Raw genomic sequence first — 144,179 nt, forward strand, 5'->3', positions numbered from 1 at the left:
GAAGAGGTGGACTTTCAGTGCGGGGAAAAAAGGTATAATGAGGTTCACAGTCACAGTCAGGGAGCCTTTTATACTGGCTGTGAATCTTGGACGGTTTATTACTGACTAAGGTAATAGCAAGGATATTTTAAAAGGCAGAGAGAGGTCAGCAGCACTTTCCTGTGATGGGCCCTGTTGTTAAAAGTGCTTAGAGGACAGGAGAAGCATTTCACTTGTGGCAGACCACATGCAGCAATTCTTATCAACTGGACTATGAGAAAATGGTAACTGGTGTGGCAGATGCCTTGTGGAAACTAAGACAGTCAGAAAGGAGCAGCAAGTGCTGCACAGAATCCCGCAGGCTCACAGCCCAACATTCACCTAATGCATCCTTACTCCCTTTCCCCTCCTGAGTACTGCCATGGTTCTGTTCTCCCATCTTTTTCTCTCCCACTCCTACCAAATCTAAGATCAGAGGTTCCTCTTTTTCTGATAAGTTAAACCAGGTCTTCAAAAATAGCCACAGCTCTCCCTAAACCAAACTTCACATAAACCCTTAGGACGCTGCCATACAAACCATGTCTTTATGAGCCATATATTTACATCCCGTTTTGTCCTACAGCTGCCCTTCCAATGGCAAAGTGGGAGGACAACTGCCCTACCCACTGCAGTCATGCTATGATTCACAACATGATCAGGATTCTGGCTCCTTTCTCTCCCTGCTTTTCCCTCTTTTTCTTTTGTCTGTCTGACTCGGGCTCAGCAAAAAAAGGTATACAAAGGCTGCCTCCTTGACTGATGCCTTGAACAATCTCCCAGCTCTCTCTTATGTGAGACCGCCAACACTTCTTCAAAGGACTTGCATAAAAATAAAGCCCTTCTTCAGAGTTTCAATCTGAATTATTGAAAATAAGTTGCTATTTTTTATTTATCTTGTTGTTCTCTGCTGAGTCAAGCTGCCTCCAGCTGTCTATCCCAAAGCACAATGTATTCTCCAGCCTCCTTTGAACAAAAACAGATATTCTTGTCTTCATGCTTATATACATGAAATGTAACAGAAACTTCACAGTTATTCTGCAGTTTGTATTTTCAAGTCTGAGTGAATTTGCCATATGAAACACTCAACTGGAGGGGTTTGGTCTGGATTTTTATTTTCAGCTTTTCTTTGGCAAAAAGCCACCAGCCTCTCTCCATGTAAACATGATCCTTTGTCCAAAATCATTAACTGGAGATTTTGGACTGAAAAGTGGAACACTTGGTTGTTGTTTCCAAACTTTCCTATACGGGTCATGGTAAAACGAAAACCCTCTGATGATTCTGCCTGGGGTTCTTCAGGAAATATATCATACGCGACCTTACAGAATGTTTGTGTCCATCTCTCCTTCTGCTCTCAGGCCTTCCTTTCCTCAGAGTGTATTTTTCATCCATTACCAAGATTGAAATATAAGCAGTTCCAAACAGTTGTATGACAAACGCAGCCACATAGAAAAGAGTCGCCTTAGCTGTAAACTCTTAGGCCCCAATGAATTTTTTTCCTCCCTACATACTAAAGATATGCAAGCTATAAAATCCACTCACTCCTTAAGACACAGAAAATCCAATCCACAAGAAGGATCGACCATGGGACCCAATTTTAGAAGACTAAAACACTTCACTAGACCCACTGTTCATTGAGCTATCTGTCTGAGAAAGGCCGTACTATGTCTGACAGGCGGGTATGTCTAGCAACATACTACATCTATGGACAGGGGTATTCCCTTGAGAGACACAGCTTCAAATTCCTTTTCACTTCAGTCCTAAAAGTGAAACCTAGGTCTTCCATGTCCACGGCAAGTACCCTTGCCACCAGGCTTCTAAGCTACTCTTTTGCTACAGCATCTGTCATTTTAATTTGCTTCTGGATCTGTGTAATTTCCTGGACACTAATGAATTTCCATGAAAGCTTTCAGTTTTGGTGAATCAGCTTTTTCTAATAAAAAAAAAATGACACTGACAGAAATTTCTCTGCCAGCTCTCACATTGGATAACCTTCAGCAACTCAATTCACCTCTTTGTTTCTCCATCTTGAAACAGGGTGATAATACTGACCTCTTTCTTATAACCCTCTCTGAGATCTATGAACAAAAGCATTGTGTAAGAGCAAAGTATCATTATTTATTATTCTAAGCATCAGTGAGATGATAAAGGAAAAGCAAAACACTGAGGTAACAAAATAAAACTAGTCCTCTGGCAACACTTTTTAACTGTTACAGCTCTGACTTCCCCCCCCCCCCCCCCCGCCTTTGGGTAGCTGTCTAAAGGGTTGTTATAATTCCCCAATATAAAAACTGAAAAAAATACGTCATCCCTTAGAGTTAAATAGGTAAAATAAACGGAAAAAAAACCCGATTTTCTAACCATACAAACAGCCACTGATACTTTTGTCTCACAACAAGATTTTTTTGTTTCCAGCATTTTCTTGATCATACAAAGAATCAGTCGTGAAAAATATCTCCATATTGCAAACACCGTGCATATCCAGAATTTTACACTTTAGAGGTAAAATCTCTTTGTACCTCAGAATAAAACTTAAATTCTAGTAACAAAAGCAAATTAAGCACTCAGTATCCTGCCACTCATATCATCAGCAAAAAATCCACAGCAGAACAACGTTTTATGGAATAAATTTCCATATCAATAAAGTATCTATGTATTTAAATATCATTCAGCAGAGATTACCACCCGAAGTTATTTCTCCCCATATTTCAGTGAGATTGTAAAATTTTACAAGGCACAGAAATGTTCAAGACAAAAAAAAATATTCCACTCCCTTCTGCAGATAGCTCTGGAGGTACAAAAATGCCACCTATGCTAATGGTGATGACACTTTCTCAACAGCAGTCCCATCAGGCTGAAGGGCCCGTAGTGAAAGAATGATTGAGAGCTTCTCTGTAGCACCACTCTGTTAGAAAGTTAGATTTCTCCATTACTTAAAAGGAACTATTTTTTCCAGTAACTGTTCAACTACCGGACCGGGGAAGGTAGAAGTGCACATCCCATCCTAGTCAACCTGCCTATAGGAACTGGGACCTCTGGAAGAAAGGCAATAGCAAAGTCACAAGAGTGTGGTGACATCTGAAGCCCCCACTGTATGGTGACATCAAGGCAGATCAACTAGCTAAGACTGAGGCTGTGTGCCAATAAGCCCATTAGATTGACATACCAAAGAAAGCATACATCATCAAATCTCAAGAGAAAAGGCCTACTTTACTTGATACAATCCTGACTTCCTCTGGAACAGGACGGAGACTCCACCTTACATTAGTACTTTATGTCATATTTCCTTGGTGTTTCATAATGATCAGGACTTAAACATATGAACTCTTTGTTGTTGTAAAACCTCTGCAGAGTGATGGTGCCAAAAAAGCCCCCAAGTCTCTGCAAAAAAGAATGGGAAGCTACATGTATCAAAATACATTTTGTAAGCGCAAAGTTCCAGCTTACATGTCAATATAAATATAGAAAGCAAGAACACCTAGCAAGTAAGGAAAGAACAGTATTATATTCACTGACTTTCAGGCTGCTGCAGTAGGTTTTGTCCTGACCTTCCTCTTCCCCACAGTTCCATCGTTTTTCAATTAGCCAAGTACCAAAATATAAAAACCCTTCTAGAATCAAGGGAAACAGGACAAATTATGTCTCCTCTGCTACCTACATCTTCCTTTGCTACATCCTCCATTTCCAGAGTCTTTTTCAATTAAGAGGCAATATAGCATGACCATAAAAATTATCACAGGCTCCTAAAAGATCCAGTTGGCTTTGGAAAGAGCTTTTAAAATGTTCAATAATTTCTGTCAGAGTGTTCAAAAGTTATTTAAAACCTTTGGAAAAGATTCAAACTCTGTGCCTGAGAGAGAGAATTATTTCTCTAACTGAAAGAAGAACAGCAAAACACAAGTTCTGTAATAGCACACGGACTCTCGGGAGATTAAACAATCAGCTATCTTGTCAACTCAAAACATAAATTTGGGCTGCTTTTTTCTGCATTTGTTGGTTTCAAGGTGTTAAATTATTATTTAATAAAATACTATTAAAGCACTTTTTGCAGGAAGTTCCAGATCCCTAAAAAACTGCGTGGAAGCTGGGGAATCTTCACACAGAGATTAATTCATAGAGAGGTGAAATGAAATTCAGTCTTCCTGCCAGCCCGTAAGTAGTTTCCTACTGTCTACAAACTGAGCGCATCTACTTGTGCTACGCTGTGAGTTACTCGCATACCTCAGGCACAGAGCAGTTCATTTAAAGAGACTTATTTCTAGCTACCTATCCTTTCTCTCTAAGATGGTTATGCGGCTGCTTCATAGAGTAAAAAGCCACACATAGAAAGAAAGGTATCTAAATGTAATGACCCTCCTAGCAAAAGACGTCAATCACAGTAACAAAATAGGTCTCTGATGAGCAGCAGCATTAGGATGACATTATTGGGCATCTATCTGGTCTTTCAATACCTTTCATTTGTCAGAAAAGCCCTTTGCTTTCCAGCTCTCAAACGCAAGTACAACTCTTTCCTTCTCTCAAGTGGGTTAGGCTGTTTCATCGCTTCCATTCTGTTCTGGGCAGACAGCTAAATAAATGATGAATGAGAAACTGAACTTTTGCAAAGTTCAGCAGTAATTCAGGGTTAGTTTTTATCCATTTTAGGCTTAGAGGGGGTGGTTTGTTTCCTTGTTTTGTTGGGCGTTTTTTGTGCAGTGTTTGTTGTTGGGCTTTTGTTGGGGGTGGGGGGGTGCTGTTTTGTTTGGGTGGTTGTTGAGGTTTTGTTTGTTTGTTTTGAAATCTTGTTTAAGTTAGTTTATCGAGCCCTAAACAAATCACAAAGTTTGGTCTGTCTTTTCTGGGTGTCTTTCTAGTGAATGTTCTCACTTTCTTTGGTAACTTACTGCAGCCTTCAGTCTCTAATTAGGCATGCAATCTGTTTTTTGCATGTATAAACAGTTTCCATTTACATTAACTGGAGCCATATTTGCAGAATCAAAGATGAAATGCAACCATTAGTGGCTTGTCTGGTTTTGCTGGTTATACTCATTCACTGTTCATTGTCTACAAGGCTGCTCCTGCATGATAGTGCTGATTCAGGGGATCAAAGCACTATTTTTTTTTTTTTAAATTCAAAGCTTGTCTAATGCTATTGCTTTATACAGCTTTTTATCCTGCAAGACAGATATACAAACATTCAGAAGGTTTATGGGGCTCTACGATTGTTCTTGTATAACCAAATTCATCAGGCTGTGAAGTTTGGTGCCTTTTCTTCATTAACCAGCAAAAATGGGGAGAGGTTAGTTAGTACAAAGAGACAAGCACAGCACAAGTAATTAAAACAGAGTGCCTCATGCTGAATCAAAGCTTATAGAAAGAAAGAGGGCAGAATTATAGCACAGTAAGGATAAACTACCACAAAGCTGTGAAAATCAGATACAGGAAAAAAATCATGATCCAGAAGACTTGCTTCCACCACAGGGTTTTGTATTTGAGGTAGCTCCTTACAAGAGTGCTGCTGTCAACTACAGAGACCGTGACTTGGCTACGCATCTTTTATCATCACTTTTTGCATCATGTTCTGATTTTTCTCTCTTTCAAACTGGCAAGAAAAACCATTCAAAGCTAGCCACTATTTTCTGGGGGGGGGTGGAGGTGAGTTCCTCTATGGTTATGCTTTTGAGCATGTACAAATAGCATCTTCTCAACGGTTCTGAAGAGTGCAGTGACAGGGTATTCTCAGCCCTCACTTACCTCACTTTAAATCAGAGTCAGAGAGTATTAAAAGGACTTACTCCATGGCCACAATGTCACTGTGAAAATGCAACTGTATTTCTGTTATACCCAATAGGCCCTGAAAATCATTGTTTCTTCTGAAATCTGCACTAATTTGCTACCATTAAAATTCAAACACAGGTAGTTTCAGATGTTTTATTTTTGTAGCCAAAGTACACTCTGGCTAGTTTACTGTCCTCCCAGAGGCTTCCCAGCGTAACTTCACTTGCATAAATGCTCTGTATCATCAGTATCCACCATTGTTCCGTAACAGCAAGACTTAGCACCTCTCTTCATACTGTGGAGACAAACTGTACTTGTCAGGCTATCTGGATCGATGGGTTTCATATACCCAAATACCTTGCAGGGGGGTAAAAGATGACTTGCTCTACCTCTCCCTCATCTCTACAGCGCAATGAACAATGGACTTCGCTGACAAATGCAAAGATGATGAATAAGGAGAGATAAAAACATGCCAGTGATATACGGTCTTGAAAAACAATCATGGAGCTAACTACAGATTTCAAACTACTACTTTTTCAACATCTTTGTAAGTCACCTAATTTTTCCAAATATCAGAAAATATTCCAGGAAAGTTTTATACACCCATTGCCAGACAGTCTTAAAATATATACATGTACACACACATATGTAGATGGATATACACACACACACATATGTAGACAGATATACGTACACATATTTTTCCCTACAAATTCGTCATAATTTTATCCTTTGCCACCATAGCTACTTTCACAGAAAATATCATCCAACTTTGTTGTTTAGAGATTGCATAATGTAAAAAGAAGAAAAAAAGGCCAAACTGAAAAGAAACATCTACTCCATATTCATGAAACACCACAGTGCCCAGGATACTTAGCATCTCTAACCCTTTGACTATCTCACAAAACTTCAAGGACACTATACAGTGTTGTAGGAGAACTTCAGAAAAGCTGAGAATCCCTGTCCTTAATCTGCTTACAGAACTCAGATAATATACCATCACAAGGCCCAAAACCATATCCAAACACTGCGCAACATACTCTAAACTCCTACTGAAATAACCAAACCACAGCAGCAGACACAGCTAACACAGCCAACACAGCCACTGCCACTCTTGTCTGGGACTGACACTTGCCAGTGTGAGAATCTAAATAATTTCTGTCACTAGGCGTTGAAGAATCTAGCTGATGGTTGTTTTAGCCTTGATAATCTAAATATATAAAGGACAAGCCACATAGAGCGAGTGTCCTTTATTAACCAAAGTGGCAGAGTGGTAGTGGTTATGTTAGCTTCAAAATGACTCAGTAGCTTAATCCTTTACCTTGTCCTAGGGCTTTATAACAAATATGACCCACAACATAATGCTTGCAGAGCTGGTTCAGAATATTCAGGTCTCATGAGCTTGTTTTAGTTGTTATGTTATGGCTGTAGGACAGCAATTCTCAGGATATTAACTTTTCTGGAAATTGCAACGTTCAGCTGGCACTGCTATAGTTGTCTTTTGCCCATCTGCCATTGATGGCCAGTAAGATCCAAACCTCTCATAAGAGTTGCGAGGAGGGAAAACAAGAAAAAGTGGTGGTGGAAATACCCACCAACATTTACAAGCGCTGCTTAGAGTAGCCTTGTGGCTTTGAGAAGAGCAACCATGCCTTTGAGAGCACCAAGTGAATAGTGCTGTATTTTGAGATGCTCCCTATTACATAGAATTGGTTTTAAGGCTGCTTTCAAGAGAAAGGAAGGGGTCTAAAGTGAAAAGGTAATATGAGAAGAGTGAAGGTCATGACAGAGAAAACTAGAGAGAATCTAACAGGAGAACTAGAAAGAGAAATTAGAAGATAAATTATAACTCTAATAACTAAACTAGAAAAGAATCTAAAGAGGAAGGAAAAGAGGAATGTAGCAAAGCAAAGTAGGCAAAGAAATGGGAGATTTAGGGTATAGTAAAATATTCAGAAAGGGTTCATTTTTATCATCAGTAAATTATGAAAAAATGCAAATGAACCAAAATGTAAAAATGAAGGTAAATACATATGCAAAATACTGACTGTCTGGTAAAACACATACTATGTTACATAGCAAAAGCTAAGAGTGATACAGCTTTTTCTCATCAAGCACATGAACTACCCTACCTGTATGTTACACCAGTACATTATATTTTGATCTGTTGCACCCTAGGTAGAAACCTGCTACAAACAAAGAAATGGTCCTGTTTGAGTATTTTATCAGTGAAATATGAGCCTTTGGGGGGCTTTCCATAGCATAACAAATTCAAATCTTAATTTCAAATTTATTATTGCTTTAATTCAAGTGCAGTGCCAGAGCACTTGCAAAACTATCACACATTAGCAACAACAAGGCTTCTGCCTACCAAAATCTCTGAGGAGGGAAGAATACTTATTTAATATAATAAGCCACAGCCTCCCCACAACCCTCCCTCATACTTCTTTTATGTGCAAGTGAAAAAGGGTGAGGCAGAGGATTATAAGGCTTGCTTTATCGGGAACATTTCTTCTGATCCCCTTTCTCAAAATTCTTATGGTAATAAGTTATCTCAGTGAGATCCTGGTTTGTTTGGGTTTTTTTTTTAACTTCTTTGCAGAGATATACGTGGTACACAGCTACAAGACCTGCATATGTACTTCAGCATTTGCCTACTCTCTTTCTGTCTCCGTGATGAATGTGCCTCCACCGCTGAGGACACTGATGGTCCCAAGAGCGATTGCCAAGTACCAATCTCCAGAGCAGGAACAGTTACAGTGATAAGCAGGACCTGGAGCTTCTCGAGCACTTTTCTCTTGTACATGGCTCTGGTCATCATCTTTCCAGGCACAAACAGCCTGGCTCCATCTTCTTGGCAGCCTGCCTTCAGGTATTTGCACACATTTATGAGATCCCCCAAGCCTTCTCTTCTCTAGGCTGCACAGTCCCAGCTCTTTCAGCCTTTCTTCATAGCAGAGGTGCTCCAGTCCCTTCACCATCTTCGTTGCCCTTTGCTGGAACTCTCTCCAGTAGCTCCATGTACTGGGGAGCCCAGAACGGCACGCAGTACTCCACGTGTGGCCTCACCAGTGCCAAGCAGAGGGCAAGGATCACCTCCCTCCACCTGCTGACAACACTCCTCCTAATGCAGCCCAGGATACCATTAGCTGCCTTTGCCATGAGGGCACATTCCAGGTTCATGTCCAACTTGGGCCACCAGCACCCCCAGGGCCTTTTCTGCCAAGCCGCTTTCCAGCTGCTTGGTCCCCAGCACACGCTGAAACTGGAAGTAACACTTCTCAGGATTTGCCTGGAGGTTACTGTTACTGTTTAAAATTCAAGTCAATTTTCAGAGTGCTGATTATTAGATCTGATGGGAAAGGTTTAGAATTTTCAAAGCTCTTCTATGCAAACTGAATTTTCCGTGTAAAACCAAGACCTTTTGTAGAGTTTCATAATTAGAGAGGCATATGCACTCTAGAAGAGTTAATAAGAATAGGCAGTATTATTTAGGATTCAGGTTCAAGTCTCTCCAGTCCTTACCACAGTCTTTCAACCTGTTGTATTTCTTACTATCCAGGTGAAAGCCCTGACCACAGGAATCCTGATTGTTCTGCCTGATCTTTTCCCCCCGACACAAGCACACACTTTCTCACAAACTACCCCAAACACAAGGAACCCACTCAAAGGTCCCTAAAGCCCAATGCACATTCTTACAGAAGCTCTCCTAACCCACTCTAATGAACATCACCTAAGATCCTGTCTGTTAATCAACATTTTACTATTTACCATAACTACACAGTGTAAATGACCCAATGAAGAGAAAAGAATCCCCAATTGCAAATTACTTTAAAACACAACAAAATCCCCTATCAAAGTAATTACCTGAACCACTGATGCAGTCAAGTGCAAGATGCATCTGATCTGTGAAAGGAATTTGTTTATCCAGCAGGATTTCAAGTCGTTAAGAAAACAGCATCAGCAGGAAGAGTCTCGCTATTTAAATCCCAGTGCAAAAGAATCTCACATTCCAGGTAAACATTTTGCCGACACTTAGTTAGATTCAAAGACGCAGGAATACTTAATGCATGGAACTCTAACCATTTTTCTGCCTTTTAATAACACAGAAGACTTTTCAAAGAGTTTTTTCATTGCACTAAATTCTATCAAGTAATTCAATAGTTTAATTTTGACAGGCCCCATAAATGTAACCCTCATGAATGTACAGTTCCCATTCTCTCCTTTGCCATTCAAAGCAGCACCAGATTTCACTGGAGAGCTTTATGAAGCACTGACATGCAGAGGAAAATATACTCAGCGTAAAAAGATAAATGCTTGTCAAAAGCAACTGCATTTCCTGTCCATTGTTTCCCCATACTTATTAAGCTTATTGCTCTCATTTTATCAAAATAGAAATTCTGTCACTGCAAACATAGTCCTAAAGTCGACAGTTGCCAGACACGAAAATCTGTCTTGTCAATATATTAAACACGTATGTACACAATGCACTAAGAAACTTCAGCCAAGCCACCAGGCTTTTTATTTCTTTACTCGCTCTTTCTCTGTAAAAACGTGGTCTAGAAAATTGAAGCGTAAATAAGGACGTGCAACTACCAAGACCAGTAGTGATTTGCAATAAATAGCAAAAATGAGAGGTTCTCTCCACATTTGCATGCAGCAGACTTAACGACATAAGTAGAAATCCATTGTGCTCCTAACAGATCAGGTGCAATGACACATAGGTCTGCTTTCAGGTTCTTGCATCATAAAATGATAAAAAAATCCACAGAAAAGTACCTGGGTTTGCGAGTTTGATTAAAATGTAATGGAAAGCATCTTTTTAAATTAGAGTCCCATACTTCTGCACTAAAGATGGGTGAATTTTCCAGAAGTTTGTGTTGCCTTTCAGGTAATTGCATATTTACCAGAAGCAGAGAAAATATTGCATATGTCTCCATGAAACCAATCATGGAAGTCTTTCCATTGACTTCAGTTAACTTGGGCTTAAGACTTGAACAACGTTGGATGTATTTTTGTGTAGAGCACAGGATTTCCTGCCTGTCTTGAAGCCTGAAGATGAGCAGTTCAGCATCAGTTTTGCGTGCTTTCCAATTCAGGACTGCTAAAGCAAGTTAATACACTCACTTGGAAATTTTCAAAACCAATTTCAGCTTTGGATTGAAACATCTTGGTCTCATTTTCTTCAGGTAAAAAATAATAATTGAAAGGAATTTTCACAAGTGGCTGCCTTCGCTCAGGGGGACAGAAATGGTAAGTTATCTGTGCGGCAAATGAGAGGGGGCAATGTTAGCACAGTTACGTGGAAGCCTGTGATTTGGCCAGGTTTCAGGCAAGGCTGTAAGTCAGGAAAGTCTATACAGCACCTGCCCGTTATAACAGAGTTGCCTCCAGGGGCAGATGTGGTATCTCATTCTTCCAAGTTATAACTTCACCCACACCTTTTTCAAAGTCAGTAAAACTAAGTATTTTATTGACGTAATACGTGAGATAACGGTCTGAGAAATCCAATACACTATTGAAAGATGACTATTACTGAAGATCCCAGCAGTTCAACTAGACACTTCTCAGAAATGAATCTTGAAACTGCTCATCCCTTGCCCCTTTATTCTTTAAGTGCCCATTGATTGAGATTATGATGTGCATCCTTAAGCACAAAGGGTTAATTACTGTGTACCACTATTACTTAAAATAATTCCAGTAGAAAAGGCAGCTGTAATAGCCTATTGTGTACTTACTTTCAAGAAATCTGAGCACATTTTCTTTAGAAACCATAGCAATTGTAATGTTCCTGTCAAACAAAGAAATAATTACCCTTGCAGTCATTGGAATCAACGATGTGCACACGATGAAAAAAAACAACTAGAAAGAAAAGTATCTATTTCAGCCTACTTAGACTGCAACAAATTCCCCAAACTTAAGGTATAGTCAACTTCAGCAACAGAACTTGACAATCCTTTCTCTTGCTCCCTCTCTTTCTTTCATTTTATTCATTCTTTGGTAAAATATAGCTAAAATTTCTGTGAAAAAGCAAGGCCTGTATAAATACTTACGGGCATTTTAAAAGCTACTTCTCCATATAATCTATGAGTCAGAGACAGGTGAAGGAAAACACAAAAGGAAGCTAGAAATACAGGTGAAATCAACTGAAATAGGCCTCTCCACAGCACTTTCTATAAAACTGTTCATTGCTGGGTAGCTTGGAAAGCATTCCTGCTTCTTCACAGAAAGAAGAAAGCCCCTTAAACATGAGATTAATTCTAAGGAAATTCACAAATCCCACTGAGCAGTTCAGAGAAGACAGGGACAGGCTGTCCCTGTGGTAGGACAAGTGTTTGCACAATCTGGAAAGCAGTGGCAATAATAATAGTAATAAATAATAATCATTCCCAGGTTTTCATGGTTTTATTCTCTTGCTCTGCAAACTTAGAAATGCTGGAGAAAACAAATGTTTAGCTCTTCATTAATTCATTTTCAGTTTCTCCACCAGCCAAATCACAACATATAAACTGAAGAGACAGAAAATACAGTTGTCTTCCATAAATGCCAACAGCACAGAGCCATGAGCTCAGCAGAGAGAACTTCATCTGTACTACTGAAATTTAATGGAAAACCAGGCTTCTCCTACTGCTGCAAATCTCCTGTTCAGCCAATGCCTCTCTCTGATGAGTATTTTCCCATTTCATCTCAAATGACCTTCTTTGATGAGGATGAAGAGCAACCATTCTGCCATGTTAGCAAAAAGTGCCCTGCTTAATAATTACATGCAATAAGAAATTGCTCCTTGGTCCCAACAGGATCAGATGGCAGTGAGGGTCAAATATGCTTTCTCATATACAAGGTCAATGGTCAAGTGGACTGTTACCTCTGAAGTCACTGGTAAGTTCAAATCCAACACATACACAAGGCTTTTTATACAAAGGAGAAAAGGGCTTGAAGAAGTGAACATCACTAAGAATAGAAATAATTTCGTTTCTTGGGGGAAGCAATTGTGTGTAAATGATCTCCCTTGTACAATTAAACAATTTTTTTTTTTTCTTAGCATGCTAATGTAAAAGGATGGACAACCTAACAAAATGGTTTAGCAGAGGGAATGGGAAATGATACAGCTTATTGTATTTCAGATTACCTATGCTTTCACAAAAAGACTGCTCCAGCATGCTGAACAAAACACCATTCCCTTGTGGGTTAGATAGGAGAAATTACCTTTTCAGGTTTTAATTTTAAACTTAAATTTATGAAACACTAATCCATGGTCCATTAAAGATAGCATTCGCCAGTATAGCCAGCAAAGCAGGAATGCTTACGAGCTTTCAGAAGTGTATTTTTTAGAGGAGAAAAATCGTCAGAGTCAGCCTTTTCCATTGTTCACATAGTTCTCCATTCGGCAACACTCCAAAAAGGAACTGGCATAAGAAACTGTACAATCTGTTCTCCTTAAATCAGCCAGAGATTTTGCTTTTATCTTATTCTTCAGTATATAGGGACTTTTTGCAAGGGGAAGGGACAAAGTAGAAGTCAGAGCACTTTATTGCATTTCTTTTTCTTTTTTTTTTAATATACATCCAGATATAACCATAGATCAGATCAAAGACCTACCATGTCCAGTAGCCCAACCCAACCTGTCTGACAGTGGAGTATGTCACAGAAGAACAACTACATGGGCAGGACAAATGTAGTGTTATTTCCCCCAAATACCCTTTCAGTCCCCACTGAATTGCAGTTCAAAGATTTCTAGAGCCAGAAGCATTGTCTTGATATTTACAAGTCCTCAGTGGATTTGTCCCGTTGTTTTTCTGAACTCATAAACTTGCAGCATTCAGATTATTCTGCATGTTGTGTGATCAACTGCTGCATTTTATCAGTGCTGAACTGACCACCTGCTGATTTCATTTGATATCCCTTAATTCTTGTATTGGAGGAGGAAAAAAAAGTGAACAAACTGTTCCCTGTTTCTGCCTCTCCATTATATTCTCTCTCAGCCACCTCTTTTCTAACCTGAAGAATCTTTCTCTGTATCATTGATTGTGCAGAAATTTTGGGACCTCCTTAACACCCTCCTGTGTATCTTTTCCAGTTATACGTAGAACCCTATTTCAATGCTGAAGGGAGAGAGAACCAGGAATAGGCACAACATTCTGGATGGGTTTTATTTGTTCCATTTCTTCCATAATTTACCTAGCATATTTGCTTTTTAGGATAGTACTGAGAACTGAGCTAATATTTTCACCACACCATCCATCAGGATGCTAAAGTCTGATTCCTAATTGGAAACTGACAGCTCAGAAGCCATCATTTTATATGTACAGATAGGATTATTTTTTCTTCCACATGCATCGCTTTACATTTATCTAAACAGAGTTTCATCTGCCATTTCTTTCACTCAATGACTTCATCTCATAAAATTTCTCTGCAATTCCTTGCAGTTGGTCTTTGTCATTAATATCTTTACATTCTTAGGACTGTCAATAAACTGTCACCTGTCCACTCACTCCATTTTCAAGTTTATTTTGACCACAATAATTTTCAAGATTATAAGTTGATCAGCATTGATTCAAATACAAACTTCTCTCTAACACCACTGTCGTGGTTTAGCCCCAGCCAGCAACTAAGCACCACGCAGCCGCTCGCTCACTCCCCCTACCCCCGTGGTATGGGGGAGAGAATCGGAGGAGTAAGAGTGAGAAACACTCCTGGGGTGAGATAAGAACAGTTTAATAATTGAAATAAAGGAAAACAGTAATGATAATAGTAACAATATAATAATGATAATAATAATAACAATATACAGAGCAAGTGATGCACAATGCAATTGCTCACCACCCGCCGAAAGATACCCAGACAGTTCCCGAGCAGCGATCGCTGCTCCCTGGCCAACCCCACCCAGTTTCTATACTGAGCATGATGCCGTACGGTATGGAATAGCCCTTTGGGCAGTTTGGATCAACTATTCTGGCTGTGCCCCCTCCCAGCTTCTTGTGCACCTGGCAGAGCATGGGAAGCTGAAAAGTCCTTGACTGGCATAAGCAGTACTTAGCAACAACTAAAAACATCAGTGTGTTATCAACATTCTTCTCCTACTAAATCCAAACCACAGCACTATGCCTGCTACTAGGAAGAAAATTAACTCTATCCCAGCCGAAACCAGGACACACCACCAATACTTCTCCACTTCAAAAACCAATCATCCATTTCTATGTTCTTTCCACTTTTTAAACAATTATTTAACCATGCAAGGACAAGGATATGCAACTTATGGCAAGTCAGTGGGCTGCTTCATTCCTTGAAGCCCCTATAGTGAAGGTTAACTGTCAAGCGCCTTTTCAATATTACGGTAATCTGCATCATTGGGATTGTCCTTATCCACTTGCTTTTTGGCTACTCAAAAAAAATTTGACAAATTTGTGAGACATAACTTCCCTTAATAAAAAATTATGCTAATTCTTCCTCCTTTTGAACCCATTTCTGCAGAGTGATCTGCTTTAGAGCCTTGTCAGTGCTTCTCCTGGTCACAGGGTCAATGGTTGATGTGCATTGATACACAGGTTCAGTTTGCTCATGAGACCCCAACTAAAAAGCCACAAAACTAGGAAAGAGAAAATACTGCAAACACTTAAAGGGAAAAACCCGAACAATTACAGAGTCTTCCAAATGAGATACAAGGAAGAAAAAAAAAAATAGTAAATCCATAATATTTTCTATTTCTACTATAGCTTAAACCCAGCTCCACTTTTGTGTACTACACATTCATCAGTCATAACAAGTCTTTGATCTTAACTAATAGACAAAGGCATAGAATAGCAGAGTATTTAAAGGATCCAGTTGGCTTCTCTGTAGTAGTAGTGATGACATTTGTCCTTCTACTACCATAGAAACTGAGTCAATAATAGTACTTGCAAATAATGTCTCGCTCAAATACACTGTATGCCATCAACAATCAATATTTGCAAAATATCTGACAATGACCATCATGCTGGACAATTTCACAGGAACAAGAGGCTGGAGAAATCTACTCTTCCAAGACTGATAGTTTAATCAGCACATTCAAAATTACATATTTATCTGCAAATGCATGTTTCTCAAACACATCTAAAAATTATCTCTATATTTTTATGACACGATTAAGTAGCCTCAGTTTGCTAGTACTTGCTCATAAGTCTGATGAACAGCTGTTCAAAGAATGTTTAGAGAGGTTATTCTTCTCTTAACTATTGTAGTGACATGGAAGTGGAACTGTGTAAGTAGTTATTTTTCTTTATTTTGCCATTAGTTTTAAATTATTCAACTGGTTAAGCATGATGCACCTTATCTCCCCCAAGCAATACAACCTCAGTTAAAGATTACATAAAAGGGGAAGTATCAACTTCAAGATGCAGCAGAGAATGCACAGAGCAGATTGTTTCTGTCTCCATTTAATTACTGCTTAGATTTTTAACTCAATACATAACTCAAAATATTCATGCCTGCATATCAAAACTCAGAGAATTAGACAGTCCCAGACAAGATATATGGGTTTTGTTTTCTTCTGGGGTACAATAGCAGCCAGATAAGGAAGTCTTTGAAAAATTGATTGTTCTTTTTTCCCCAAAATACCAGAGAGAACATCTGAAGTCTCAGTAGAGTTTTCCAATTTCCTTTAAATGTTGTCTCTCTCACTTTCTCCCCACTTCTGAATAATTCCCTCATTGTTTAAAATGCATCAGTCATCTTTTTAATAGCACCAACTGAAAGATTCATATAAGCTGTCGCAGAGGAGTCTTTGTAAAATAGATGCTGGAGAGCAAGTGAGCCACTGATAATGCTCTTATCTCAATGGCTTGGAGTTTAGGCTGAGGTTTCAGCATACCTTACCAGGTCAGTCAGATCACCCCATCTTACAGTTTGGGCTGCTGGATTGATATGGCTGCAAGGCACTTACCTTCTCCGTACCAGGATAGGAATGGTAGCCTTTGGCACCAGCGCAACCCAGGCATTTGCTAAACAAACGCATGTTTGAGATACAGTCATTAGCAAAAGTATGTCTCCAGCTTAACTTAACTGGCTGTGGAAGTGAATGGAGAAAAACTGAATTAAAGTTCAGTTAATTATGTGTGAGAGCCTCCCCAAAAGGATTAATGTGAAGTAACTATTCCACAGAGAAGCTAATTCAGTTTATTAGCTTTTGCTTGTGTCCTCCCCACATGAAGAAGCCATTTATAAATCAGCCACCCTATCCCCACTCAGCTGGACTTTTAAGAATACGTGGGTTAGAAACACAAATCATTCCATCAACTCCAATAACCCCACCTATGCACTTAAAGGTATTCACCTCCAATTTAACTAAATTAGGCCTTATGCTTATTTTGCATACCCTTCTCCTCCCCTTGGTAACAGGAACTTCTGCATTAGTATTCAAAGAAACTAGAGTAAGGTAGCTGTGTATTTAAGTGTTCTACTCTAGGGAAGACTATTCACATCTTGTATTATTACCAGCATGCTCAAAAACCTGTCCTTTTAAGAGAAATAGTCAAAACAGAAATTATGGTTTCATGCAGAGATTGCTAGGAGATATCCTTTGGTCTGTGTTGTGAGACAGTCTGATCAGACCCTTGCAGCCTTCCCTTCCAGCCTCAAATCTCCAGGAAATCACTGAAAATAAGTTATTGTTTTAATCACAATTTTCAATTTAAATAACCAGCCAAACTTATGACAGCTGCTGTCCGGTAAGGACAGGCCTTCCTTAAACTCTTCCATTAATAAAATCTGTTAGAAACCAGAGGAAGCAAGCATGTGCATTTTGTGCAACATTAAATTAGAAGTACCAAAATGTCTTCAGCTCCTTTTGGTTTTGCTTTTGCAAAGCTGGAGAGCAAAGTTTGTCAAATATTCATACCTTTTAAAACATATCTACCCAATGAGGAGCATGAACCCAGAAAAAATTCTAAATGCTGAAGATCAGTTTTTTAATGAAAGAGAAATAAATCTGTCCAAACCCTCCTGGAAGATGCTGGTTTTAACAGTCCTGTGGCACATGGTAGTACTCTAATGGATCTCCCAGTTGCCCATGTCTCCAATCAGCCTGACTTCCGAAGCTTTTAATTATCGGTCCCTCTGACTGGGTTGGTGCTCATCCTACACTGACAGCCCTCAGGCTCCCCTGGAGCCTGAGTGTCTGAAGGCACAGGCTGAAGTTGCAGCTGTAACACTAGTATACTGTGAAACCATCTGTGCAGTCTTACAGCAACTGTTCATCTAAATGTCTTCAAAAATGCAACACTGATAAGTCTTTTCACTTCTGCTCAGTAGGTGAAAAGAGAGCATTTTACCTCAAGCTGTGGCCCAGATGTATTGGATACTAAGTGCATTGCTTTTATTTTTATTTCATTTTAGAGTGAGAACTAATAAAAACTACCCTTTGCAATGGATCAGCTCACTCATCTGTTAGCTGCCATGGCATTTGCTGTGTGGCTCCTTCTAGTAACTCCCTGACACTAAGCTAATACAGGGTCATTCATAAACCTCCAAGAAATCTTCAGGCCACAGGTCACTTTGCTTATTTTAAGAGTGAATTTTCTGTCATCATTGGAAAATGCCTGTACTGTTCCCTGCCACCTCCTCTTCCCCCTTTCTCTCCGTCCCTCGCAGCTTCCAAAGCTGCCCTTGTTAATGTGCTATCTGGAAAAAAGAAAGCTTTCACAGGAAGTCACTGTTTCACTAACTGACATTTCTGTTCTCTCCTGATATTGCCTGAACAATTTGAATCTCATGCACATACTTATCTTCCTATTGCATGTAATTGTGTGTCTATCTAAGTGGTTAATGCAAGCGTAATGATGCCAATTTCCAGCCTGTCAAAGTTATTCCAGTGATACAGGTCAGTGGCTCTCCTATTCCTCCTCTTCACTGAGCTAACTGATATAAGCTCACCCTAGAGACTGTTAAACTGGAGGGGAGCAGAGGTAAACCAGGCAGCAACTAAACCAGAAACTCTGGAGAGCAAAAGGAGCTGGGAAGGCTGGCAAAGGAGTTCACATCATCACAAGCAGGTGATTGGTTGCGCAGTGAGACTCCATTTTATGAAATATTTTATTCATTCATTTTCATTCCACTTACTGTTCCTACTTACTTCTAAACCTCAGAGTTTGCTCTACTTCTTTGGTTTTCCTTTTAATTGTGGAGTAGAAGGTGAGAAAACAGTACATTGTGCAACTAGAGGTAAATGGGTTATGTACCTGAACACTAGAAATTTGCTGTTTAAGCACCAGCAAAAGGATGCTATGTCTAGTTGCAGACTTCCTTCTTTACCTAGAAAGGCAGTAGAGGAGTGTTTTGCAGGAGTTGGGCAGTAAAACCAAGAAAATCAGGCTACAGGACATGAGGAATAACAGATTTGTAGAGTTCAGCTGCATGTGGAAAACCTCCAGGGAGCATTTACCTCATTTACATGATGTTTGCCAACACCTCATGGAGCTTAGAAACAGCCAGTGCCATCACTCCAACAACAGAGGTAATTTTCAGTGCAGAGAGGAACGACCATATGCCAGTGCACAGACTGAAAAGTAGATACATAAGGTAAGAGCTCAGACTGAGCACTGGCAGCCATGGAGAACTCCAACTACTGCCTAGTACTCATCTGTCAACAGCTTAATGGCAGCTACCTGTTCCAGATAAGAACAACCCATCCAGCTAGCTGAAGAAACATCTCTTTTTGCCAACAACTTGTTTAGACAGGCCTTCTTGCACTCCCTGCCAGAGGGGGATGAAGAGAGCTGAGGCAAAGCATTAGAGCTTCCCCTCTCCCCTCCCTTGACCATTCTCAGGACTCTTTCTTTCAAAGGATTCCAAGAAATTCCCTCTGTAGATGAAACACAGTGCTTTCTGACAGAAATCAAGCAATCCCTTGACTTGCACTGAAGACAGACACAGGACTGTCTGGCACTCAAAAGCTTAAAGAGGACAGGAGGTAAAATAGAACAACATTACAAAAACAAATTCGTAATGAAAGTCTCCAAACCCTAGCCAAACCTCTCTGCTCTCCTGTGGATACAAGAAGTCACACCACGAGGAGAAATTAATAGCATTTTTCCTCAGCGAGGCAGTTCCAAACACTTTCCCAGACTCTCACTATTCACTTTTCCATCTGGAGAGTAATAATGTGTAACAGTGAAAGGCTAAAAATCCATACATGGATCCATTTCTGGTAACCACATCATTGGAGTTGCAAAAGGAGCACCAGAACTTACAGTATGCTCCACTGATCCTCACTTTCTATTCAGATGACCTGTTTAATTAATACTCGGAGATTGTTTCTTATCAGGTCTAAAGGTCCCAGCTAAAAGCAGAGCCTATTTGTGCTAAATAATGTGAAAATACATAGAAAGAAGTGCCACTCAAGAATGATACCCCTCAGCAGGAATAGTTCACTCGATCAGAGGGGTTAAAGTATGCCAGCTACTCAAGCCAGTTGGTATGCAAGGGAGCAAAGTGGCTGTCATTCATATCTGGTCACCTTTAACTGCTCAGGCCATATAGAATCATAGAATGGGTTGGGTTGGAAGGGACCTTTAAGGGTCATCTAGTCCACCCCCCCTGCAATGAGCAGGACCATCTTCAACTAGATCAGGTTGCTCAGAGGCCTGTCCAACCTGACCTTGAATGTTTCCAGGGATGGGGCATCTACCACCTCTCTGGGCAACCTGTGCCAGTGTTTCACCACCCTCATCATAAAAAATGTCGTCCTTGTGTCTAGTCTGAATCTACCCTCTTTTGGTTTAAAACCACTAGCCCTTGTCCTATCGCAACAGGCCCTACTAAAATGTCTGTCCCCATCTTTCTCATAAGCCCCCTTGAAGTATTGAAAAGTGCAATAAGGTCTCCCCAGAGCCTTCTCTTCTCCAGGCTGAACAACCCCAACTCTCTCAGCCTTTCTTCATAGGAAAGGTGTGCCATCCCTCTGATCATTTCTGTGGCCCTTCTCTGGACCCACACCAACAGGTCTATGTCCTTCCTGTTCTAAGGAATCCAGAGCTGGACGCAGTACTGCAGGTGGGGTCTCACCAGAGTGGAGTAGAGGGGCAGAATCCCCTCCCTCGACCTGCTGGTCACGCTGCTTCTTATGCAACCCAGGATACGATTGGCTTTCTGGGCTGCAAGCGCTCATTGCCCCTCTATATAACTAGTAGCCATTCACAGGCACGCAATTGCTTAATGTTGGGGCAACTTACTCCAATGCTTCTTTCATGATCCAAACTTTTTGATAAATTAAGTAGTCCAGACAAAAAAAAAAGTTATCCTCACTTTAGCAATGAGGGCCAGGCAAAGTGATGTAATATATCACCATCACATCACACAGACTCCGCCAGAGATGTGGAAACTCATTCCAGATTTCTGAGGGCCCCAATTCTGTGCCCCACAGCACAGGACCTCTTTTCCCTCACAACAAGCTTTGGCCTGTGAATTACAGCAAGCTGTTGCAATTCCACACATGGGGCAGAGTATGTGTAACTGACATGTCAGGAAGAATCATTAGGTTTTTGGAAGTCACTTGGAACAGAACTCAAGACTATATAAACAATGCAGACTCAGATAATTTCCCTTAACGTAATAAATCTTTTCCACAAGAGAGAGCACAAATGTGTACAGTGAATCAGAATGGGCCAAATAAATTGCATTTCTTTTCCTCAGACTAAGACAGCAGAATGTCCTGGTTTCGGCTGGGATAGAGTTAATTTTCTTCCTAGTAGCAGGCATAGTGCTGTGGTTTGGATTTAGTAGGAGAAGAATGTTGATAACACACGGATGTTTTTAGTTGTTGCTAAGTACTGCTTATGCTAGTCAAGGACTTTTCAGCTTCCCATGCTCTGCCAGGTGCACAAGAAGCTGGGAGGGGGCACAGCCAGAATAGTCGAGCCAAACTGCCCAAAGGGCTATTCCATACCATACGGCATCATGCTCAGTATAGAAACTGGGTGGGGTTGGCCGGGGGGCAGCGATTGCTGCTCGGGAACTGTCTGGGTATCTTTCGGCGGGTGGTGAGCAATTGCATTGTGCATCACTTGCTTTGTATATTGTTATTATTATCATTATTATATTGTTATTATTATCATTGCTATTTTCCTTTATTTCAATTATTAAACTGTTCTTATCTCACCCCAGGAGTGTTTCTCACTCTTACTCCTCCGATTCTCTCCCCCATCTCATCGGGGTAGGGGGAGTGAGCGAGCAGCTGTGTGGTGCTTAGTTGCTGGCTGGGGCTAAACCACGACACAGAAGAATATTTAGAGCTGATTGTAGAGCCTGGGTTAATCTAATGCCTGGGTACAGGTTTATTGGCCAAGCCACCTTGGTTGTCCTGGATAGCAGAAGGCCTTTAAGTTCACTCCCTTTCTAGTCAAGAATATCTAGAAAGGCATCATGATGCCATTTCACAAGTCATGAAAAGAAATGTATTTTCCTCCTCTTGTAATCTTGTAAAGTCCAAACAGACAGTTATACCTGATGTCATAATTTAACCACAGGTGTGACAAACTAGCTAGTCTCAAAGGCAAGAACACCTTAAAATGACAATCTGTTTCCAATTCCTATTCCGATTTAACACACATTTTTCATTTCTCCACAAGGAGTAAGATGCCATAGGAGAAAAAAAAGTCTCTCTCACACCCCATTTGAATTTAGGAATTGGAAACTTGCCACATTTTCATTTGCACCAAAAGAAGTAACAGCAAGATAACATCTAGCATGTTTGAGCAATTTTGGAAGATGCAGTAGGTAAGGAGATCTTTCAACTTTCATCAGACATGAGAGTCTGGAACCATAAGCAATGATCATGTTTTTGAAGCTGAAGGTTTTGACTTCCATTCCCCACTGTTGGTAAGATACTGCTTTATGACAGGCAATGTGTTAGCAAAGGCAACTCTTAGATATCTGTAAGGGCAAGAGGGACACAGAGAGTAGCATTATCAGGTCAAGTGTGAGAAGTTCTCTCCCTTTCTGGAGTAACGAATGGGATTGCAACCCTTGTTTTGGAACAGGCTCAAGGTTCTGAAGTCCATGTCCCAAAAGTTACCACAGTTCAGCCTGAGAAAATGTTCAGAGACATCACTCAGGTGGTCCTACCCTGGCCCAAAAGACAACGCAGACCAATGCGGTTCCTCTTTCTGCTGCTACTATTTGTAGCACTTTGCAAGAAAAGAACATGCCCCATCTGTGTTCACTCACAGAAACAACAGAAATCATTACAGATGACAACGACAAGATGCCCCAAACTACCAAGGAACATAGATACATAGGTAAGTAAACCTAATGCCCTCTACATAACACCCACCTTTTGTCAAAATACACATTGCCGTATTTTTTCTGAGCTTGCAGCCTCATCCAAGACAGACTGGGAGAATAGAGAAAACCACCTAAACTAATAGTTTCCTTCAAAACCAAAAATCCTATTAACAGTCATGTAAAATGACCAATAGACAACCAAAAATCAGACCACAGTAGTTATATCATGTGCTTTCTTGGCTAAGCCTGTAAAAATGAGGGCAACATTACAGACAAGATCATTAAAAGCAGAGTGCTAGGCACTCTGGCCCCTGGCCAACAGTGCAACTAAGTGATAGGCTACGGTCTACTGCGAAACAATTAGGTTAAGTTTTATGGAGGACTGCCCCAGAGCGAAGCCTTTCCCACCCCAAGAAGGGAGACGGAGAATACACAACAGCTACTCTAACTCTGGGGAAAGTGACACTGTGCTAATGGTTTTCGCTGAATTCAAATGAAATAGCAGGATAAATCTGCTGAAAGCAAAGTTATTCTGCTCTGCGGTGATAAGGGCTTAGTGATTTAAATGCTCATCAGAAGGACAACCACTGAGGTCTTGAATTGCCCGTTTGGAAAGAAGTTGGTTGAGGAAGCTGTGATTTACAGAGATCCCAAAACTTGCCTGTCTGTGGTTTGGTTTTTTGTTTTGGTGGCTTGTTATTTTGGGTTGGGTTTTTCTTTTTGTTTGTTTGGGTTGGGTTTGTTGTTGGGTTTTTCTTTTTGTTTGTTTGGGTTGGGTTTGTTTTTGTTCTTTTCTTTTTGTTCGTTTTGGGTTTTTTTTCTGTTTTTTTTAAAGCTAGTAGGAATATAGTTTTATTAGTTACGACAAAATAATGTTTTGGTCTTTTTTTTTAAATCTGATACTAAGAAACTGAGGTTTTTTGTTTGTTTATTTCTTTGATTGTGTTTATCTCTTGCCTCCAAAACAACAGCCATAACTTACACTTTACACAGCCTTGCCTTACAACCTAGTATTTACACCATTTTTATCCTAACCCTTTATACCAGCAACTGTTGAGCTATCCCTCTACCCTTTACTTGACTGTATCACATGCAGCAACAACAGGGTGGGTCCCAGAGGTATTATATACTCAGTACAAAAAAAAAAATTAGCCTTTTTATTTGTCATGGATCTCATTTCACATCTCATGTCATGTGCAATGATTTGTGCATTTCTTATTTTTTGATTCAAAACTGCCTAAAGTCAATCCACTGATGTTCCTCCCCAACACCAGATAATTGTAGTCTAATGGGCCTGATACACAAAGCATATCTGCTCAGCACATTGATGTTCTTCACAAGAAAAAATGGTTTCTGTGAGGTTAGTTTTCTGCCAGTTTAGCTCTTGGAACCGAGCACCACTGCACATGTAGGACAGAGTATCACCTGGGAGAAGGGGGGAAAGAAGCAGGTAGCTATTCATTAGACCAGGTGCATCATCAATCTGCATCTCTCACAACAGCTTTACTAGAGACACAGGGTTTCATGAAGACTCCACTGCACCTCCTGAAGGGACCTGGTCACCAAAACTTTAGCTTTGCACTGTGGCAGCTCAGAACGCCACCTTCCCTCCGTTTGATGTGTCACAGTCATCACATGGAAGACAGCAAAGTAGCCAAAAAGGCTCTCTGAAAAATACAAATACTTTGGTGGTATGACCTTCCTTATCAGTAGAACTTAATAGACAGACTGTAACTGCCCGACTGCAAATGCCACTTGCACTAGCAGGAATGGGAAATAAATGGAATATAACAGTCTCATAAGATTACATCTGCACATAAGGCTTGGCATGAGAGATAACAGTGGGGTTTTCTTTCTAAACTACATACGAACTTTAAGCAAATGAAAATCTTAAATGTAAGGCTCTCTAAGACCGAACTGCAAAATGGATGACGTAAGGAGTGACCAATAGAGTCAGTGTTGCTAATATATTACCAAACAGAGCACCAGTGACTGAGGGTGTCATCATAAAACATTTCTGAAAGCCATTTGCACAACGAAAGCACTAGACAGTGTTTTACAGAGTTTGGTTTTCTCCCTGTTCTCATGAATCACTGAATGGCTGCCACTTTAAGAAACCATTCCAAAATGGTTTACTCTTCTGCGTAAAGCCAGGCTACCACCAGGACAATTTTGTTCCTTTTGTATTTCTCTTTTCTCCTCTCCTTCCTTCTCACTCATTCCTTTACCTCTTGTTATATGAAAATCACATTTTATGTTTTATTATTATAGATGTTACCTTGGAAAACTGCTAGGTGGAGCTAGAATATATACGTATGCAATACTATGCTAATACAGTGGTTTAGGCTACCATCCTTGTCCCTAGATTTAGTCTTCTGATGCAATTGCCCTGTGATTTCTTGCATAGAAGCCAGAAAGCCGAGTCAAGGATAGCAGAGTCTTATTTCCTCATGCACAGTGGTGGCGGGGCAGGGGGAGGGCACACAGAGACTCAGCTGTAATCACATCAGGGCCCAGGTCGGGGAGATGAACTGACCTGTGTGCTACGCAGTGAGAGCATGCAGGTCACAATTCTACACACAAATAAAGCAAGCATGCAACTGTATGAATTATATTGCCAAGTGCAAGCCATCCTGTGTAAAAAGAACATCTTCCAGACACCATTGTGTTCTTTCTCAATGCAAATATTTTTGGAAGAAGAAGAAAGAGGAGGAAGCAGGAGAAGGGAAAAACCAAAAACAAACAACAAAACAAAACAGAAAAAAAATCTGCTCCCAAGCAGGTCTACAGCAGAAGAGAATTTTGTCAACAGATACCCAACTTGTCTGCGACTCATTTTACCACTCTAACTGATGTTAGTGACTTTGGAGTTGTTTGCATGGGGAAGTTTAAACGTGATATGTCATAAATATATGTGATTAAGAGAGATGCAGTTAAAAAGAAGTACCATAACAGAGGAACACACGGAGTCACTCTGGAGCAATTGGGATTACACAGTAAAGACTTTGTCCATAATCTACTAGAGCTTTTATATGAAAAAAAAAAGCCAAAAAACCACAAACCCACAGACATTTAAAAATGGTATTAATGCACTTGATTCTTAACACTAATGGGTAAGCATGTGGACACTGAGGGAAAAGAAAGCCCCAAGCAGACTAAGCCCAGCTTTAATTACTGTTAATCTGCAGAAACGTTCACATCAGAAATATCACCCTGGCATTTTCCTGTTTACCAGCTGCAGATCAAGCTCTGTAACATTTAATCTTTGCAAGTACTTGCCCTTTGAAAACCTTGCTCATCTTTCTCTCAACAAATCACCTCCTCTGCTCATACTGCACAGCAGTTTCTGCCAGCCTCTCCCTGACTAGTCTCCCCCACAAGAGAGCTGGGGAGCTCTGCTTCCTAACCCCTCTCCCCGCTTTGCAGTTTTTCCTTCCTGGGTTCCCACACCAGTGTTGGGGACATCAGCTTTACCCTGACAAATGAGAACCCTGGGGGGCCAGGGCAGTCATGGACACACTCCTAGTGGTGGGCACTGTGTCTGGAAAAACAACAAGAATTTGCCAAGCGGAACTGTATAACTCTCATTAAAGACAAAATAAAGTGCCCAAAGAGCTGTTGAGATCAAAACAACACGTGGACCAGCCTAGAAGCACACAAGCCACTTCAGGAGATCTAGAGCTACTTTGTTCCTAGATAAAGGCAAAGGTAGCACCACCTCACTTTAATAAACCTACACTTAATCAGATGGCAAGCACCAATGACCACACTGGAACAATGTTTATCCTTTAGGCTAGCAACATCTGAGAAGGCTAATACCTCTTTGCATTCAATTTTGCCAAGCTACTATATTCAATAAGTTTTAGGATAAATTGATTTGGTTTCAGCTTCTTATGTACAGGAGAATCACACAAATAAGAGAGAGCCGTTCAACAGAAAACTTCAGAGCATCAGGTGCCCTTGAAATCTTTCAGAATAAAAAGTAAAATAAGAACAGAAATTATAAAGCCAATTCACTTCTCAGAAATAACAATCTTTGTTAATTGTGCAAGATTAGTCCCTTTTCTCCAGGAAAGTAAGACTGTCATCACGTACATCCTATCTCTTACGCTCTTTCAGACCCATAGGTAACTAGACCTACGTCCAAAAGTGTGTTAGAAGTTTTGGTTATGCTTCATGCTTTCCAAGACCAAAACTACATGGAATCATTTTCCTTTAACCTCTCTTTTTCCAACATGCTATTTCTACATTTTTGAAGAAACCATGTATAATCATGATAAAAACATCTACTAATACCCATTTCTATAGGTATTTCAACTCAAGATTTTGAGTAAGGCTGTGACATTTGCAAGGAAGAAAATCACTGGCATTGGATTTATCAACTTCTTTTTGTACTTTCAACATGAAGTATAAGAGAAGATTTTAAGTTCCTGGGAAAAAGAAATAAAAATCATTGATGCCCTGTTGCTACTTAGACTGAGGTGAGTGTTTGTTCTTCACACTAAACAAACAAACAAAAAAAAAATGAATGGAGAGAAAAAGCCTGTAAGATTAGCACATTTTATCAAAAAACACAATTGCCAATAGAACTTCTGATCAAAAAGCATCTCAGGAGTATAACACCCTTATTAGCCTTCTTGACACTGTGACATTATTATTATCTGCAAAACACCAGTTAAGAAAGATTTTAATTATTTTTTCTCTGTAAAAAAATAAAATCCATGTGTTCAAACAAGTCAAATTGAGGATTCAGGTCTTTAATTTCAAGCACATTTCCAGCTACTACTCTTTACTTATAATTGTTTTCGCAGTAATGCTGTATCAACCCATACCAGGCAATGTCTGTTTCCCATAGCTACTTTTTAGACAAATGGTTGTACCCTGAGAGAGAAACTCCTTTTAAATACAGCAGAGAGCACTTAAGTACCAATAAAACATCCAAATTTGGAGAAATAAAGCCTTTGGATGGTCAACAGAACTTTCTAGAGACTATGAATCCCCAGGTCATACAGCTAATGAAATCAGTACTTCATTATCTGTTTTTTCCAAAACAACAACCAAATCAGCAGAGGAAGTTCAGGTGGCAGCTAGTAGAAGAAAATCAAGCTCATCTGGCACTCATCAAATGAAGACACCCATTATTCCCAAAACAGTCTTCATATAAGGTTAATTCAGCATTAATGTCAACACATTCATATTTCACTCATTTCAGTCAATTCTGCCTGATATACATCATTACCCCAGCCTTAGCTAAGCACAACTTCTCTTGATCCCACACATCTGCATGCCTTGTGGCTATGCTTTGTTCCGGGTGATTAAAAATAAAGTAAAAAAATTCATTTTGCCACAGCTGCGTCTCCCTGTCCTGCTCCAGTCTATTCTTCCCTGCAGTTTCTCTTAGTAAAAGTGTAACATGGATTTAACAGCAGTACTAGGCTGTAAACATTATGCGCTGCTGGGCCCTAGCTTTATGCTCAGACTCTGCTGGCTCAGAAGCTTACTGCCTTATAGAAGACAGGGTACTTGCTTCATTGCACAAAGCAGTTCTCTCCACAAAGTTCTCCAGAACCCCATCGTGAGCTGGGAGATGCTGACTTGCCGGGAGCAGAGAACTGGCTACATCATATGGCTCCAGTGCTTAAATGGGGCTGTCTTACCAAGAATGCTTCTCTCTGGAACTCGGAGGCTGGCATGGCCCTGTGCAAAGCAGTAGTTTCCTTGTCTGAACACACACATCAGGCATCCTGCTGAGTTTGGAACCCTCTTCTTCCCTATCCCATTTTTAACACCAACTTCCCGCTCTCTTTTCCAGACAAGGCAAAAGAAACTTGTTTTCTCAGGACACCACCCTCTAAACCCTACCTCTCCACCGTCCCTGGCAGACCCACCGGTAAGAATTACTTATCACTGGGCAACATGTAACCATGGGTCTTCCAAGTATCTGACAAAAGCTGAAATATCCAAACATCAAATTTGTCTCTCTTTTGTTTTCCTGTGTGGAAACAGCATGTTTTTTTCCCCACTGACAGCGGTAAAAAGACTAGGCAAGAAAGAATGTCACGTATTTTAACTAAAATTGTCTTGCTCCAGTGCTCTAGCCACAAAAGTGCTTACTGCCTTACTGCTAAACCTTATCTTGCTGACAAAAGTTTCCATAACAGCCACAGGATACACAATGGGAAGTATATGTTCTGAATGGCAGCAGCTTCTAAAGGGTTACTGAAAGGCCAAATCATCTCCTTCAAACATTGACTTGGAAATAAAAGCCTGAACTGCAGGAGGAATGCTGAAAAGGTGGATAAGTTCTGTGAGTACCCAAGGCTGGGAGGACGTGCAGAGAGATAACAGGTATAGATGCTGAGCGCAAGGGAAGGCTGAAAGCTGCTCGCAGTGACAAGGAATAGTGTCCCTTGCACAGGGGCTCTGGGCTGCCCCAAGAGGACAGGCCTGAATTACTCTAGATCTCCTTACCATCAAAAGGAGGAAAAGTGTCTGGAGGCACACAGGTAGCAACCAGAATAGCAGCAGGCTGGAGGGGAGCCCCAGTCCAGACACATGCAGTCCTCTGGGCCTGAGCAGCTTGAGCCCTTTAGGTCTCTGGCAGGGAGGTATCACACAGTACTGGCATTGGCTTAATTCAAACGTGCCACATCAGGGTTAGCAAAGCAAAGCACTAACTTACCATAGCGACCCCCTGCCACACACACACCTATTCCCTCTCACTTGGGAAAAGTAAGAGAACTCATCAATACAGAAATTAATTTGACACTAACCTTGAGAGAGTTAGGGAAATTCTTTTGCTTGCCTAATGACTGCAGAGGGACTTTTTGCACTGGGATTTCATGTCACCTAACTGTTTGCTATTTAAACAAAAAATAATCTTATAGAGCCTGCAGCTACCTCAGACTGAGTCCCCTTGCGATTACAAAAGTGATTGTGTTTGAATAACCACCTTTCTCCTTCACTGCTGTTCTTCTCTCCACTCTGGTTACTTCTACCGGGAAATCATCTTTTGGACATCATGGTTAGCTGCTCCAGGAGATATTGGACTGTCAAAAACTCAGTATCTCAGCCTTACTGCTAGTACTAGTAAGGGCAGAAGAGAAATGGACTGTTGCAGAAAAGGGCAGTTGTTTAGATACCTTTGAGAGCCCTTATGCACACTGGAAGGGTGTCCTTCTATCAGCAGTCGTAACTAGGAGTCACTTAACCTTTGACTGTTTCACGTAATAAAATTCCATGATTTATTGGGTTGTCACTGTAGAAATAATTAAGGAAGACAGTGTAGGAAATAATAATTTACACTGGTATGTCTGCAATCCCAAGTTCTCAATGCATTCTACAACTGTTAATGAAAAATACGCAAAAGACAATGGGTTATGTGTTTAAATATGATTAATGTTACAGTCCTTCCCGGCACAGAAATGTCATGGAGAGCGGATGACACCATCAAAACTGAAGAGAGAAGGGAGAATGCCTGGGGTAACAGAATGCACTTCTCTTGTTTTACAGATGCTACTTGCTTAGTTTCACTTTAAACAGGAGCAAAAGGTATGAGGCTGTTATAATTTCATGCAAGCTTGCAAAGTTGAGTGTCTTTATAAAAAGAGCAATTATACACACACTTTAAGCACGAAGCAGCACAATAATTAAATGAGTAATTACCTTCCCACTTTTAAGCTGTCATGCAATTAAACTTAATTAAACATTCTCTATACTTCACTAATCTTATACAAACAGAAGAAGGTAAGAAGGGTGTGGTAGAGAAAGGGCATTTGGCAGAAGGTTGAGCCTATTATTCTACTTATAATAAAAAATAACACTGTACAGTCAGCACTAGATTCACATGTAATTGCCTTCTTCCTAGTCAGAATATAACCTGGCCTGAGCTGCAAGACAAACAATACACTGAGACAATACAATGCCATTTAATTTTATGGAGCATTCTTATATGTAACATTGCAAAATGCTCTTCAGAAGAGACAATTTCAAGGAAAGGAAAATGCTGGCATTTTAGAGCAGAGGGAGTAAAGAATTCCATACAGAAAGGCCAGCGCAAAAGTAAAACAAAACCTTTAATGTAAACACAAGTCCAAGGTTTCTCTTTTCCCCAGCAGAGGAACACTTTGGAGAGACACAACAGAGGAAGGGCCAAAATAAGACATGGGAATTTTGTTGACGGAGAGATAAGACAGCTATGGTGCAAGAACAATTGTGAATTTGCTCCTATCCCGATCTGAAATTCAAATGTAAGGGCACAGCCCACATACTTTTGTTAATTATTTATTCATTCACAGATAGGCTGCATCATATATACTATCTCTAGCTGCATGTTATTATTATGTTAAGTGATAAAATTAAGACAAAAATAAATCCTCTCAAGGAACAAGAATTCCATCTTCCATCACTCCCCGAGGCAACGGCCAAAAAAGGTACTAAAATAGGTGCATCTAGAAGCAAAGCCTGACCACACTTACTCTGCAACTATAATGTTTGTTAACTCCAGGTGTCCTCGGATTCTGGCCCACCCTCATACCTACATGTGTGCACACGCCTTTTCCCTCTTTTTCTCTTCTACTGAGTCCTGGTTCCAAGTGCTACAGAAGCAATTTAAGCACATCTCAGCAAAACATAGTGGGAACATCAATTTAGCTATTTTCCACCCTCATTTCTTCCAGCATCCAGAGCAGTTCCACAGAACTGAAACGTGTCATTAATATTAGCAGAGGGGACTTAAACATGGGATGAGCCTATCAGCACAATGATGAGAGAAAAAGCAGGATGCTTGAAGATAAATGCTGTTGTCAAACAACGTTAGGCATCATTATGAAAACTGAGAAAAAAAAAAACCACAAACAATACTGAGCAGCATTCTAAAACACTGAGTGTGACTGAATGCTGAGAAGCCTGAAAAACAGATGAAAAATACTGCTCTACACGCCCACCCCTGCTGCCCCATACAAAGATAACTTTCTATCTATTTGCCATTGCCTGATAATAAACAGCAAGTGTGGTTAAAATGTATCAAGTAAAGTTTAAAATTATGTTTGGTTCTCATTCCACCTCATACAGCAAATAAAAAATTATGGTTTGGTAAAGTCTAAAATACAAATTGTCATCCACATATTGGGACAAGAACAGCTTAGGGAGAACATGAAGCAAATGCTATTACGGTGTGTTCCCCCACAACAAAAATCTAAACAAATATGCAAAAGTGAAAGTTTTTCATCCGTTCCTCTTAGTATCAACTTTAGTTCAAATCACAAGTAAGGTATCTGCAGGATATCTGACAGCCAGAGTCTGTTCGCAGCATCCCAACACCACTAGTATTGCCTATGCATTTCAAAGATATGTCACATGGAAAAAGAGCACTACTAAACAAGGAAAATTACATTAGAGCAGCAGAGCCCAGAAAGTCTTTAAAACAACTCCTAACCACACAGGACTTATTCCACTTTCAAAGCACCAAATTATTTCCAAATGACACTTCCTAACACTGCCAGGAAAAAAAAAACAAAACAAAAAACAAAACAAAACACACACCCCAAAAATACCCCACACCAAAACAACAACAACAAAAATAAACCCCAAACACTAAATTTAAAGCAACTGGTATGGAAAGGTTTCTGATCTGCCAACAAATAGAGCCTTCTGTGATACGTTTCTCTCTGGATGACAATACCATTTCTTATGCACTGTAGGCCAAAATAAGTAAACAAACATCCTGAAAAACACTGGAGGGGCAGCATTCAGGAAAAGACTGTTATAGCTAGTCTGTGTTTGCTTGCAGGCAGAAATGACAGCCCAAGGAATACTGCTTTTGGCTGCTTTGGCCCTGCCGTCAGCCCTCTGTGCAATCAGAGGTAGGTAGTGCCATGCAGTCCCCGGCAGGCACACAGCTGACAGGGCCATTCCTCCAGCTCCCTTGCTGCACAGCTGATTTAGAAGCTGAGGACACTGGGTCCAACCCCAGCTGCTGCACAACTGCAGGGAGCCTTCAGGAGCCTCCAGCCTCAGCTGTTTAACCCAACCTGACAAGCTCCAAATGGTATTTTATTTCCTGTCTGGGGCATCATATCATTTTGTTAATGGACTGGAAGTCAACAGTCCTCTACAGCTGACAATGGTTAAGTGCCATGTGATTTAAATTCAGAATCAGCAACACAGAAATGGTATTAAAGTTACCATTTCTGCCTTATGATCCATTGCCCCACCCATACCAACATGTCCAAAATGAAATGCCAGCAGACCAGAATTCATCCACAACTAACAAGCCCTTTGTTTTCTATGATTTAGGCTGTGGTTTGGAATTACTCATTTTCACTTTTTTTTCCCTGCTTGTTTTGTTTCCACATTTCTCTGATTTGCTAACATTACCTTGACTCCTCCTGCTGCTTTCTGACACAGATCCAGCACAGCTCCTTCCAGCCCCACGAGCGTAGCTATCATCTGCTACTGAGGAATTTTGTTCAGATGGACAGCTTCCATGTTACCTTATCTGCAGGAGCAAAGGAAAGAGTCTTATGAAACTAACTTGCAAATAGGAACCCTCAAGGCAGCGCTATGGAAAAGCACAGTTAACTCACCCACGCCATTCTGCACTGCTTGTCATACCCAGCCCCACTCATTTAGTTTTAGCTTATCCAGAAAGGATGTGAGAGAGGTTGTTTCCACGCCACTATTTCCTTTTTGCATAGTTTCCATGATGGTCCTGACATCATCTACTGCATATCTGCAAATATCAGAAAAAACACACTCCTTCTGGACTTACAGTGTGAAATGAGGTTGAGGCACAGGCAGCACAGGGTTGTGTTTAATGCTGTGGAGGCTGCCACAGCGATGCGTTTAACTCCATCGGGGCTGGTTGCCTCTTGCTGGTAGGGATTAAAAGTGTGGTGGGACTTGTTATTTGCTGGGTTTCAAGGAGCACTGATTTATATCAGCAAACTTTGCACCACCACTAAAATACTTACACAATGAACAGTTGGAGCCTGCTTACACTAGACTCAGCAGCAGGCCTCCCTCTCTGCAATAGCCGTTTCCTCAGGATTGCTCGGAAGGCATAAGCAGGCTTCATTAAAGATACCAGTGTTCTTCATCAACTGCGCTTCCCATACTGGTTCTCCGAGAGGCACAGGAACTATCAATGCGTGGCTAGGTTGTATAGCACAATTGTGGGAAAGCTAGAAGCAAAAAATACAGAAGAAGTAAGTTTGGGAGGAATCTAGAGTTCCTCTAGTGCAACCTCCCACTCAATGCAAGGTCCCCTAAGGTCAGGTTAGCTAGCTGAGCTTGCTCTCAGGGTAACCTATTTCAATATTTCACCACCCTTATGACCAATATTTCTTTCCTAATATCTAATGAGAATTTCCCTTGTTGCAAGTAGTCTCTGATGCCTTTCATCCTGTCACTAAATGCCTCCAGGAAGAGGTTGGCTCTGTCCTTTGTACACTCCCCCTGCCATTAGATTGCAATACGATCTTCTCATAGCCTTCTCTTCTCCAGGCTGGAAAAACGCAACTCGGCCTCTCCTGCTCCAGCCACCAGCCAACTTGATGGAAACTGTGGGCAGATGCTACAGTTAACCTCTGAGGAATACTGAATCCACGAACAGAGCAAGATCTCTGTGAGGCTTTGCTCACTCTTTGCTGAGTATCTGTGTTCTCACAGTCTTTGTTACTGCAATAAACATGAACCTGAAAATGAGAAAGGATTAAAAATCCACTCAGCTAAGAGACTACTTCTTGGCAATCAACACTCTGAATGACCTACAAAATTGTGGTGTATAAGAGGTAGTCAGTCAAGTCCTAAGAGAATTAGGTATTCCTAAGAGAATTTAACTTTGGATATTATTCCAATTTACAGTCAAGTCAGTATCTTGCTACATGTTCCTGCTAGTTTTTCTTTATTTCAGCATGCTTATGTCACTCAGAAAACCTTTTCTCTTTGCCTGATGATAACACCTTCCACATATTTGTACAAGTTTACCCTTTGCTCCTTTCAGTGTCACATATGTATATATCCCTTTGAGAATGAGCACCCACATACACTTGCACACACTTCAGACTCCTGTCCCCTTAAATCTATTTAATCCGTATGTTCTCACACAGATATAAAGTAGCTTCCCAGGAGTGCTTGCAGTATCCTGGCCCCCAGTCTCTGCTACGGCTCTGCCCTTCAAGGCCTGCTCAACTTTGTTTCCATTCTCTGAACTCCTTCCCATTTACTCACTTGCTACAATCTAATAGTGAAAAAAGGTGACTTTGGCTCTGCTTCAGATGCAGTTCTCTCAGAGCAGGTACACTTAACATGATTGGTAGAAGAGGAAGGATAACATAATACTGCTATTGGCATTGGCCAGACTGTCCAGAAAAATAACTGTAGCACTGACTCTGCAACCCTCCTTATACTTGATTCTGAAGTTCCCCAAATATGTTTCAAAATGAGATCCTGGCAACAAGCTCCATACGAAGCCCAGGAGGCAGCCAGTAATTTCATATTCTGCACAGGGGCTGAAAAGTGTGAGGTAAGCGAGACCTGAACTCTCAGTGTTAAAGAAGTGATGAATTTTGTTCAATGAGACTAGCCTTGCATTATCTCCACACCAGAGAAAAAAAAAAAAAACGTGTGTGATCACTTAACAGACTACACAGGCAACCAACTGTGGCAGCTTCCCAATTCTGAGTGCTCTGCATTGCAGTCTTAACAATGAGAGGAGGAAGTTACTGAGTTTATTTTAATCATTTCAGTAGGCTTTTTTCATTGCCAATGAAATATATACATATATTTAAATCAAGGATTCCCTCCTCTCCACAAATGCATAGGTTCTTATATCACTAGAGTGGCAGTCTCAGATACTTACAGGTAAAATGAAAGATCTAGGATCATTCAACAAACTTGATGAGTTCAGGATTTTTCCACCTGGTTAGACAGAAAGAGTATGTCTAACACAGCTGCAAAGCCTCACTGGCTATTCATAGGGTCATGTAAAGCTCTGACCTACAGAAGCTGTAAAAAGGAAACTAGCTGCTTTGCTGTGTAAATCTTCACCATCAAAACAGAGCTCAAATTGACAGGTTCCAGTTGATTTCCCTTCCCAGTCTTCATTAATTACAAGATTTTTTAATTACTACATGCACGCGAGGGATGGAAACAACTTAGCTGCTCCTCCAAGATTTAATTACCAAGCTCACACCAACAGTGACCCAGCTTAGCCCAGTGCAGCAAGAGCTGCTCACTCTCACAAAATTCTGTTCACTAACACAGCTGGTCTCCAACACAGCAGCATCTTCCTGCTGCACTCAAGCCAGGAAAGCAATTACTGGTGGAAATGGGGACAAGATCTCCTACCTGCCTTTTCCTCTTCCCATTCAAGCAAGAGGTAGGCACAGCTGGTCACCCACACCACTAGAGCACTGTCGATGGCAAGGAAAATCTTTGCAACCTTCTGGATGTGTAATGTCCATATTGATTCTCTCCCCACCTTCTCAGATTCTCTCCTTATAACTCCTCCAAAAGGTAGGGTACAATGTTGAAAAGACTCACAAATGATTTTATGTATGAGCCTGACTTCCAACAGTCTGCTTTTTCCTTCCTGAAATATACCCATGGCTGGTGTCTGAAGTGGACTTGGGCAAGAACAGAGACACAGCAGCTCAGCACCCTGAAACCAGTTATCCTTGGGAGGGTGGCACACAGGGGCCCATGCCATCTCCAGGCCAGCAGCCATTTTGCTATAGGTGATCAGGCCCAGAGCCCTGAGGTAGAATTAGTAGCCCTGCTGGGTCCAGCTGCCCTGACTCAACACAGCCTGTAAAGCTGCTAAATAGTGGAGGAGGGGGAACCAACTCAGTCCACATCAAACATAGCAATGCATCCGGAAAACAGAAATAATGCAAATAATTTCATTTTCATCTTTACAGCATGCTCTTGCACACCCTGCACTCTGCAATACCAGCCAGCAACAACAACCCCCAAACAAGAGGCAGGGAATAATACGTTTCGAAAAGGCAAGCCAACACTGCTCAGCCCCTCTGAACAGTGCACCCAGTCCAACTGCAGTTCTGTTGAGAAAATACTGCTCTGCAAACATTCAAAATGAGCTTCAGGTAGCAGCTTTATGGGTCTCCAATTGCAACACAATAAACAACAGAAGCCACCACAATCTAACAGGAAGGATATTAAGGCCACCTGGTAAAGAAACTTCAGCAAACACTTAGTCAGCCTGAATTTACTATCTGATCCTTCATTTCTCTGTTCCACAAGTGAGTAGCCCTTGGCTTCTTCATACAAGCCGTGCTCATTCCTGAGTAAGGCTTTTGGAAAAGACAGAAGAAAACTCAGCTGAGCACCAGCTTAAAACTCTCAGTTGCTGTTTTACTTACGGTTTTCTATTAATTCTTTCAAAAAAAAAAAATTAACATTAGCCTCCTGCATAAGAGAGGAGAAGAACCAGCAATAAAGGCTGCTAAAAGAATCATTCAGAGCTGTGAACAGAGATCAATAAATAAACTGGAGATCTGTTCAGTCACCACATCCCAGAGCTGAGGGGAATTAAAAACCAATTAAAAACCATGCACCTATCTCCCAATCATTTAAATGGAAAGCAAAGGACAATCATAGGGCAAGAGTTGTCAAGAGAAAGTGGATCTTCCTGGACCACCTTTTATGGCTGATCATACAGCAATTAACTTACAAATAAAATAACCCAAAATTCACTATACTATAAACCATTGGTTCTGGTTTTATAAAGCAACAGAACCCTCTCCTCATTGATCATCTCAGCACAGTTAGCATTTGATTCATGAAGCCATGCCTCAGGTTGCCAAAAACAGAGCTGCTCCTTAATTAATAATAACGAGCAGTAGCTCAGGAGCCTCACACTTATCAGACCCCAAAGGAGCACCAGCTGAAGCAGGAGTCTCAGCTGGTAACTTTTATTCCAGCAGAAGCACAAAGAGATTAGTAAGAGATAGTATTTACACAAGATGCATTAATCACCTTAGATGTTCATGCAATATCACCAGCATTGTCAAAAATAACACCTTTTTGGGTTTTAGCAAAGCATTTGGTACCACAGCCCATGAAACTACCTGAAACTGGGTGCATCCATAAGTTTAACAGCCACAACCTGGTAATAAGCTATCAGACAGTAGTAAGCAAGTTCATTGTAGCTGAGAAAGAAAGTGCATTTGTTTTTCTGTGGCACAATCTTGTGGAAAGGAGGAAAAAATGAGGCCATCGCATGAGCAAATAACATGATGCAAAAATATATACACATAAATACAGAGTGAAAGTCCATTGAACCCTGTACTGGTTTCAGCTGGGACAGAGTTAATTTTCTTCCTAGTAGCAGGCATAGTGCTGTGGTTTGGATTTAGTAGGAGAAGAATGTTGATAACACACGGATGTTTTAGTTGCTGCTAAGTACTGCTTATGCTAGTCAAGGACTTTTCAGCTTCCCATGCCCTGCCAGGTGCACAAGAAACTGGGAGGGGGCACAGCTAGAACAGTTGACCCAAACTGCCCAAAGGGCTATTCCATACCATATGGCATCATGCTCAGTATAGAAACTGGGGGGTTGGCCGGGGGGCAGCGATCACTGCTCGGGGACTGGCTGGCATTGGTCAGCGGGTGGTGACCAACTACATTGTGCATCATTTGTTTTGTATATTCTTTTATCATTATTTTCCCTTCCTCTGCTGTCCTGTTAAACTGTCATTGTCTCAACCCATGAATTTCACTTTTTTTTCCCCCCAGTTCTCTCCCCCATCCCACTGCAGGGGGGGCAGGGAGCAAAGGGCTGTGTGGTGTTTAGCTGCCTGCCAGGTTAGATCACAACACACAGAGGAATCATTCCACCTTCTGGTTTAGGACACTCAGCATCAGCTATATTGCATAGACCAGATCACTGTTTGCAGAATTAAATCCACTAAAGCACAGGTGGCTGAGGCCAGGTCAGAATTTTGTCTCCAGCTCCATCCCCAGAGATACACCAGCAAAAACTCCAAGTCTGCCACCAAGTCTGACATTCAGCAGCCTGCTTGGCTCAAAAAAACTGCTGGCACCCGAACGGGGAAAAGTAGCTTCTTTTGATCAGGGCACTCGCATTGGTAAGCTCTTGAAGAGTTCATAAGGTCCTATTTAGCTGGTGGTGAAATAAATACAAATGTGACCTGAACAATCGATGCTGTTAAAAGTAAAAAGAAACCGAACCGGCTTCCATGGAGCATCTGAAGTGTCAGGACAAGAAAATGAAAGCCATTTTCTTTTTCAGAACTGAGCAACTTTTTTTTCATTCCGTTGTTTAGAGGGGAAAGTAACAGCCATTTAAAAGTTCCAAGAAACCTTTTGTACCTTTCAAACGCCGCGTGGATCACACCCACGTACAGTAACACACGCTGCTAATCCTTTCCAAGAGTCTGTTTGTCCTAGCCTGGTTCAACACCAGGTGCTTCAGCTGTACGCTTCAGTTTAAAAACCTCTGCGCAAAGCACCAAAGCACCTTGAGACCGCGAGCCTGCGGCAGCTCTTCCAGGAATCCCCAGGACCACCAGCAGCTCTTCATTTACAGCCCTTTCCCGGTGCGGGTGGGTTTTTCCCCCCGCATTCTCTGGAGAGCCCCAAGGCTTCTGACCCCCGCCCTCAGCAGAGCCCCCGCGTACCGCCCAGCCACCTCAATGGCGCACACACAAAATGGCCACGGGGGCGGCGGCCGCTCCCCTTACGCCACCGCATGCCGAGGGCATGTGAGGGGCCCGGCTGGCTCCCCCGGTCCCGCCGTGCCCTGTGGCAGAGTCTGACAGACTCTTCCCGCTGCCAGCCGCCCGGCCCAGCCCTGCCCAGCAGCACAAGCCGCTCTCCTGCGAGCGGCCATCCCGCCAGCCCCCCTCAGGCAGCCCGGAAGGCAAAGCCCCCGGCGAGCGGCCATCCCGCCAGCCCCCCTCAGGCAGCCCGGAAGGCAAAGCCCCCGGCGAGCGGCCATCCCGCCAGCCCCCCTCAGGCAGCCCGGAAGGCAAAGCCCCCAGCGGGAGCACGGCTGGCTCCACGCTGAGGGCAGGTGGTTGGGGCCCGTCAGCCGCCGGCGTAAAGCCTACCGATGACAATTCCCCTTCCAGAAATCGCCAGAGATGGGGACGTTTGCGCCAGAACGGTGCTGCCTTGACCTCGCTCTGATGCGCAGTTCCCTCCTGGTCTGACAAGGCCTAACGCGCTCCTAGGGATCACAGGAGTGTCAGGATTGCCTCAGGCAAAGCCACAGCCTCTGCAAAGCATCAGCCCACAAAAAGAATCATAGAATCGTTTAGGTTGGAAAAGACCTTTAAAATCAGCCAGTCCAACCATTAACCTACACTACCAAGTCCACACTAAACCAGTCAAGGGTAGACTAGACTAAACCATGTCCCAAAGTGCCACATTTACCCACTTTTTGAACACTTCCAGGGATGGGGACTCCACCACCTCCCTGGGCAGCCTGTTCCAATGCTTGACCACCCTTTCCTTGAAGAAATTTCTCCTAATATCCAACCTAAACCTCCCCTGGCGCAGCTTGAGCCCATACGCATAGCAGCATAAAATTAAGAGAGCGCCCTGGGTTGCTGGAGCGCGTTTCCTGCAATCCCTGGCACCGGTACAGCTGGCCACATTCAGCACCACAAGATTTGTCAGGTCAGTGGTGACAGGTGGTTGCTGCAACCAAGAGAAAGCCAAAGCGCTACTGTGCATCCAGCCTGAACTTAACCACTGAACAGGCAACTAAGGAAGTCTGCAGGACGTTCAACACCTGGGCAGACGGCCAGAGATTTCCATGCACCTTCCATCACAGTAGGAAGGCACCTGAGCTTTGTGCAGGAAAAAAACCCCGCAACAACAAAAGAACTGAAGGAACCCAAAACACCAACCAAATAAAATGTGTCTGAATAAATTGTCCATTCTGGGAAACGGTCTGCCTGACCTTCCACAAAAATAAAAGGAAAAAAAAAGCCACAGCTCTGCACACAGGTACCAGCAGCTGGGCCAGCTGCTTGGAGTCAGGGCTGTGCATCTGCAGCAGAGCTCCCTCAGGTTCCCCGCCACCGCAGCGGGCTCGGCTGCAGCTACTCAGAACACAGGCAAGTGCCAAAGGTGTGATGAGAGATCGTGCATGTTTTAATGGAGCAAATTAAAGGAAGAAAACAGAGGTGGAATCTTTATCAAAGCTGCAGCTTTAAAGAGACTTCTAAATAGCTGACTTAAAATGAATTCAGACAGTGTTTGTTTTGTTTCTCCACAAAACAACCCAAACTCCAAAGCTGAGGTGAATTAATTATTCCCATACCTTTGATAGCACAGAGGCTGAGAATATGGCTTTAGACAGCAGGGAAACATCTCTGAGGAGCAGACTCAGGACTGAAAAGTGATTTCCTTGGTTCTGCTAGTCAGATGTTAACTCATTGTCAGTCTGCACTCTGCTGTCGAAAGGCTTGTGTCCTCTGTAGTTATGTGGTGCAAAGACAAAAACTCAGTAATGCCGCCCATGGGTCACTATGGAAGAGAGGAACAATGAGGTAGTTACCAATAATCAAATAAATAAGTGCCAAGACCAAACGTAATCTAGGACTGACAGAAAAAGCAGGTCATATGGTGTGGAGATCAAAAGTTGGGCTAAGTAAATTGTCTGCAAGTAGCTTTAAATAAGAGAGGAAGGGAAAAGATTCAGAGTGCTTTAAGTTACTGGACTGATACGCTTACATATAATTACAAATAAAAGGAATCCACATATGCAAACAGCTAGGGGGACTGTGGAGATGCACAGCGGGTGAGAGTCGGTGCATGTGTATTAAACCATCCTACGGGCAAAAAAAGACAAAGCACAAAACTGGTATGGTCATGTCTGCAGAGCTGCAGAATCCCAGCTGTTCCACTCTATTCTCCCAACTTGGACAGGGCGGATCAGGTCCATAGTGGAACTGGAGATGTCAAAGGAGAAGCAACAACCTTCTGGAAATGGGATCAAAATACTTCAGTAGATAGAACTGAATCTTTTCTTCCAGACCCTGCATCAGTATGCCTTTGAGTATGATACAGCTGGCAAGACAGAAAACATTAAAATTAATCTTCCACCACCCCATTTTCTTTTTTGTTGGAAAATGCATATGCATACATACAGAAATGTTCCAGCTTGGCTAGGTACAGTCTGCACCCGTGTGCTTCCTTTAGAAGTTCAGAAAGAATTGCTCTTGCGAGCTCTGCCCTGTTGCCTGTGATTCATTTTGCAAGGGCAGGAAAGGGAAATAGAAATGTTTCTTTGCAGGAGGGACATATATGCTGGAACATGATGTGGTTAACAGGTGCCTAAATTAGCACCAACCTGAGCCAATTTATTTTTTTAGCTGCCGTGCATTGTCATGTAGATGGGACAGGCATAGTTATTCACACAGTTGTTCTGCTCTATGGTCTTGAAGTCACTGCAGTCTCAGGTAAGCCTGCACTGTATTCTGCTGCACAGAAAACATGCTGATTGCTCGGCCAGAGATTTTACAATTCTTTATGTTACAGCTTTCTCATACAGCTTCAGTAATGCAGCTTTCTTCCAGCCTGCGACAGCTACTTGCAAACCTTTTATCATGGCATAAGTCAGCACTACCTTCCTGTTCTTCATGCTTAAGTGGTACGTACCAACAATAACTCGTATTACAGCATCCACAGAACACAGGAGAAAAAGCCATCATTACTTTAAAAAAAAATGACCCAAGCACTCCCTCTGCTGGATTCAGTCTGAAAAAATGACTTATTCTTCAGTAATGGTGCAGAGCGCTCCTGTCCTGAGAAGATATCACAGATCTAGCAATAGAAAACATGTTTGCCGAGAACCATGTTGTATTTCTACAGAGCTTACACCGAAGGCATAAAGCATACTGTTAAGATTAACGCACATTGTCATTTAAGAGTGATTTGTTTGCTACCGGGCAAAATAAGAATACCAGTTTTTCAGAGAAGAGAGGCCAGGAAAAGATTTCTGAATAAGTACTAAAAAGCAAAATTTATATGAGAATGTGGTGACAGGCTAAAGCAAACTCAATTTACTTGAGGGTTCAAAGGGAAATTTTCAAACAAGTTGCATTTTAGGAATCATTAAGAATCTTTTCCTTGTGTACTGGAACAGAACCGGGGGGGGGGGGGGGGGGGGGGGGGGGGGGGGGAAGTGGTTGAGTCCAAGGTTTCCCTGAGCTACAAATCAAACAAACAAGCGAATCACAATGTAAAGCCCCAGGTCTAATATATCACTAATTTAATTCCCTGAAAAATTGCTTGCTTGTGTCAATCCTAATTCAGAGCAGTAACATGTAATTCATAAATCCTTCTAACCTTAATTCATACTTGCACTACTTGTAGAAACGTTATCTTCAAATCAATATGATCACAACAGGCCTCATGTTTCATAAAAATAAAATCCACATAATGAAGTTTCGTCCCCAAGTTTGTTCCACATTAAATACTGTCACATGATTTCAGTGCATTCTCAGTGGTAAGCAAACATGTTCGTACGTAAAAAACCTCCTCCTCTGCAGCATGGAAGGCTTCCTGCAGCAGGGCTGCTCACTGCTGTAGCCTCTGCGTATCAAAGTGCAAATCCTAACAAGTCAACAGACAACCGAGACCGCTGGGAAATGAAATGAAATATGGCACTATAAGCAGGCAAGACAAGTGATAGCTTCCATTGCTGAGGGTCTGATGAGGAAGCATTACCGACTGCGTACTAAATTCAATGAACCTTGGGAGTGAGTAAATTTCTGCTTTTTTTAAAAGATGTAACAAAAGTATGCTGAAGAAATCAGGCTTATTTAAAGAGCACTGAAAACTGAGGACCCAACATCAATAGTAATTTCTGATTATTTAATGTACACTACATAAACTAAAGTTTATGCACAATTAGGGATGAAAACACATATATGTTCTCCATAAGTCATTCTCCAAAAGTGACCACTGGGCCAGCAAGTTGAAGAGAACACCACTTCCCAGGCAGGAAGGATTTTCTCTGCAGGCTACGTTTGTACACTGAAAGAGCAGCTAAAGATTTCTACAGGGGCTTGGAGTCGCAAACACATTTGCACGTTTAGTCTTTATCTCCCATATCCCTTGTGGATTTCCGACCTGAGCAGTCAGTGAGCTGAATGATAAATACAGCTGGCTGAAACAAGACAAGCCTGTCACAGAGACCGAGCAGGGAAAACGACTCAATTATTCCAGTTCAAGTTACACAGATGCTTCAGCTGAGGTTATCAATGTCTGTTGTACTTCCTCCACCTCCAAACAGATGATTGCTTCTTTCGACTGAGCGATGTTGCTCCTGCTCACTGAAAATAATAAATCAGCATTGCTTAGTTTGGGACTGGCCCAGCAAAGCAAACGGGACAGGGTGAGGAGGCGAATGGGTGCGTACGCTGGCCAAAAAGCCTCGGCCCCGCCTATGGCAGGGAAGGCGCGTTGGCACGCAGAAATGCGGAGAAGCCCGTGCACGAGCTGGGGGTCTGAGGCGCACCCTCGGCTGCTTGCCCGGTGCTGGCCTCTGCATGCACAGGAGCGAGCCCGCCCTTCTCTCGGCATTAGAGCGGGCGGAGGGAGGGCAAGAACAATTTTTGCTATCGGAACAGATAGAAATCTGAGTTCTCTTTTAAGCTGAGCTGAAGAGGGAAAGGAGGGTAGACGGAAGTATTTTTCCATGCGATTTTTTCCAAAGCATAACTTGCTTGCTCTTACCCACCTGCTTTCTACGCATTTACAATTCAAATAACACCACCACTCAGTTCTTGTCCTTTTCTGTCAGTAGAGCTCCAAGTGCTTTGCCAAGCAAGTGCGTACTGTTCAGCCTCGCTATTTACCCCGCAGACACTGACTGAACCGCGCTTGCTAAGGCCTCTGCAACTGGTACTCGGTTTGGAGCAGCGGGCACAACGTAGAGACCCATGCTCTTACAGGAACAGCTGAAACGCCCTCCTGTAACATTTATCTTGTGACCATTAATATACTTCTAACGCCCCTCCTCGACCTTTTTAATTTGTTTAGTTTGTACCTACGCTAGTCACATTCGAAAACACACAAAACACCTGCGACGCAGTGTTCTGTGTCAACAGCGCGAGAGATGTAATGCTGCAGTGTGAGAATAACCTCCATGACCCTTTTTCTCCTTTAAAAGAAATACATTTGTATGAAAGCAGGCAATATTACATAACAGAATAATAACTGTCAAAGATAATCCCTTGAGAAAATTAACACCCTCAAAGCAGCTCAAAAATAAGTGTCATTAGAAGCATATTTTAAAGGAAATACATATTTTACATGTATAAATGCAAGCTACAAATACACAGAATTTTTCAGTACCCTGCGTGTCCCAGAAACGCCACACACAGAGCTTTCAACAGCCATTAACGTAATGCACACACAGAGACCTGAACGAACTCTTTTGAAGTAAGAAATTGAATGCCAGCATAAAACGCGCAGGAGTATTATTAGCAGAGAGCTTGTGTATCATTAAGCTTCCCTGCATGGTAATACCAAATCTGCAACAGCTTATAAGCATATGGTTTGAACATCATAGACTTTCTAGAAACATAAGTTCAGATCCTGGCAGGATCAACTCGGCTTGACAACCTTCTGCTGTGTATCTTGCAGCAATAACTGCTTGGCTACCACTGTTTGATACAACATGTCACACAAAGGGCTCTCACCTGTGATTGCGGGCTTCTAGGTTGCAACGGCAGTACAAAAAATAAAATAGCACAGAAACAACCCACAGATATTACACAGCAGAACTTGCGAGAGTTTATAAACCAGGAGTGAACTCAGAGTTGCCTGTAGTAGTCCGAATAACCTAGAAGCTGGTTGCTCAAATCATTTTGCCAAAGGTAAGTGGAATTAAAAACCAAGAAAAGTATCCCACAAACTTACAGCTTTTTGTATAAACATAATGTACACCTTTGGATCCTCCAGGAAGATGGGGACACGGGTTCCTACTGCCCCATGATACTGTCAGTGTACTGTTTGGGATATGTATTCCCACGAGAACTTCCTTACAAGGCTTCCGAGAACTTGTCCACTGCGCTGCATGTAACTTACATAGAGAAACTATTCTCCCTCATTTATGCTTCAGGAATTCCTGCAAATAACTGCTATGGAAACCTAATAAGATGGAAATACATCAGATCTGGTAGCGATAAACTAGTTCCAATAAGGTCTACAAAACTTGCCTTGCAACGAATTACTTTAAGAATTGATTTATTTTATTTTAAAACTGAGGTTTGTATATAGCTCAGGCTTTTGAAGACTCCTGACCAAGCAAATGCAGGGAGATTAATGTAACATTCAGGAAAATAAGGGAGGATTCATTTCCTCAGGAAATTTTTATCATGCTGTCAGAATCTTGAAAGTCTTGACTTCGCTAACACTGCTATTATTCTCATTTTATACATGAGGAAACTAAGGCACAGGGATTAAAGGTAGCATGGGATAATTAGTACAACTTATCAAACAGAGTAGCAATTAAAATGGAGGAAAGAATTGTAGGAATTGCTGGACTTTTATATTACTAAGCACCAAAATCTATCAGAATAAGTGATCCAAGTCTTTAAATGCTCATGGGTTTTATATGCATAAATTTCTGATATAGCTAAATTAGCGGTATCGACCATCCCTAGGCTTACCGCTGTTTGTGCACAAAAGCTGTTCGATGCTGATGATCATAAAGATTGAGGGAAATTTACACAGGCCGATTTTCAAGGGTGCCTCTCTTTCTAACTGTAGCACCCAAAATAATGATATATCAGGTCTCTTCAGAATAAAATAAATAGTTTTGTATAAACATAATGCACACCTGATGAGGGAAGTATTAAGAGAACCACATTCTGTCAGAATGTGAAGCTCCATTCAAATCTCAATGTTTCTCCCAATTTGCTGCACTTCTATGGAATTCTCTGAAAAAAAAGAAAAAAAGCAAGTAAAGTAACCATTGGAGTGTCCCATCTCCACAACTGTTTCTAAATGCCTGCCAGTTTGGGCTATTTCAGAGGATTGAACTGTAATAGGCTATAGAAGCCAACCTCTGTCATGAAATGCTTTCAACAATTGAAGTGATTTTCAGAGGCTGTGATGGAGGGAAACATTTTATTTAAACAGCTTAGAAGTCTACAGATTTTGCTCTGCTTTGGAATAACCAAATTCAAAATCATTCTTAAAACAGAGTTTCTGATCTGTTATGTAAGGCAATTACTTCTGCCTTTAGCTTCATCCTAAGACCCCCACTATATTCAGCGAGGACTTGGAGCAAGCACGCAGAACTACCCCCCACGTATTGTACCGGATGCGAGGACTCTTACTGCCTGTGGTTTCACAGAAAACCACCAGAACTCCTAACAGACAAGCCCCCTCTTGCCTTTCAGACTGACTGATTAGCGTTAAATACTTGAATACCTCATTTTTAGAGCTGTGGCATTTATGTTCAATGTCCTCTGCTAAAAGCCAATTCCTCATTTGAAACAACAGCCAATATTCATAACCTAGGGAAGGCAGCAACTGCATGAATCTGGTTGATGTTATTTATGCATGCTTCAGTGTCAACTGGTCTAACTCGTTCAGCTGCATCCAGTCGTGCTCATAAAAAGAAACTGTTCCTGTACCAGGGTGTTGATTCTTGGTTGCAAAAGAAGGGAAGTGTCAGAAACTTAGCATCTAACACTTTCTCCTCCCATGTGATATTCTGCCCAACGACAGCCAAGCAGATCTCTTCCAGTGTCAGGAGACCATTGCTGCCAGTCCAGTAAGCAGAACATTGCTCGTCACTGCCACAAGGCCTTTGCCTCTGGATGGGAGAGGGCAGAGAAGACAGGGAAGCTGCGAATTACAGCTCTTAGGAACACTATTTACATAGTCATTGCATCAGCTGTTTAACATCTGATGGTCACACCGATAGGATTAGACATGAGTGTAACACACTCTTGTCCATCAAGTTAACACCCAGCGGCACTACAAGGCAGGAGGATCCACAGTGCGTAACGAGCCTCCTGGGCCTCAGTTGAGGAAGGTACCCAACACCTGTGTTTGAACTTGGAAACCCTACAGAGGAGCTCCCCCCACCCCCAAAACCTGTGAAAGTCTTCAAAGGTAACCTTGAAGCTCAAAATAAAACCTTAGGTTAAGGATTACAAGTGTCTGTCTGCAGCATTTTAAGTGTTCTTACTTCAAACTACAGGATTCTCCCTTTACAAATCCCCTAATTTTGATGGAAATTTCAAACTTGAATTTCCATTTACTGAAACAGGTCAGATGAAATTAGTGGAGCAGGTTTCCTTTTCTCTCAATAATAAACTATTTAAACCATGGGCAAAATACCAGTATACAATTTGGAACTTTTTATGGATGTTTACATGTATGCCTACATTGCATTGGTTTGGACTCCTGTGGGGAAATAACCTTCTCAAAGTATTCTCTTATGATAATAATTTTAACTAGTTAATTACATTAAAAAAACCTCTGTGAAATACTCTTCTCTCCTCAACTGTGTGTTAGAGGTGAAATAACATACCTTTAAAAACTAGCCACTTCAGTCCTTGTTCATCTGGAAACAATACATTAAAATGTTTAGCTTTTCTACGTGTCTTTTTATTTCCTTTTCTTTTTTCTTTAGTAAAAAAGTCTCATGCTAAAAGCATGCAAGTCTGTTGGAGAAAGACAATTCCATGAGAAAACATCATGAAGTGCAAGCATAATCACCCCCTCCCCCAAAATTTCGTGTCTACAGTGCTGTAATTCTGCACAGTCAATGACTTAAAACATACATGAAGTGAACAGTCAGGAGAAATGGATACTTATTAGAATTTTTACTTTTATTTTTATTTACGAGAGCAACATTGAAGAAAGAATTTTTACATACAGGTTTCTAAACCAACTTTACAAGCAAATTCCAATATACAGTATTTACTCTGGCCTGGGTTAAAAAACAAAAACAAAGCAGATAGTAAGGGTACCTCTTGTTTTAGCTAGTATTGAATTTAAGATTTCACTGACACTGGCATTATATTGTTTTTATTGTGGTGCTTTTACAATTAAGTAGGCAGTGAGCAGCTTTACCACAACAGTGACTGAATTTCCTTGATAGCATAGTTGTAAGATTACCATACTGAGACCTACCACCGGGATCATGTATTAAATCCACTCTGCTCAGAAAAAGCCACTATAATGAGATAAGGAATAGCTACGGAAGCCCGATTCAAGAACAGATTTCCATTTGTATGGCAAGAAAAATGTCCAGATTAAGAGGATTACGTGTTGTGCAAGAACAGAAATACTTCCTCCCCAACATGCAACCTACCCAAGCATGACACTTTAGAATGTGCATATGGTTGTGACATGCAAGCAAAGTAAATCACGCAAGTGGTATTCAGTTTTCTAGCATCATTACAACAAATCAGCATTTAGATCAAGGATGAAATGAGTTTTACTGAGCTATGACGCAGTTAGTTGCTATGTCTAGTCTCACTGCTATGAGACTTAAGTTGAGGAACCCACTTCTTTTGGAACTATATGAAAAATTCAGGGCCATTTTGGATTTTCAGGGACTTTGTGATTATTTTGAGAAAGTCTAAGAGATAATATTGCACTTCTTTTCTCAAAGAAAAACATATGCTGGGAACATTATTCTTTAAGAGCTATGCTAGTCCTAGGGAAGTTTTGCCATCGGCCTTGATTGGCAGTAGGAAGTGCTAGCGTCAGGAAAGGGGAAGGTAATAATCTGGCTGCATCATCACTGTTAAGATTCCACAGTTAAAGTCATTGCACAACAAAAAACTCAGTACACTACATGAATATTTTTAAACATGCTAGAGTGCATATCGATTCTGTGAAAGTGATGTGAAGATACCTTGGAAACAGCAACACTAGCAGGGAAATTAGTTTCAAACAAAAGCCACAAACAGCAGGAGGCATCTAGATTATTTTAGGCACAACTCCAAGCAATAAAGCTCATTTAAAGTGCAATTCTGTTTTTGTCTTTTGTGTTTATTCACTTGTTAAAATGCGTAATTGCCTCTGTACACACATACTGAACAGTAGTTTAATACTTTTGTGAATATTGCACAAAAGAATGAGAAATCAAAAACAAAAAAAATAGCAATAAACCAGTTTTAGAAACCTGAAAAAACCCTGAAGATATCAAACCCTTTGATTTACGCATTTAGAATAATCTGCACCAGTACTGATGATATATCTGCACCTTCCGTAAGTTAGATACGTTACCTGAAAATACTTAATCCCATTTGACAAGCTCTACTCAGCGCCCTCTCATCTGTCTCCCCCCAACCTCAGTCCTTCACTGAAGTGAAGCTTCAAACGTCACTTCGCTACTACTCTTCCAGTTGCCCATCTACTGACAGGCTTTGCTCGTACTCTGGACTCGCTATACATGCAACAGAGCCTTCCCTGGTAAAGTCTGAAGAGCCAAAACATGTAGTCATCTTTAGAGGGATGCAAGATTAGCAGCTGGATACAAATACAATTCAGGCTAGCATCTGTCTCATCCATGATCAAATCCTGCTGTCTCCAGCTAATCTGCCAGAACAAAACGGGGAAATGCTATAACAAAGAATATATAGCCTCGTTAATACAGACAGCACCACCATCCCCCCCCGCCCCCCGCCCAGAATAAACGTATTTTTGTTCTTCTGGGGGAAAAAAAAAAAATTAAGAACCATCTTTTTTTAATGAAAACCCTGATCATCCCTCTGCTTCATTCCTTAATTTTCAGTAAAGGTGCAGATACATAGATATCTATACTTTTAAATGTAAACATAAAAATTTTAACATCACTAAATCAGGCTAGTGATACCTCCAGAATAAGAAGCAAAAGAACTCATGGTGAAGTATCTGTCAATAGCAGTAAGTGAACATCATCTTTTTACACAAAATCATATACAACTAAAAATAAAATCAGCTTCTCTTCAAGCAAAGTAAACTTAAAAAAACCACCTTCCATAGAAATTTATATGGACCAGAAAATGAACCAGGAATCTGATCATTCCCTCAGCAGTTTTTAACTCCTGAGAAACACAGTTAGCTGCCCGGAGCTAGTTTTGGGGAATATAAAAAGTCAGTTTTATTTTCTTATCAAAAGTAAATGCTTACACTGAAGGCCATCTAATTCAATGCTTTTCAGGGAAAGAAAGAATTTTTCCTGGAGAATAATTGTTACAGCAATCTTGAATTATAGTTCTTTTGATCCTGTATCAACTGTAACAATTAACGTTACCCTTGTTACTTCTTGCTTACATTGTCTTCACCCCAGTTAGTCCTGCAGGTGTCTCATTTCAGATTGATCTAAGTAGTTCTGAAATGGAACCTCCCCCCCACCCCACTTCCCCCCAGGCTTTTCATTTTTCTACTTCATTCTCAGTTAAAAGGATTTACAGTGTGACAAATCCAAAAACTTTCTTGGATATTAATTATGTACCAAGAGATTCAGATGAGATGATTATATTTTTTTATTCATATTTTTCTCCCATCCAACTGAGGTATCCATCAGGATACCCCTAGTTAAGCGGCTTATATTACAGAAGTTGATTATTGAACTTATTTATGAAATATCTATACCTATACACTTTAATTCTTCCAAAGAAAATACTGCAATATGTCAACGTCCTATAGCCAAAGCCTAGAACGAGCTATTACTATGTTCTGTTTTACTGACGTTATATGCTGTTCAGGAACGAATTTTGAGCAAAGTTATTGTAACAGCTTTCTGCTGCTGATTTTAAAAGCCAATTCAAGAACAGGAAAAAACCCAATTGGTAACATCCAAGAGACAGTGATGGGAGAGAAGGGAAGAACTGGAGATGGGACATAACATCTGGAAAGCTTCACTGGATATACATATATTTAACTCACAGCACATGTGTCATGGTCCCATAGTTGCACAATGATGGGCATATATTTCCAGACCACTTTCAGAAAAAATACTTCTCCTAGAGAGCAGAAAAATATTTTTCTTCTTTATTTCCCCCAAAAGCTCCTTCCCAGTTTTCATGCATTTCTTTAGAAATTACAAGAAAAAAAAAAAAACTACAAAAAACCCAAAACCAAAATACACGTCTCTGAAAAACTCTTAAGAGTACCAGCTCTGGATTAGGACATAATAAGATTGCTCAAAGCAAATAAGTGGGGTTAATTAATGTTCTTTTTTTTAAATAGTTGCTTTTTTTAATACAAGTTTTATTCTGTAAAATAGTTTCAAATCCTTACATATATGGCGAGGTTTGTGCAAAATTTCAAGTCAGGTACTTTAGAGTCTTTCAATATTAAACAGAAATCAATAAATACAAGTAATACAATAAAAGTTAAAAAATGTTCATTAAAATGCTGTTGTGCAACCTCGACATAGGTGTTATGGACCCCTTATTCCCAAAGGCTCCCTACTTACCAATTCATAAGAGCCTGTATTGGAAGATTTTGCACAAGTATCCTTAGCACTGCGTTTCAAGAATCTACCCGATAACGTGTCTATTCAACACAATAAAAACATACCACAATCATTTAACAAATGATGATGTTTAAGAGAGAAGATTCGTTTCACCCTGTGAAATCTGCTTATTGTCTGTGAACAGTGAGAATGGGATAAATAAAGAACAGAGCAACTTCAGATTACAGCAAAACAAAACAACACAACCCACCCAACCCATCAGATTAAATAACATTAAATATGTCAGTCTAGAGATAATGATAAATACAAGGATTTTTGCATAGGCCTCTGGAATACAGAGTCAGAATTATGGCCAATAAAACATCTGCCAGTAAGTCTAATTTTCCACCACTCTAACCTAACGAGTACTCAGAACCAAGAAGTTAAACTGAAAAGTAATTTCACTGTCTAGTAACTCAAATCAACAGAGGTAAGAGATTATTTCTGCCATCCTGAAATACATAGTGCAGCATTCTGGTATTCGTGGTCACCACACACTTCACTAGTTGCTTAATTACCAAGATCACTGGGCAATACAGTCTTTAATACAGACCTACGATATAACAAAACACTCTCAAGAGAAGCTGCACAGCTCATAACATGAGCCTCAGAACATAACAGGATGGAGTATGCAAACTCTAAAAAAAAAAAATGGTGTTTTTAATATTTGCTCAGGATTTGCAGGCTGTAGATAAAGCAACCTCAAAGGCAGTCAATACACAGGAAGTAGTTTAATGTATGGCATCATTCAATGAGATGTAGGTATGTTCTCAATGTGTCTTTGGTTTAGGGAGGCGGGAATGCCGATTAGAGGGCAAACTATCCCCAGCATGCAAAGCGGTATTCTGTGTTTGCACAATTTCCTTTCTCTGTACCGGTGGCTTTGGGATGTTAGTCTTCAAACAGGTGTTTTGAGGCTCTGCAGATACTGGTGTGGATTTCTGACTGCTCATTTGCTTATATTTAACAAAGGATGTAGTTGGTAGGCGGAGTTTAGACACTTTCTGACTCTGTTTACCCTTTAGGTTATCCTGACCAGATGTTGGCTGTAGCTGAGTCGAACTACTTGATGGTAGCAGCTCAGGTTCCTTGGAAGCAGCGGAATGATTTGCAGATCGTGTGAGAACGGCCATTGTAGGAGGCACTAAAGCATTTGGGGGCTTTGCGATTCTTAAGGTCTTTGGCCGAGAAGCCTGGTTTGTGAGTGAGGGCTGACCTTTCACAGCTAATTCAGCCTGCACCTCTCTAGCATCAGCTCGTGTAGAGGTCTGAAAACAGGAACGAGACGGTAATGTACCTTTATTACTAGCCACCTCTCCAGGGTCTTCAGTATTTTTATTTTTCAAATTTTCCAAATATGATGCCTTCTCATCTTTTATGTTTAACTGTACGCTCCTTAGAGTGTTTACATCATTCAGGCTATTTGCGAGAGAGACATTTGCAGCATTTTGATTCTGATGATTGCTATTGTCATGCAGACCATGTTTAGGATATTCACTGTGGGCCTCGATATGTGGCATTTTTATTAGTTTTCCCTGGGCGAGGTCTGTGGAACTGGGAAGGCTGCTGGAAGGCTGTAGTACTTGAGGCTGTTAAAGAGAAAAGAATACAACGATATATTAGGCAAAGAAAACACCAGACAACATTCTGAATCCAACGTGCTCTGACTGGATGTTTGATAAGGGCTGTATATCTGGTTTTTTTTAAATCAAAGCTTTGACTTTGGCAAAACAGGATGGTTCATGGGACATGTACAAATGTGACTTGTAACTGAAGTGGAAAAAAATTATACTAGCACTGAAATACACACCAACATAAAGACAAAAAAAAAGAAACTGATTAGCTTAAAAAAGAAAGCATGAGAAAATGAGAAAGGCATGGTTGACCATTTCACCTAAATCTGCAGGACAGCATAAGAATGGCACACAAGTACCGATTAATTCTGACTCAACTGCTTAATAAACAAATGCAACGACTATCAAACTGTATCCATCCTTTAATTTCTATTCACTGCATACTCAAGTTAACTACCCCAAACCTTTTATCAGCGTTCTGTACTATACAAGCAGGAAAGGAGTTTAATGGACCACATGAATTTACGGTGCATTTTCCTTGCCTTACTGAGGTCAGAAAATTTGATACACATACATTGTAATTAGGCTACTGACTAGACTTAGGTAACTGTTTTATCTTAAAAGGATTTCAAATGGGCTGATAAAGAAACCATCTTCTACAAAGCAGTACAACACAGTACATGTGAAGCTAGAGATCATATACTATTACACTGATAACCAAGGGATAAAGATAACTTAATGAAGATTTTACATTTTATCAGAAGATACAATCTCATGAGACATGTATCAGACAAGAGAATTGCCAGTACCTCTTCTGGGTCATTTCTATTCTCTCTTTGCTCTTCCCTGTGAAAAGACTTTAAAGATTAACATGTGCTAGCTTCACAAACACATCCTAGACCTGCAACTTGTATACAGATCTTGGAAGAATTATTAAAAATCCTGCAATTCATGGCAAAACCCCAAACCCATTAAACTACAGTTTTAGCAGGTTTCAGGTTTGGATGATTTTCTCATTTTCTTTATAAAGGAACTGAACTACTACAAGCTAGTCTTATCCCTAAACTACTTGAAATCTTACCAATTGATAGATTGCATGTACACAGTAACCAGGTTATAGCATTTGTTTACTAGTGAAATACAGTCAGTAAAACAGAAGCAAAGATTTGACTGAAAACATCACTTCAGTCACACTCTTGAATTATTTACAACTTCTAAATGAGAAAGCCAATTATTTGTCTGGTCTTTTTAGCACTTCTTAGAATCAGCAGGAAGAATGTAATGATAGCTATGCATGCCAAAGCCCTGTTACATTTCTAGGACAATAGCATGTCTTGGGATTCTTTAAGCTTTTCATCTTCTCCCTGGCAGGATTACTACTGAAAACTGAATCCTCAAAATTCCTCATCATGAAAAAAATGTAATGCTAATCAGAGAAACATCAAGGTTTCTCAGTCTGATTTTGATTTACTAGCAGTTTTTCCCTTTAGAATATACCGGTTCTACCTGTAAGCAAAGGCAACATCTAAGCTGGACCAGTGACAGCAGCAAGCGATAGACAGGTAAGTGCAAATATGTTGAGCAGTCTGAATACTTTGGAAAGAGGGAGGAGGAGAATTTTTAAAAAGCCTTCAAAATGGCATCAAATGAATATCAAAACATTATTCTTTACGTGACCAAAACTAGCTTAACTTTGTGAATCCTTCTTAACCAAGCAATCCTACAGGAAAGAAGTACTAAACACAATTAATAATTCAATACATTAAGAGAGTTACAGCTTAAAAAAATGAATCCTCCAGATATTTTTGTCATTTTTCAGTGTTTATGTAATGGGTTACAGAAGTCATTATCCTTCCAGCTTAGGAGCTGCCAGACAGATATTAGCCAAAATGGTTTATTGATTTGAGACCTTGCCTGCAAAAACAAAACCACTAAACATGAGTGCAGAAACCAAAGCACTATATACCCAATTCCCATAAAAACACTTCAACAAGTAATTCAAATTCTCTAATCCTACTTGAAGTAAAAAATTAGTATGTTTATAGCAAACAGTATTGTGTCAAACTAATATATATAATTGTCAGATAACTTTTTCCCTTCACCTAGAAAGGGTTTCTAAATGCCACTCTTCAAAAATACAGATAAATATCTAATCTGAGCATTACAAATCCTAACTTTATATCAAAGAATCCTAGTTATACTAATAAGCAAAACAAAAAATTTGTAAGTTACAGAAGAAACTGAATTTGTATCGAAAGTTGAGTTAAACACCAATCCATCCGAAATACAGCAAAGCAGTAAACTTTTGATAATGCTATTTCAAATTGTTGTGACAAAAACTAGGTATTATTTGAGCTTTTCCATTTGGATAATTTTGCATTTTTAAATATAAAAACAGCCAAATACATATTTTCCTCATTATCCTTCATAACCTAAAAAGGTCTAAGCAGCTTAATATCCAGAAAGTTAGCAATTCAAAGGTAGAAACCAGCTACATGCTCAGAATTATGAGGACACTAAAGCTATGGTATCATCTTTGCTAAGTTGGTTTAAATACTGTACTGTTTTCTAATTTTGTATTCCTACTTAGTCAAAGTCTGTCCAATTATCATAATTACAAATTTTAATCTCTTCAAATTGCTCAAACTGAAAGCAGAAAAACACCACTTCCGAAATACGCAAGTAACAGTTCACAGGGTATCTAACACTGAAAACTGTATTATCGTCACCTACAGCTTACATCTTTGCCTTCACAAGTCTTCCTTTTATTAGGGAAATCTTAATAAATTATGACCATGTTATTAGTCAAAAAAACAGCCAGCAGAAGGACTAATACTTGGTGGATTCCATCACAAGAAGGGAGAATAGAAAGATAAAGTAGCATTCCACCTTCTAGGTCTAGTATTTTATTTCATAGAAGTCTTAAAAAAAGTTTGTTATCTGCGTTGCTTTGAGTGCACTTTTGATAATAGTTTGGGGTGGGAAAGACCATGACTTGGTGTAGGCTGTCACGCTAACCAGACTTCTATTTTTGTCCCATAAAGAAAATATTCAGGTGGACAAACACCTGCATTCCTTTGGGATGCTCCTAAAATGTGAAGTTGGACTCTAAAACATTTCAAGTACAACGTAACTGAAGAAAATTAGTTCTCCCCAAATTGAAAGTACATTAGACAAAACACTTTGTGCACATGCTCCTTTTTGCACGACAAAGAAACAGACTTTTCTCTACCGGCAAAAGCTTCAAAGAAAGACTTGCATGCATTGATGCACCAATCAAAATTACTAAATTACAGTCTCTACCACGTTGAATTAAGAGATTTTTCTCCTATTTCTCTCAGGTAAAACTGGCTGTTACATCATCCAGAGAAAAATGAGAACATGTCCACGAAGAGGATTACCATTACTACACAGTTATTGAACCACTGAGACTGTATTAGCTTTGTGTTGGAAAACTGAGACGAGTACATTATACCGATAAAGAAGTTAAATCAATGTGGTCATGACAGTGATATTCATTGCAATATCACTACTTTAAAATTCCCTTCAGTTTTGCTTTGGTTATTCTCTATCTCTAACCTCAATCCCATCTCAATTGCCTGTGTAATACCTCTGTAGAATGAAATAAAGGCATTTTCTCCCCGCAGTACTTTGAGGAATGAGGGAAGTGAAGCAATGAGAAATCTGAGAACTGCATGCACATCTCTGATAGACATGCATCATGCATGGGGGGGGGGGGGGGGGGGGGGAACAACAGTGAAAATGCATGAGGAGGAGACGGGAAGAAATCTGAAGTTGTACTGTACCACGCTTTATCACAGAAGTAATGGACTAACTTCTCAACTCCTTGCCAATGGCATAATGGGAAAGCAGAGACAAGAAAAAGACAAGGACAATGATGTCAGAGGACCAAGACAAAACAATGAGCAATTGCCATGACAGAACTGCAACTTTTCACCATTTAAAATGCAATTACCATGTCCCCCATTGGTTTTTAATCCACCTTCCAGAAACAAAAGGTAGCAACAGTGTTTAAGTAATGCAGCACAAATAATATTTATAGCAAGACCTGCGCGGAATACCTTTGCTCTTATAACTTGAAATCTTTTAAACACAGTTAAGCTCTCACACTTCAAATACTGTTTAAAGCTGTAACTAGAATTAGTGTGTATGATTACAGCTGTATACATCAGAAATATTTGCATCCATGCACATACATGTTAGATATGTAACAATGAACAACAATGTCATAAGATACACTGTATTACATATTTTGACCATGTTGGCCATACTGTTTAATAACCCATCTTCCTAGCAACTTGCTCACAAGCTTGAAGACACTCCAGACTACCACAGTTTCTTTTTTTTGGGGGGGAGGTGGGGGGGGGTGGGGGGGTGGGGGGGTGGTGTCAGTTGGGGGCAGGGCAGGCAACAACTCTGCTGCTTAAGTTTTTCATTTTCTGATCAGCTCTGACATCCCTTATCTCACTGCCTTGGCACAGGATAAGCTGTCATTTCACAGGTCTTCATTTGAAGGCCCAGCCTTACTGAAAGGCTATGCTGGAAAGCTCTCCTTTTCTACCTCTGGAAAACATCAAGATTTCACACCTTAAATCTGTAGCATTTGCCAATACCTTCATTTTAGACTTTTTTTTTTTCTCCCTTTCAGCTAGCTATATCATACCCATATTTCAACATTGTAAAACAGCATTCCACAATATGGAGTACGACTTCAAATAATGACACAAAACAACCCTAAGGTTGGTTTTGTTTTGGTTTTTTTTTTTTTTTTTTAAACCACCATTCACCACAGCATGGGGGTAGTAAAATAATTGGTAATATGGCATAGCATAATTTTTTTCCCCGCATAGTCTGTATAAAACCTCCCAACTTAAATAACAATGCTGTCTTTCTCAAAGAAAAAAATTACTGAAATATTTAACTACATCAAGACAGGCATTTCATCCATAAATACAGATATATGTGCAGACAGACAAGTATTACCACATGTAAAATTAAGTTTTGTTTGCAAATATATACTTAGTTAGGTACAAGACACATGTCTCTTGTAGTCCAGTTCTCTTGTAGTCCAATCTGCAACTACCCAACTTGGGAGAAAGAAGTTTTTCTTAAAAGGCATTTCTTCATATAGCTGAACACTCATCTCTCAGAGCAAAAATAAATACATATAAAAGATAGCAATGTAATGATTCCAGGACATTTTTGATAATTTGTCACTCTCTTAACATGAGTCATAGAACTTCCATGATACTATTCAAAGCAACTTTGTTCTGCTAACACCAATACTTTATACACCCTACAAAGAATCCGAATCATTCAATAAAGGTTTAGAAACATTTCAGTGTTAAAACGTTTAAAAAAAAAAACAACCAAACAACCAAAAAAAAAAACCTATGCATCACCCTCTAGAACTGCCTACATTACCTTTATCTGCAATGCTTACACACAAAAAGTCTAAATACTTTTTCCATGAAGTGGACAGTAACCAGAGATGTGAACAACTGCAGTGCTTGAGTGACAAAAGAGTTTTCACCAGTGTTTCTGTGTGGAGAAGCACTTGGGGCTAGAGGCCTAGACAAAGTTGTATAATATTCTCATACTACGGGGGTTGGGCTAGATGACCTCTAAAGGTCCCTTCCAACCCAAAGAATTCTATGATTCTATACAACAAGAGTTCATAATTGGTTCATTTACAATGTGTATTCTACATACTGTGTTTCTAGAGCTGCATCATTAAAGCTCCAGAATACCAATACCAAAGTTTCAAATTGTATTGGAGAAAGTTTGCTATGTCATCAAATTATATCCTATAACCAAGAGAAAAATAAAGGACCATGACATAAGAGTTGAGTTCAAGATACAAATGGGAGTTACAGGAATAAAACCACACAATTTTGTTGATAAAATGACAAACCAATGTACTATTATCAAAGTGTTCATGAAATACTAAATGCTGAATTGTTTCCAAGGCTGTTGAAACAACATGAAGTATTAAAAATTAATTCTCATTAAAATTCCAACACATACATCCAATTTTAAAGCGTGCTGAAGTGCAGTGATATGGTAAGTTTGTAGGGAAAGTTAAGCAGTAGGTATGCTAACATTGTAACTGGTGCTAATAGAGAAGAACTGTAAGCATATAATAGTATTGTAATATTATGTAGGTGGGATATATTACCTGTCCTGTACAAGAGCAGTAAAATTATACTACAGTACATAAACAACTAAATATGAACAGTTTACAGATTTATACTCTCATAATCTACAGTGTTTGTGAGTGATCTATGTACCCATTGGCTATCAACAACATAGTAAAGAAACCTGCAGTATTCACAAGCGCAGATATTTTACGTTCAGAATCCAGAAGTTAGAAGAAATGCTTGAATCCCAAGATCTCCAGACAGAAAACACAGCTAAACAGAAACTAAGACTACTTCATGTTCCCACCACCTTCTCTATATTAGTGCAAAAGAATGCTAACATTGACTTTAGGGCTGTTTTTCCTATTCTTGGTGGATACACCCAGCTCACCGCTTGCCTTGAAACCCCACATTTGGCATTCCGTACTAGCTCAAAAACCAGACCTAAAACCACTGAACCAAGGAAAGAGGTAATGTGGGGAAAGAAGGATGCTAGTGATAACATTACTGGTAATCTTCTACTTTATGGGACTCTTCACACAGTGATAAATCATTGATTTTGCAAGAGTGTCAGTAAAAATGTCCAAAAAACCTCCTAATTTATACTGTATTTTTATTCTTAGTATTTATCTTTTGATCAAACCTAAGGCTTAAAGAAAAAGGCTAGAAACACTCAATTATAGGAAACATTTATTTTCCTAAGCAATAGGTTAATTATAGCCTAGGTTAATTAGTCAATGGCCAGTTTTCATCTACTTTATTTCCTTTACTAGGAATTAATAGAATTTAATGTATAAGGTGTATACTAAAAAATCCAACCTGCTTTAGTAATGGAAGTTCACTACAGGACCCCTGAATAAGAAGCTGCTGCGGTGGAGAGGAATGAGGTGGGGGCTCAGAGAACTGGTAAGAGATTAGCAAAGTCTTCTTCTTCACTTAAGCAGTCAATGTGAACGATGTGACACCAGAGGCACACATCTGGCAGCTCACACACCATCCTCCCATTCTGACTCTCTGATCAGTAAACCCCCAAAACATGACATTTATATGCTCCTCAGGTCTAAAACTGATCTTTTTGAACTCAGACTCTCTGCTGACAGGACATCAAAATGCCAGGCTGTGCTACTGCTGGACTTCTACCCAGAAACAGAAAACGTGATGATCAGCTTTAGGGGTTCTACGTTTGTTACACACACACACACACACACACACACACCAAACACCAGAGGAAAATGAAAGAGAGCCCTCCATTGCATAGAGAAAAGCCTATGAAACAGACTGTGCATTCCTGATGAGTTGTTTAAATGAACATTGTCACAGAAATGTCAAGAGAGTATTTGAAACATAATGGACAAAATACAAGTTTTTTTTTTTTCTTCTTTGTAATTGAAATAAGTTAGGATTATTGCACTCTGAAATATATGTAAGCTTAGTTTTGCAAGCTGCAGCTTACGCTTCAGATCTCCATTGGCCCTGGAAATCTTATTTAGTTTCCACACTTTTACGTTTTCCTTTACTTCTTGTCCAAATACACTCTTAGGCTTTGCTAGGCAGTCGAACAAACTGTAATTCTCAAATTACAGTACATTTTACAAATATAACTTTAGCTTTATGAACTAGTTATATTTCTTTGAACAATTATCTGTTTATAATGCAATACCGAAGCACAAAATAAGACTTACCATTTCTCTACGTCTACATAAGCATACAGTTTTAAAATCAGCAATTGTCTTTTGTTTTGCAGATCCAAGCCAAGAGAACAAATGCATCTTATATCAGCCCACATTGTAGCTAGCACGTAAGGAATGTTAATAAATCATGCAAGTTTTGCAACAGCCACTTCAATGTATTAGAAGCCTTTTTACAACAAATACCAAGGGGGGGGGGGGGGGGAAATTAGTTTCAGGGAAGCCATTCTGCAAAGTTAAGAAAACTTCCTGGGAGAGGCAATGAAAATGACATTTTCTTACTAACATTTTTATGTACATCCCACAATGTATTTATGTAAATACATCCACATATGCACGCGTGCAGAATTATGAGCAAACAGAACACATACACAGACAGGATAGTATATTACAGCCATGAAAAAGAAAGGGAAAATGCAGCAAGCCAGATTTATGTTAAGACAAGACTGGAAACAAGGGCCTACTCAGGTTTGCCTGAAAAACTGAAGTAAATCAGCGTTTAATAACTGTTATGAAGCTATAAGTTGTAGCTGCTTATACACTGGCTGAAGGAAGCATTTTGGTTAGCCAGACTATCGTGTATGCCTGTAAATCTGCCTGAGAAAGGAGGATACTACGAGATGAACAGGGCGTGCAAAGGGGAAGCTTCTACTGGAACACGGTGAGGGAGATGAGTGAGAGGTACAGACTCACTCTGTCTGCGGTGCGGTGGAACAGTCCGAGGGATGCCCTGGAATGAGCCCTGCCAGGGAGAGAAGGAGGGAGCAGAATACCCACCCTGTGCAGAAAGAGAGAGGGGGAGAAGTATAATAAAAAAAGAGAAAAACAAGACACCAAAAAGCCACACCATTCTTTTTCTTTTTCCCCCAGAAAGGTATCATTTTATTTCCCAGTTGTTCTATTTTGTAAAAGCAAGCGCTACGTGCTACTAAAGCCCAGAGGAAAAATGACATTATGATGCCCTAGTCAGAAATCTTACAAAATACCTCCATTTTTATTCAATATATATGCACACATTTCTGTTCGAGACATTTCTAAAGGAAAAGTATAGGAGCTTTTCATGTTAAAAATACATGCTAAAGACTGAATTTTTACAGCTTTCAAAAAAGTTTTAAAAATGTATCACCAAGCAGTAAGTTGCTTAACACTAATCTATTGGAAGACCAGTCAGCTTTAGTTTACAACAACAACAAAAAAAATTTTGAATGCATAGAAACAGATTTTCTAGCAAATCCTTGTGCTTTAGAGTCCACTTCACTCATATTTTGGCAGTATTATTAAATGTGAAAGAGGAGAGGTGACATATAACTGTTTCCCTTGCACTTTGCTGTTGGAGCTTGAGCCTTCCATTAGAGGATCAGAGAACTGTGCACATCAATGCCACGCAGGGTTTGCCCGTCAGATGTTTCAGATCGACACAAAATTAACACATTGCTTGCTTGCAGCAACAATGGTTGCTGCATTCTCAAAACAACAAAGGAATTGTTATGTAGTCTATCATTTTCTCCATACCCTTACCTTTAAAAGCAATCTATCCAATCTGGAACTGCCATCTTAAATCACATAATCTTGATTTCCTATTTCAGGAAGACAGGTTTAAGTCTTTACAACCCCTTCACCATTTAGCAGCTGAAAACTTCTGCATTTATGAGTTCTGGAATATTAGTGCTAACAGTAATGACTGCCATTGCCTCCTGCCTAATAGTAACCAGCAGATATCAACAGCAACCAGTTGTAGCTACTCTTTCAGACAACAGGCATAAGATCTCTGAACGAACATCTGAAGAAAACAGAAACACAGTTTGCCCCTCCTCTCTAGTTTCTCTGCTGGTGTATCTGCTGCAGATCATACTGCCAGGGCTGGACAAACAATAAAGAACTATTTTATTTCCATGCTTCTTCTAAAAGAATGTTAAGCATCACATTATTTCTATAAAAGAAATATTCTGCTTTCATTTATCCTAGCAGAATTTTAAACCCTTCTGTGACCTTGCAGTTATCCTAATCCAGTTAGATTTTATACAAGTTTCAGTACTGGTAAGATATAACTTAATACCCCATGCATTTAGTCAAGTCTTAGAATTTGCTAGCCAGAACATTTTTAACCTAGAACGGAACATAAAGAAAAAAAAAATCTGACAGGAGTTCTTTATTCTTCTTCAGAAGCTGAGATAAAACAATTATTAGAGCAAAATCCAAGGAAAAAATGAAAGAAGTTCTTTAATCTGATTATCTAGATGGAGATATTGATCACCTAACATGTTCTTACAGTCCTCCATCAGTAGCCATTAACGTCAACACAATTTGTGGACTGCTGCATGAAAGAACAGTACTAGCTTCAGTCAAGCAATATGACAAGATAATATGTTGTATCAGCTGAGTAGGTATTAAATACAGAAATATTCCTGGGAACAAGATTAATCAATGATGGATGAGACATTAACAAAGGCTTTGGATATTCACAGCACTGTACAAAAGACAACCTCATTTTTCAGGCTTGTTCACATTTCATCCTAAATTGTGTCAGGGTGGTAGAACAACAACAAAATTCTTTCCATTTTCTAAATATAAGTGAACCTCCACATAGTAAAAAGCACAGCATCATCAAGCATAGGTCTCATCTTGTAGAGACCTGTTTGAGTTGGAAATGGGCTTTTTCCAGACTACTCTGACATTTTTAACACATTAAATTAAGAAGGAAGGTGAAGTTCTTATATCCTCTCCCTTCCTCTCTAAAAAGAGAGATTAAGACAAGAACAAGCCAGCCGAGCTACATAATAGTTATAATACTACTGTAAAAGCAAAGAAATATTGACACGTCTTGATACATTCCAGTAATTTTTAAGCATCCATATTAGCACTTCAAAGCACAGCACTAAGTACAGTCTTCTCAATAATTCTTCATGTTATTTAATCATTACTGTGACTGGGGAAGTAAATGAAGAAAGTGCAAGCAACTTCCTTCAGTGTTTTGCATGCTAAACTGAACAGCTGTCCAGGCACGGTTCGGCCCCCTTCTCCCAAATGCTAGAGAACATTCTATAATCTGAGAAGCAGAAGAACTAGCTCTTCCTCTAGAAGCAGTCTTGAGAGTTTACACTGCTCCACACAGGCAAATGTCAAATAAGTGTCAGATTTCTTATTTATAAAAAAAAAAAATCATAACAAGCATTGTTTAATTGTACATCAAATAAGGTGATTAAAATTAACATCAATTGAACCAAATAAGGACCAGGAAATACAGCACTGGGAACTTATTAAGATGGGTATTACGGATTACACTGATTTTACAAATGATAAAGGTTGTACCGATCCCATAGATAGAGCACATTAAAAGATAAGTATCTGCAAGTAAGCCTGGCTTATGAAAAGATGGCATTTCTTTTAATAGTATTTTACAAAACTCCAGCAGATTTATACAGCTTTCTCCTTTAAACAACTCATATCCATCCCCTTCCATTAGTCAAATGTGCGCCAAGGTTCCCAAGAAATCCAAAGAACAGGAAAAAAACCACACACTAATAAGCACGTCTCCTCAGATTATGGTACATATTCAAAATACACAGAAAATGTGGCAGTTTCCCACTAAATATAAGGAAGAAAAACCTGAATCATAATTTATTTTATGCTTCATTATTAAAAAGTCTATAAAACTCATAAGCAAGTGATGCTGGAATTTAAAGATGAGAATATGACTTACCTGAGCTTCTATTAAAAAAAACTGATGGTATTCTTCTCGGTTCTGAAGCCTAGTCTGATGCAAGTCTTTTCACTTGCACTTTAATGTTAAACAACAGTCAGAACAGTTCCTCCCCCAAGCTGTTATGTGCATCCAGCCACTAAACTTAAATCCCATTCCTCTCATTTCCCAGATACTGGAATTGTGAAATAGCAAACGCATCCGAAAAGAGAAGTGATTCAGAATTTTAAACACCAGGCAAAACAGGAGACTCCGGAGTGGAAAAATAAGAGCAGCTGAAATAAAGCAGCTTACAAACCAGAACAAGATGATGAATGTTCTTCAGAGATCCTGATGATTTGTACAATTGCTGCTAAACACTTTATGAAGTTCTGACCCTAACTGTACTGAAAAACCTGGGGGGTTTTTCGTTTGTTTGTTTTTTAAAAAAAGGCTACTATGAAGATATTAAGGCCAGAGTTTTCCAAGAGACCTCAACCTTAGAATAAGCAATGACATGAACAAAAGCAATTACTTCTGCCAGAGAAGGACAAGAAAAATATTTCTAAGCTATTACTGCATAGTAATTTTAGGCCAACAGCCAAATACTCCAGCTCTTTTCCCAAGGATACAATATCCAAAACTGCTACTGTTTTAAAAAGTCTTTTCTGCTGCAGAAACACAAATACAGGAAAGATCCTTTTTTATCCATACAGCTGAAGCCTTCGAGCACTTCCAAGAACAGATGATTTTTGCTGCATCTCACCTAGCATTGCCAGTTGTCTCACACAAACTCGGAGCTCCACATTGTGAACAAACCTAGAATGACATACTTAAGTACTAATGCAAACAAAATGTTTTTGCAGCAGTCTCCTCGTGCTAGCCTAGCACCCAGAAAGAAATTATGAATGAGCAGTTCTGACATGCAGTAGTCTTTTTTTTAAAGTATTCAGGTCAAAATAAGCCACTCACAGTCTCATGTGCTGGTTTACACTAAACCAGTAAGAATTGCACGTGAAAGGTTTAAAGGACCTCTCTTCTGTGCACATGCCTACATGTTATACACTGTTACTGTACCAGAGCAAGAAACATGCGCAACACAACTATCCAGTCGTCCAGCCATCATACTTTCTCACCAAGAATGTACATTATAATGGATCAGCAAGGGAACAGCAGAGTACTGGACAACAAGAGAAACCTGCGCTAAATGTGAAGATAAACACTAATATAGCGACTAGGCTTCAAAACCCAGAAATTTAAATTCATAGTCGCAAAGTCAAAGCATATAGAATGTTTAAGACCAAGGTGGAAGGAGATACTCAAAGACAACAGTACACAGAGGCCAAAGTATTATGAAGGTTCATCAAAACAATTGACATGAAAGGCTTTGGAATGACAAACTGGAACAATACTCAAATGCAAGGCAAAGAATAGATCTCAGCACAGAAGTAGAGACGTAGCAAAGAACAAGAATATGCATGCTCTCGAGCAAACTGAATTTTTTGTTGTCATTTTACTAGAGACAAGAATGAATTTGTACACACATTTAGGAAGCAAAACTTATTCTCCTCACTATGTACTATTCCGAGACCAAGGAGAAAAATCAGCTTTTACTGTACACTATCTACTGTTGCAGGGCATGGAAGAGCACCCGTGAACTAGGAGGAGCTGTGTTATGTGAAGGAGCTGGACCTCAGGGGCCAGAATCCTTTACAGGCAGCTTCATCTATATTCAGGCTTTATAGTTTGCTTGATTGTCTTTTACTTTTCAGCATCTCCAAACCACCTTTCCAGTTCGAGAAGCCAAATAATTTGTCAACATAAATTTGCCATCCAACTCCTTTTCCCTCAAAATCTTTAAAAAAAAGTCAGTATTTAGTATTACAGAAACAATGCTACAAAGCCTGCAAGACAATTGTGGCAACAAACGCTCTCATTTTTCTTCTTTGTAAGCTTTGTCCATCAACATTAATTTCTTCAGGTAATTTTATGTTCAATACCTTCTTCCACATTTTGGTTTGGGGTTTTTTTTTTTTCCCCCATGATAGTTAAATGATAGGCATAAATTAACTGGAAGTGAATTCAGTATGAGAGATCTATGAGAAATTCTTCTAGAAATGTCATGGTCTACCTTGTCAGTGAATACTTGTACAAGCCTTTATCCTAAGGATGGCTAACCCAAAATAATGTTTCCCTCTAAGTTATCCTTGTCTATACAAACAGTCACAAATTACATAATGTAGTTTTGAGAACACTGTCAGGACACTGCTTACAAGAAACACCATGTAGCAGACAGTGGCTAGGCAATAGGTTAATTCTTAATATGCCCAATTTTCAAAACATTTATTTTCAGCCACTAGGTTTTATTACATGGAGTACTAAATTCCAAGGATTAACCTAAAGTTACATAGTTTCCATTTATGTACACATTTACCTTTAAATAGGAAAAAGCCTAAAAATACATTCAAAAACTATGTGGTCACTAAAGACAATAACCCCAGACAAGTTTGTAATCACATCAGGATGGGCCATTTTCTAGAAATCTGGTAAATAAAGAACAGGTAAGAACATGACTTTCTAAAAAGAATAGATTTAATGATATTCCCTTGCCTATTTACTGGGAGAATGATGAAGTGATCAGAAATACTAGCTACTTCAAATGGACAGAAGAACTGCAATAAGTTACTGAAATTCATGTGGTCTTAAATTCTTAAGTGAAATCTTTTAATAGCCGATTTCCACTCTCTCTATTTCCTAGTTTATTCTAGCATCTATTCTTTATGAAACACTACATTGACAATGTTTGTTAAGCACATTTCTGGAAGCATTTAAAATATTTCTTCAAAAACAGTAAATTACTGTGTGTTCCTAGACTGTTATTTATGTTTCAGGAATCAACAGACAGTATAATTTCTGCTAGAATTTGTAATCTGTCAGAATAATCTTGAAAGTTATGATAATCTAACTAAAAGTTATGAAAATTATGATAATCAGCAACTTCCTGATAGTCACCATAATTTGAAGCGACTGACAGGTCAACACTTACAGGAAGAAAATGAATAGTTATCAAACTTGATGATTATTTAACTATTTAACAAGCTTAAAGAAACAAAAACCTTATATGCCTCAAAGCAGTTGTACTCTCATTGCCAAGATTTCAATTATAGTTCGGTTTTAGAAACATGTAGTCCATATAAAAACTTCATCTTTTCATAAACTACATTCATACCATGTTTAGGACGAATAAATCCGATTTCTCACAGCCTGCGCTCTCAGTTCAAGACCATTATATTAAACTGAACAAGAATGTTAAGAAAGCAAATGAATTATTTGCTTTAAGACTTCTTTTTTAGTGAGAATACATTTTACTCAGGTATCGCCTGTTATTTCCATTTTCTATGCTCCTGCCTCAAGAAAACAGAGCCAATTGTCTCCCCTTTCTATTGCAAGTGACATTTTATGTCATTGGGTTCCAGATAAACAATGATTTCATGCCAAGGCTTTTTCTACTTTTGTACTTCTAGTAAGCCATGCAAGGAAGCATACAAATGCATGTTAGCAGAGGACCTGTTAAACCAGAAATCTGAGGTCTGATCATTAGAACTGGGCTACAACAGCAAGACTATCATCCCCCTTTAAGAAATCCCACATTAAGGAGCTTGTATCAATTTCTGTTTGCTTACAGAAAGCCTCCATATAACTTAGAAATATGCAAAGGAGAAGACATTTAAAAAAAACAATCTGCACAAAACTTTTCAGCTATCATTTACAAATAACAGTTCCTGAAAAGTAGTGTATGTTGAAAATTTGTCAATACTTCATAAATTTTCCTAATTCCCTTATCAGTTTTCATGAGAAACTTTACATGTAGAGATAAAAATACTGAAATGTTTATAACACACATCTAATGAGCATATGCCTACACACATATGTATGTGTATGATATACATATGTGTATGTATACATATATGCACACACATACATACACCCAACCATGAATACAGCAGAAGTCCTTTTTCTTTTTTTTAAATTGTATTCTCCCTCAGCTCGAATTTCCTCATGACAAAAAAGAATGTCTTTTTGAACAAAAGTACTGAATAACTTAGAAGAAATATACTTCAACCTGACCAAAACAGACAATTGGGCTAAATGACTACTTTACCTGAGATACCAACTTACATTACCCATCTTCTCCAATATCTTTGTCTTATCAATTAATACCACAGGCTGCTCAAACTAAAGCTTCTGTAGTTCGCATCTAACTTTCAATAGTTCATAATCTGTTTCCAAATTTATGTGGAAAATGATAGGAAAAAAAGGAACATGGAAACAACAATAGCCACTAACCTAATAATAGTATCAACGCAGAAAAACATCAAATGAACATCACAGATAAGAAATTAAAACTTGGATAACAGAAACAATACAAAAGCTCAAAAGCTACAAAGTAACAGGAAAAGAGAAACAAATGGGATAAAGACATTACACATTTTCTGGAACAGAAGTGTTGGAGCGAACTAAAAGCTACTTAAGGTTCTGATCTCTTTACACTGGGTTCTTATCAGACAGAAGACAGTTGGAAAGCATGGTCTCAACAGGATAAAGCTGTTTACCAGCAACTGGTGAACATACAGTGTGGTGGTATTTCTATCCTAGCACTATATATTTGAAAAAGTAATTTTACAAGTATAGCAGGGGTGATTTATCTTTATTACAGCCGTACACCAAGTAAGGCAAGGTAAAAACAAAGAAACAGAAAAATCTAACCCATTTTTAATCTTCTAAAGAAATGTCTTAGGATACTCTAGCTAGAGCTGTACCTTCAAGATCCAAAGACTATTTGCTGATGACCGACAGCCTTGTTCATCATTCAAAGATAATTCCTTATTATTACATAATATCAAACATTTTGTCCCTCCCCCATCTTAAGTATTCTATTTGTGTCCCATTAAGAATGTAAGTTTGATATATATGGAAGCAAATGTGATCCATGCAACAACATATGGGAATGAAGATGTCCTTGGTCAAAGTGATTTTCACCTAATCATTTTTTTGAATGAGTCAAGTTCTTCAAATAAATGATTAATAAAAACTTTTCTCTTTACACTTATGGACTGAAACTCAGAATACGCTGTTGCTTTTCCTCAACAAATGTGAGCACAGCAACCATGAGACTTAAACCAGGAAGAAAAACCACATACAGATACCTGTGACTTTAAAGTCAGGATACAGGAAAATATCTTATGTATGATTAGATATACAGCTTGGGCTGACTGTAACTTAAATAGTGCAGAAGGTGATTATTTGAAGAGACTTCGAAAGTTTAATTACTTATTTTAAAAGAAATGTTTGTAATAAATGTTTAAATAAGAAGGTTGCAAAAGAATGCAAAGGATGCACAGCAGGAAGGGTACCACTCTCATACAGCACAGAATCTCTTAAACAATGCCAACCTGCATGACAGCAAATGTCACAGAATTGGGGAATGAAATGCAGAAAGTCACACCCGAAAAGGAATGGCACGTTTTACTCACAGAGCTCCTCCTCCAGGAGGTTTGCGTAAATTTATCAGCATACATGCACGTTGCCCCTGTAGGTTTTTGAGTGTCTTTCTGGCAGTTACAGCTAGTGGCCTTAATCACCCCAAAAAAGAGAAAGAGAAAGAATTTGTTAGAAAATAACTAAGACGCTTGAAAAGGGCAAGGCCCAGTGTTCAAATAGCTTGCATTACTTGGCACTATAGCACAATATGATTAAACTGTAGAAACTAGTATTTACAGTGCTGCACAACTGCTTCTTTTTCCAAAGCATATTTAGAAATAACTTAGAATAAATGTTGACTTTTGGAAATCGTTTTTGATTCACTTAAATTTCCGAAGCACCACATTCCTTAAGTCACCTTTCAACAATTACGAATATAAGTTTTACCCATCTTTAGAACAGAGCTCCTTAGCTGCAACAAAGTTTTCAGTTAACACAGGAATTAGGTATACAGCCTACCAAGAGATATTCCCTTGAAGAAATCTTTGAAGGCTGACGGTAAGAGTGAGACTAAGTGTACTGAAAAAAAAAAAATCAACATTTAATGCAAAATACTAATAGATACCAAAACAAATTGTCTTGTCCTGTGATCTGGAATTCTGTTGTTTGAGCAGAAAGCCAGATCTTAACCTTTCATTTTTGTTTTAGAGGGAATGATCACACGCTAGACAGGGAGAGGATAAAGCCCACAGGTCCATTTCAGTGCACATATGTATAAAAAGCACACGCCAAACATTTCATTAGAGATTATAGTCACAGAAGACTGTCTCCACCCACAATAAATAAATATGGTGCGCACCTCTTGGCATCTCATCTACACTACTTTTAAGATCTTGCTGTGGCTTGAAATGGCTTGAAAACATGGGGCTGTTTTACAAGAATTGTCACAGCAGGTGAGTTTGCCAGAACCAAATGCAGAGATATGCATGGCAAAATCCAAAGTTAACTTAGAGCAAGAGCAAAAAGCGAAGAGGCAGACGTTACTTTTGCTTGAGGACTTATGTGTCCACCTGAACCTGATTTATGATAAAAATGCCCCCATAACTTTTATTTATTTGGCCAATTTAATCTTACTATTCAACACGCTTTGTGTTGTTTTAAACAAGAATCAACTTTGACTACTACCTTGCTGGGCTTTAAATTCTGTAGTGGAATTCTTTATTAAACTAACAGACAGTAGGGGGAAGGAGAGGGGAAAAAAACCAACCAAAAAAACCTTCAAGCAGGACAATAGGCCTGATACTTGTTAATTTTTAAAAGTATTTTAAGCATGAAGTGCCTTATCTTTGCTCATTGTTATTTCTGAACAGCTTCTAGAATTTTATGTTCAAAGTGTTTGTTTTGGAAATGAAGTATGTTTAACAATCATATAAACACCCTTGCTTCATGCCACACATACAAATCATGACTGGCCTACAGAATTAAAGAGCCCAGGTGTACAGTTGCGAACACACTAGAACGTGTAGAATTGGTCTGCTAACTGAACCATTACAGACGCGTGAGTCAGGTGGGTCGAAACAGAACCCAAGTTTACCTCTGTTACAGTGAAAGTGTAGGGACAAAAATTAGACATCTAGCCCTTTTAAAGCCTTCATAACTATTATTATTCTTATAACTTCATAACTAACTTCAACTACTTATTGCAGTTACATTCTGTAGCGCATATTTCAGATATTGTTAAACATTTAACATTATACTTACAAGTTGATGCTCTAATTGGTTGATTGTTTCATCCTTTTTCTTCAGTTCATCTTTAAGCTGCCTGATCTCATTCAGCAGATCGTCCATCTGCAATAGAGCAGTGGGCAATACAAGGTTTTCCTATAAGGGCTACACAATCTAAATCAACACTGCTACAGGACATATTATATCAGATGTTCATGGAAGACTGGCAGTAACATTAGCACATGCTTTCCCCCTCTTATTTGCATGGTGAGATGGGCTGTAGACATACAGCCTAAAGAGTGAAGAAACTTGACTAGAAATCTCTTGAAAAGACAGAGTTGAGCTGACCCACTAAATTTGCAGGCTAAAGTAAATCAGCTGCATTTTTTGATGCATTAATTCATCTACTGTACAAGCAACTGGCATCATGGAGATGAATATCCCTAGCCACAAATACTACCTATACTCCTCTTTATACAACAACAAAAAAACCCTGAAGCCTACAGGTTAAGTGAACTTATCATTAACATAAAATGATAGAAACAAGACAGAAATAATTTAGAAACATAAGCATAACTACATTTACTGAATGCAAACAGCACAACTAATTTGAATACATCCTACTAAAAACTGAAGACAAAGTAATTATGCAAAGTTCAGACACTAAAAAAATTGGTAAATATGCAAGAATGAGTTTTTTAAAAATAATTTTTCAGCACTAGGTAGTTCTAATGTTTTATAACTGTGCCATTACAGCTAGGCCATAAGTTAAGGGGTATACTTCTGTTTAGTAGCGCACATCTACTATTTCAGTTTCACTGAAAATGTTATTAGTTACTGCTTTAGGACAACACCCAGACTGATTCTTGCAGTTTTTCAAACCACATAACAGTATCAGGAAAAGAAGTGACAATTCAAAATGCCAGTTAAATCTATCTTTTTTGTGTTATGAAGTTAAAAAGCAATACTTTTTCCTCTAGGAATTAAGACTAAGATTTTAAGGGAGGTGATTGTAGAAGGACAAGCACAACAAAGACATCAGACAGTAATTAAAGAAAAAAGAAGGCCTAAGTGTTAACAATGTAGAAACCAGGATTGCTAAAGAATGATGCATATAGATCTACAGCTTTGGCAAACCTCTTAAAACGCAAAAGCAGGATTTGGGCAGATGACCTTCAAACAGGAATAAGATTGTAAGCGTCCTTCCTTTTCAAGAAGTATTTCTAATTTCATTGTATCTTCAGCAAGTATTGTTCCCCTACTCTAAGTGCAGGATTAGTGATCTTTCTGTATTGATTTTACAATAAGAGCCTCAAGCAATGCTATAAAACCTTAGCGCTGTAGCAAGTACAACATTACAAGTCTGTGACCATAAAAGATGATCCTTTTTGAAATATCCACTGCGATTGCTTCTTCCTTTAATACCCATTCTAAAACAATAAACTCATCCTTGACCTTGTGGGGTTCACATTGTTTTTAAGTTACATCTGCAATACCTGCATCATCTCAGGGAAAACTTACTTCAGACGAAAGAATTTTAAACTGAAGTCAACAATAAATGTAATGAAAGAACAAATAACTAAGTATGGTATGATTACACTTCAAAGCAAAAACTGCCTTTTCAAATTCTAACACTTATCAAGCAGGCAGCAAATCTTTGAAACAAGTTACTCTACAGCTGTTAATTCCCACGACTGCTACAAATACCAAAAGGCAAAGTTATTTTAATTATTTTAAACTGTGCTAGCATTTGTAAGTATGTATTTTAAAAGGTCAAATAAACCCTTCCATTTTAACAAAACTGAAAAGGTCAAGTATATAAACATTTGCTAGGTTTGCATTTAAATAGATGAAAGAAGCAAGAAGCACTACTTTGCAGTGACACAGAAGTCTTGGTGGTTTTTGAATACAAACAGGCTTGTATGTCTTTTTCTGTGGAGTAAATCAGTGTCATTTACCTTAAAAGTTGACTCCGGTTCTTGTGGTTCTGGACTTGATGGAACTGAGAGTGGGATATCCTGGAGTGACACATTTTCATCATTCTATTAGAGAACAAAAACAAGAACAAAAGCTCAAACTACTTGCTGAAACAACTTCCTTGCAAACTTTCTTTCAAGGATGGAGACACATCACCTCTCTGCAGAACCTGTTACAATGTCTGACCTCTCTCACTGTGAATCTTCCTTTTTTCCCCCCTGGTAGGAAAGCCTCCCTTGACACAGCATGTGTACAGTGCCCAATTAAGGGCCATGAACAGCCCCCTTCTCACAAAGCTGAAGGAACAGCTGCAGCTATGTCCAAGTGTGTTGATTTTGCACAAAAAGCTGGTAAAAACCGGCCATTGTGTTCAAACATGTGAACCCAGGAAACATGAAATTCTTGTTCTACCCTTAATTGGTTTAGTGGTGAACTTGGTAGTGTTAGGTTAATGATTGGACTGAATGATCTTAAAGGTCTTTTCCAACCTAAACAAATCTATGACTCTATATCAGGAAGGAATGGTGATATGCGATTTTAAAAGCTTTATTTCCTTCAGTAGCCATTCAAATAATATGTCTGAGCAATATTAAAATATATAGCCAAAATATTTCAGCTAGGAATTCTTAACTAAAAAAAGCAACATTTGCTACTGGGCAGACTAATACAAAATTAATTCACAGCCATCAGAACAGAACTAAGTATCAATCGTAAAAACTGGAACCACACAAAAACATTCTTTCCCCTGCCGTGACAGCCATGAATGCTGGAATTAAGCACAGCAAGTAGAAACAGAAATAACCAAAGATGCCAAAAGATGATTGCCTGGGTACATCCTGAAGCACTTACACTCTCGTGACAAGAACACATGCAGCCATTACGAGCAGTACTCTAAGCCTGTGGCACTCAACCCTGAAAAGGTTCAGTTCGGTTACAAAGTCAAGTCACAGACTGAACAACTGACACTGTATTCTCGTGATACGTTCTCAGGTTTGTATCGTGATATTGTGTCCAATCTTTGTGTGACAAAACTATACAACAATTACAGTACAGTTATTTTATGGTCATGGAAGATCATAACCACCATTCCCTTGGTGTGAAACAATTTATTCCCCTCCACCCTCCCCACCCCGCTTTCTGTCCATCTCTTCCATCCGCTACCTTCTTAAAGAAAAAAAAAAAAAGAAATTAATCTTCTACCTCACAGTATTCTCCTTTATTTTTTAGGATTCTTAGAGGGGAGTTTCTTTACGCAATGACCTCACTGCCTAAGATTGCATTTGTGGAATCTAAGAGCAGCATGTCTCAAAACCTGTCTAAAACTACTCATGCTGAGCCAGCAACTCCCTAAAACCACAAGAGTAATACTGCAGCTCAAATGCTAAAGATCAAATAAGGCAAAACCCCACAACAGACCTATTTATGTTCTTTATGTCCATGAGGTATCTTTTTTGCTTTTTAATCTGTAAAAAGTATTTCTTAAAAATGTTTAACTGCAGAGAAACATCAATGAGATTGTCCAGGTGCAAAAAAGCAAACAATTAAAATTGATTTAACAATTCGAACAATTAAATTTTTACTTTTTCCTATAGTCACCAATTACTGGCAGCCAGAATATGCACAACCATCACCAGACTTAAAAGATAAATACTAAGAACTATCGTACAATTCCAAATTGCTTTTACCATACTGCAGTCAGATTTGATTTCCATCACTTCGATGTTATTTTATATCTTGCAGTTTTTTGGTGTTGGTTTTTTGTCTTTTGTTTTTTTCTTTTAAACTCCTTGGCTTTTTTTTTTTTTTTAAAAAAAAAAAAAGACGACTATTCATTGTGAGAGCAGTCAAATTTCATGGCTTCTGACTCCTTAACACAGCAAATGTTTCAGCTTACACTGTCCGACACACAGTTGTATTCAATTCACAAGTAGCTGCTTGTCCCTCCTGGGCAGGTTGCCAGCACATGACAGGCTGCTGAAGCAGTGGTTTACAGACTATGTTATGAACAAGTTCTAATAGAGTGTTTTGAAATAATTTGCACAACAATATCATAAAGAAACAAACATTACTTAATCCAAAACATTTCTAAAATGCTAGAGGAAGTGAGCAGCAATTAGAATCACAGAATCACTTACAGATTAACTGATTATATTTTATTTTTATATTCTATTTTATATTTACCTTATACTCTACAGTTAAGAGATTTCATCAACATTTTTTAGTTTAAACAACTATTCAAACAAATACATGCACTCAGAAGAAAAGCTGCATCGGACAGTCAGTTGTAATTGTGAAGGAGTAATCATGGGAATGGAAAAAACACAGAACGAGACAAACTATTTCAAGCAAAACTATCTTGCATGGCTTTTAAAAGCTCTATCACTGACACCTCTGGTATACCCATTATTCCCGTTAAAAATGCATGTAAGTGGAGCAACAAAACATTTTACAACAGCAGATTAAGACCTAATTGCAAAGAAAGTTAGTATGTCACATTCTCTGGTGATTTAAGTACTCCAGCCCTATGCTATGCCTGACTAATATTCACTAGCAAAGCAAAAATTAAGTTCATTTGCATCGATTCCCTTAGCACTATCTTAATTATCTTAATACATATAATGAACACAGGGCAATTGAAAAAAATTCAGTTCTAAAGCTAATCAGCAGGAACTTAAGCATCCCGTTGCGAACATATGCTAGGCTTAATCTATGAAACTTTTCTTGTTTTGCTTCTTTTCCTGCTCATTGTATTGCTAAAATGAGATTGGGGAAGGGGAAATCAGAATAAGGCTATCCACATACAAAGCAGAGATCAGAATTAGCAAAAAGACAACAGAATTAGCAAAACAAATGCAACTGGTTATATGCACATGCTATTTTGGTAGCCTAGAAATTATATGCTAAGAAGTCATCAAATTTCAGAAACTTAGAGAGAAGATACACTGTTACCCTTTAGGCAAAATCACAATAAACTTTATAAAGGTATCATTACATTGCAATAAGCAATATATCTCTTGGTTTTTACCTAACATTTTTACAATAGTAGAATACATTACTTATTATAGCATCACCACATCTTCAGAACAGCTGCACTAGCCTCATTTGTGCCAAAGGTAGAAGATGCTTGCAAAAACAAGAAGTCAGGATAGTTTGTTATCAAAACCAAATACTTAAAATTAAATGCATGGAAAAACAAGTTCTGCTTATGAACATAAGCAGCAACCGAACATTTTAATCTAATTTCCTTAGCAGAAGATTGCTTTTGAAAAACAGCAGCATTAGAAGGAAAAAATAGTTGTTAATATTTGTAACTATTTCCTAAATTTAAAACACTGCAACAAACAACTCAAACCTCATACATGCTGGCAATCCTGGTACAGTTATTTTTAAACATTACTGACATTTTAGGCGTGAAAATAACCTGCAGTATGTAAACTGACGGAGGACTAATGTTGCAGACATTCACATTTAATTAGTTATGTAGGGACAGTCTTCAGTTATAAATTGATTATTTTAACCTGATATAAATTCATATATATATCTGCATGCAATGTTTAATCAAGAATACGCTCATTTAAGAAACAGTCAAGTAATACGGCATTGACTGATCATTTCACAGTCCCTTCTTGTTGCTATGAGTATCAGCAACCCACGTGAATCACTCTGTCTACAGTGATTTTCAACTCAATCACATTTACTGCAATGTTTTTGCTGGACTTGTCAACAGCATACACTTCAGCTTTTGGCCAGTTTTGGGTGGCCCCTATGTGATAAACTGAGGTAATCACATGCCTCAAGATACATTTTAAAGTGGCTTATGAAATTACAGGAAACCTGGAGTCGGAAACCATTACAAAATACCCCAGCAAAACTTAGAAAATCATCCTAAATTTATGAATAGCTACATAAAGGGAACAGGTGGTTGTGGTGGAAAAAAATCCACACACAAATTCCCTTCAAACACTTTTAAAACACTCAGACTAAAAGGTTGCTCTGAAAAAAAAAAAAACCCTTTAAGCTAACTTTTTGAAGACAAGTGTGAAGAGATATAATTCACCACCTCTTTAACAACATTTTAGTATTTATCAGCATAGTGCCTATACAACAAATCCAGAGGAATGTCTAAAGCTTTACAACCATGACTATAAAAGTAGCCTGATTTCATGTTGAATACTATTTCAGCTTCATACTCCTTTGCAAAGGGTATCTGCTGAGAAAATTAATACCATCTTTGTTTTCTACAAACCAATTGATTTTATTGTTTTAGGACAATCTCAGTGAGAGTTATAGATACAATTTTTAAGTGTACATATAGGTAGAATATGTAACAATCCTTTCTTCCCCAAGTGTCACAACTGTCATGCACCTTATTTCTCTGGACAATTAATTTTCTACATGTCAAACATTTTTCCACACCCACTCCCAAGTGTTACAGTCTAACTGAAGCACTTGATTATATTCTCAAGTCTGCATTTGTCATTTTTAATCCATGTCAAGAACATGAGCTAAAGGCTATGGGAATAACCCTCCATCATAGCTGTCACAGGTACACCACAACTCACCCAAATACACAGAGCCACAAATTGAAACCTATATTTGAGTGGCTGTACTTAACATGCTCTCATGTCAATATTTTACGAGTGTGAAATCTTTAGTACAAATGCCACACAAATCCCTGTGCTTGCTTCACCTTACAAATTCCCAAAGAACTGACTTATTGCTTTGGTAAACAGAATGCTAACCATTAATTTTTATTTAGTGACAGATTATTATTTATGAAGTGTGTCAGATACAAGCATTTAGTCAAGAACGGCTTAATAAAAAAAAAACCTCATTACCTTCCTAACCTACTGTGCTGATTATACACAGCAGCAATTTACCTACTATAGATTGTTGGGCTCATAGAACTGCAGTATTTCTGCTGATGAACAGTTCAGCAGCTCAAAAATGCCACATTTGCTTGTATTTTCTCCTATCCTCTCAGCAGTTACATGTGCTCATTTTATGTGCCTCTATTTTAAAAAGAAAAAACTACAACCAAAAGAAAAGTCAAGCTCCTTGACTAAATACACCATAATAGTCGCCGGAACATATTTCAGTATTATAAACACGCACCTTCTATACAGCATACAGACAGTGCAGCTGTTCTTACTGCCTATTCTTTCCATCGTCCCTTTTCCCCTTCCTTTCTTCGGGTGATATTACTTGCAGGCTTTAGTTAAAAACACATGCAAAATAAAGAAAAACCGTAGAACTTCTAGAAGAATAAAAGAGATAAGATAAAGGGTATTCTCTCTCAGATGAAATCTCCCATATTGCTTCAGAGGAAGATACAAAGCTCAAAGCTTAAAGACAATAGTTATTTTCACTGTACTAATGTATTCTAAATTCTCCTATTACAAAAATCAAGCCATTAGAAGCAAATGCATTTTCAGCAATTATCTTTTGGTTCCCTAACAGCATAAGCTGCCTTTTAATACACATGATTTTAAAAGAATATACTACTACTAAGTATACCAATAATTTCATCCTGAGAATTCTTTCAACATTCCAGCATCTACAGTTCATGAAGTTGAAAATGCTAAACAAACATTTCTCAAGTTTATCAAGGTTTATTAAAGTTCTAGCAAGGTCTAGCTTTTGATTCCCAATTCAAAGTAGAGGGTGCTATTCACCTGCTGACTACTTGGCCTTTTGAGTGTATTCATCCAAATATCACTACAATGAGTGTCATACAGTTTCCATTACCCACGGTCAAATGCTGTTATAATGGTAGTCCATCAGCTAACCAACTGTTTAAACGTAACATTTACTGATTTTATTGCTATTGTTTGTTTATTTCTTTGGTTCTGTTTCTTTCAAGCACAGTTAAGTCACTGAGGTGAGCTGGTTTGTGGCTAAAAATGTAAAAATTGTAGGTGCAATTTATACACTTCAATATACGACACAAAGAAACCTTTGTACTTCATTAATTAAATCTGTTCCTTGTCTTCAGGCTTTTCATAACATAGATAAATATCTCTGACAGATCTCACCAGATGCAAAAAGAAAAGAACACAATGAATATGTACTTCAAAAGGTACTCAAGTGACTTAATAATCTAAATCCTCAGCAAAAATATATTGGTGCATTCAACAGTTTTGCACTACAGACTTCATTTTTTCAATCATACCTCTTCATACAAATGGGCTAGTCATATCTGGTAAGTTACATTGAAGATTTGTACTTGAAAAATAGAATTTCTTTTCCATTCATAAAAGGTAAGTTGAAAAGAAACATTTTTTATAAAACTTGCCTCCCCCAGAAAAAAGGGCTTCACATATCTCACAGTTCTGTGAAGTCCTTCATGTTTCAGTCCTCCTTAAAATATCAGTAAGTGCTTATCTGAGATAAGACAGGGTGGTTGCGATCATTGCTGCCAGTCTTGAGAGGAAGCTACTATAGAGGACGGTCAATCCTTCCCTAGATCAAAGGCTCCAGGGCATCAGAAATAGTATAATTCTTATTTAAATAAGGATGTTCTAACACATCAGCACCGTAGCCTCAACCTAGAGCAGCAAGTTTAAGAAATTAGTTGAGGAGGAAGAGGAAGAAGGAAGAAACTTTTAAGATCAGAAGAAAACTTATTTACTATTAAGCATGCAAATGAAGTACCTTAGTCAATGTTTAAGAGGCATTAACATTTAGATGTCGATTATTCCTAGAGTTAGACTTCAAAAGCATTTTCTTCTTGCAATACAAAGTTAGTGCTCCAGGTGAACAATAAGTGAGAACATTCACCAGTAGTTCACTAGCTCCCTGTAAATAATTGCAGCTCCATTTAGTGCAAGCAGAATGTACGGTTTTCACTCCATATAAGCTAGTATAACATTACTGCAAAATCAGCAAAAGTTATACTTACTACAGTGAAAATTTTGAAAAACTCTGCACGAGATAGACTCCTATTCCTGATTTCAGCATTTGAAGATACAGAAAGATGGCAATATGCGAGGAGGAAGCAGACAGCATGTGTACTGCTCGCATTGTTAACCTGCTCACACAGAGTTCAGAAAAGGCTAGACTACTCAAATAACTACTTATTTTTCCAAGCAGAACTGGGAACACAACACCAAAACCATGCTGTTGCAGCTATTTTGCTAGTAATATTCAAGATAATTTATATACGGTTATGTGAGATATAGTCACAACAATGAATCCAGTATAGCACATGAAGTTTCCCTAGGAATCTGCTAGGTACACTGTAGAGCATAGCATGTAATGAATGTAAGTCACACTAGAGTTGATTAGATAATTGTATAAAATTGAATTTAATTACTATATCTTACTACAGCTGTTCCTGTGAGACCTCATGCCTAAGACCTGACTACAGCTCTATTTCTACCTATCCAAATTAAATAATATTGCTTAAAGTCCTAACTGGAAAAAGGTAACACACATTTAAATGTATAATATAGGTGAAGCAATGATAAGAACTTCTGCTTTCTTCACTAAAGCTAGCGTTTGAAAGGAGCTGACTTTGTATCTTGCTTTTTTACATTTTGTAAGAGGCCTGTCATATGACCCAGACTGAGATCAAGTCCTAGTTCAGTGTTCAGACTGCTAAAGTTCATGTAATTGTTTTCAAAATTATATTTGTTCTTTACAATAAGAAAAAAAGAATTGCAAGATTTTTACTCGTTTCTGTTAGCGTAAAGCTCAGTATTTTAGGAGAGATTTAAAACCATTTAAAAATAATGAAAAAATATTTCATACGAAGTTTTACTCTAATTGTTTAGTAAATAAAGGTAGTAAAGGTCGAAAGTTTTCCCTTCTGTAGCAACTTAATTTGCTTTACATTACTATTCATATTGTTTCATTAAAACGCTGGATAATACACAGAAGAGTAGAATAAACATTCAGAAGTCCAGTGATGAGTTTTGGAAGCAGCGAGTTAAAACAAGGGGTGGTTAGGTCAGGAAAATACAAAGAAGTAGGCTTGACAAAGTTTGAAGGGAAGAATAATACTTGTTATTACAAAGCTCGCTGTTACAGCAAGGGAGGGGGAGAAGATCAAGCTTTTGGAAAGAGAAGCAGCAAATTCTGAAGAACATACTTCTTATTAGGAGTAATTTATTCTTAAATTCTTATTAGGAGTAACTGTTTCTTCTGTGAGTTTAAGTTCTTTAAAAACTTATTCTGAGCTACTTGAGGCAAGGTTTACGTTCTGTAACCTTTTAGGAAAGTCTGTCTATTATTAAGTAGATCAAGATTTAAAACACAGTATTCTGCAAGGCCACACACTTCAGCTATAACATGCACGCCTTTATACAATGAACTACACATACACGGATCATCTGTCTAGTTGTTTAATTGTCCTTGTGTTAAAGGCATTAAAAGCTCTGGTTAAAGCGTCCCCTGCTATCTCATGTACTAATCGCATGCTTGAGGCTGTTTGGAAGCACAGTTTATGCAGTCCACTACTCGCACATTAGGCTCTAAGAACACATGTTCCCTCTCTGGCACTACATTATTTTTGTTATAATTATATTTCTGATTTTGTCAGTGGAAAAACATCTCCAGTATTCTCAGTTACCATCAGAAGCAAATGGTCACTTTTTTAAAAGGCACAGTCATACCCTTCAATTAGCCTCAAGGTTGATGTGCTTTTTGTTCTGCTGTGTTTTGGTCTAGTGTCTTACTTTTAGGGCACAAACTTATTTCCATTACATTATCCTGTTAGAAAAGAACAGCACTAAATCTAGTATTGAAGAGAACATCATACAGATACTTATCAATGCTAATCTGTACATGCCACTAAAGAAAGTCTCATAGACTTTTTTTTTTAAGGTAGCAAAGAATTTTTTGTAGCTGAAATGCCATACCTCTGCTGAGTCATCCAGCAGTTTACCAACTCGAACAATTTGCCAAGTTTTGAGGTGAAATGAAAAAGCTCCTTAAAAGCTTATGACAATTCAGTGATTACGTACACTAGAAAGGTTAAATTTGAGCACTTTCAATAGAGATGACCCAGTAGGATTTGCTAAGCTTCTTGTCAAAACACACAAAAAAGCTGAAAAGAATAAGGAAAACAAAGCCTTAAGAAAGGTACTACCATTGACTTGCTGAATGCAAGTTTAATCAATGGGATTGACTTTTTTTTTTTACTCCCAGCTTTTAGGATCTTCTTAAATAAAAGCTTGTCTTCACATCCACTGATTTTTTTCAATTTAGCATTATTTCCTCAGAGAAGCAGAATAACACAATATTTTTTGCAGTCAGTAAAGCGCTGAAAAAGCAGAAAAAGTACTATTTGAAATAGCAATAAAAAGTGCACACTTTCTTGAACACTGTAATTCAATGTATAAAGGAAATGACAACAGCCTTATAAGACCAAACAGAACATTAGCCCATCCAGGCTCACTCTCCAATATACTTTACTGCTTTTTTTCCATTTAAACAGCTCACCTGGTGCAGTAATCTCTTCAGTTTCAATAACTGAGTTTTTACAGCTGTGCAGTCTTGGACCATGTGCCGGAGTGTCATTTCATCAAGCATCACAGTATTCTCCGGTAAGCCCACCAGCTGTCTAGGAGCCTGGTAAAAATTTGGTGCTCCATAGCTTTCAAAATGACCAATAGGAGATTCTAGGTAGTTTGATCCCCTAAAAAAAACCAAAGCCAAAACCACAGTCATGACAAACTAGAGCTAGAGAGCATTTAGAAAAACAAGAAAGCATTATGTAACGTGTGCTATATCACATACAGTGGCATAGAGCAGAAAATAAATAATCAGAAAGTGTCAATCCTATTTCACTTAAATGCTGGGCTTTCCTTCCAACTTACATAAATCTCTCACAGACTAGTAACTACAGTACCCTAAAACGAATTTGCTCATCAGGATTTCTATAAACTCTGTCATTCAAGCTAGCCTATAAGAACTACAGGATTGCATTTCATTTAAAAACAAATTAATAAGTAAAAAGCTGTCCAAGCTTACAAAACACAAGTAATAAGACAGTGTAATGTTTTTCTGTGGAACACATATGGTAATTCAATCAAGCATTTATAGTATCATATAAACACAAGCAACAATTTTTTGTATTAAAAAACCGTGCCAGAAACAAAAGTTTTGAAAAGAATCATTATAAATCTCAGTGATGCTCCCACTCAGACATGCTATTTATAGACATACAGCTATTCTGAAAATGTCTTGTACTCAGTATCACTGAGACCCTTTAGTGCCAACAGAGATTTCTCATCACAATATTTTAATTGCTTGGAGAAGAGAGACAAGTCCTTTACCTGTTCAGATCATTTTTACCATGGATATAATGATCAGTATGGCCAAGATGATAGTGATCCTGTGTATTCCATCGCTGTTGTGGTGCTCTTTTCCAGAATCCTTCCTGATGTTGCCTAGTATTTCTGTCTTGTCTATCATAACGGCTCATATTTTCACATTCCTCTACAGAGAGCATAAAGCCAAAAAAAATTATAAAATTTGTTCCTAAGACCCTGCACATAAAGTATTTACTGTTTGATTGTGACAGATGAAGTGTAAAATCTGTGGGTTTATAGTTTTTTTAAACTGATCCAAAAAAAGTATGCATTTTAGGACGGTCAAGCAGACTTCTGTAAGGATGTTACATTTTTACTAGCATATAAAACTTGTTACAAGAGTAACCTGTAGCAGAAACTACAGAATTCAGTCTTCACAGTATTTCAGGTTTAAGCAGAAAATCATTTGGAGGAGATAGGGCTATAGGTAAGGAAAAAAAAATCCAAAAGTAACATTTTCTTGTCTTTCTTACTGACAGGATCTTCATGCCTTTAAAAAGGTCATACGACACACAAACACAGAAAGACGACATTTTAGAAAACAGCCAGTACTTCATTCCGAAAGAGAACAGTTTCATTACTTAAAATACATGTGTATCTCCTCCTATTTATCTTTTTTGTTTTTCAACTTGACACATTTAATCTTTATTTACCTGGACAACAGGCATGATTTAAAACAAGCAAACAAACTAATCTCTTTAAAACACTAACTTCTGCAAAGCAAAGCAGATTCCACAAACTTCTTAAGGGAACGAAAGCTATATTTGGCAACAGCTTGTAAAACCACTAGAAACAAAGCCAAAACAACTGCTATCCATGCAGTCAGACACAGCAAAAAAAGTCACAAACTGCTATTCTGCCATCGCACTTTCTCCTTCACTTACCCAAGGAGTTTTTCCTCACATTGTCAGTCCTTTGCTAGGAGAATAACTCTACACAGGAGAACATTGTTTTATTCGGCTGCCTACTCAGACATAGTTGCGCATACGACGCTCGTAAACAGGCCTTCCTTCCTGCTTAGTTCTCAGCCTGCGTGTTGTTGGGAAGTGAGCCCAGTTTTACCCTGTGATTTAAAACTGCCATCCTCACTCACTGCATACTTGTTGAGCTAGAACTGTTGCTATAAATAGTGTCCAAGCAGCATCCCAGACTCCAAAGTGAAACAAGGAGAGTTTCTGTAGACTTGGAAAGTCTTAAGAGGCTGACGTCAAAGTCACACATAATCACGAAGAAAGCATTGCCAAAAAAGTGCTGTTAAATGTTATCCTAACAAATACACCTACAATTCAGTTTTTATCACCTAGTTCAATAACCAGAAATTAGGTAAGAAACTTGTTCACTTGGCCACCACAGAAGATTTATTTGCCTTTAGAAGCATCCTTCTACAGCTCATAACACATGAAAATTCAAGTGGGTCTATGCAAAATAAGCCCTCCATAAGTTTGTAATTTTATTATGACAATTTTCAGCTTTGGAAATGAAGTTGAGACAGAGTAAAGACACATGAATATTAACAAAACACAGATTTTGCTTTTTCAGGTGGTCATGTTTACTTAAGGGAAAGCCTAGAGGTGGCTTTTGAATTCTTCTTTTATCCCCTTTGCTAAAAATTCAGTGATTTCATGATAAGAAGTGATTATAGCAGAGGTATCCAGTTTATGCCACATTATTTGCATATGGAAACCCAACTGTTAAAAAATGCCAAAACCAATAGTAATTAGCTAATATTGATCTCAAACAGTAAGTTTCTCCTCCTGAATCAGCAGCTTACACAGCAGACTGTCAGCCACAAAACATATTCCAGCTACACAAACATTATTGATATTTAGCTGTAGAAGTGGGAATAGATTTAAGTTTATTATATTGATGCAATTAAGAAAGTAGTGAATTAAAAATCTTACTTCATTTGTGTCTAGATTAAATGCCAAACATTAACTTTTTATGTTTTTGTGGCAAACATTCACCTTTAAAATGCCTGTATTTTAACAGTTTTTAAATTAATAATTTGAAATGGAATTACTGATGCAGATGCAGTGCATGTTTTATAAACAAGGAAACATATGAGAAATTGATCTACCCTTTAAAATTGTTTCTTAGTTTTTCCCAACAGAATTAGAATTACCATTACTGAAAGAATATCCCGTAGGCTTGGACTGTTACCCATTCTGGAAAATCAAAAAAGTAAAAAATAAAAATTGTACAACTAACTGGGCTGAAAAGTTGAATACTAGCACTATTGTCAATAAGCACCATTCACACAAGTACTCCAGAAAACTTACTCCGAGATTTAAAAGATTAAGTACTGCACTTCATATGTTAAAACATGACATGCCAGCATTGCGGTAGATGGAAAACTGTATTTATTTACTGTTGATTTGGCTTCATACCTAACATACATGCAGGAGTCTTCACCCAAAGAACTCAAAGGTAATCAAAAAACCCTGAATTTCCCCAAACTTCAGCAGGCAGCTGAACAGTACACAAAATAAGGAAAGCCTTTTTTCTTTCAGTGCCCATTTGTGCAGGGTAGGGCATTACAGTGCTCCACATTCAATGTTTCTGTTCATTTGAAGATATATTACCCTCCACTGAACTTGGAGGTAAAGCTAATACCCACATTCACATGACAGGGACAATTCTTATGAGTAGGTCAGGAATAAGCAAATGCCTCAAACTTTTCCAGGCCAGGATTTGAGAAACCGTGGCAATAATTTGCCTTACCGATCTCATTCTAGTCTGGATTTGTATTATTTTAGTGGTACCTAGGTACCACCATCCTCCCTGTGAAAAGTTTGCCAGCATCTTCACGGACAGGAGTGCATAAAAGACATCTTGAAAAACCTCATCTTAAATCTTAAGGCTTCTGTTACCCCGTATCGTATAAGATATATTAGGAGATATTGTCACTTTGTAGACGAAAACAAGTAATTATCGTAAAAATAATTACATCATCATTCACCAAAGCTGAAAAAATGCTCTTCCAACATTTTCAAATATAGCTGAAGCAGGAGACTGAAGGGCTGAAAGTTTCAAACTTATTCTACTAAAATAATTTAAAGAAACAGTGTGCAACAAGGTTGCATTTTTATAAAAGGCAGTAAATGTCTAACTTCAGTATTCTTCAAATGCAAGCATTGTATTTGGGGGAACAAATCACACTTCCTACATTTCAGAAAAGAAAGAGTTGTTACTTAAAGAAAAAGCAATTTGAAGAGTGCATTGGCAGAAGTCAGAACAATGCCACTCAAAAATCTCTTAAGCCCATAATGCACTTTCACAAAAAGATTGCTTGGCTAATTTACTAACCTTTGTCATGAGGTGGGTCCTCAGGCAGGTCCACATCAAGCATGAGATCGTCATCTTCAAGATCACACGAATCAAGATTATTCAAGATATCCTTCAAGAAAGAAAATGCGAGACACAGCTGCTTTCATGATATTTCATTTACCCTACTGTCACAAAAAGTTTATCTCAGAGCTTTGTTACATTTGTATTGTACACATCCAATGTTATCAGCAGCCTCCTCTCTTTAAAGGCCAAGATCAACCCTACTTGAGACCATCTATACAAACAACAATCATCACACCTCCAGTAATATGATACAATAACAGTGCTAGACAAAACAGGGATGGATTAAACCATTTTTCTGCCTGATGCCTATGGAATACTCCAAAGATTTTTCTATTCATTAATATCCTGCCTTCTCCCCAGTTGGAAGCATTTTAAAACTAAGTTACTTTGCTCACTTAGAATTCAAAAACAGCTTTGTGAAGAGAAGATGTTAAATCATCTCATTTTAGCTCTCATATCATACTATTGTAAATATCATTGAAACGCAGAGGGGGGGAAAAGTGAAAAGGAAGAACATTAATAGGCATTTGTCTAAACTGTTGCTCCAACTGTTCTTCAGCAGTCTTCCTATAGTGTTCACAATGGACTACTGTATTTTATTATAAATGGTGGGAAGACCCAAATATATTTTCAGGGTTGGGTTTTTTTGTGACACAGAACATTAAGCATTTTACATTTCTGCAGGGGAAGTTATTTACTGACTTTGGAGGGAGAGTACGAGATGAAAATAGTTAATACGCACTTTATAAAACATGAGCAATATAAAGGTGTCGTGGTTTAGCCCCAGCCAGCAACTAAGCACCACGCAGCCGCTCGCTCACTCCCCCTGCCCCGATGGGATGGGGGAGAGAATCGGAGGAGTAAGAGTGAGAAACACTCCTGGGTTGAGATAAGAACAGTTTAATAATTGAAATAAAGTAAAATAGTAATGCTAATAGTAACAGTATAATAATGATAATAATGATACACGAAGCAAGTGATGCACAATGCAATTGCTCACCACCCACCGACCGATACCCAGACAGTTCCCGAGCAGCGATCGCTGCTCCCCGGCCACCCCCCCCCCAGTTTATATACTGAGCATGACGTCATATGGTATGGAATAGCCCTTTGGGCAGTTTGGATCAACTATTCTGGCTGTGCCCCCTCCCAGTTTCTTGTGCGCCTGGCAGAGCATGGGAAGCTGAAAAAGTCCTTGACTAGCATAAGCAGTACTCAGCAACAACTAAAAACATCAGTGTGTTATCAACATTCTTCTCCTACTAAATCCAAACCACAGCACTATGCCTGCTGCTAGGAAGAAAATTAACTCTATCCCAGCCGCAACCAGGACAAAAGGCAAGGTGGAATACTTAAGACAGAACTACCTGGTTTTGTTATATTTCAAAGTCCTACCTGAATTATTTTGTTTACATATAGTAAACATTTTGTTTACATATAGTATTCTAAGTGTTTACAGGAAAAAACAGAAAAACCTGCAAGTCAGGGCATTGTGAATAATAATAAAACCAACTATGGAAAAGCTTCCCAGAGAAATGGAAGTAATTTAAAGGACATGTGGGTTTAACATTTGGGAGAACAAACTGCCTATATATTTACTTCTTTTTGTTTCCATTAATTTATATTTTTCCAGGACCTAAAAGATTTTTAACTAACATTCTTTTTTTTTTTTTTTAAACAATTCTGCAAAATGTAGATGTGTATGAGGCACAGCTTTGCTTTGTTAGTTGTTAAATTGTTTTTATGCCACACTTTGATCTTGCAAATTAGTATGAACAAGTATTATTTTCTTCTGTTGCAGGAACCTTAATGAGCATGACAAATAAATTGCAAGCAGTGGCCACAAACATGTAAGACAGTTGAAAACACTTGCCATTGCTGTGCAAAAAGCATTAAAAAAAGCACAATATAAAAACATAGTACGTCAGAGTGTTAACTAATAAATCTAGATAAGCCACTTTACTATCTTTGTATCAGAACCTCAGAAATCTAACGATGTCAGAGAAGGTCAGCATTTGAGATGCCAAACATACTTTTCTGTCAACAGCACATTTCATTATGCTTCCCTAATTATACATTCCTGCACCACACTGAGGCAATTCTATGCTAGAAAACACAACCGTGAATATAAAGTCTTTGTAATAGCTGGACCATATGTGGATTCACTTTGAGTATTTCCCAATGCTATTTACTTGGGAAACATAATATAAAAGTAGATGTCAGCAATGTCACCTTGAAATAGCTATAAGATAAAGTGCAGGTTTCATCAACATGTTAGTACATATAAAAATCTATATTTACAGACTTCCATTGTTACTCTTTCTACTGTATAACAAACTGAAGTTAACTACAAGACAGTAACATTGTTAATGTGTGCTCAACAGCAATTATCATCATCATGAAGTAATTCTGGGCAACGAGCTCAAACAGAACAGGAAATAAAAAGTTCTTCAAAAGTGCATCTGTTCCAACCCTACAGAATATTACATGTTTCACCAATTATTAAAAGTTACAGTAAGGGAAGAATCCTATTTTATTTGTACAGTTGAAAAGAATAATGCACGTTAAAAGGGGCATGTAACTTCACAAGGCTGATTTAGCACTAAGTTTTCAAGATGGTATAACCTAGAAAGAGATCAAGTTTGGGACTGTGGAATCCCAAATCAAACTACAATGCTGTGCCCGAGCTCCCCCTCCAGAAAGATTTTCAACTGAACACAGGCAGTAGGGCTTTGTTCTCTTACTGCAGTAGAACAGGAAAAGCATTAGGTGAGAAACAGATGATCCATGACTACTGGTATAAGAACCAAGCTGAGAACCCCAACAGCATGAAACACTCATTGCTAAGGAGATGGCAACAGACTAAATAGAGAGGCAAGGAGAAGGCTGGCAAACAATTATACCACATTTCACAGGTTTACTTCAATGTTCTGCAAATTCTTTCTGTAGTGATTGTCCTCAGGTGCTATGTCTTACCAAAGGTTAATCAAGCACACACCAACAGCTCACCTACAACAGCTTGGGGGCTTTTTGCCCAATTTGTTGGATGCATAGAGTTTGGAATCACTTTTTCAAGAAGCACAACAATATTAAGTTCTTAAGACCAATGCTTTGAAGATTGCGGTACTGTAGAGTAGCTGCTTTTGCTGAAGCTGAACAAGTTTAAAGTTCAGTATGAATTCAAGACCATCATAATGAACTGCAGTAGCACAAGATTCTTTTTATAAAGTTCAGTTCCTAAAAATTCCTCATGCTACATACATCATAAGCTCTGTCTTTCCACTGGAGAGCAGTATTTTTCAGTCCACCAACTTAGGTTCAATTTAGCTTTACAGTTAGACCTAGGCAAAAGGCCTGATTCTCAGCTTTCCCATTTCTTAAGCTAACAATAAAATGCAACGAAAAATAAATTACGGTGTGCCCAAATTAGAAGGATAGATGTCTACATTTCCTCCCTATTAAACGTAAAAGATGTGGACCAGGGAAAGCTTATGATACAATGTGTATTACACTGGAATTAAAAAAAAAAAAAAAGAAAAAAGGACAAAGTCGGGCATTGGTGTTCGTGCAGAAATACAAAGCAATTCCAGATAAGCAACCCTCAAACAAATAATTTCAGAGAGCATTCATAGAACTGAGAAAAGCCTGAGCTCAAAATACCAATTCAGTACCCTTCTTTTCATGCCAAGGTACACTATCTTGCCTGAAAAGCAATTGCATTGAGGTAGTCATGAACTGTCGGTGAGTATTAGGAACAATGTTTTACCTTTTTCCACAATTCAAGATCTCAGACCTCATTCATTTGTTCTACCCTTAGAAAGTAGGCTGTCAAAGGAAAATAACTATTTTTGTTACTGATTTAGTAAGTCAGGTTTTGCTTCCAATAATAACCATGCATTTCTAAAGTCAGCAGAAAATGGAAGTAAAAGCTCACATGCAGTTTAAGTATTCCATAGTGACTACTTAAATTGAATACACATACAAATCTCTTCAGTTTGATTTGCTCTACATCCTGATTTTTTTAAGCCTATATGCACAATTTCTTTGATCTTTTACTTTCTTGCTCAAAAAAGTCCATACAAGTAATGCACATAGATCACTTAATACAAGAGATTACAACTCCTTAAAATCTTCAAATAACAAAAGTATTAAAAGGATAGATATCACCACTTTGGGGAGAAAAATGAGGCTATAGAAAGCATGTCTACTAGCTCAAAATTTGGCAGCAAAAGATCATGTGTCATCTACAGCATCAGTATATAAATACCTTTCTGGCATGCCTAGTTTTGGTGTTAGAATTCATGTAATACTTTCCCACGTTACTGACAACGCATTTATAGAAGCTTTATCTGACATTAAGGTAATGAAATTTAGTAAAAAACTTTACTGTTAAATCTAGTTGGCTATTTTAAAGGTAAACATGCTAGACTATTTCCAGTATATGTTTTCGAAGTTGTTTACTTAAAGAACATAGCAGTAATTACAGGTCACTTTGCTGAATGACAGCATGTTATAGCACATTCCATTTGTTTACTTATACTTTAATCGATTTGTACAAACAAACCACCAGCAGGTTAGAATCAGACTTCAGACTTGTAGTTAGTTATTCTTACAGTACCATCCTTTTGATGAAAATGTATTACAGCAAGTATCAGTAATGACCACTATGAAATCAAGGTTATTTTATGACTTCCAGTAGTTAAAGGCGCTTTGCTTATTTTGAATGTTGTTAATCTTTACGGCCATATTTTAGGCTCAATTTTTCTATGTCTACCTCAAGCTGGTTTTCAGTAAGAGAGCAAACAGTTTCTCAGAAACTGTTGAAAGATGAAGTCGAGTTATTTGTCCACGTACAGCTTTTATTCAGTTCTTAAAAAGATCTCATGGATACATACTGGAAGAAAGCTTGACATTTAAATTTCTCTGACAGTTGTCTGAAATTGAGATCTCAGTTTGGGCCAAATCTGGGCATGGATAACAAACTTAAAGTACTGAAAAACTAATTAACATATCAGAACAATTTAAGCAATGGCTTAAAGGATGCCATTTAAATCATCTTCAAAATAAAATAATAAAAAAGTTATGCATAAATAAAAAGCCCTCTGAGTAGAGTTCTATCAGAATCTCCAAAAGACCAGAATTACTTTAATAGGTCTTTTGGATAACTATTACAAGAAAAACATTTTAAAAATAAAATTTTACATTGAAAATACCCAAGTCTTCGAAGAACTAGCATCTCTGCATTACAACATACTTCTCTGTAAACTTAGAAAAGCAGTTGTCAGAGTCACCAAATCATTTAAAGCAGACACATGTCCTTGTGACATTCCATTAAAAAAAAAAAAAAGAAGAAAAAGAAAGTCAAACATTCTGGTCAGATGTCACCTTCCTTCTTTTTCTACTACTGAAGAGACCCTATTTAAATAAAACCTTTGGTGTGTATGTTAGCATGACAATGAAGCCACAGTACTGTGTTTAACATGAGTCTGATGCTATGGCAATGAATGTATTACTACAGATTTAGCAATATTGATTTCGCCTAATACCACATAGGAGAAAGTAAGTCCTCCTCCTCCTCAAAAAAAGAAAAAAAGCAAGCCTCTGGAAAGAACAGAGGATGTAGGGGTTGACACTGGGATAGAAAGCTCAATTTCTAGTCCAATGGTTAAGGCTCTAAGAAGTACCTGATACTTTCAAGCCAGTTATTCAGTTGATTCACGCAGCAGTGGGAGTCTTCATGCTTGCAGCATCAAAAGGACAGAATCCCTGTATGGAGGACAGTTCAACACACCCTTCTAATGCACAAGAGGACCCTTTAGAACAGGACTATGGTAGTGCACTGTACTACCAGTCATATTTTCTATTGTAACAAACTCTGTTTCAGAAATTCCCCATCCTATCACTTAACAACAAAAAGGCAAAGCCCTTTTTGAGATCATGTTACACAAAAATGTTGATAAGATAGCTGAACAGATATTGTACCTTTTGCCAAAAATTCCTCAAGCCCAACAGTCTTAAGAATCACAGAATAAGCAAAGCTTCTTCCACTTTAATATTTCTGAAGTTAAGAAAAACGTCACAATACAGCCTTGATACACATCTCAGCAGCCCAACTGCACAGTAAAGTCCTATTGCTATACAAAGCAGCAAAGATGGAGCTGAACAGGAGGCCAGCTACAAGATACCTAGCTTCCAGGTTTTACTGGGAAAAAGTATCAGAAAGAGCATGAAAATTACAAAAACATCAAGCAGAAATTGATTCACATGATGCTTGTTCTGGACAACAGAAAAACACCACAAAATAATGGACAGCTTTCAAACTAGTTTTGTTAAGAGAAACCTGGGTATGTCTCCTTAAAACATCACAAAATACCTACTCTCAAACTGAACATGCCTTATATGCTTCTATTTTGTCTGAACTGGAGAACTTCAGCTGTGATGTATCAGAAGGGCAAGTACTCCAAAAATCTGAGAAGGAGAACTAGAGCTTTTGCAATCATTCCTCCACAATTTGAGCTCTTGTTGGCAAAAAACATCACTGGAAAATGTGAAAAGTTCTGTTTCCCTCATACATGAAAATAGACACTAGACTTCTAGTTATAATTCAACATCTTTTCTTAGATTACATTTTCATTACCTACAATGGTGTCTCCAAATATTTTTATTTTTAAAAAAATCCATCAATACTCCTGCCACTATGGCAGAAATACCCACAAAGAAATTTTACATTAACCTAAAGAACACTATTTTAAACCTTTATATTAGTTATTCATATTGATTCTCTTTGAATGATCTGCAGCTAACATGCAAAAAGTATTAAGGCATCAGAGTATCCCAGATGAAACATACTACTACTGTTTCATTAGTAGTCATGTCTCCGCAGTTGTTAAGATCTCCCAGCTGGATGCTTCTGGTGTGACATTTGAACACTACAATCAGCATGTGGTTGTACTTTCAAAACAGAATGCCTTTTATTGTCTGCAAGAGTTCATTTACCTGACTGAAAGCAGGGATCATAGCAGTGAGCTGGCATAATTTTGGAAGAACAACAATATACTGGGTTTATATGATTATCTGTGCTTTAATATTTGAAATGAGAAGAAATTGTGCTGTTGTGCACCTGAAAGTGATTCACGTCTCCGTAGTGTCAGAGTGGTTTACAAGTCTTATGCTATACTAAAATAATGGCACTGTTTCTTATTTCAAACATTCTTTTGCAAATAAAACCTAGGTGTGCTTTATGCTCAGAAAAACTAGCAGCTTTAGATGCATGAAATTCCACAGACATTTTCACACTTGTTTTCTATGCAGTTGCATATGCTGCATCTCTTCTGGCGAGATGCTAAAAATTAAAGATTTTGGATTTTCCATTAAAAAAAGACATTGAGAAAAAAAAGGATGAAAGAGACCGCAGAAACAAGTTCAACAGGCAGAAGATAAACATGTGTAAGGGGAGAGAACTACAGAAGAATCTGTCCAAAAACCTCAAGGGAAGTGAACAGTTTGAGAGTAGTACAGAAACTAACATTCAGGTACTTGAAGAATGAAAAAAAGGAAGTAGCTTTTAAAAACAAACACCAAACAGACAGGGTAAATCAGTCATCTAGAGGGCAGCTAAAGGATAACCACAAAAGTCAAACACAATTCAAGGCTGACAGGAGAGAAGAGGGAGACTTCCAGGGTCTTTTTCAATGCCATTTTCAGCATTTGACAACATCCCAGAGAGAGACAGAGAAGAGATAAATAACAAAATAGGAATTCAATACAAGTCTCCAAAAAGGCAATATTAAATAAGAACTGAACAGAACTGTTAAGTGAAGGCAGAAAATAGAGACAGAAGATAAAGACACAGGAAGGCACGTACCATACCATAGGACTGAAGAGAAAAACCCACTGTAAACAAAGTCATAAGAACAGAGAAAACCACACGGGGAAGAGAAAGGACAGAACTCTCCTATTTTTGGTATCCTGCATAGGAAGGGAGTTATTTTAAACACTGTACCTTGCAAGTCCCATTAAAGATAATTAAGCCCAACATCCAAACAAGTATTTCATCATTTTGTTCATGCTCTGTAACAGAAGGTTGCCGTGACAACAAATGCAAGAAGAACTTTGTTCTGAAAATCTGAGACATTTTATGTTTAACTATTAGATATAACAGTCTTAAATAAAGATTCACTATTCTTGAAAACATTTTTATAGAGGCATTGTATGTTCTACCTAGGTTTACTGAAAGTAGATGGGAAATAATTATTAGGTTTTTACCCACTATATCTCAAGAAGCAGCTATGCTTGCTGCTTTATTTTTTTCAATTTTTTTTATTATAAAATCAGATGTCAGACTGTGTAAGAAATCTGAAATTCAATAGCATGATGGAGAGAAAGAAGAAAGCCAGAAATATTAACCATTCTGTTGAGACTTCACCAATTCATAAGCAAAAGCACTTTCCAAACACACAACACAAGTTAAATCCCAAAGCCACAAAAAGCATTCCTTGACTGCCATCTAGCCTCCAGTAATGAACCTACAAAAAAGAAATTGAACGGGGGTAGCATTTTGACCATCTTGCTACAGAATTCCAACAAAATTTAAGAACTTCTTCTAATTTTTTTTTTTAAATAGGCAGATGCTTTTCAGTAGAAAGTTTCCGTTTTACTGTTGAGCACAATAGTAGAAAGCCATCAGTAGTAAGCATAAATAGTAACATAGAAGTAGCAGAGGCTGAGGAAAAGGAGTCCTTCCTACTCATTGCTTCCAGTCTCTTTTCAGAAAGTCTACTGCTATCAGCAGTTCAGCATTACTGTTACAGTTTACCTACAAATAATGGAGCATTTTACACTATAAAGCAATATATAACTGCTACAGAAACTCTTAACTGGCAAAAATAATTGTGAATGATTCTTACTCCACTGACTTGCACTTGTATTAATAGCATGAAGTTCAGCTTAAAGGAAACTAGGGAGGCTTCAAATAACTCCCAGCTGAGGTACCAAACCATGACCTCAAAATTCAGGGGAACACCATGGGCAGGGCTGCTACCAGGAGATTAAGTTTCCTCTGTGCAGTAAATTTTAATTATACCCTAGCTAGGTTTTTGGGGTAATTCGAATACAACTTGTTACACAGCATTAATGCATTCTATTCTTACACAGTCTGCTTAATATACTTGTTTCTAATTAAAAACAAAGCAATCCGCAAATACCTCGTAACTATTTTCAAGTAATTCTATTTTGCCCAATCCCTAAATGAGCTGCTAACAACATAGGAATATACTTGCACTGTTGCAAAAGTATATTCTCACTACATTAGCCTCATACATTTCAACAGCATGAACCAAGAACACAAAAACACTGAAATGCTGTTACTCAGAACCACCTCACGTGTGGAAAAATGGTGCTGTTAAATTTCCAGGCTCAAGGAGGATGACAATGAGAGTTATAAGGTGATGTCAGATTGCAGTTGGTATCAATATGGCCTGAATGCAATGGTAAGTGTTCTTAAGAAGAAAAGAAGTTAAAGCGCATCCCACATTTAGAAGCGTGTGGGGACAGTGTCATGGTTTAGCCCCAGCCAGCAGCTCAGCGCCACGCAGCCGCTCGCTCACTCCCCCATGGGAAGCTGAAGAGTCCTTGACTAGCATAAGCAGTACTTAGCAACAACTAAAAACATCAGCGTGTTATCAACATTCTTCTCCTACTAAATCTAAACCACAGCACTGTGCCTGCTACTAGGAAGAAAATTAACTCTATCCCAGCCAAAACCAGGACAGACAGTAAGACTGAAATTGGGTGTAAACATTTCATCCAGAGGGACCAAAGCTGTGTGTACGACAAAAACAATTGACTTCAACATGTGTAATACACTGCCCCTCCCCTATATTTCTGATGCTTCACAACAGAAAATAATTCAGAAAAAGATTCATGCCAATATTCTTATAATTTATCAGGACACAATTTTAGGTAGAAAGGAAAAGTGCAAGGAAACTGTGCCAATCAAGGTGTTTTTAATCGAGTTATCTATAAAATGTTCAGAAACCCAGTTAGATGGATTAGATTTATGTCTCAATTTGTTTTACATATTTTTTTAAAAATGCTTTTCTTGATTATAGTGATAAAGTTGGAGAATTTTTCAAAGTTAAGACAAACATGTGCCCAAAGAGAACAGTAATCTGCTCGCTATGGTTTGAAGATTTCCTAGGAATACGGTAAACAACACACGAGACTTAAAAATTCAGTTAGATGAAGTACACTAGAGTAATTCTGAAGTCCTTCTGTTATTGAGAAGTGATGCTACTTGGTAGAATAAAGAAAAAATTGAAAAGGAATAGCTATAAACTCAGACTAAAATGTAATGCTCGATATGCAGTTACCAACTCATACAGGAAACGTCACTTACAAGCTTATGAAATAAAAGTGTTAATTTCTACCAGTATTTATTCTCATACTTCACACACCACCACATCAGCTGCTGCTCTCTCCCCCTCTCTCCACCATACAAATTCAAAGCTGTCATTAATGGCTACCACAAATGAAATAGAGGAGTACAAGCGAAGTTGCCTTACTCGATTTTACGAGCCAAAACAGCACAAGGAGATTTACTGTGTCAGTTCTGAATCAAGCAGCTCTCAAAGGCGTATATGCATTCCCATCCCAAAGGGAAAAAGGTAATTTGCCATAAAAGCTTGTTCACAAAGCATCATGCCTCTCAAACCAACATCACAAGAGGTTTGTGCACTGTAATATAGTCACATAACCTCTTAATAGTATTTGACAGCAGGGACACGTACATCACACAAGACAGACAGAAACGCCATCTCATTAAGCAATTCAGTTTCTCACTACCTCCCGTTGGTGTAATAGTTAAGCTCTGAAGTTGAAGACTAGAGCAGTGGTGGGAGGGTAGACAGTAGCTATGTTCTCTCTGAAGGCACTACCTCAGAAATCACAGGCTCTACCTGCATGACGTTTCCTTTCTCTGCCATGAGCAGAAAACCATCTGCCAGCAAACTCTTCCGAAAGAATGGCTGAGCACCCCTGCTAACAGAACATACTGAAACAAGTTTGTACTCTTAGCTCTGTTTTAAGACAAATAGTAATACAGACTGAGTTTTACATAGCAGTTGCACAGTTTTCTACTAAAAGCCTAACCGCATACATGTTAATCAAGGATGCTCTCCCACTAATTTAGTATGTCCACAAATATTATTATCTGTTCATAATGAAGACTAAATGCAAAAAGGTGACACTGACTTTTGAGGCTTTGAAATCAGAAACAAGCAGTCTAATGATTTTTCAAATACAAGCTTCTAGGTATAACTGAAAGTTTTTTAGAAACTGAGGATATGAAAAACAAATGCCAGAGATTTCTATACTTGCAATATTGGAAAAATGAAAGCAATTGTATAGACATAATGAAAACTATGGAGTTAAAACAGTACAATTCAAGTGAGCCAGCATCATTTTTGTCAGATTCTGAAACATGTCATGAAGACAGCAGGACAAAAGCGCATGGAACTTGGACATGACCTTATGAGCTTAAACAGAGGTTACCAGCAACACCAGCTTCAAGTAAGTGGCACACAGATGCATGCCAATGAAAAACACCTATCAAGGCTGACATCTGTATTAGATTCCAACCCCAGAATGACTTTATTTCTGTGCAGAAAATTTGAACCACTTTACAGATTTTAGAAAAGAATAAGACGAAGTTCTTTCACACAGACATCTTAGGCAGAAGTGGCAGCTTACCAAGATAATGTATTTCAAAGAAATCCTTTTTAATCACAAGTAAAATTCAGACATGGTGTTTGCCATTTTCTAGAATGCATCAGTGACAGCTAGAACCTCACAGAAGACTTCCCAGGCTACTCTGATGTTTCTTGCCAAGAAAAATATTGGCCTACCAACCCAAAAGTCAGGCTTTCAGGTAAAGGAGTGTGACGGACCAACGAATTGTTCAATCTGTCCTGCAGGACAGGATTTCTTTGGTGATGAATGCAACAAATGAAAATTCTCTGAGCAGAAGCAGAAAATATAGAACTCCATGCTGCCATTCCATATTAGTGATGCTATGTGCTATACAGCTGTCCATAAAAATGGTCACCAGTATGCTGGGCACAGAGGGAAATGTACAAGGAGGTACAATACAAATTGCAAAGTATCTGACACCCTCTGGGTTTGCTCTTAGTCAGTTCCCAGGAGGTTCACAGATACTTTTTTGTTTTCTACAGTGTGTCCACACCTGATTAGACAGATATGCCACTGAGAATTTCAATTTTTGCCCATACAGATCTACACATCTGCATCAGATGATTTCTGAAGTGCCTTTACCTTTGGTTTGTTTGAATACTTTCCAGGTAATAGGTAGATAAAATTACCTCCTGTTACACTGCTACTGCATTCTCACAGACAGTCTCATTATTCTGACATACTAATGAATTCTAATATCAATTCCCATACCTATAGGGAGAGATTGTCCAGCTTCTTCCTGTGTGGTTCAGTTACATCACACCAGTGGCCAGATAAACTTGGCAGCAGCAAGGAAAACTAAAATGTCTGGGGTCTCACAGGTTTGTTAGGCAGCATCTTCAGGTGCCAAAAAAGGAGTAGTTACTTCAAAATCCAAATTACTCTAATACAGGTATGACAAGATTCCCCAAGACTACAGTCATTACAGTTAATTAAATATTGTTATACCACAAGAATAATGCCTTCTTCTTCCCTTCAACCTCACTCCCTCACTAAAGTATTGGGCATCTAGTCATGTAATTACTTATCACTGTACCAAAGTCTCTAGCAAAGAAATAAGTTTTAAAAAAATATCTAACCACAAACAAAATTAGAAGTATGTATTTGTTAATGTCATAATGAATTCAAGTCAGAATGGCACTGACTGAGGTAAAACCATCCTTTGGTTTCAGGCACAGAAGAAATTCAGACCCTTCTTAAGGAAGTGCCCAATTGAAGTACACAAAGTACTTTAAGGAAGCATCACAGGGGCACACACTGCAATTAATTCTCTGTATTAGCTTAACCTTTTGTTAGCCATAAGACACATATTCTAACAAAGGAGGAAATGCAATTAGTCAACACTGTTCATCTGAGCACACTCAAAAAAATTTGTCTTTTATGCTGTCCTCTCTGCTTTGAGAAAGATCTTTATTGTTCTTTGCTGAACCACAAATATATCAATAATGTAATACATACCAATGATAACACCAATTTTTTTTAAATTTTTAATTCATCCATCATTCTAAAAACAGACAAATAAGACAGACTCCATAAGACTCACTCAGGGTCACAAAGTGTGGCAGATCAGTAGTTGGGATATCTCTACTCATGGATCACTGGACCATTTTCTATACTAACAGCAACTACACTCAATCTATCAGTGAACAAAAATATTCGGTTGATTCTGTCTCATTGGGAAAAAAAAAGAGAAAGAGCTGAATGGCATGCAAGTCTTTCCCGACTGGAACATCTTTCCTAACGGTGGATTTTAATATCAAGTTGCAGACAGAAAAGCAAATACAAGAATGGCGAGAAAAAAGCCTTAGATGTTGCAAATCTCGGGGTTTCAGTAATGGCTGACATAAAGTTACCACAAAAATCTAAATATATTTAAGAGTCTGTCTGAATAATGAAATTATATGTATATATATTCTTTCATATGAAAACGCAGATATTACTTCAAAGCAGTTATTTTTTTAAGTTTTCTTTTACATTTACCTTCAGCATCTTAAAGTCTTAAGACACTTTACTTGCAACATGAAAAGCAGAAAAAAGAATCAAGTTTCAACTAGATCATTAGATGGAAACTGCTTTTTATATGTGCTTCTTGTAACTAGTTTGCACCTGAAGGGCTCATTTCAAGGCCACTCTTTTTAGAAAGTTATAGCAAAAAAAGAAATGTCTGTGTCAAAAAAAGATACATACTTAGTTTCACTACACCCCGTTAAATAGATGAAAATAAACACAAGACCTTCTGACTACTCTGCACTGAATGCCTCAAAAAATCAACCACTGCTGCTTATGAAAAACCTTCTCAGAATGCAACTTTCAGTATATTACTTAAATTCTTTTCAAGTCTGTAAAAATTGCTTTTAATTCAGAAAGATTTTGTGCTGAAAATGATTCCAATGGCTGTTATATACTGCTGCTAGCAGCCCTTCCACATTATCTTAAGCTTACTTGCACTTGTATTTTCATTACAGATGTAACAAAGCAGTCCAAAATTTAAAAAGCCCAGCTTCTCATAGAACAAGAACTATGGCTTTGACATTAACTTCCCAAAGAATCTACAGCTAAAGAAAGGAAGATGGGTAGAAGACAGTACCTAGAACACTTCACTCTACAGATTTAAATGTATTAGAAATACACACATGACAAGTCTGAATTCACATAATAGATTACCCATTTGAGAAATCCAACTGGCAATTTAAAGCTTACAATAAAGTCATTTTAGAAGTGAATTATTTAAAAAATTAAGGTAATTAACACAAAAATTATTTGTAAATAACTATATTACTGTAAGAAATTATTCATTGAACTAAACAATGCAATTTTAGCAAGTTCATTTTCTCTTTCTCTAAGTAGAGCATATGTCGACATATATCACTGTGAGTACCTATGCCTCTTGAACCAGAAAGCATTCTGCCCAGTCTCAAAAACTAATTCAGAATTTCCCTTTCCCAAGTTTCAGTCACAAAGGGGGAAAAAAAAGTAACAAAACAATAAAGAAATCTTATGAGATTTCAAAAATTACCTAGGAAGAAGAGAAAAATGTAACTATTTCACACACTGGCTAAAATTCTGGCCACACGTCAATAAATGACAGCACAGATTCATTCCAGCAAGATCCAGATTTCATCCCAAGAGCAATTAAATTCTTAGCAAAGCAGCTAAAACCCATCTGTCTCTTCAAGCAAGATTTCAATTATTATTCCATAATCCTATATCCTTATAATTACATTGGTACTCACTCTGTATATACCCAAAATACTAGCTTTACTTATTTCAGTAAAAATTAACATAGCGCAAACATTCATATTGTTACTAGAGCCTACAGTAAAAAGGGGTCAGAGGACTCAATTTCTTTTGTCTTTTTCTAAGATAGGGTCTTGATATGACCTGATAATACAGAGAATACTCATAAAAGTTTCCTGTCTAAACGCATTTGCCCAAATGAAATTGCTTTAAAAAAAAAAAAAACCACAACACAACAACTTGTTCTCTAGAGAATATTAAAGAAAGAAGCCAAAGCTAGTGGAATATTTTCAGTTTGAATTTTTACTTCTTGGAGGCTATCATGTACTAGAGCATCACAGTGTGTTTAAAAAAAAAGCACATACCTCAAAACAATACACACAACAACAACTGTATTATCTATCCTATTCTTAACCTAAGTAAGAACTTTGACTTTCCGAAAGTGTTCAAGGCTTCACTCTGAACAAACACATATTAAAGCTTGTTTCTCACATGTCTACTTAACACAATGGACAGGAGAAAACAAAACAGCTCAAACCTTGCTACAGCAAGAGTGCTTCATTATCAGTTAAGCAAAGGAGCAATGAGACTCCAGTTAGGATGCACATTTTAGGCTACCTTGCTTATATGCATTTTGAACAGTATTGCTTATATTAATATTTGTCTGGGAAAAGTGTAGCAAGGTTGATACTCTAGACTATAGTTCAAGTTCTCATTCCAAGAAACAGGAAAAAAAAACCACATTTATGTTTCCTGCACTCTGAAGTAAAATGACTTCGCTCTTACGCAGCTATTTCAAAGATCATTGTAGAAAGCAGACATTCAGTCCTTCAGATGTAACTACCAGACTTCTACTGAGGGAATGCTAACCCTCTCAGCTGCTAAATGAATAGGCACAGGCAAGCAAAATACTAATACAATCTCCCCCTCCAACAAAATAGAATTCATCTATAGGAACTAAGAACACTTAAAAATCTTGGTTTCAGATTGGCTTTGTAAACTGTAAAGTTTTTTTGTTTAATGAAAACACCTTACAGTCATAAGCACAATTCAAACCTAGAGATACAACAAATGTGTAGATCCACATTAAGGTTTGTTGGTTGGTTTTGGGTTTGGTGTTTCCCCCCCCCCTGCCCTCCCCCCCCTTTCTTTTTGTAATCTAACTCTTAATTTTGTTTGCAAGGCTCTTCTGTTTTTAAGCAATTGTAATCTTAGATTAATTTATAACTAATCACTCAGTGGCAGTGAAATGAAGAGACATATTAATTACAACCCTCAACTTTGTCCCTGACCTAAAGCTAGCAACAGAATTGACAAAAGTCTATATTAAAAAAAAAAGAAAACCCACAAAACACACCAAAAGTTGTACCTCACATTCTTGAGCAGCTTTCTGCCATGAAACAGTAAAGCAGCTAGGTGTTAAAGTAGGTAGCTGAAACACATGACATGAGCAAACAGTACAGCTGAACATTAAATGAGAATACATATAGACAAATACTGTCTATAAATTACTGGCTAAATTAAAGAGCCATCACAACTGCTCTGCTAAGTATTCTCACACAGAATTGAGCAGAAATAGCATCAGTGATTTGGTGCTTAGCAAAGACCAGTTGTTGAAAGGAGTATAAGGAATACCAATGAAATGAATGCTTAAAAACATCGACGGGAGTTCAACTCTTAGAATGTTAACCAATTTATTTCTTGCCCTCAAAACTGGAAATGAAACAAAAGTAGGGATAGTAGAATAAATTATTTTCTGGTACACAATTAGAGAATAAAAACATTTTCATCCTGACAAGGTCTCAAAAAACAATGCACGTCCTACCTAGATGCAAGTCCCCATGGCATTGTCTTTCGAGAGGTTATTTAGATTTGCGTAACTTCTCCAACACTAGATTGCACATTTACTCCATATCTGTTGGCTCAGTCAGTGAAGAACAGACAGGTTGTCCAAAAAGAGGTCACTTTCCCCCCCCCACACACACCTCTATGTCATTAAAACCAAGCTCTACTGAGACTAGCAGAGATATCTTCTTTTCTTCTCCCAGAAAAGGAACAAAAAAATTGAGTAGCCAGCAAGCTCCTTCCACTATCTTCCTATTCTGGTTGCCATTCCAGAAGCCTAGTTAAAATCCCCTCTGCAAAGATGCCTTTTCAAAGACAGTCAAAACAGTTCTAATCTAAGATTACCCAATAAGAGCTGCACTGCCATCTATAGAAAGGTTTAGGAAAAGCATTTAGTATTTGTTGATACTAAGGATGATACAGCTTAAAACAACACAAAAGCAGGATGGAAGGAATAAAAAAAGTGTATTTTGCACTGAAACACTACTACTCACTCACCATCTAATTACCTGAATTGTTAATCGGCTACATTTCTTCCACTCACCCCAGCCTGATGCCACAGAAACTCCAGAACTAACTATCTGCTTCAGAGATTTCCCTGGAAGTATTAATTCCAAGGGGCAGTCAAGCTGGCATTAGCTCAAGCACTCAAAATTCTTAAATCTGACTCCTATCAACTGGACTTTGACACAGATATTAACTGCTTTTACCCTCACCACACTAGAGGATAGAAACAGCATAATTTGATCACATATCTCTCAGCAATCAAAATGTCTGATGTGCTGACTAATCACAGTAATTATTCTCAACACGTTCACTTCTGTTTTTCTTTAACCTGTCTTTATACTCATTGCCTGCAGAGAAGAGAAAAAACATGGAACAAAAGCTTACATTAACTTACCCAAGAACATAGCTCTTCAGAAATAATGAAAAACTGTATCAGAAATTTTTCTGCATTTTCAGATTAAAAGTCATCAGTGTTTAATCTTTAGGCTAAAGACATCAAATATATCATGCTTTCTACCAAAACCAACAAGCATGGGGGGGAAAAAACCCAAACCACCACTAAAAGGCAATTCAACAAATGTTTCAGAGCTACAATTTCCTCTCAAAGACCAAGCTAACTGAAAATACATTTCTGCCTTGTAGAAATAAAAGATGTATTATTGATGTTTCTCTCATTTAAGATAAAAATTCACAGCACAGTAAGCACTGTAATTCTGGAACAGCACTAACAGGATAAAAATCAAAATGGGTGGAAAACGCACATGACTTTCTACAGTAAGTCTACAACATCCTCCTTTCTCGATTTCCTCAAAACCTAGTTAAGTTCATTCTTTCGTTTTTAAGTCCTCTCTAAAAGCTATTTACTTTCAATAAAGAAAGAAATAAACTGAAGTAGTGAACAAAGATATCAAAAGTTTCTAGTGTACCTCTGCTCCACAAGGCTTACAACAGCTTCTGTCAATCGGAACACTGACTGACTATCAATTCATAGACACGCACAAATGAATGCATAGAGGTCACATGTATCAAAAGCCTAGATACATAGTCCAAAAGCATGGGAAAGTAGTGTCTTTCATGTGTTTGATAAATTACATTGTAGGTATCAAAAAATATCTATATTTAAATTTTATGAAGGACAAAGTTCAAAAACTTCCTTTTTTTCCTGGCATGTACATGCACATGTCTGGGGAAAAGAGTGTTTGTTTTTGTAGTGGCCTACATTAAACTTTTGTCCCCTATAAACATCAATAAAGCTACAAAGCTCATACTGGAAAAGTCTCAAACTGCTTTTCCAAGCTGGCCAAAATTACCATGACAAGTTAATAACCATTTCTAAACTCTTTTAAGCATTACATCCCAACATCATAATTTAAGACAGAAAGCAAATACCACAAGCAGCTGAAAATGTATCAGGAATTTGTATGTAGTTACATATAAAAATACAATTACATAGCTATGCCCAATTTTCAGGAGAAATCTCTGCTGTTCTGCTCTTGGGCTAGAGTAGACAACCCTAATAAAATTACAAATCAAATTCTGAGTAGGTGCCACAAACCCTGCCCAAGTCTGAAACTGATATCTACACTACTAAATTGGCAGTGGTGACACAGTATCTAGCACACCTCAAATACAGGAAGCATGACACATTGATTATACCAAATTCTTTGTGTTAGAAGTTCTGATTGTTCGTATCACATAAATAAAATCTAAGTTGCTTAATTCAAAAGAGTGTTTGATAAATGAATATGAAATGAAAAGGGATGAAGGACAGACAGACAAGGTTTTCCTCAAGCCCATCGAAATCCCAAGGTTGGCTCCCAGACCTCAGCTGGAGGGTCACAGCACTGCAGCAACTCTCCATCCATTCTTTAGATTGAATGATGTTCCTTGCAGATCAGTTTTAAGTTTAGCAGTAAGAAAAAGGTTGTTATGCATCGTGTGTATCGCATTTGAGACATACAAAGAGTAGTACTACAGTGAGCTACAGTCAGGCATCTACCTTAAAGGTTCTATGCTTGAACAAACTGAGAATTCAAAATAAACTTTGGTTCAGAATGGTCCTACACGTATACAGTATAGAAACAAGATGATGGAAGAAGTCAGATAAGTAATAGCTATTTTCTTGCTTCTCTTCTCCTAGATTTAGAGATTAGTAGGAGATAGTTAACCTATCATTTGCAGAAATTAATACCTTTATTCTTTGTGAGTGCTACCATGAGATTGCATAACAAAGAACCTGTTCTGTGCTAACTTGAGGATAAGGCAGGGGGGAGAGTATGTAAACAGCATAATCAAGGTCACCTGTCCAGAAACAGCAGTTTCTAAACAAGAAGCTTCAAAAAGTTATCAACTACAGAGGAAAGAAGAAACAATTATCAAGTAAAAAAATACATTAATTTTGTTTTTTTTAAAATATACTTAAGCAACAAACTCAAAACACTATAGTTATGCAAGTTCCGTATATAAATACATACTATGCTGTTCATTTCTGAAGATTCATAACTTCCACAAGGATGGACGCTTCCAATAGGTTCCAACCCTTCTTCATCCCACATATACGTGCCGTCAGAGCTGTCAGATGGAGAAAGCTCAAAAGAGGACCCAGCTCTGTAATTCATCTCTGGAGAAATCACATTCTCAGCAGTATGCTTTGTGCTTTCACTGTTGTCATCCACTGCTTAAAGAAAACAGGAATAGTCAAGATTCCAAAAACAATCCAATATGCCAAAAATAAAAATTAAGATGTGCATTATTGGTGTGTTAACTTTTCTAAAACTATACTGCAACAGAAATATTTGAAAGCATTCTACAGTATTGTTCACTCATCCTAGATGGGGTAAAAAGCTCAAGGTGGTTTGGTAGCTACAACTAAGTATACTTCCAAACTACATCTTTGCTAGCCTTTTACACTGGACTAATTCACTCATGGGAGCTACTTTCTAGAATTCCATATCTTTTTAACATATGAGAAGGTGGGTCCAAAATTAGATCCTTTGGATCCAATCTTTCAACTGTGAATTCTCTCAAAACAAGTGTATACTATGAGAAGCCCATCAGAGACTTGAAAACATGGCTTTTAAAAATTAGTGGAAGAGGCAGAAGATTTTTTAAAGAATTAATATAGCATGCCTCTGGAAAAACAACAAAACAGTGACAATCATATTTATAATTTAACTGATTTAAGACACCCTACACTTATTCCCACTAGTTATGAGTAGTTACAGCTGTTCTCTGCCAACAGAGGCAGGGTCAGGGCACAAGGAAATAAATTTTCTTAAAGGATCACCAGTCCAGAGAAATGAATGGCAAAGTAAGGATACGAAGAATCCCACAACCCTACCACGGTTAAAGGAGGTATCATTCATTCTTATCCCGAAGAAAAAGGGCTCTTCAAAGCCATGCCTGGGAAAGATAACTATCATGCAGAAAAAGCACTGTAAGGAAACAAATGGGCCAGCATAGAGCCAAGTTTCATTCTGAAACAATTCACAGGCAATGGGTAACTATACAAAACAACTTAATTACAGTTACAGAACCTTGATTTAGTATCTAAAATTTCAAACAGAACATTACAAAGTATTTACCAGACACATTTATATCAAGCCAGTCATCAGCATTACAGCAAGATCCTCCACTTTCCTTGAGAGAAGTGAACGGTTCGATGGACTTAATGCTCCTGTGCTCTAACTCTTGAAGGCAGTTCTCCTTTTGCTCTATTTGTATAGTTCTGTTTGGGTCTTCTATATCTATGAAATCATCACTGAAGTCTTCACTCAAATCATTTTTTTCAGAGGATGACCAAGAAGATATAGATATTTCATCTCCATCATCGCTCATACACGTGACTTTTGACCCATGTTTTCCCATACTTCCATGCAGGCCCTCATCAGATTCTGTTCTTTGAGCATTGCTCTCTATAATACTGTTTTTCTCAATTTCTCTATTAATATTTGTTGAAATTTCAGAGTTCTCCATGATGCATGTGCCAGGAGTTGTACTTTTGTTGCCATCCACAACAATATTTCCACCAAATCGCTGCCTGGTAGGCTTCAGCAGAGAAGGCCGACTTAATCTGTATCCAAAAGAAGGTGCTGACCCAGATCCATTTGACAGCGGGGGCTTCTTTGAAGAAGGAGCCGACATACCAGAGTAGGGCCTGGTAAATCCATACTTCATAGGTTCATTTCCATTGGGTACATCCAACTGACATGCATTTCTCGACAACAGAGTTGACCTCTGAGATGTCCTGGCAGCTAGATTTTGACTGTGATAAGGCCTTGTAAGATCCACAGCTTTATTAAAGGAATGTGACCTGGTTAAAGATGCAGTGGGAAGGAAAGAATTCTGAATGGAATGTGAAAAACTTTGTGATCTTACCATTTTTTCACAGGAAAAAGTCTTGCTACTGTCTGTAGATTGTGCCAGGCTTTCTCCTGAACTTGTCCTTGTGGCACTGGAATTAGCTCTAGGTCTCTGCAAGCCTACCACTGGCCTATTTCCATAAAATCCATTTAAGTGTGATTTTGGAGCACTGAGTCCAGAATATGAGGTCCTTCCTGACAGGGTACCTTTGGCAAATTTTGCTGAACTAGAGAGTCCAGGCAAAGACTTTGGGTTTAATTCCTCAGTAGAAGATACAAACATATTGGTTTGCTTTGCTGCTTTTGATGCAACCGAAGCAGTACTGTTCAAACCCACCCTGAGCACATCATTATCCAATGCTCCTTGAGATTGAGAATACTTCTCAGAACCGATTAATTTTTCATTATAGTTATGTTTAGAGTTGGTCTCTCTCCCATTTTGATCATTAAGTTGATATTTATTTGATTTTTTCCAGTTGAAAGAAAAGGAAGACATGCGAACTGTGCCATTGTGCTTGCCCAAATTTTTGCCACCATTATTCCCTGCTAAACTAACAGCCGTCCCATTTGGCATAGGTTGCAAGACACTTTCTAAAGTTTTCGTTCCATATTTCGGTAGCCTGGAAACCAAGGATGTCCTGATTTGAGTTTTTTCTTCCATGAGCTATTGGGTACATTGGTCCTTGTAGGGTGCTTGAATCTAAGGAAAAGAAAGAATATATTAGATCTGAATCAACTACACGTTAATCAACATAATTTTATATACATTTTGCATCTATGCTTACTACATTCCTGTGCCTAACTATACTATGATGATACAAAGTAACTCACACGAATTTTGTGAACTCCAGGTAAATACCTGTCACCAGCAGTTATTTGGCAGTAGCATGTTATTCAGGTCACACCTCCCTCCCTCAACTTTTGTTCTCTAGATATAAGCTAAAAAAGGGTTAGGGTTTTCTTTCCATTTACCTATTTTGAGCAGCAAACTGAATTTTTCAACTGTATTACAATTATTAAATTACATACTGAAGACTTTATATTTAAACCCACAAATCAAACATAGCACAAACCTGTGGTCAGCAGTGTAAAACTGAAAAAAATAATGTAAAATCTGACTAAAAGCTAATTTCTTGAATTCTTCTTCCAGTTTCCCCAATGTCTATGTTATGAGATACAAAATAACCATTCACTACCCACCTTCACCACAGCATTTTTTTTTCCAGATCTTATTGATATCCCCAATTCAAGATGAAAATTCCTAGCCTTTTTTTTCCCTCTTTGTATGGAAACTGTAGTCTATTTTGGTCATCCCCTTATTCATGTACAAGACTTGAGATACAGGGCAACAGTTGCATAAGGTCAGTATTAGTGAGTGAATTCAAAAGTTTTACTTCTGTGCAGTGATACATGAACACACAACCCTAGCTACAAAAGTATGAGATAAAAAGATTATAGCATTCATGCATTCCATTTTATCTTGAATTTTGGCCCCATCCACCTGATCTGCAATAAAGGGCACTCCAATCTTTATTAAAGATTGGTTGTATCTCAACTTACAGTCATGTCATTTTGATCTATTTTATATCACTTATTTTATAAAGCCGAATCTGCTTTACAGACATATCTTTGCCTCAAAAATTTCTGCCTTGAGAATTCTGATCTCCTCGCTTTGATATACTGCTTTTTGTTTCTTCCACACTCATCCACATACCCATCCTACTATTGGACAACTAACTATGTCTGTATCACGCTTCCGTACAGCATTTAATCTGTTGTTTTTCCTGGCTACATAATATGAACCATTTGTCTAAATGCTATTACTAAAGACATGCAATTCAGCAAGGCCTTGAGAAGTCTCCAAGTTTCAGTGTCGCATCTTAAGACAAGGTTTACTACAGTGTTAAATTCTGTATATTTGCAAGACCAGGTTTCTGTTTTTTCAAGACCGTTGTAAAAGGGTGTCTTGCTTTTGCTAGCCTGGATTTTATGTTTTCATCAGTTCTACCTGCTGGTCTCAGAATGGCATCAAGACACAGTATTTCAGTTGTTCATATGTTATTCCCTGAAACTATTATTTGTGTTTCTCTTTTCACAGACCTACACACAGCCGGCAAGACTGAAAAAACCCATGAAAATTTTTTAAGCCATAGTAATCATGATGAGAATCAACACACATCAAGTAACATTATACTTATTCCAAGGTACAGGAAATATCTTGCGTAACCACAGCAAGCATTACCTTAAAGTGAGTCACTCCCCAAGTTGCAAGGCCTCACTAAGAAATGCTTAACATAAAATCAAACTGGCATCAAATTCATGCAAACCGAAGTATCCTTTGGATTTTGTAAAAGAATAAAGATGCCCCAGAGTTGTACTTCTGGAAGTAGATCAACATTAAAAAGATACAAAGAGAAACACACTCAGAGACATGGCTTTTTAGGGGCTCCCTAACCTAGTAAAAATATCAGAATCCACATCCTACAACTGGTAGAGTGCATTTCTATTTATGAACACACAAATCCAGAATTTTCAAATACTAAGTGAATTCTTGCACGCTGGAGACATAACCCTCACCTAGGTGTACAAAGAAGCACAGAAGTATTTCCCCCGGGCAACAGCAAAACATTTAACTCATTATGTATAATACGTGCCTGTAAGTGGATTTAGGTGTCTAATGTTAGACTTATCTTAAAAACACTATGACCAATATCACCTACTAAAAAAAAAAAAGCATTCACAGTATCTCATTCATGTATGTGTACCCATAAAAAAAAGAAACTTGCCTACAGTGTACCTGTATACTTTCCAAATGAAAAAATCATTATGCTTTAAGATCAAATGTCAACCTAAAAGATACTTACTATATGTCAAATATATAAAGTAAACACAAAAAAGTACACCTTTTCTTTTAAATAACTCCATGCATAAAAAATGTCCTTTAACATCATGATGCATTCATTGACAGCAAGCATCACACTGCAGATACATCAAAAGATATCCCAACTCTAACAAAAAGGCTCAAGTCTCAGAAAGAAATCTTCCAAATTAAAAAAGTTAAATTAGAAAGCTGCTAATTTAACTTCCATGCTTTATGGATAATTCCCTTTTCACATCTGTCTACCATCTCTTAGGTGACTGCAAAATTTAAATGAGGCCATTTAATGAGATTACTTTAATCCTCCACCAAGTACTGCAAATTAAACTTGAAAAGAAGACCTTTCAGTTCTCCAGGAAGGGCGCTTGCTCATTTATCCTTAATTAGGGGAAGACAAAATATTATCTTTAAGAAAACTGTACTGATTGCTTAAAACACTTCAGATAATTAAATTAAAAGACCACGTACAAGCAATACATGCCTGTGTTTTGTCAGCTACATAACTAACTACCATGCTACCTGTTCAATTACAGGTTGCATTTGTTTGGTTGAAATACAACACTGTCAAAAAAACCAACCAAACCCAAACAAGCATGTATCATGTTTGGCAGGTGTTACTCTTCCTAGAAAATGGAAAATCTTCTCATGAAGTTCTCTTAAACATCCTCAATCTTGACATATATTTTCTAGTAGGAATTACATTACCCTAAAAATGAAATTCTCTTATCAGGAAGCATAGTACCTGCAATTCATAGTATGATTGCTGCATCCCATGAAACTCAGATTCAATATAATTTAAGTCATATTCTGCTGTATTATCAAGAAACTCAATGTATTTTTTAAAAAAATCCACAGATTGCAGAAGTCTAAGGCAGACATTTGGACAAACTAGCCTTATATGCTTTGCCTTGGGAAATACATTATCTAGTGCACACAAGCCTAATCGAGGATTAAACTAATTATAAAGAGCCTAGTCTTACATAATGACCCAGGGAAAAGGAATTAAAACTTACAAACCCCCTCTGAAGTAAATCTGAATTAACCGAAAAGCTGCTACATCCTCACCTTCAAGGATATTCGAGATCCTGGTGATAAGCAAAAGGATATTCATTCTCACTCTCCTTTGTGCTTTCTGTATAGGATTATTTACAGCTTGACAAGATCCTCCCATGTTACTTTCAACTAGCAAACGCAACATTCACTTTTACTTCACTCACAGTCCATTTCAATAACACCAGGAAGACAGTTGCCTATATATCAGCTTCTCAGCAAAGTTGGGCTTTGCATCCGAGACTCTGCCCTACCTGTTGTGGAATGATTACTACAGCAGAAGACAGCTTAAGGTTCATACATTTCAATGTTTGGGCACCTTTAAAATACTGTGATCCCTATGATCCATGCCATCGGAGAGCTAATAGCATTTTCAAGTTCCAAAGAGATTACTATGACTGGGACCAAATTCCCCTCCTACTGTCATAGCAGTGTGGAATAAACAGCTGCCACATGAAACACATCTGACAGACTGGTGACAGATGAGACCAATTCTGCAGAACTATTGCTATGCCAACAGTTTCAGATGCGGGTTTCATTCTCCTCCTTCTCAATTTTAAGACCACCTAAATAGGAAACAGAAATACTGAGCAGCTAACTTAAGATGCTTTTCTTAGAGCAACTTCCTTCCCAGTGTGAAGAATTTTTTTCTTGAGGCAGAGATAAACCTAAATTTGTGTAACAGATTTGTGCTAGAAAACCAAGATAGTCAACACCTCCTCGCTGCTTCTGGATTATAAAAATGGTACTTTCCTGTAGATCTGTAAGAAGCTGGCAGCTGCAGCAGTACACAAGCTTCCTTACCTACCCAGAAACATTACGTCCATCCGTGTTCATATATCAGCAAACACCAATTACTAATCAGTCTGGTTTTCTGGCATTTGGTGTGGCCAGACTGACAGAACAACTGCTATGAAGCTCTATGAATTTATTAATTATTCATATTTCTCCCATCATGTGCTGGATATTACTGAAGTCAACGAAGTTTAATGACCACGTTTCCAAGCCAGACCTTATACTCCTATTATTTGCCTTCTGCAGAAAGCCTAAGAATTAAGAGACTACCTAATTCTACTTGTTTGGCTCAGTGACAGGTAATCTGAAGCAGCCGTTTACCAACATTCAAGCATATTTATCTTGCCAACTCTACAGTGCTAAAATTTCCAGGGACCTTCATTCTTTCTCCTAGAAAACAAAAGCACATTTCTAGTATACAGACAGCATGGACAGGAAGGTGAGAACATCCCTCCTATGGTAACCTAAATTATCTCCCCTAGTGAAAAGCTTACTTGGCCACAGCATTACATCAGGGCAGAGAAAAGAACTGTTAACTACTGCCCAAGCAGTGCAGAGAATGAGTGAAACATACCCTTGGGAACTGAAGAGCAAATGGCAGGCAATGAATGGATGGCTTGAGGCAGGCACAAACTACTACCTTCAGGAACAATTATATCCTGTTTTCTGCACCACACTTCTAACAGGAAAGCCCTGCTGAAATCTGACACACAAGACCAGCTCTTCAAGATGCTATGGACACGCTTCAAGATAGCAGCTCCTAACTTCCCACCAGTTTTCACCATAACTAAGATGTCCTCCACACAAAAAGAAAAAGACACGAACTTGCCAATTTGAAAAAGATTGTAGTTTACTTATAATTATAATCTGCTGAATCTAGATATACCACACGGCTTTTGTGAATTCAAGTGCATGTGTATTTCAACTCAGTCCACTGTGCATGGCTTATAAAAACAACCTCTGTACACATTTGGGTTTTAACACCACAGCTTCTATTTATTATTTTTCTATTCAGAACACACAGAATGCAGATCTTTTCACCACCGATACATGGTGAAACTTAAGCATAACTTAACTATTTTTCTTAAAAATGTAATTAAAAATGCATTAGGGCAGTTATGTGAAAAGATATTTCCACCAGTGTAGGGAAACACTGAATGACATAAGCAAAAAAATCAGGAAGGCCCCTGCAACAGATGCAGAAAAAAGGCTGCTTTAGCAAGTACTTAGGAACACTGCAGGATGGGTAGCATGGCTGCAAGTCGCTTTTCAGCTTTAAGAGGACCATGGGAGTTTAGCAGAATGAAAGAAACTGGCAGGAGATCTAGCTAGCAAACACCTGCTCTGAGCAGGACAAGCCCTGAAGAATTAAAGATGATGAATGCTGAGGAAATTGTGCATGTTGTATGAATCAAATTGAATCAGAATACAACTAGAAATTCTGATGGCTCTGAGACTGAACTTCTGAGTATTTAGAACTGTCTCACATTCTGTGTTATTTATCCTGCACAGACTGGCTCCAGCTCAATCAAAAAAGCCTTCTCTCAACTCCAAGATCCAGTAGGATTTATCAGCTCTGCAGTAAAATCCTGCAAGTCTCCCTTCTGTCTTCAGTGTCTCCAAAAAAACGCTGTTCTTGAATCAATTCCCAATGCTTCATGAAGGCATCCATGAATTTCAGTGTCTCTCCCTTTACTATGTCCAAACTGCACAGTGATTAATACTAGCATCCCTGACAGTCTGCCTTTTGAAGGTACCATAGCCATAAAGTATGGTAAGAAATTCCAAGACACTTACTGTTCTATTTCTCTGAAATAATTTTGTTATTCTGTGTTCAAAGTTGTGAGATTCTGTTCCCAGATCTCAGACAGCTTAGAGGTAAGTCCTTTTCTATTCTTCCTCCCTCACACTCAGGAGTTCTAGCCACTTGTAAAGTTTGATCTATCAAACACCAAGCAAACCAGTTATCCAAGCTGCTGTTGTGCCAAATTTTATTTACTGTCCGTCAGAATGCACTAGGTCAAGGAATATAAGCAGAGCATGATAACGAATAGAGATAAAGGGAGAACAAGAAAGACATCCTGAAGAGATTGAGGCTTCTGTATTTCTAACATAGAACAGTATCTTTAGTCAATACAACAAAAAGACAAGACATTCCTTGCAATCTTTAAAAGCATTATAGTTATCCATCAGAATATGGTTTCTTAATGCTTTGAAAGGCTAGAGGACACAAGCACTTACTGAAGAAAAAGAAATGGGGAAATGCAGCTCTATTTTGTAGAAGAAAGCTACCAGAATACTTTCAGAACCAAAAACTCCATTCACATCCCTTGGGGCCCCACCCTCAATTCACTCTGCCATTAATGCTATTTACACTGAATATCAGGCACCTCAAGGAAATAAAAAAAAAGGGCTAAGTGCTATCTGCCCAGAAATGGATGCTTTGTAATAGTTTGCCTGCTTGTGCTTTGCATACCAGTAAAATAGAGACTATGCATTTTAAACCCCAAATTTTTTCAAACCTTACCAAAAGGTTGAAACAAACCAGGATTTGAGTTATCATAAAACCCTTAAGGTTTTATTAAAAAAAAAAAAAGAGTGTCATGCAAATTTTAACTAGAAGTAAGACCTTTACTAAGGTTTCCCAAATAGGTAAATTTGCCCTGATTTTTGGCATTCTTACAGCATGACTAATAAGGCACAGGGCAGTCAAAGTCCAGATGCTTAGCCAGCAGTAGCAAGGGAGCAGCTTCAGGACAAAGAAAAGAAGATGGAAGATGATACTTAGGGGTAGGGATATATTACTCCCAATAAAAGAGAATATCAGGGCCTGGAAAAAAGGAAGAAATATACTTGAAATAGTGCACTTTCACATACCTCTTAAATGTTAATACAGGTTATCATAGTTCATTCATACATGAGATGTGAAATGCAGTGACACTTACTGTTTTCTGCATTAGTGCTAACAGCCTACCTGTTCTCAGGGACAGAGGTCAGCTAGCAAACTGAATAAAGCATTGCAGAGGCACAGCTCCTCTCTGAAGCTGCCAGTCATCTGATGCACCCTCTTGGAGGAAGCCATCAGCTCCCTTCTTCAAAAGATCTACTCTTCTTGCCACAGCAGACAAAACACAGGTCTATTCTGACTTTGCCAAAATTCTGGAAAATGCCTTTGGTAAGAACTAAAGGTGGCTCAGACAGTGACAGATACTGGGTTTTCCTTAAGTTTGCTTTGTGCACTCTTCCAATCACTCATCCAAACGTAGCAGTCATACCTCGTAAAATCCAAACTAGCCATGTCAACTCTGTACCTGCGGATATTAACACCATGCACTTCCTGCATAACCAGCTCAGAAAGACCAAAAAACCGAAACAGAAGATCCAGAACATAGTAAGGCTTTCGCTGGAAATGCAGAGAACACATGGCGTAGCTGATAAAAACACTACATTAAGTGTGCTGACCCCAAGAACATCTGTCAAAGCATTGTAAGAGGTGGATGGGATACACTGTAATAAATCAGAAGCAGAAACAATTGACATAATCATGACTGATATACCTAGCTTCAATGCAGAAACACTCCTACTAGAAGGAAATAAATTATGTTGATTACTTCACTTACCTTACACGAGGAACAGCCTTCTGTGACCAGAACAAATTCAACAGATTCAACCTTAGTGAGCAAGTCACATAGACCAAGCTTCTTCAGCAAGGTAGCTTAACAGCTCTTAAACTGCAAAAGATGTACTGTTCTCAAAATCTTTGTTGGTGAAGAGATACAAAGAGTCTTTATTTGCTTCAATGCTTTGATGACATTATTCAGTTTAAATTGTTACCAAATTTGCAAAGATAATAAACAGAAAGGGGAAAACCAAACTAGGAAGAGACATACAGTACCCGTCTGCCTTACAGATCCATGCTCTGCAACCTAAAGACAAAGTTGTACCACTACAGAGAAGAAAAGAACTTAACTATCGTATTACTCAAGCATTATTTCACATGCACAAAAATACTGTGACTATACAGCACATCTACATCTAGGTTACTGTCTTGTGCTGTCTTAACACTTGCTTCTATTGGTCAAGATTTCTATCCTGGAAGATAATCCATAATTGTGTATATGTATATGTGCATGTACATACATATTCGAAAAACTCTGATCTTTCCCATTTGATGTAGATAGCTGCCTTTCAGAAAAGTTTTAAAGCTGACATCATTGTTCAGATCATAAAGGCAAATTAAATTTTATGCTGTAGTTAAGATTGGCTGAATAATCCCCAAACATCAATTGCAGTCGAGAAACCAAGCCTTCCAGAAGCGAAATGGTGGATCTCGATCTCTCCTTTCAAAAATTTTTGTGATTATGCAGCATCAAAGCAACTGACAGCAGAAACAGGCCACTGCTTTTGCTGATGGTACTATTCCTTCAGCAACAGCATTTCATGTTGGTAATTTCAATTTTTCTGAATTTATTCTTACAGAACAGATTAATCTGTCTCCGAGGTCAGACACAAAAGCAACGTCATTCTGCAAAAAAAGCAGGAATTACCTGCTATTGTCTGGCAAATATTTCACTTAAAAATAGAGGAGCCTCCCTTTTCCCTCAGAACTATCTGCTGTCACCAAATGATTCAAACACACCACTCCTGTCTCTAACTCTACTAGGAGAGATCTACTTCAGTAACAAACTAAAAAGGCAGCTTCTAGTTACCGTTTTCTGCTACTTTAGTAATGCATGCTACCTGGCACAGGATTTTCTTGCTGATAAGAACACACAGGCTGGAAGCCAAGTGAAACTTTGAATACAACTGATTATAAATGGAAATAGCCCTTTTCAGATTGCCACTTTGTCCATTCTACCCCTCTAGTTTGTTTATTCATCTGATGCACCTTCTCCATATAAGAATGCTGAGCTGTCTTGAGCTAAAACCCTCTTACAGTGGTACAAACAGATACTGTTCAATGTATTTTTGTATTGAGTATATAATGACTAATGACAGAAAAAACACTACCTGTCTGAACCACTGCTGAATAGTTTATCTATGTAGCTATCTTAAGATTAAGAATTCCCACTAGTTTAAATCTGCTACAAGGCTGTGCTTACCACCAATACATAAGATTTTTTTTTTTTTCCCCTCCAATCACACATGCTCATTCTTTCTACTGCTGCCTGAATAAGAATTCTAGTTATAGGTTAAGCTGAATGACATGCAGAGATAATTGAAGGAGATTGCATGTAATTCATAGACTCACTGGTACTGAGATATCCTCAGCAAGCCTGAAGAGGTTCACAGGTGATAACTGAGCAAGACTAAACAAGACAAAGCAGTAGGAAGACAGAATAAAATAGTTCTGGGAATTTCTTTTCTACATATTGCCGATGCTATTTTAACATAGTTTAGTTTCTGTCAGAAGATCATGACCTTGAGACAAGAACATGTCAAACCATTGCTACTTATTTTTAAGAAAATCATATTGTTAGGTCAGCTACTCCTGGATTAAAGAAAAAAAAGACTAGAAGAAGGACTGACAAAGAAAATGTTTAAAACTTCTCTCACAAAAGACAGCAAGTAAACCCTGTATAAGCTTGAAATATTTTATAAATCATAACATTTCTCTGGGTTTGGATCATGACAATTCAACTGCCCAGATTTAGCTCTCCAGCTCAGCCACACAGTTCCAGCAGTCAATCTTATTTTAAAGGCGATGAATAAGAAGTCACATTGTCTCCTGTGGTAGCCTTAAAAAAAACACACCGGTAAGAGGATGAACGGGGCAAGCATAGAATGTGACTTCCTCAACCTTCAACTACTTTCAATTCACAGGGTTTCTTGAATTTGATGTAGTTTGTTTAGGAATCCCCCACAGATCTCTCCTCCACTACCTTGTCCAACATGTCCTTGAGCCCCCAAACTTTTTCCATCCACAACTGCCTTAGGAAGGAGTTCCAGAGCCCTCCTAATAATACTTTAAAAAAATCATTTCATTGCTTTGCATGGATTCCTGAGGAAAGCTACTTGTAAACTCCCTACGTTGCAAGAACTGGCCACTGATTTCTGCTCTCCTTGCTACCAAACATACCAGTTATATCAATCAGTTTGTTTCATACCTATGTGCTCTCAAGAAGATACTGGATTACCTGCATTCTTTGAAGTGAAGTTTGAATTCTCTTCAACGTCCACCCTTAACTAAAAATACCACAGCCATATACTAGCATATTACAGCTTTCAGTTGAAACTTGCTTATTTTTGAACCACATCTTCAAAGTGCCACTTTCTTGCTGTTGAATTTCATTTCGCTAGTGCTGGACACTTGCAGCTTCTGCCCGATTTGATGAAATTATTACATAGACTTGTTGATCAGTATTTTCAATGAGTATTTTCTTCTTCTGATTTGATGGCTATAAATCAGTTCCCAATCTCAAAACCAAACTCTCTAAAAACATTCCAGTACCTAACAACTTTTCAAGTTTGCCACAGCATAACAAATATCAACATCTTTTTAACCACAGACTGGCACCCTTCTCTACGTATTTGAAAGTGTGTTTTTTATTTTCTTACTCATTTTCTGATACATGAACATAACAGTTATATCTGAATGCACCCATCAAGGTTAGTTATCTACAATGTAGGAGACACAGACAGTTGTTACATCCTCATACATTTGTGATTAAACAAAAAAAAAAAAAGGATTCTCAAAGAAATTGACATGTGTAACTTCAGTTACTAGTGACAGTTTGTCCACAGGATCAGTTTCTCCCACATTAGCTTACAGAATTACACAGAGACAGTCATCTATGCTCACATTTTACTTGAATTTAAAGGAAGCTGATAAGAATCATTTGTTTTGTTTAATCAAGATCTCAAATTTAGTCATGGTAAAGTGTTATTTTTATAAACTGCCATTTCAAAGAACTTTCATGACCGAAAGATTTACACAGAGAGGGATTAGAATTTTTTTTTCTTTTCTTAAAAACTCTTGTTTACTGATGGACAAGGCTATGCAGGATGAAAGATTCTGCTCTTTTCCTCAAGTCCCCTGCTACTAACAGCAGTAGCTTGGGCCTTGCCAAGTTTTCACCTATGCAAGTTTGCCTTAGTGAGATGAAGGTTAGTCAAACACCATAGTTTCCCCCAAAATCATCAAAAATACTGATCAACAAGTCTATGTAATAATTTCACTGTGTAAGAACAGAAAAAATGCATTTAAGAAACAACCTGTCTTTAATGAGATTCACAAAAAGAACAGGAGCTGAAGTATCATACAAATTCACACTGTAGTGAGAATCTATCTAGAAGAGACTCTTGAATCTCCATCTCAAAGTACACCTGATATTATTGAGTCAAGAGAACCCATGATGCACCGCTTAACTTGTGCTGTGTGTGTCATAAGCCATCTGGGCTAATTAGGCTAAAAGCACAGGAGTTCTTTCGCTTCAGGGAATAAATTCAGAAATTGTTTGCAATTTAAGGGTTATTCCAGATCTATAACTTGTTCAACCACCACATAAAAGTAAAACCTTATCAGCTATTTTCCTCTGGCTAAGAAGCCAAGACTCCTTGCAGCGACAACCTTGCCAACATTAACTATGCTTCTGCTTCAATCAAAGCCATTAAAATGCACTCTGCAGAAGACTACCTCAACTCATCACGGACTAAGTGCTCATGAAAATCCCAACAATCTGTAGTGAAAAAGGCATTTTACTGAGAACTTGTGACACCAGTTCCCCATGTGACCAGGGATAAGCATCCCCCACCCTGAGAAGACTGTCTTGCTTCACTTACTGTATGACATTATCAGCGGAACTGCTCCGGCTGAATCCTCCCTTTAGAATAGCTAGAGAATAGCTAGTGAGCAAAGTCCAGATCTCTGCAAATCAAGCTAAAAATCAAGGAGGAAACAATATTCTCAGAATGTCTTCCAAAATGCACTTATTTCATAGAAGTTTAAGAGTGAGCTCAAATATGTGTCCCAGAGGTACGAAGAAATGCAAAGACCTACGCTGACTAGCTAAACTTCATCTTTGGAATAATTATTTCAATGCTGTTGGGATTTTATTGTAACATACATGTGTTCAGGTATCCAGAGATTTGCATAAGCTTTTTTTACTGCTCCAGTTGAAACACAATACAGGATTTTAAACCTAATTATCGAAAGCACCATTAGTATTTTGATCTTCTTAGTATCCCTGTTGGCAAGGAATTTAACCCGGCCTGAAAGCTTCTAATTAAGAAGATGGTGCTGCTGTTTACACCTCCAAATAGTGGCAAAAAGAGAACACCACAACCACTGCTGCAACTGGCTACCTTCTATTCCTTCATCTCTCTTCCATTTTCAGAGTTCCACACTTTCTAACAATTTTAGGTGAGCAATACTCATCTGACAACTGATGGCACAATGTCTTTTTATGCAGAGAGCCAGTGCCGACACTTCTTTGTAACTGGTTTATTCCAAATAACCAATCCCTCTTAAAGGATGATCAGGTCCAAAAGTAAGAGGTTTTACTCCAGCGAGCTTTTGCATGAACAGTTCCATTAAACAGGATTACTCATTAGTATAACACCACATTAAATGAGATCATTATGTTAATTGAGATCACTACTATTCATTTTTGCTATACTCATACATATTACTACTTCAGTTCAAATACACAAGGTGTTATAGTGGTCAATAACATCAAATATAGAAATCTTCTGAGCCTGAAATATTTCTTCTGTTTAAATAGCTTTACAATTAGAAGACAATACCCAGCAGTTTCTGGAGCCCAAAGATTGAGATTTCTATAATGAAATACACTAACTGTGAGCAAAGATTAAACTTTGACTTTAAAAACATTTTTTCTACTGCAAGTTGTATATTCATGTAGATCCTTGGTTAACATTTAGGTGGCTGGTTATTACTAATGTGCCCTTTGTTAGGCATTCACCTCTTCAGCCTGGAGGCACTAAATTCAAAATGGGCCCACAGAATTTAGAGTTATGTGATCATTATATACATGAGAAAACATCTGCCCAATTTCATTCAGTATCACCAAAGGAGGTAAATATTTACTGCCTCATACTGATACAATGAAGAGCTTTGTATTTTTGACTACTCCAGAAGAGATATTTTTAAAGTTTCAGAGAACAGTTAAAATGGTTCTCAGTTATAAGAACAAAACGAGACCTTAGATCCAACTTCATTTCGCTTCTAATACCTTCGTAACAAAAAATCCTATTCTGCACCAAATCAACGCTCAAAGCCCACAAACACCACAAACAAACCTGCTACAAATATGAAGCACCAATCCTACAAGTTGAACCAATTCCCCTGAAAACTGATAAACATCTTTATATGACGTACCAGACGGAGTACCAGATCTACAGTCCTTACCTTAATTTGTTGCCTGGCCTGGACACTAATGCTCTGCTACAGCATAAAGTTCCCATTCGCTTTTGCTTTCTTTAAGTGAAGAAAAACAGCTCAACTTCCTCCGACTCAAAGTTAAAGGCTGAAGTCGCCTACGTTTCATTGTGTGTCAAAGTACATTTGACAGAACACGATGTTACGGCAGGCTCTGGACGATGAAAGCAAAGGCTTAGTGTCATTAAAGCAAAGTCATCATAACATACGTAACAGTCCCTTGTTGCTATAAGCAAAATCTGAAAAGATTATAGCTAATGTAGACATTCCACCATATTTTTTTTTAGTTTTTCACTGTTGTCTTTGAACAATCACATACTGGACGCTTGTGCTCCTTCCCCTTTTTGGAGCTACAAAGAGAGCTTTGCAACCAGAGCCTTCATCAGCTGTTTCCTAGCATACCTGCAGGTACGTCTCAACAACCAGAGAGTTAAAAGGCGCATAAACCACGCAAAGCAGGAACCGACGGAGGAGCAGAGCGACAGGCCTGCCACGCCAGCTCGCCCTGCACCCCCGGGAGCAGCGCAGCTGAGGAAGCCGAGGGCAAGCCCCGGCCGCGCCAGCCAAGCTGGCAGCGCTGCGAGCCCCGCCGGCCGGGGGGGCCACACCTGCGGCACGGCACGGCACGGCACGGCCCGGCCGGCAGCCAGCGGCACGGCGGGAGCGCCGCCTGACATTCAGGCCGCCCCAAAGGTGAAGGCTGCCAGCCGGCGGGCACACGGCGGGGGCTGCCCCACCCGCCGGGCCCTCCGCCGCCGCCCCTCCCCAGCCTCCCGCGGCCTGCGTGGCCGGGGATGCCGCAGCATCCCCGGGGCGAGGCGGCGACCGCGGCCCCGGCGGGAGGGCGGCGCGGCGAAGGGGCAAGGAGACCCCCGGGAGCGCGGCCCACCGCGAGGGGACGGGGGGAGAGGGAGGCGCTGCCGGCGGCGCCCCCCCCGCCCCTGCCGCCGCCGCCGCACTCACCGCCGGGCCGGGCGCAGGCCGGCGCTGTCCCCTCTTCGGGCAGGGCCGCGGCGCTCTGCGCCCTCAGGTACCGGTCGCCCCGCCCCGCCCCGCCCCGCCTCGCCCGGCGCTGGGAGGGCCGGCGCGCGCAGCCCGCCCGCGCATGCCCCGCGCCGGCCGCCTGCCCCCGCCCCTCGCCTCACCCTGACGTCAGCGCGGCCGGCACGCGCCCGACCGTTAGGCGCCCTGCGCGCGCGCGCCCAAGGGCCCCTCTGGCGGGGAGGCGTTCACCCCCTCGGTCAGCGGGCGGGCAGCGGCGGCGTGGCGCCTCAGCCCGGCCCCAGCGCCGCCTCGGCGCTCTGCCCGGCCGCGCTCTCCAGGCCCTGAGGCCTGCGGGCCGCTTCTTCCAGCCTGCCCTGCCCCGTTAGTGAGCCCGCTGACCGGCGCAAAGGCAAATTCAGTCGCTACGGGTGTGGCGGAAATAGGCCTGCCAGCGCCCTGGCTCAGGGGCGTGGAGAGTACGGGCAGGAGAAAGAGGCCTCACAAGTGTCCCAGCTACCCGAAAAGCCTGGAGGGGCACTTGGCAGCCAACAGAGACACCAGTGCACAGGAGAGCGGCCGTTCTCCGTGCTGCTGCTCATGGAAAATACTTGCGAGTTTCCTCAAAAAAAAAAACCCAAAATCCAGCCACCAAGCCAGGAAACATGAAATTGCTACTGTACCCTTAATTGCTTTGGTGGTGGGCTTGGCGGTGTTAGGTTAATGGTTGGACTGGATGATCTTAAAGGTCTTTTCCAACCTAAACGATTCTATGATTCAAATTTTATGCCTGTGCCAAGAACCGGAAGGCACTGACAGAATACCAAAAACTTGTGCAAGGTGCAGGAAGTTATTTGCCTGCGGTTACGCGCGATGGGCCAGGTTCATTTCACCCACTCGGTAGTTACACCCCGACGCTTTTCCTGGCTTCCCGCGTGCTTGTTTGGGGCCTGTGTCTCTGCATCTCCCGTGGTTTGGGATCTTCGTGTACGTGTTGCCTTATCACCTCAGCATCTGTATTGCTGTGCTTCGACTTCAGATTCCCAAAGTTTAACTTTTCTCAGAAGTTTTGACCACCAGCATTTCTAAATTTTTGCCTGCCTGCTTCACCAGGCCTCCCACAGGAAGCAAGCCGCGCAGTAGCCTCAAGCTATGTTCATGTAGGAAAAAAAACCCTGCCCTGTAATTGATAAGCATCGTTTGCCGCAGCCTCTTGACTAGAGGCTGGGCGCGCTGCCAGGGCGTCAGACCTGCTTACAGATGTCAGCCCAGGAGCTGCAAGTGCCTCCTCATCCTTCTCGACACAGGGCGTGAAGACTCGGGTACGTTTGCCCCATAGATAGCAGAAAGGCCTTTTTTTCAAAAATAAGGAACAACTGAAGCTTTTGTATGTCTTTTTGCCTGAACTTAAATGTACCGGTGCCATTAATGCATTTATTCTTAGAACAATCTGAAGCATAATTACTCCCCTGTGGTACAGGAAAGGGAAAAAAAAAAAAAAAAAACCAAGCAGAGACAGATTAAATCTCTTGCGCAAAGCTGAAGAGATAGGAAAGCCAGGAAACGAACTCAGATTTCCTGAGTCAGGCATCATTGCTTTAACCACAGAGTCATCCTTTCTTTCAGTCATTCTCGGCTTCTGAGCATGTAATGTAAACATCAACTGCATTAGCATAGATTTGATTTTTCCTTACTTTGTTCATCAGAACGACTTCACTGTTCCCACTGAAATTTCCTCCAACTAGAGTCTCCATTTCCTTCCCAAAAGTAAAAGAAATTATATTACAGACTCTCTGGGAGGGTGAAGCGATACTGCAGACTCACTGGGAAAGTCTTAAAGTACCCACTGCATTTCTGCAGGCACTGGCAGGTTTTTCTTCAACCCCAACACAAAGCAACCGTGGAGCTTCCATGATGGATCTCTTAGGCAGGTACCCAAATGCGCAGTGAACGAGATCAGTGAACAAATGGTTCCCTGTCGTCATACTTCTCAGCTAGATCAGAGGACAAGGAATGCTTATAACCAACATAGGAGGCACGTAAGCTGTGCGTACTGACCTGGAAGTGGTGGTATAACCACGTTTTTTAACTCCATCTCATATTTTTGTTATCTGAAAATGATTATGAAACAAAATTATAAAAGAAAACCACATATATAAAAGAGGAAAACAACCTAGAAATATTTTAGGATAGATTTGAGAGCCTCCGCTATCTGTTTAGGCATTTAACAGATTTCCACAATGCTTATATAGCCTCAAGATTAAGATCCAGTCTTTAAGCAGAATTCATAGGTTTTGAAAAATAACTTCAAAAGAGGGAAGCATGACATACACAACTCCAGCTTCTGACTACTTAACTCAAAAGATAGTCTTAACAATCTGTGTACGGAAGGGTGAAAAGATGGAATTTTGGTCCGTGGATGGACACTGGGTGAGAAGTAGATAGCCGAGGAATGCAGTTATCACAAGAGACAGATAATATATTGTTTGAAATGCTGACCATAGAGATAAAAAGCTGAGAAATGGTAGGGAGGATGTGCAGCTGTGAAGATACAAGGTACAGCTCCTGATTTTGCTTGCTTTGCAAGCATCCTGTTATTGGCTTGAGCATAGTCGATATGTGACTGCTGGATTACGGTAATATGCCGGGCGAACAAAGCCCATGAACCAATAGACGGGATGACTATGGCACGTGCAGCGCGCCTGGCCAGCGGGCACACGCGCCATAGGCTCCCTTTGTTGCAACCGAGGCGTGTTTTCGGCACTCACTGGCCACGTGTGTCGAAATGCCTTTCCTCTGCCATATAAATACCGGGATGTCCTGAAGAGGGGTGGGCGGGTGTACGGCGAGGTCACCGTTGCCTCCATGGGGCCGCCCACGTAAAGCTGGCACCTACTGACCGCCGGGCTGAGCTCGCAGCGCAAGACGGCACAAGATTGTACGGATGGACCATCTTCCTCACGGTCCTCGGGTCGGGAAGACTCTTGCTTTGCTAAACGCTTGTAGTGTAGTTAATAAAGTCTTTTGTGCTGCTAGATAGGCTGTGTGTGCGTGCCATTCTTTCCCCGGGAATCCTCGAAACCACTCTAAAACCCAATCCTACTGACAGACTACTGACTAAGTTCTAGCTATGATCAAGTGCAGTATCTTTTCTTATCGGTTTAATATTTGATACGTCTTCAGCTTGAGGACTTTACATTCCATTGACTTTATACTAAATTGATTTAAATGGACTTTATGTTACACTGAGAGATGGACTAGAAGCTTGTTTGGTCCACTTCACTCACTGACCTGGCATTGTGCTGCCTCCAAAAACCAGAGACAGCAATGGACAACACCACGCCGACCACCCAGAGAAGAGTAAGAGCTGGATGAGCAGACAGTGATATTCATACAAATATTCTCCCAGCCGCCAGCGGTTTACAGGCCAGGGACTTCACAAGCCAAGGACACTCTTTCCCCCAAATTTGGTGAAGTATGAGCAGCCTCAGTGCAGGGAGCGTTAGGGAGGCCTGGTTTTCCTAGTAATAGTTCAACAGGTATTTTGAGAGTATCCAGCTGTAACCTTTTCTGGCTTCCTTAGTTTCAACTGACTTGCTGATGGCTAATGATAACGAGACAGGTGTAAACAACCAGCCATACAGTGTGAACCTTGTTGATTATTGTAAATAAGAATATTTTCCAGTCAGTATCTGTATCATAGACCGGCTTGAAGGGGAGCTCTGTTCCTTCGGGCCCTCAGCACAAGAAGGACATGGACCTGTTGGAGCAGGTCCAGAAGAGAGCCACAGAAATGATCAGAGGGCTGGAGCACCTCTCCTGCAAGGACAGGCTGAGAGAGTTGGGGTTGTTCAGCCTGGAGAAGAGAAGGCTGCAGCGGCAAGACCTGATTGCAGCCTTCCAGTACTTAAAGGGGGCCTACAGGAAGGATGGGGGCAATCTTTTTAGCAAGGCCTGTTGTGACAGGACAAGGAATAATGGATTCAAACTAAAGAAGAATAGATTTAGACTGGATATAAGGAAGAAATTTTTTACACTGAGGGTGGTGAAGCGCTGGCACAGGTTGCCCAGAGAGGCGGTGGAGGCCCCATCCCTGGGAACATCCCAGGCCAGGTTGGACGGGGCTCTGAGCACCCTGATCTGGTTAAAGCTGTCCCTGCTCACTGCAGGGGGCTTGGGCTGGATGACCTCTAAAGGTCCCTTCCAACCCAAAGCATTCTGTGATTCTATGATCCTTTTAACTTCGGATTGGTTTCCATTTCATGTGTTTTTGCAAACTGAAGTGCATGTGTTTCCGTAACTCTAGTGGAAAATGAAAGGATTGTTTAAATTTGTCCATGTAACAGAGTTCCACTCTTCACAAAATCTGAGCTTGATGTTTCCCATCCCCTGAATTACAATGAAGCTGAGTTAGTCTGCTTGAGTTAAAGCCATCCTCCAAGCAAGGACAACCTCCTTCCTCATGCCACTTCAACATCTTTCCCATGACGTCCACAAAAACCAAAAAAACCACCTTGCTAGGTAGCTCATACGCTGTGACTGCTGCTAACTATTTCGTTCACAATAATTTCATTTTTACCTTGTGCATCCATGTTCTGTTACTGTATTCAAAAACTTTCTACTTATGCTCTGATTTCATATTATCTGGTACATGGTGTGCATTGTTTCCAGCTCAAAAGGGCTAAGCAGCTAGGTGCCACCATTTTTTTCCACATGTAAGTAATAATTTATTCATTGCATGCATTTTACTTTTACAAAAAAACTGTAGCACGGACTCTTGCTATCTTGCAAACATTCAAATAAAGGAAAACAGAGGTTAGAATTAGAGAGGCTATGCGTCTTGGCGTATAGCTGGACTTCTGATCAAATATATGACCGAGTGCATGCAGTTGGTTGGTTAGGGGTTGAAATTCTTCATTTCGAAATGCCTCATTCTGTAAAATTTATTCATTGTCAGGTATCAGAAGATGAACTGTCATCTGTTTTCTTAATCCGTGTCTCTACAAATAGTGCTTTCATTAAGGAATACATCCTTTATTTTTTCCAAGTTTTAATTTGACGCTACAGATTCACTGTCTCCAGAAGTACCTATTTCATTTTCAACTTCTTGTACTTTTTAAACTATACAAGTAACTTCATTTTTGTACTACCTTAAAAATGTATACTAAAATGAGTATTGCAAGTTGATGAACTTGTTTGCTGAGATAATGAAGAAGGAAAACAATGGGCTAATGTCACATACAACAATACTTACCTGACTGTGCTTCTATGTGTGTATATTTATTATTTCCATGCATGGTGTCCACAGGTAACTAAAGTTTGTACCGTTCTGCAATAAATAATTTTATAAAAATAAAATAATTAATAGGAAATTCTGCTTGGTGCAAGCTGAGGTCTTTGCATGACCTCAGTGGTGAACCATTGTTCACCATCGTTGCATCTTCTTTTGTGTACGTATGGGAAAACACAGAGATGAGCTCAAACTCATTCTGCTGAAATACACGATAACCTAGTCACATTTAAGACTAAGTCCTGTTTTTTTCTTATTTCCTTGAAAAAGAATCCAAATTAAGTACTTGAACATTTGCTACCTTTTCAGGCATTAGTGATATCTACCACTTTCTGAATAGTATTTAGATAATATTTAAAGAGAATAATATTAAACGAAGAACTGTTCATTACCATTTGGCAGCGGCTGTGTTATTTAAATAATAGGCTCAGATGTCTACCTTGGATATGCAAAGACAATGTTGCTATAGTTGTGTTTTTAGCAAGTGAATGATGAACTGACCCTTCTTACTCTTCTCCTTTCAGAAAAGTTTTTTTTTGGTCTTGTTTAAGTAAAATTCTTTTTCTGAACATGGCTTAAAGATTACTTAAGTATCAGCCCAGGATGTCTGTTTTTAAAACTCCATAAGGTATTACTCTGTGGCTAGCACTGCCCACGTTCAGAGATGCTCAGAATGCTGCCTATTCAGGCTGTGAAAAACGGTGAAGTTACACAGGCCTAAACCACTCTCTTATTTGTAATATTTCTCATGTAAATGAGAGAGTGGGCAGAAAGCTTTCCTCTGTCCCTCTCTCTCAAGGCAGGTGTACCAAATGTAAGTTAAACTCCGATGAAGATCACGTGCTTGGCCTTACCCTTTCCTTACTCTGGCAGTGCTGCGGTAGGGGTGGCCTGGAGCAGTTCAGTAAAATCTGCCATCGAAGCCTGCCTCGGGCAACCTTTACACCTCGCTGCCGCTGCTGCCCTTTCTTCTAAGGGCTGACCACGCGTGAGGCTTCACAACACTGCAGTAGTCTAGATAATTCAGACCTGCTTAGCTCTACGTTATTTAAACAGATCAGTTAAACTATTTAAGCAGTCTAGTTCAAGCTACTTTGTAAAATAAAGCCAAATGTTTTCTGCACGTCTTCAGTGGCCGTATTCCTACAATACGTATCACCTTTACAAACGCAGAAAAGCATTTCTAGAGAGTGGTTAAAATCATATCGCACATTTCTAAAACCCAAACGCTCCGTCTTTCATTTCTTTTTAAAGATGTGCTCCTCAGTATCTGGTAAAACAAATTAGTGTACATTTAATTTAAGTCTGATACAGTTTCTTCTTTACTTTTCATTGCAACTTAATTTGTATTCACACAGGCTGAATGCCCAAAGGAATACAAATGCCTAACATTTCCCTTAAGTCAGTGGGATTTTTGAGGATTCTGAAACATAAATAAAAACTCTTATTTCAGCTTGATTAACAGCTATGGAAATTATTTCCTTTTGTATAATTAAAAAGTATTCTAAATCAGGCCTGATAAACATTTTTACTATATTTTATAACTGAAAGGTTGACTGGTAATCTCAGAACTCAAAAAATAGCCTTCCATTAGTGACACTGTTATGGAAATTTATCTACTGTGGGGGGGATTTTTTTTTAATCTAGTCATCATTCAGTTACACAACAGAAAAAAGAGCAGACTTATGTTTCTAATAATGGCTTCCAAATTTAACAGAATGAGAAAAGTTGACTGGAATTCAATGAAATCTCAGTAGAATTCACTAAAAACATTGAAATATATTCAGCATCATATGGCATATCTTTATGTAAACATTGTTGCAAAGGATCCTGGTTTAAATGAATGCTAATCCTAAACTGATTGATGTGGATAATTTGCATTTTTGCTAATTTTGTTATTTAATAACATTTCAAATACTACAGTCCTTAAAATGTTCAACAAAGATGAAATGAAACCTTTTGTGTTTGTATAGCTAGTGTCCTCCATTTTACAATATCATTATAATTTTTAATCCTGAGATTTGCAGAAGTAATAATCTACTTATAAACAGCAAAGAATGCAGTGGCTAATGTAGCAACAGAGCTACACATATTAAGAAATAAAATGTAAAAGGAAAGAAAGCATATAGGAAAAGAATAAACATAGTAAGAGCATCACATTTTTGTGTTTGTTTTCATTTGACTGCTCAAAGTACAGCATTCGTATTAACAGTCATCCACAGAGAAGACTGTCGGCATCGCTCGGCAGCTGGAAGCGAAGAAGTGAACATGATCCTTTTGAGTCTTGTTCAAAAAATAATTAGAAATTACAAAAGGCGGCTGGATGGTGTGGTGACCAAAGATTGCTCCATGCTGTTAGCACACAAATAAATGCGATATAGAGAGTGCAGTTGTTCATTTGTGCCCCCATGGATGAGTCTGTACCTTGAGCTGACAAGACAGCTGAGACACACCACTTTGATTCTAGGCAGCCTCAGTTTTACCCTCTCTGCTAGGATTACCAGTAATTTTACCAGTCCTAACAATGGTTTGATTATATGATGGCCCATGAAAACTCTTTTAAAATAAAAGTCCTGTACTACCTCCTCATCTGTTTCATTGCAACACTTGTTATTTTGCTTTAGCGGGTTTAAGGCATATGCAAAATGACCTTTTTGAACTAACAATTTTGTTTCTTTACATACTGTTTTTACCAATGAAGATATTATGTAATACAGTGAGATAATAATTTAGTTTCTTTAGATACTGTTTTTACCAGTGAAGATATTATATGATACGGTGAGAGACTATATAAGAAACCTAAGACAGAATTACAGATTAATCCCACCTTCTTTCTTAGGGAAAATTCACATTAATTAGGGAATTACGTGAAAAAGTATGTAATAACTGAAAGTATTAGATGAGATGCTTATGCATACTATAAGGAGGCATTAATGATTAGAATATGTCCTCTGAGCAATTTAATTATCTACTTAGCAGTGCAGGTAGAGAACAGAGGTTACAGAAAAGAAAACAAAGAGATCCCGCGCTGTGGCTGAGCTTCAGGGAGATTTTGGCCACAGCAACCTGAAATGGTGGGGCTACAGATGCTCCTGGGGAGGTGAAAGAGCAGCTCGGGCTCCCTCCCGACAGATGCGGACCTCTGTGTGTGCTGCCGCCCTGAGCTTGGCTCACCCCTCGGCCCGCTCAGATGTCCCTGCTGGCTCTGGATCCTTTTAAGAGGAATGGTACATTTTCTCAGTCTTGATTCATAGCTGAAGCAGTGAATTAAATCTTCGGGAATTAAATAAAGTGATGTTGTTTCCATGCATACTACTTCAATAATATTATTTTTTATATGCAAATAATTACTTTCAATTAACTTACAGATGTAAAGAAAAATACAAGCAGACTGCTCCAGTAGCAAACAATGCTTTCAAAATACAGTTCAGGACTTTAAAAATAGTTTTACTCCATGTATATATTTGACCCTAATCTGTCTTGTCTGAGCACATGAAAGCATCAGAAGATAAAAAATGAAAGCTGAAATTCCATTTTTCAATGATTAGATTACATTTTCAGTATTGAAGGCAATGAAAACCAAAGAGCTCAAAGATGCAGATTAAAAGATGCAATTGCTTTTCCTCTTTTTTGTGCACGTGGCAGTAACACATGCACTGAGAAAGGAGTTGACCTTATCCAAAATTATGTATGTGACCAGTGTAACCAGTATAGCTCAATAATTAACCGAATGTTTCGGAGCTCCACAGGAACATCAAGGACAGTAACGCTGTACGCTCAAAATCAGTCACTTGGAAAAATCGTGAAATATTATATCAGGAAATGTTTTGTGTAATATAAAGAATTTTTTCTCTTTTAAACTTACTCCCTCCCCCCTTTTCTTCTATTAGCTCTCGTTAGTCAGGAAAGCTATGCTTGTATGTGCATGTATGTATAAATAAAAACATATTTATATAAAATGTAAGTTTTACGTATACCCTGCTATACACGTCTGTGTGTGTATATATGTGTGCCTGTGTATAAACAAAGTTGTTCTAGGTGTTGGAAATCTTCTATAGAATGTAAGTGGGTAAGTAGATGATTCCCAAATAGTAGCCCTGGGCTGCTGGAGATAAAATTTGTACGGGACGCTAGCGATGGCTCCTCCGGGTGGGGTTGGTCAGCCCATCTCAACATGGGCTGGAGGAGAAGCTGCCACTGTGTCTCCAAGGTCCTTCCTCAACACTCAATCTTGCTGGAAGCTGTTTTCAAAGTCAAACGTAGTTCAGCTGCAATGAGTGTTAAGTACTTACTTTCCTGTCAAGTCAGAAAGCTGAATTCTCACAAAGACAAAATGGAAATTTTATTCTTACAAGCTGGCGCCTGCCCCTGATTCATGGACTTCTGAAGACATTATCCCAAGAGATTCTGACAGTCTCCTGAAATACTGGCACCAGAGATTCAATCACTGCTCTATCTAGTAAGGCACTTAGCAAGGTTCTGCTGTACTTTTAAACCAGGAGATGTTGCAGGTGGTTTTCTCTGAGTTAATAATTACTATCTGTAGATAGCAGGAAGTTCAAAAGGGACTGGACTATTGTAGACATGCATGCAATAAATAATAATGGGTATGCTTTAGATAGTTGTCACAAGGCTCAAGGACAAATTCTAAACAGCATGACTCTGGCATTTTAATGGCTAAAAATATGTTTTCGATCTTCATTGTGGAATAGAAAATGCTGGCAGACAAAAAGTTACATGCAAAATTGTGAGTAAAACTGCTGCTTTTTCAGTCTCTAAAGACAGCTATGAAGGATATTTTACACTCTAGATCCTTTGCAATCAAGGAACTCCTGGTGCTCTGCAAACATGAATGTATTCTCAGAATATGTTTTAACAGAGTTAAGGCTACTTCCAATTCATTTTAAATAAGCTGAGGTACAGAAGGATGTCAGGACCAAACTGGCAAGCTAGTGGCAGAGACAAAGCTGGAATCCACCATTCCTCACTGTCAGATCGGTATGGTTAGGACTGAACCATGCAATACCCAGTGTGGAACTCTATCCCATGCCAAACCGGTGTAGAGAAAGAACATAAAATGCAATACACTGGGTGTAAGAAAGCTTTAACGGTAATAACTGCGAGTAAATTAAGAAATACTTGTGGATATTCACCTGAATGTTGGTGGTTAAAAACAGAGGTTCTGAACAGGGGTTCAGATTCAGAGAGTCTCAGAGGTGCAGAAAAAGAGGACAACACAAACAAGCTGAAGGATGTCTCTTTACTGAGAGTGCGGTTAAAGTGCAGAACTAACTCAAACTGCAATGATGGGCATCATGAAAGTATTATTATATAAGCGCTTAGAAAATGGTAAACCTACAAAGAACGCACAGATAGGTGGATAAGCTTTTATGGAATGTCTGGCTTTCTTCCATCCTTTAATATAATTTTAAGCTGTTTGTTTGATTGCAAACATTTTTTAGATGTGGATTGGGTTTTTTTGTGCTACGATTTTATAATCCACTGCAATCCTTTTTCAAGAACAGTACGATACTCTGGTGACACGACTCTCTAAGTTGCAAGAAAAAATGAGGACAAATCTTTTAGAGTAATATAATGAGTAATCAGTAATATGATGAAAGCTGCTGGGTTTGAATATGTTATCTATGGGTAAAGGAGGATCTTAGTGAAAGGGGAACATTCTGAATAATTCACTTACTAAAGTGAGAATGGTACTACCTGGACTATGCCTTTTCCAATGCATGCAGTGACATGCGTTGTACGTTTACAGTATTTAATTCCTACTAAGACTCCAGATTCCTCTGCCGTGTAAGTGACATACAATGTTACACACCTTTGCATGGAATATGATTTTCTTTTTGTTCATCAGAAAGCACTCAAGGAAAGAAAGTTCTCTCTCCTTTTGGAGTCAGAATTTCTAATCATAATTAGCTCAAGACACACTGTGGTATCCAGAGGAAAAAGAGGTTTGGAGGCATTTTCATTATAAAAGAGATACGTTATTAGTCCTGTGAAAATCTTCGAAGATGACAACCCTCATTAATGTGAAAATTCAGCAACTTAAATTCTCTTACTGATTCCAAAATACTTCACAAGAGAGAAATTAGATGGAAAAAAGTTTTTATGTTAATTTTCTTTAGGACAGAATTCTTTACAGGTATAATCACCTCTATAAATAACTGTACCCTTCATCCTGGCAGAGGTAGTGTGACAATGTGCATTTAAAGTGATGTATTTCAATACTAAGAAAATAGTAGCATGTGCTGCTGATGCATCTAAATCATGAGCAGTATTGCAGGCTCTAGCTAAGAGAAATGAGCCATGGTTTTCCCTGGAGTTGTGCTTCTCTTACGGCCCCAGTGTCCTGGAAGCCTTTTGCTTGTGGAAAGCATAGAAGCAGCTGCAGATAAAAATATTAAGCATTATTTCTCTAGATGCAGGTGACCTGGATTGGTCCAAAGATGGGCAAAACCAGAGAGGAATAAAAGATTAGAAAGAAGGGGAAACAGAAAAATACAAAATGAGACAGAAAAAGATTTTCCAAATCAGAAGGAGAAGGCAACCCTGTTAGTCAGAGAAGATCAGGTCTCATGAAATATTGAAGAGAGAAGTAAAAAAAAAAAAAAAAAAAGTCTGCTATTTTCCCCCGGGGTAGTGGAAGCCCCTGCTTTGCACTCACTTCATGCTGCTTTGAATTCCTGATGCTGATACAGGGGCATCCCCTAGCTAGATAGATACACAAGACTATCACTGGGGAGACACAATTAGAATCTCTAAAATTTTACACCTGAGGCCAATTTTAAGTGCTTAGCTAAATATATAGTTTGCATATTCAGTGAATGAATTAGAATGTATGTATGAGATAGAAACATAATGGTTCTTAGATCTGTTTTCTGTATTGGTGTTTATAGGTGCATGTGAATCTCTCTTAGTTTGTTAGGCACTGAATGAACAGGTGTCATTTCATGAGGCATGGAAGTCTGTTGTCATTTCAAATGCAGAAATGCTTACCTGACAATTTTAATGTGTTAATACCCAAGGTTACTGGCTTTTTAAAAAAAGCTTAAGCAAGGATCTGCAATCCTGTGACACTTAACGGTTCTATCCTGCTCCTCCAGGTGCACATTGTAGATTCAATATCAGCTTGGGTAATATTTCAAATGTAATCCAAATGAATGCATTCTCTACTCTTGTTTTCTGTAGGTTCATGATGGATATGCAAACATTTACCATCCTCATAAGCTTTTGGCTTAAGCACAATGAATCTACAGAATTGCTGCTTAAATTAATGTGGTCCCATAAATAAATGTTAAACATTAGGATTTTGGTTAAGGGCGTATTAGAAGACTTTATCATTTTTCCCGCAGCCCCAACAGGTCTTTATTAAAAAAATGCACCTAATCTCTTACTACTGTTAGAGATCATAAAAATCACTCAGCTGCCTGCTTTCTTCAGCAAGCTGTTGCACAAAAGTATGTTGAGATGAGTCTACAAAGGGGTCCACAGCTGATGGCAGACACCAACTTTAACAATAAAAGTTAATTTGGAAGAAAAACAATGCACAAATATATCGATGGATCTTTTCAGATCTTTCCATGATTAATAATTCAGCGGAGGATGATTTGGGCCTCTTACAAATTTAGAAAGCTATGATGGTAAAGGCACCATATTAAGAAACCTGGAAACCAAAATCCTGTATTTATACATGACTTAGAAACAGCTTTAAGGAATATATTGCACTGCCACATGTCTCTCTTCTAAGCTAAGAAATCCTCTTCAGAGGAAAAGACAGTTCAAGATCCATGTCTAATTAGTCTGTGGCCTTTTTTGCCAAAACTACTAACGTAACGTTCGACTTCTTAAAGAGCTTATGGTCGCCAGACAGAAATAATGATAACCACTGAGAATACCAGTTTTCACTGGAAATGTGATCACTGAGGTCTAGACTAGGACTATCAAACTTACTCTGTTGCTCCTTTAATAGCCATCAGACCATATTGTCTGCCAGAAATAATACATCATCTTTGCTGAGATGTGACCCAATTGGTGACTGCGAATTGAATCTCACTATATTCCCTTTACTACTCCCTTGAGAGAAAGACCCTATTATCCATTACCTCTGTCTTTGTAAAGCATGTCATTTCTTATGAAATTTACTCATTCAAAGGCTAATAATATGTTTAAAGCTCTATATTAGATGGTCTTCAGTCACTGCCAAGAGGGAATGAAGTTAACACTAAAAGTTCATCAATATGTATAGTAAACAGAAAGAATAAAACCAGATTAGTGAGAGTGGATTTTACATTTGCTCTGCAACACTGACTTCTGTGAAAGAATATATACAAGTCAGAATAAATTTCCATATCAAAATGCAGTCAACAGCAGGAGACTGTATTTTGATTAGCATAGTAAATTCTGTATTGGTCACCTTACAAATAAACTGGGGGGGAAGAATGAGAAGGAAGCAATATACTGGAGATCTGTCTACAGACATGTTTATTTTCTTACTGAGGGAAAAAAAAATTATCATTATTACAGGTCTGGTACTTTCTTGTTTGCATGTAACTTTAAGAATATAAACTAGATCAATATTTTGGTTTCATGCTTATTTTTATCATTCATTCTCCTGCCTTGATTTTTTAAATCGATTTATGTATATACAAATATGTATCACATATATTAAAATATCTATCTTGCCAGCTTGTTCTTAGAGGAATGAATTCAAGCACTCAGTCCCTTTGGCTACTTGGAAACTTGGCAAATATACACCACTGCTGAGCCATTTCAGTCATTGCTTTTAACTGCTTTACGGGCCATCCCCTTATGGAAATATTGAGACAGAGTAAGTCACATCTTGCTAATGCCAATTTTTTAAAAGTAAAAGATGAAAGAAGAAAAATAAGCAGAGAAGGAAAAAGAGTTCTTCCCAGCTTTTATTTCCTGATGGAGATGAGACCACAATCTTAATATTCCTTATCTCTGGCTTATCTAATCAATGTATATCCCTGCATCAGGCCCAGTAATGATGCAGTTGTGCAGAGGGTGTGGGGGAAGCAGGTGGACTTCTCCAAATCCCAGGGATACTAAAGATGGCAAAGATGACAGTAAAATTCCTTCCATCCTCCCAGCCTTTCTCCACAGCCACTTCCCACACTTTTTAATGACTTCAAAAAACATAAGGAGCAGAGTCATCCCCCCATTACACTGTCTGCTAGTTAATTCTAATTGCCAGCACGTCAATTATGATCCATTAATTTCTGGTTGCATTCTTCCCTTGTCTACCAGACATGATGTCAACCCAGTCCTTGGGTTGTATCAGTAGATGTTTTTGTTTTCATTGGTTCAGTAAGCCACCCTCTCCACCATCTCTCTCAACAAACATTGCTATAGGCAAATAGGACATTTTATGAAGTATCTTTCACTTAAAAATCCAGTTTACGGTTTGGTTCGGCCCAATAGGACCTCAGCGATTAAGAAGAAAATCTAGTATGTGAGTGTCTCCTAAGAATTGATCATCTTTGCTCTATTTAAATGTTAAAGCTAATGGCATTACAAATTCAAATTATCCTGCCCTCTAGACCTGTAATAACATTTAAGTAGGAAAACTATTATGTGCTGTGTTCACTTTGACAACTGTGTCACCCCTGAGTGCTCCTGGTACCGAGAGTATTTCCACAAGGGCAGTACTGGTTTTATTCACCCAGTACGTGCAGCATGTCAAGTCATTCTTTTCACATTACACACTAATTAAAAAATAAACATGTAGTATGACAAGTTAGGTTCAAAAATCGCTGAAGGACAGACCTGCATACAGTAGATCAGCTGATACTTTGTGCCCTCAACTATGACTTGTTCCTGTTCTCTTAAATTACATTCTGCTGGCTGATCAGTTCATAAACTAAATGGACAGCTGCAGTAGAGAGCAGACATTTTAATAGTAGAGTGCTATAGACATGGCTGACTGCCAAAGAACACATTGTTAAAGCAAGCAGCATAAAATGAAAAATTAAGATATTGGCACTAAGACCTACTGGTAAGAGCTGAGGGGCAGTAAAGGACACAGCAATAATCTAAAAGATTTTTTCCACTAGATTAAATTTAGGACAGGCAAAGCATCCTTGCTTTGGAGAAGCGTTCTGCGGTGCTGGGAACTGTGGTGAGTCTCAAAACAAACATGAAAGACCCTGTTGGCTGTTCTGGCCACCAGAGCTTCTCTTCTTGGCCAATTAGCAATTTGGTACAATCCTTCTTTATAGCACAACTGTCACAGCTGCACACAAAACCACTCGGATCAGTTCTGAAACGTACTTTGTCAGTAATCAGTTTGTATTTTAATGTATGGGGTTTATTTTATACTCTATTCTGTTTTTTTTTTTATTTGAAAAACATCAACAATTTCTTGAAATTGCCTTTTGCCTGAAGCAGATGCAGAATAACAGTAGCAAGACAAAAGAATATTATTCCGATGCTCCTTCCTTAGTAGCCGCCACCATTATCACCAGTTAACATACATTGCATATGAAAATGGTTTTGGAAATTCTCTAGTTAAATGGCTGAGCATTCATTATTCAAGAAACTCCAAACATATGATTGCACATCTCTTCCTCTGAGTCACACATTGTGCTCCAATCTTTACTTACTTATCATCATGTACTGTTACTCAAATAGAATCAGGATTTTTTTATTGCTGTCCTATACAATGACTACAGTATAGCCTGTGATATGTCTTTATTCCCCTCAGTAATTCTATTGTCACTATGACCCACTGCCTCTATTGGCTCTGACTTCTTTACATGAGTTGTATTTTACTCTACAGATGCGTATATATATAGTTTGTCAGCATCGGTATACCAGCCCATTTACTTCTGTGCCTGAGAGTACTCCCTCCATTGGAGCAATTTAGAGCTGAAGCAATTAAGCAAACAGCTACAAATTGAGATGGTGAGACTCTTCAACAATGTCTTATAGGACCTGTGACTTAATATTACAGTGTAATCCCGAACATTTTTTTGCTTGCTTGTTTATATGGAGTCTGTCTAGGAGTATTCCCAGTGGTCCCTGAAGAGCACAGCTAAGAATTAGAAGTCACCTCGACCTGTGGCTGTTCACAAGCAACAGGCGATCAGAGCTACAGATTGCATTATTTGGAATCATTTAGCCAAAACTAAAGGTATGAAATAAAGCCTGTGCGTGTGCCAGGAAATCTTGTCAGCTCAACGCAGCGAGATTTTCTCTCTCAAAGCACAGCAGCTCTGAAATTTCTAAGGTGAATCATAAAGAATGTCCTTTTGTGAATTTTTATTATAAAGCAGGAGCATTACTAACTCTTTCAATGATTCACAAAGTTTATAGGGATTGAGCCTGAACATCTTCAGCACAGTATTCATTATTCATCTGTGCCAGGCGAGCATAGCTCTGCCTTCCCTATGTTGCATTGGGCAAGAAAGCGACGTGTCCGTGATTATCAGCAAAGACAGAGCCAACCCTGCCACGCGAGGTGATGAGAAGAGGGAGGGAGAAGGGGAGATGTGCTCAACCACGTGATGGCAAACACATCGCAGGATGTGGGAGCGTTTGTGCCACATCCAACCGTGCTCACATGGGAGAGGGGAGGTGTATGCCTCTTCCCCCCCCCCCCCCCCCTTTCCTCTTCACACCACCTAAATACAGGATATTTACCTGTTGCTGTAGACTATAATTTGTATCTCATTGGACAGGTTGAGATTCTTACACTTTAAATTAGGACTTCGATGTAAGGTATTTGTCTGACCTTGCTCCAGATTATTTTTAAACACCAGGAATGAATTACTGTTATGAATAATGCTGCTTCCAGACATTTTGGATTAGCAAACTATACAGAAGAGCTTGGGAAACATTACTGATTTCTTTTCAGCGGCTTAATACAAGCAGATGAAACTAATGGAAAAAATCTAGCCTTTTTCGCATTACACGTTTTAACAGGAAAGCGTGTGAAATTTGTACCATCATCTAATGTCTTTTACGCAAATCATCTCAACAGGGTATGAAATGAAAAGTCATACATCCATTCTCCTAAGCTTCCTCCATGAAAGTTGCAGCTTGGATAACCCTGCGTCTGACACCCTAATCAAAAGGTATTTAAAAATACAAGCCCCTAAGATACATGACCAGATAGAACAGCATCCATACGGATTTTTGGGGGCTTATCCATACTAGCCATCATTGATTGCGACTGTCCACTCGCTTTATTTTAGAGCGGTCAGAGAGCCTGGGTCAAATTCTCATTAGAAAATTGAATTGTATTTGCATTATGTTAATACAAGATGAAGAAAGAGGCTGAATATAAAGAAAGGTTAAAATCTGGCACAGAAAAATCAATCTGACTGCTTATGCACGCCTTCCTTGTCTCAGGCTGTACCCATCAGGGCTGATACCAATACAGATATTAAGCTTCCTTCCATTTTAAGCAGTATTATTAAAAAGACCTGAAAAGTAGGACAACTTAACAGCTTAATATCACTCCAACACAATGTGGAGACTAATCTCTAATACCTTTATTCAGGACGCTCCTTCTCCGGGTTCTCTGCCAACAGCCTTTCCCTCAGCCCTGTCTCAGCAAGGGAAGATCTGGGTCCCGGAGTGATTGAGGTCACTGGGGCAGCCAGCCCCAGTGATACAATCACAAGACTGCAAACCACAGGCGTTTGAGCCTACCGTAGCTGACAAAATCACAGCCGCTGGCTGACCCACATTGCGGAAGGGAGGAGACCCAGACAGACTCGAGGCTGAGCCAGCCATCAATACGGATGCCCCAAGGCCCCCAAACAAACAGAATTTCTCACTGATCCGCAGCCTCTCTGAGAGCATTTTAAGCATCGTTTGTCTTTAGGATCTCTGAAAAGAAAAACCCCACTACTGGTAGTTCAGTGAATATATTAAAAAGGCTACAACAGCAGATTCTTTTCTGAGGGTTGCATGGAATAGGCTACATCTAATGAGGGGCTGAAGATTGAAGGCTAATATGAATAATCTTTATCCTAATACTTCCTACACATGTTATTGCAGATAAAGTTGAGCTATCAATAAGAAAGGCAATTTTAAGGAAAAAAAATTGAATCACAGGCATAAATTAGTGAAGCGGGAGTCAAATATAACAGTTACAACAATAATGAGTGCAATAAAGAATATAAATTTATTGCATCTTCTAGAGATGAGACTCTTAGAGTAATACAAGTAATGTACATAGTAAGTATGTTCAAGGTTAAAGTAACACCAAGGCTCACTTATTCCAATTCCTCTGCCTTCTGAAATCCTCTCTCAAATTTTAAGGCTTCAGTGACATCTGCTGTTGAAGACCTATTTAATTAATTAGTTGTAATTTAACAGTTATTCCCTCTAAGTGAACACGTCTTCCACAGAGTTGCTGATATTTGATTCTATTTAAGTTCCCTAGCACCACAGAAACCCTTTAATCTGATCAGAAAACCACCAAGACTGAGCTCTTTTGTTGTTCTATTCATCCAACAAGCTGTTAAATCACTCTCGGGTTTTGTAAAGCAACAGAACTTTTCTCTGTGCCTTGCTCCTGCCCTCCCTTCCAATTTTAATATGTGGAAATTGTACAAGCACATGTTTAACTGCCAATACAACTA

At 38.8% G+C, this 144,179-nt stretch overlaps 1 protein-coding gene and 1 pseudogene across 3 annotated transcripts; one reads left to right on the top strand and one right to left on the bottom strand.

Annotated features, from left to right (window-relative positions):
* Nucleotides 1-53,274: 53,274 nt before the first annotated feature.
* CCSER2 (coiled-coil serine rich protein 2) lies at nucleotides 53,275-110,815 on the bottom strand. Of its 3 annotated transcripts, XM_075717807.1 has the most exons (11): nucleotides 109,378-110,815; nucleotides 108,268-108,470; nucleotides 88,412-88,502; nucleotides 85,070-85,232; nucleotides 84,234-84,429; nucleotides 74,771-74,854; nucleotides 72,849-72,935; nucleotides 71,141-71,239; nucleotides 62,621-62,705; nucleotides 57,885-57,924; nucleotides 54,030-54,093 (listed from the first exon to the last, which is right to left on the bottom strand). In XM_075717807.1, exons 1-11 carry the CDS (start codon nucleotides 110,813-110,815, stop codon nucleotides 54,030-54,032), a joined length of 2,550 nt encoding a protein of 849 aa, XP_075573922.1. The 3 variants fall into 3 exon arrangements, with proteins under 3 accessions (XP_075573921.1, XP_075573923.1, XP_075573922.1); XM_075717808.1 differs by lacking the exon at nucleotides 57,885-57,924 and having other exon boundaries at nucleotides 53,999-54,093; XM_075717806.1 differs by lacking the exons at nucleotides 57,885-57,924; nucleotides 62,621-62,705 and having other exon boundaries at nucleotides 53,275-54,093.
* A 17,560-nt stretch (nucleotides 110,816-128,375) lies between these two features.
* Nucleotides 128,376-128,587, top strand: LOC142594505 (U2 spliceosomal RNA; annotated as a pseudogene).
* The last annotated feature ends 15,592 nt before the right edge of the window (nucleotides 128,588-144,179 follow it).

This window comes from Pelecanus crispus, chromosome 10, assembly GCF_030463565.1.
Source record: "Pelecanus crispus isolate bPelCri1 chromosome 10, bPelCri1.pri, whole genome shotgun sequence".
NCBI lineage: Eukaryota > Metazoa > Chordata > Aves > Pelecaniformes > Pelecanidae > Pelecanus > Pelecanus crispus.

What these genes read in the sequence shown, in the direction of transcription:
- CCSER2 (XM_075717806.1), bottom strand. Translation starts at nt 110,815, where the DNA reads ATGGAAGAAAAAACTCAAATCAGGACATCCTTGGTTTCCAGGCTACCG. An exon ending in GGACCCACCTCATGACAAAG is followed by an intron (nt 85,233 to 88,411) that starts GTTAGTAAATTA and finishes TGCTCTCTGTAG; the next exon opens with AGGAATGTGAAAATATGAGC. An exon ending in GGTAAAAATGATCTGAACAG is followed by an intron (nt 84,430 to 85,069) that starts GTAAAGGACTTG and finishes GGTTTTTTTTAG; the next exon opens with GGGATCAAACTACCTAGAAT.